Here is a 113716-nt window from a genome sequence, read left to right on the forward strand (position 1 = left end):
TTGAAAGGGTTCAACTACCTATGAGAGAACATTTAATGTGTGCCAAAGCCAGACATAAATCACTGCTTGAGTGGTTAAACACATTTTGGTTATCACTTACATTTCTACCCTCTTGACTATGAGGACAAATAGGGGCTATTTTCCTGTTAACAGGCTATTTTAAAATTAAAAACAAACTGTGTATGAAGTTTTGGTTCAGCTCCCATGTTGTTTGAATTACATACCAAATTATATGCTACTCTTTCAAGAATTTGCTCCCGATTCAGTTGTCTTAAATTCAGAAGACAAATAGTAACACAGTCTTTATGAAGATTACAACTTTGGAATGTTACATGTTAAGACATTAAAAGTTGTATTTAGTTTTTTAGTGACTGATTTTTTTTGGCTCTGAAGTGTATCCACAGATGCTGCAGAAATTAATCAAAGTTCAATTAAAGACTCAATTATAGTATTAACGATTCAACTACAGGTGCCAATATTATAGTATTAATGATAGGAATATAGGAATAAAATGGGCAAAGAGTAGAAGCCAACACTGTTTTCTTTGTCAACCGATGTAAAGGGTTCATCACACATACTCTTTAATAGTAGATGAGCTTTGTGGAGGAAGTGGTAATGAATTATAGAGAAGTCTACTACTCACCCCGCTGCCCAAGTCGGAAGCAGATTAAGGGTCCTGTGGTAAGGGCTGTAGGAGGGCTCTGTCTTTTCTTAGGGTATTAAAATACATGTGCTAGTCTGCTATTGTTTGTGCTTACCATTTGTTTCTCCTCCTATACTTGATTTATAGAAGAATTAGGGAGATGGCATGGAAAAGAAACACACTGAACTTTGGGTAAAGTTAACAGTGGCTTCAAAATAACAATTTCCAAAAAAGCACCCTCTTCCCAGTACAGAGCAGAACAAGTCTTGGTTGTCTCAACATTTTTTACTCATCATTAATGACAGTGAATTTTATATGACCACTTTAAGGAGAGACAAGTTTATAATAACAATCCTCAAGAAACTTGGTTTCCTCTCACCTTTCCCTCTGGCCACAGGGTGTTCATTATAACAAACCTAAGATGACAGTAGGTGTTTTCCCACAAGAGTAATGGCAGGGCTCTGACGAGAGTATTGCTGAATCTTCAAGGAAGACCCACAGAAGATTGAAGTCAGTGAGTGAACTGAAAGTAGTTTCATACTTAGAACTTCTTTATAAACCCTTCTTCTAGTTTGAATGCACTTTTATGCTGGCTGAAAGGTAGCAAATACTTGCTTACATCATCTGTCACAAAAAGGATTTCAATATTGTTAAGTCTGATCACATTTAAGCAAAATTTTTTAAAAAGGTATTAAAACATGCTGACCCTTTAAAAAATATGCTCAAATAAAGAGATGTGGATGTACTAAAAAAAAATTTTTTTAAATGATGTGGTCATAATAAAAAAAGGAACACATTTATACATAGGATTTTATTTTGCACTGCTGTAACAATTTCATTATAGACCAAGGGAGGAAAAAAAAAGGATAAAACCACCACACTGAGTAAATTACTAAAGCTTTTCTGCTTTTGACAGGATTTTCCATCTGGTAGATTTACTGTCATATCCCCCTTCAAAACAGACAAGATGCTTACCATATTTTAAAGATTATAGGTTGCCACTGAAAGAAAAATTTTACACAGTCACTGTACATCAAGGTTGAAAAACTGTCCTGCATGAAAAATATACTTAGAAATCATGTGAATAAAAGCAAAAGAAAACATTATTGTGTTAAAGGAAAGATTAAAGTCCTCATAATGTGCCATCTAAATGTGGACATTCATTCTTCTTGGAGTCGCTTAGGTGTAGGGAGTTCTTGCTTCTGCCCATTTCACTCATTATACTGTGTTTGTACCCAACAGTATTCATTAAGGCAAACAAATCCTTTTCTGAAGAGGTCTTAAAGAAACTGTGGACATATAGCAAACTTTTGGCATTAAAACAGGTTAACACATACATAGCCTTTAGTAATGTACATTAAGCATATTTTCTTGGACTAGTGACAAGAAAAGATGAACATGCTTGTTAACAATGTCAAAAAGTTTAAAATTCAGTGTCCAAGCAATTCCTAACAATGCTTCTGTAGCTTTAAGCTCTAAACAGTATAGAATTTATGCAAATGCATTAAAGAATTCAAGCTTGGCAAAGTACACCCAAGCAGGTTAAACTGTATATACAGAAAGTAAATGATAAATACAGAATTAAAAGAGTCCTTCTGGTTTTCCTTACAGCCTTGAAAATTGACAAACTTTTTGAGGACAGTTCTAGAATATTAAACATTAGGTCACCACAGGTGTGAAACCTAACCACACAAACTGATTTAAAATACTCAAGATGACTTTGTAGTGTTTAATACAGTTCAGTTCGTAGGTAAGGGCACAAGACAACATTTAACAAAAATAATCACATCAATTGACCTAGAAATCAAATGCAAATAGATATGAATACAATCTCCAAAATCTGTCTTTTTTAAGTGAACATTAACCATTTATTCAAAGTTATACAAGAATTTGAAGGATTAAAGTCTCCTGTGACATAAAGCCATTTCAAATAGCTTCATGTCTCAGCTGAGCAGGAGGAGAGAGTGAAAGAGGAAGTGAGGAGCCGCATTTGGGCAGCGACACAGTAAAAACGGACTCAACAGCAGCCTCCCCCGGCCTGCTGTCCTCCCTGATTGCCTGCGTGTGTGGCGTTAGTAGCAGCGTGCTGAGGGCCAATTTTAATGCCGTTTGCCTGAAAGAGAAAGGGTAAAGGGATAAAAAATGTCAACGGGCCCCAACCAGATAGTAGAGTTTAACTAAATTTAAAGAACTCTATTGAATTCTAAATGACATAATTTCTCCACAAATGACTGGGGGAAAAAAAGACATTAAGCGGATTTTTGCCGCCATTACAACAGTATCTCTGAGGGGGATGTTCCTTCCTTTTGAAAATAATACTGTGGAAATCTTTCTGAAAAGAATCCTTTATCCTCCCAGGTACTTGTGAGTAGACAGAACCCGAAGTGCCGCTTGGCGGGGTGTTCCCAGAATGGAGACGCTGTTTAAAACGATTACTGCAAGTCATCTTTAAAGGGTAAAAATACGCACAGCCCTGTACTGCTCTAAGATGACGTCCAAGCTTTTCTCTAGACGGCGTTTCTGCCCCATGTTGAATCAGCTGCGCGGGCTAAGGGCATATGAGTGTTCTGTGTCATCAATAATTTCTATGATCCCCAAAGACGTGGCAGCTTGCCAAGAACCCACACACAGAGTAGTTCTTTCATTCATCAAACTCACACTTCTGTCTCAGCCCTCACTCCCTCAAGTGGATTTTTACCTACAAACACAACACTTGGAGAAAAGTAATACAGTAGCTTCAGAAATTAAGCTCTGAAGGAAACTTTCCGTCACAGTAAATCTCAGCTTTATAGTGCTTGGCAGTTGCTCTGCCCCGGTAGTAGCCTGGGGGTTTCTGGCACTCGCTCAGTATTGACAGCAGCTGATGTGGTTTCTTCTCGCTCTTTTGACTCCTCTTTAATAAAAAGCATGCCCTATGGCTCATTGGTTTTGCCCCCTCTGGGCTGGTAGCAACTTCTTGAGGAATCAAGGAGTCAGACTTGGCACAGGGCCAAATAAATCGCACGGCCTGTTGGCTCCTGACAGCACATTACACTCGAAGAGTCCCTGCGCACAGCAAAGCAGTCAGCTACTATATGAAACCAGACAGAAACAGTGAGTGTTCCCTTTTAAACGGAGGCCCAATTACTGTTGCAGTTATCTGGCATTAGTCTCTGACTGCTGTCTTTAAAGTAACTCCAAATCTGCCGCACAGAAGCCTAGAAGATAGGATTTAGGAAATATAATACCTCCAAATTAAAAGAAACAAGAAAATCAAGTACTTTTTGGAAACCTCAGGTAGACCGTTGTCTGTTTTAGCAAGGAATATTGAGACCTATAGGGAAGAGCCTTATGTATGTACAGGCCAGGTGCCACATACGCAATAAAGGATTCCTAACACCGTGCTTTCCTAATTGCAACTGTGGGAGGGATAAGGGTTTTTCTCTTGGGAGCACCAAGTCTCAATATGGAATGGCAAAAATATTTATGTCAAAGTAACTAATCTACCATATACCCACATAAACGTTCTGAAATAAATAAGTGCATAGTGGGGAGTTAGGTCAGAAGGATAACCTTTGGTAAACACTGAATTATATGCTTCAAAGCTTTACATTTCATCCTAATCATATTCGTCAAATAATTTTACAAAGAAGACAAAACCAAAAACAATGCCAATTGCCAATTACATATATTAGTCTCCTGAAAACATGCTATGCTATACTGGGAGTCATTTCCAAATTGGGTATTTCCTCTTTCATGCTAGATAACAGAGAGAGCCTCTTGCATTAGTAACATAGTACGTGCATTTACACACTAGAAAATTATTCCCCAAAGCAGAGGACACCATATGGACACATGGATGAAAGTGGGTTTTCTTCTCTCTTTGGAGGGTTTATCTTTTTTTTGCAGTGTGTGCAATAAATGGTCACTTATTTTTAATCCATTTTCACAAAGTGATGCCCTACTAGAACATAAACATTTACCTACTATAGAACACAGAACAAATCTTTAGTTAGAGGATTATAAACTAATAATGTGTTAACGGGCCTCACAGACCCATTTTTATGAATTTCAAAAAATCTAAACTCCTAAATCCATGTCATAATTAAAATTCAACTCTAAATTAACATTAGCCAATAATATTTATTTATACATATATATATATGTATATATACCTCATTATTAATGTCAAAGACTCCTTCTTGGATTTTCTCATAAATTTCTTTTGCTGTATTAATAAATGCCTGAAATATAAAGTAGAGAAATTGATTCAAATTATTTAAAATCACAATAGTAAAAGAACATTATGTAAAAACTCTAGAATTTCCTTATGTTCCATGGAAGAAAATCAACCAATGTAATACAGCATGTTAATTAATAAAGGACAAAAACGATATGATCACTTCAATAGAGGCAGAAGAAGCATTTAACAAAATCCAACAACCTTTCATGATAAGAACACTCAACAAGATAGGATTAGGAGGGGACTTGCTCAACAGCATCTATGAAAAACTCACAGCTATCATCATACCAAGTGGTGAAGATCGAAAGCTTCCTTAAAGATCAAGAACAAGGCAAGGATGTATACGAATGTTCATTATCAGCAGCAATAGCCAAAAAGTGGAAACAACACAAATGTTAATCTACTGATGAGTAAAAAGCAAAAGGTGTTATAACCTTACAATGCAATATTACTCAGCCATAAAAAAAAAAATGAAGTACTCATTCATACTACAATGTGGATGAATCTTGAAAACATTATGCTAAAAGAAACCAGATGTAAAAAACCACACATAGCATGATTCCATTTATTGAAATGTCCAGAAGAGGTCAATCCATAGAAAGAAAGAGATTACTGGTTGTCAAGGATTAGGGAAACCGGGAGTGACTGATAATGCGGTATGGGGTTTCTTTTGAGGTGATAAAAATGTTCCGGAGTCAGATATTGGTGATGGTTGCACAACTCTGTGAATATACTAAAACCTACTGACGTGAAAGAAATTAAAAAAAAAAACAACAAAAAAACCCTACTGACGTGTATTCTTTAAAATAAGGGTAAATTTTGTGGCATATGAAATATATCCCAAAAGAAAAATTCATCACTGGAGGGGGCAGGATAAGAAAAAAGATGTCAGTTCGATACATTGCATGAACTTCCATGCTGAAACGAGGTTACTCTTAGAGACCACTGTTCCATACACGATCCTTTTCACCAGGGCAATGTATTACTTAATATACAGTTTAAGAGGGAAAGAATCAAAAGATGCTTATGATAAAGAGATAAAAAGCAGCTCAACTTTTATGCTGTGTTGAAGTTTCACCCTTTTCCCATGTAGCATCCTACTAAATTGACCAAAAAAAAAAAAAAAAATCATTGTTAAAACACTGACCAAATTAAGCCTCTAAACACCAAATGAATCCACAAGGATTCTGTATGTAAAACAGTAAGCTATTAGAGGGCACCTGGCTCAGTCAGGAGAGCATGTGACTCTTGATCTTGGGTTTGTGAGGTCTAGCCCCACGGTGATGGTAAAGATTACTAAAAACACAAATAAATACAAATAAATATTGAGATGTTTTATACGAATAGTGCCAGTGCTACCAAAGGTATTCATAAACTCGTGTTCTAAACTATCCCATCTGAGAGAGCACAGATAACAGCATTCATTTTCTAAGTTAGGTCCCCTTCAGCAAGCGTTCTCTGAAATTCATAAAACAAGGCAATTCTCCGCTAGCACGGCCACAGATTTAAGTCCAAATTTAAAAAGTAAACAGGTTCATGGAAAGGAACCAATCCTACTTTTCATCTTTTCCACACTGGAAACATTTCATGGCTGAACTTGCCACCGGAGCTTTTGTTTCCTAATTAACAGGACTGATATGTTTTCACCTTTAAAGGCCTTACAGCTCCCCAGAGTAATCAATCTACCGCAGCTCAATTACTGCACCAAGAACACACCAGTCGGCAGCAAAGACGCAAGTGACTGCGGCAGGGGCGCGGAGATATGAATATGCATAAACTCTAAGTGGCTGATCGAATCATCAGAGAGGGTCATGAGAATTTGCAGCAAAATAATGAGAAGAATTAATCACTGCAGATTCACAAGGCACTTAGGAAGCGAGTGCGCTTTTCGTGTGCGCTGGAGTTACAGTGAAGGAGAAACTGGCTTCCAGCCAACTCTGAATTGATTCACATTCTTTAAAATTGAAGTTACCCTTATAAATAAGGGAAAACTTAACTTTATTTCCAATAATATGTCAATTACGGTTGATGGTCTCAGAAACCGGGCTAACTAAATATTGAAGTCAACAGATTCATAAATTCACAGGGCTTGAAATCCTTAAAGGGGCCCCTGCATGTATACATCTCCCTAGAACATCAGACAGAACTACAAGAGCCCATAAAGGAGTTACAACTTCATATAAACAAGTTTATTTTTTTTTTAATTTTATTTATTTGACAGTGAGAAAGACAGAGAGGATAAGCAGGGGGAGCGGCAGGCAGGCAGGCAGAGAGGGAAAAGCAGGCTCCCCGCTGAGCAGGGAGCTGATGCGGAGCTCAATCCAGGGACTCCAGGATCATGACCTGAGCTGAAGGTAGATGCTTAATCACTGAGCCACCCAGGCGCCCCTAAACAAGAGTTTGTTTTATAAAAGACACTAAATGTGCCAATTTATGTAAAAAATGGACATTTTTGCCAATCTGTTGATGAATCATTTTAAACTGGCTCAAGAAAGCCATGCGATATTAAGATTTTTGTCACTACTAATTTTGTAGTACTGAATAGTACTTAATATTTAAGTACCTTTAAGAACAGTTGTACTCAATGGACTTAAGATGTATTTTATATCTGGGGTGCCTGGGTGGCTCAGTCGTTAAGCATCTGCCTTCGGCTCAGGTCATGATCCCAGGGTCCTAGGATAGAGGCCCATATCAGGCTCCCTGCTCCTCGGGAAGCCTGCTTCTCCCTCTCCCACTCCCCCTGCTTGTGTTCCCTCTCTGGCTGTCTCTCTCTCTGTCATATAAATAAATTTAAAAATCTTACAAAAAATGTATTTTATATCAGAATGACACGCAATTAATTTCATCACAAGTTAAAATATATACAAATAGTTATATTTCCTTTCATAATTCTCATCATCTCAATGAAATAGTCTTTTTTTTTTTTTTAATTTATTTGTCAGAGAGAGAGAGCACACAGGCAGGCAGAGAGGCAGGCAGAGGCAGAGGGAGAAGCAGGCGCCCCACGGAGCAAGGAGCCCGACACGGGGCTCGATCCCAGGACCCCGAGATCATGACCTGAGCTGAAGGCAGAGGCCCAACCTACTGAGCCACCCAGGCGCCCCATGAAATAGTCTTTGGACAATGCTACATTTACTTGCCTTCCAACTCATGATTATATACTGAAAATACTGAAATAAAATATCTTCCACTCCACTGGGCATATTAAAAAGATAATAGTATATAAATGGGTTGTTTTGTTTACATGATGGCAAAATTAATATTTAATATGTATTATTAAATGATTTATTATCAATCTTAATGAGTCCTTAAAGGCCGATGTGACAAATGCAGACATTAGTTCACATATTTTAAAAGCCCGTGGCTATCGACTGAAACTGTTGAATCCCCAAATACAATGAACATTAAACAAATACTTTTAAGGCTTATTAGAGATGAAATGAAACTTCTAAGAGAAGAGCCTTGGGTGTTAGAAACAGTATCTGTCCCTCAGAGCTGCAAGCATTTTAAGAACTCAGAAGGATAGAGATACCTCTTACAATAACTGGCTAGAATTTTAATTGCTCATTTCACTCTAGTCACTAAAAAGCAATCCCCACAAATATTTTTCAAGGTTGCAATGTAACAATGTGAAACACCTCTAGAACACTGACAGCAATGAAGAAATGAGCAACAATTTAACTAGATACTACAAAGCCTTTACACTAAAGCTCTCCTGTTTTCATAGGACAGTCTTAACTTGAAATTCCTTCCAGTTCTAAATGTAATTTTAACCAGTTTCACTTCTATTTCCCAGGCTATAGAAATAATTTCTGAGGAGGGGGCAGGATAAAGAAAAGGGGAAGCACACCTGGGTGGCTCTTACGGTTAAAGCATTTGCCTTCGGCTCAGGTCATGATCCCAGAATCCTGAGACTGAGTCCTACATCGGGCTCTCTGCTCAGCAGGGGAGCCTGCTTCTCCCTCTGCCTGCCATCCCCCAACTGGTGCTCTCTCTGACAAATAAATAAATAAATAAAATCTTAGGGGGGGGAAAAAAAAAAAGAAAAGGGAAGCGTGTTTGTGAGTGGTAGGCGGGGATGAACCCAAGCAGTATTAGGGGCAGAGGCAATGGGGGAGCCTGCATTCGGCAGCAGGTGTGGGGACAGCAAACTTGGGGACATCTCACAGCTCCTCATGGCAGAGTACAAGTGCCAATGACGATGGTCCATGTCATTAAGGAGAGAGGCTGCAACCTGGCAAATTAATCTATCTGGAACACTTATTTATTATCAGAAAAATGAAGCAAGTTAATGGCACACCTACAGAAAATTTTTAGCATTAGTTAGTGAAATACTGTCAAAGCACGACAACCTAAAGATCACTCTTTTTCTCCACATAAGTCAGAACTGTAAGCAAGAACACTGTACGCTTCTATATTCCACAAATACAATCAAATCAGAGTATTAATAGGTTATAGAATAGGAAAAAACATTTGCTGAGAAACCGATGTTGGGAGATTTCATTATTCGCACTGTGGAACAAACAGTATCTAGGCAGATCCACAATTATGAAGTAGAAACAGATTTCCGTGTAGCCAACTTAATTTGTGAGCCTCTTGCTTTCCCATGCAGGACTGCACTCCAGGATCGGAGAGGCCTGACTCTCTCTTCATTTTACCATTAGCTCTCCCCTTTGCCCTACTTTGATTAACTGCCATGGTCAGTTCTTTACCTTCATTAGCCATTAACTGCCTTCCACCTCAGACACTAATCTTTCAGCCCCTGGCACTAATAATACCTAAATTTAAGTCCATTTTCAGCAACTTCCCTAGCAAAAATTAAAATAAACATAACCACAAAATGCATCATAATTCTAAGATATATTCAACACACTAGTTGATGCATATCCTGCCACGTGTCATTCACCCAGGGGCATCTGTTAAATTGTTACCTTAGACTCAGTACTTCCCTAGGTCCTATGGAAGATACAGGGAAGAGGAGGATAGAGTTCCTATGGTTGCTGAACTGAAACAATTCAGCTGGGAGAATCTAAGAACAAGGGCTTAAATCTCTGTTGAAGATGAAGGAAAAAGACACTTTCTGCACTGAGAGAGGGAGAATGTGTGCAGGGCAGGACTGAGGGAGGTCTCTAGATGGAGGCCAAGGACATCATACGCTTAAAGGGCCTTCCTTCACAGCCAATGAGAAAGAAGAGAGGCAGAGGGGAACACAGAACAATGTTTCATTTTTATTATGGTTTAACAGTTTTTAAAGCAAAATACTGAAGATTGTCTACAATAAAGTAAAAGATTTAAGTTATTTCTTTATGTCACATGCTGCCATCTGGTGGCAAGAGAAAAACTATACCATCTGATAGGTAAGAATTCAAAACAAATCAAAGTATCTTAAGTTTCACTGAAACATCTTGAACAGGGGTATGCCAGGCTGGCTCAGTTGGTAGAGCATGTGACTCCTGATCAGAAGGTTGTGAGTTCAAGCCCCATGCTGGGTGCAGAGACTGCATAAAATAAGTCTTTAAATAAATAAAAATCTTAGATGACAGCAAAGTATGCTGTGCAATCAGTTGATTCTTCAGTTTTTTTCTTAGAACTGGGAAATGTGAGGTAACTAAAATGTTTAGTTTTCTTCTCAATTCCTAATCAATGCTATGAACATTACAGGTGTCCATGTGATGATGCTAATAATAACCAATATTTACTAAGTACTCAATAATGGGTGGGTCACTATGCTAAGTAATTTGCACAGGTTTTCATTATTTCTGAAAGAAATTCAAAATACGTGTAAAAATAAGGAAATTAACTTCAATTTGCTTTCATCTGCTTCCAAGAAGATCTGTGGGATGGCATTCTCCCTATACGATTAGTAGAATGGCCAAGGGTAGAGCTCTAGAACCAGACCATCTAGGTTCTAACTCTAGCACCACCTCTTACTAGATGTGTTGCTTTGGACGCACTGCTTATCGTCTCTGTAGCATGAGGATACTGATATTAATGCCTACTTCACAGAATCGTTGGGAGGATGAACGTGTAGAGCACTGAGAATGGTGCTTGGCAAGTAGTAAGCACTCATGGTTTGTTAGCCTTCAGCATCATAAATGTGTGAGTGCGATGATGTGTGGGGAGCAAAAGAGTAGAAGGTACACATGTGAAATGGGAATGTGTTCTGAAACACAGCAGAGTAAAGGAGAGAAAATAGTGATCAAGATCAAGGGGCACCTGGGTGGCTCAGCTGGTTAAGTGTCTGCCTTCAGCTCAGGTCATGATCCCTGAGTCCCGGGATAGAGCCCCTCGCTGGGCTCCCTGCTCAGCGGGGAGTCTGTATCTCCCTCTGCTACTCATCCTGCTTGTGCTGTCTTTCACTCTCCCTCTCAAATAAAATTTAAAAAAAAAAAAATGGTAAAAAAATGGTTATCTCTATTCTTCAGTGAATTAAAGCATCTTGATTTTTAAAAAATGAACATTAAAAAAATAAATTAACAACATACAACATGTACAGTGAGCCCTGAAAATAAAATACAGTAAGGTAAGGCTTAAATGTTATGCAAAGACAGGGAAGTCTTGTGAAAGGAACATCAGACTAGAACTCAAGATTAGGCAGTTTAAACACAAACTCCTTCAAATTCTGTGGCTTTAAAATGTTCTGAGTCTATCTGATTTAGTTTCAGTAAGAAACTAAAGATACATACAACATCCAATACAATAAACAGCTTTCAAATTGTATTTCATGGACATCTTATAGGGGATGAGGGAGAAGCAGGGAGAGCCCAGTGAAAGGAGAATGAAACTCCTCTTTCCCCCTCATCTTCATGGCATCCCACTCTGCTTTTCTTTCATATGGCTTCCTGTGTTTCATTAGAAGAGAGAGGTCCACTGCTAAATCTGGTCTATAGTAACTCTCACTTTATAGACAGGACTGAGCTGCAGAAGGAGAAATGATCTGTCCAAGACCACACACAGCTGCAGCAGAAGCAAGAGCAGCAGGACTGACATTCTGCCACATTGGCCTTCCCTTTATCAGGATCACTTATCTTTAACGCAACTCAAAGGAATTTTCTTTTCTTTTATGTGTTCATTTTATTTTATGAAAAATTTATAAGGATGCAAGGCTGGCAACAGGGAGACCAGTAGAGAGTCTAAAACAATAATCCAGATAAGAAATGAAGGCCCGACCAATTAACCGTGGCAATAAGAATGGAAAGCAAGATCAAACTTAATATCTACTTTGGAGAAATTAACAGGACTTGGTAAATAACAGGGAAAGAATGGTGAGGTATTTAAGGGTGACTCCACTTTTGGCTAAAATGCCTGACATGGAAAGGTATGCTATGAATTGAGATAAATAAAATAGGAGGGGCACCTGGGTGGCTCAGTCAGTTAAGCGTCCAACTCTTTGCTTTCGGCTCAGGCCATGATCTCAGGATTGTGAGATCGAGCCCTGTGTTGGACTCCATGGTCAGTGGGGAGTATGACTCTCTCTCTTCCTCTTCCCCTCCCTCTGCTAGTACTTGCTCTCTAAAACAAACCAACAAATCTTTAAGAAAAATAAAAAGGAAAAAAAATCAGGTTTCAAGGAGAGAATGAAGAGTTTATTTTAGACACATGGAATTCTAATGCTTATGTCAGATACAAGTGGAAAGTCTTGGTAGCTGGTGATCTAGATAATTGTGTGCTTATATGACTATGCACTATAAGTGCATGAGTATGTCAGTGTGTGAAATGCACATATCAGCAGGAATTTCTCCAGGAATGTTTAGCTCCCTTAGTTCAGTAGAGAAAGCGGATGCAAATTTCAAAGTTAGTTTGGCTTGGATGATCCAAGTTCTGCTGGGTGATGGCCAAGTAAGGAGTGGAGAAACTGATGATGGTCAGCAAAATCTTCCTATTAGGCGCTAAGTATTTATTAAACACTCCTCCAAGGATGCTGGAAACCTGATAAAGACAGGTCAAATTTCCAGTGAAAAAGTTGTGTGGTACCCTTGACACTGAGAACAGGGTTAAGGGACAAGAAAGCTTCAGTTTATACCACATTCCAGCTTTACAGAAATATCTGTTCCACCACTTATAATACAGCCCAAGGCAAGTAAGATGTTCTCTCAACACAAATTAAATTTGGAGGTACTGGGACAGGACAGAAACATTAGCAAGGGGCCTTGAAATTGGGTGTTTTTGGTTACGCAAGTCATGTGTTTTCCCTAGACATAGAAATTCACCTATCCTGTCAGATGGCTTGGCAAGCTATTGCAATCTGTCTTAGGGCTAGCTAGTTGACTATGCTTTCAGCTATTATCTTGGCTATATCTATCATTTATTTATTTATTTATTTATGCTTAGATTTTGAGACAGAAAGAGCATGAGAGAGAGTATGAGAGAGAGGCGCACGTGCATGAGCACACAAGGGAGACGGGTGAAAGGAGAAACAGACTCCCCGCCAAGCAGGGAGCCTGATGTGGGACGTCATCCCAGGACCCCAGAATCGTAAGCTGAGCTGAAGGCAGACGATTAACTGAGTCAACCAGGCGCCCTTGGTTCTATCTTTCAGTACTTTAGCAGCTAAGCCCGGAACTGTCAGCCTTGATTTTTCAATAGTTTAAGATATTTTATTTAAAGATTTTTTTTTAAGTTTCTTTATTTATTTAATTCATCTCTACAGCCAACATGGGGCTCGAACACATGACTCCAAGATGAAGACTCAGTCACATGCTCTTCCAATTGAGCCAGCCAGGTGCCCCTCAAGATTTTAAGCAATCTCTACACCCAGCATGGAGCTCAAATTCACAACCCCGAGTTCAAGAGTCGAGTGCTCCACTGACTGAGCCAGGCAGGCACCCCAAGAGTTTAAGACTTTTTAAAAGATATTTTAAATTACTAGACTTTTGCCTCAACATTGTTTGATGTTTATATATTTTTCTGGTTTCCCTTAAGTAAAACTGATGCACACAGAGAAAAATAACCCATCAAATGGCTAAGAGAGTGAGAATATCTGATAAGGAGACAACTGTCAAACAAATGGCAAGTTTAATCACGATTCACACCACAATCATCTTTAGTCCCCAGAGAGAATATAGTACTATGAATTTTGGTAATGTACAACTCTGAGAAAATGGAATTTTCTCAGGAAGAAAGACAGGGAAGGACACAGACACACACACACCACCTTTATATATATATTTATATAATTTATATATAAATATATATTAAATATGTAAATATATATTAAACATATATTTATATATAAATTAAATAAATAAATATAAATAAAACTATACACACACACAGTTACATATATAATTATAATACAATAATACATCACTTCTGAGGCATTTTGAAATCTTTATGAAGTTAGCATGAGGCTTTTGGGAAGGGGTATTTTTCCTAGCCTGCTGTAATCTCTGTGACATTTATTCCTGGGTCTAAAAAAAAAAATCTTTTCAAACTACCAAGACCCTAGGAAGCTACTGAAAGAAGTTCCTATCAAAGGAGAAGGCAATTTGTTCTGGGATTTCAAAAATCTCATGGGTTTTAGAATGCTTAGAGCAAAAAAAGTTTAAGACAGAATTCCATCTGCACATTAACAAGTGGGACCAAAGCATAAAAGATTAAGATTGAAGGAAAAAGGACAAGGTTGAAGTAATTAAATAAATACTTCACCGTCCAAACATTTATTATCTACTCTACAGGGGAGAAACTGTGCTAGGTGCTGGGAATACAGAGATGAAAAGATAGTCTGTGTTTTCAGGGAATGCTGCCCTTATGTTGAACCAACATGAGAAACAACCATCATGATAGAGTGCTAAGATAAATTCATGCTCAGGAAGATACAGGAATGAACACAGAGAAAAGAGCACAGAATTGCTGACTATATATGCATGTGCCTGGTGGCTGGTGGTTGAGGGGGCAGGGAAGGTGTGTTGTATGTCATGGCATTCCAAGAGAAGGCATGAGACTTTGTTATATCCTTGAAGGATCAGGTAGGAAGGAAGGGCATCTCAAGGGTAGAGAACACTTTCTGTGGAAGCAGGCTGAGAGAGTACCACCCAGCTGGTGAGCTCTTAGTAGAATACAGAGAACACACTGTATGGAGCTGGCCAATAAAGGGACTTGTCTTCCAAGCTAATGAGTTTGATTCTGAAGCTGTGGGGAGCCCACTACACATCGGTTTAGTAAAACTGGGGAGTGACATTCAATTTTCATTTTTCTGAACATCTCAGAGGCAACAATGTAGAGGATTGAAAAATTAAGACAGGGAATCCAATAGCAATGAGAGAAGAGAGCAACTTGGGAAGATATTTCACAGGTAGAAATAACAAGACACAAGTGGAAAGCAATATATATTCACTGAATAAATGACTATATGTAGGGTCAGGGGAAAAGAAACACTTTAAGACATAGGCTATTGAAGATTCAAATACCCAAAGGAACTGGTTCAGGCAAGAACAGGGAAGTATTTGTTAGAACAGGCAATTAGGAGGTCCAGAGTAACCTTGGCCATGGCAGAGGAAGTCGACCTGTGAACTGAGGTGTGAAAAAGAATGAGGAAATGGAGATGGAGTTTACAAGAAGATAGAAGAGAACATATCCAGAACTGGGAATGACAGGTTTTTGTTTCTAAAATGATTGAAACTTGATTATTTAATTATATGCTGAGAGCCAAGAATCACTAGAGAAGGAGAGGATGAAATCGTTTGAAGGAATGTTTCTAAGGAACAGAAAAAGAGAGTAGACCTCAAGTTTCTTCCGTTAGCTAGCAGAGCTGAAGGAACTCCACAGTCTCTGCCCTCCTCAGAGCCCGGCCCTAGGAGCAGCAGCATCTATAACACTAGACAGCAGGTTCCAAATGCAGGCTTTCAGGCCACACCCCAGACCTACGAAATCAGAATCTGCATTTTTAACAGGATTCCTAGGTGATCTGAGCACACATTAATGTTTAAGAAGCACAGCTTTAAATACAACTGATTTGGGGGGGGGGGATTGTTTATATTATTTATTTTTAAAGTAAGCTCTCCATCCAATGTGGGGCTCCAGCCCACATTTTTGACCCCAAGATCAAAAGTCATATTCTCCATTGACAGAGCCAGCCAGGTCCAGTCATTTTTCAGATATTACATATCCCCTACCTCAATTCCATTTTTGGGGGGGAAAAAGGTTAAATCACACTGGGAAATCTCTGGGTTAAATAAAAAGTGAACAAGCTTCTTAACAGGGGTTCCTCAGAAACTAATAAACTACTGGGAATTCTGGTTTTCTACAAGGGGGATACATACCAGCTCCTCCTAAACACGTTTGATCATGGAACCTTATGCAGAGGTGATAATTTTATTCTATTATTTTATTTTAAAGATTTATTTATTTATTTGACAGAGAGAGAGATCACAAATAGGCACAGAGGCAGGCAGAGAGAGGGGGAGAAGCAGGCTCCTGCCGAGGAGAGGCTCTGATGCAGGGCTCGATCCCAGGACCCTGGGATCATGACCTGAGCCGGAGGCAGAGGCTCAACCCACTGAGCCACCCAGGCAACCCCCCTATTATTTAATTTTTTAAAAAGATTTTATTTAAGAGAGAGAGAGCACAAGCAGGGGAAGTGACAGAGGGAGAAGGAGAAGCAGACTCTCTGCTGAGCAGGGAGCCTAACGAAGCACCCGATCCCAGGGTCCTGGGGATCAAGACCCCAGCTGAAGGCAGACACTTGACCAATTGAGCCACCCAGGCACCTCTAGAGGTGATCATTTTAATTAATGCTCCTTAAAGAAGGATCGAATAGTATTTACTACTGCTATTCTCTACTGTGTGGCGCAGCGGAAAGGGGATAACGTATGTGAAAGAACTCTGACAACATGCCATACAAATATACAACTGCATTGTTTCAGGTACTTGGCATGTTTTAATCACCTGAAAATTCTTCTGAAATACACTTTTCACTTATGAGACACTCTTCTAAATGCTGACACCACACATGTGGAACCAACATCACTGGATTCCAGTGACAGAAGGAGTTTCCTGTAATCTTCATACCAACTCCTCAGTTTGTCACAGGGTAGACGACAGAGGCCAGATTTTCCTGGGACACTGCAGAGTAGGACACTCAACAAAGCTGTGGTTCTAGAATGAACTGCCAGCCGGTAGCAGCTGAGGAGGTGTTTCCCTGAGGAGCCAGACAGTTACCAGGTACACATGGTATCTTGGGTGTCCTCAATAACCTTCAGGTCTCGGTTGAAAACAGAAGCCAAAACTAATATTCAAAAATATTTACTGCTGGTCACATAGCTGATTCTTATTTTCTTATCAGCAAAATCTTTAGTAAAATGGAAGTCAAGGGGATTTTTTTTTTTGTCAGAAATAGAGACTAAACTCATTTTCCTAAAAAAAATCCTAAAATGGATTTCCTAAAAATCCATTTCCTAAAATTTCCTAAAAAATATCATTTTCCTCATTTCACTATAAATGCTCTGTATACTCAGCATAAATATTACTTGAATAAATGATAGGCAACTAAATGGGTTTTCCCCTCCACATGCTAGGAACTCAAATGTATGAGTATAGCATCCAAATATCATATTTTAAAAAATCAGTACTAGAAACTGAAAATCCAGAGTTAGGCTCTGGTCTCCTATTACTGTGGAAATACTATACAGACAAGACTATTTTGGTTGAATTTGGCTTTCTGATTTCACTGACATTTAGGAGATGAATTCTGGGGTGTATTTCTACTATCACAGATACGGGTGTATTTCCTCAGTGAATAACAAAAAGGCTAAATGATAATAGCACACCTAGAACTATTACAAGTTGTGTAAGAGTGACTAAAATCCACTTCACAGGAAGAATGAATTCCCTTCTTATAATCTGTAATTCAGAAATTATAACATAGTTTAGAAACCAATATACTTAAACATAATATTTGTATACTATAGCAGTTTGCTAATAGAGGGGGTTTTACATGGAAAAGCTTTCTATGTTTGTGTATAGCTAATGTTTATATGTGTGTGGTATTAATCTTATATGACTTTATAAACAGTAGATCTTAGTCTGAAGAATTCTTACCTTCGTAAGTCATTTCTAGTTTAGGCAGACTAAGGTATTTTATTTTTATGCTCTCTAAAAAATCTGAAAAATAATCTTTTTTGAGCAGGGGAGGGGCAGAGGGAAAGGGAGAGAGAACCCCAAGCAGGCTCATGTCCGGAATGGAGCCTGATGTGACACTCAATCTCACGACCCTGAGATCATGACCAGAGCCAAAATCAAGTCAGATGCTTAACTGAGTGAGTGAGTCAGCCAGGTGCCCTCCCCACCCCAAATATTGGAAAGTACAGTCTTGGTGTCATTTTAGATTTAAGATCCCAGTTGAACAGCAGCATAAATTTGGGCAAGAGCAAAACAACTGGAATAGGAGAGGGCAGAGTTAAGGAAAATAAAAAGTTCGAGGTATTGAAGTAGAGCAGTGCTGAATGATGGTGTTAGTAGTGGCTGACGTGGAAGGAGGTCAGGAGGGATTAGGGATAGAATGAACCTGGATCCAGGTATCAAATCATCAGGAAGATGCTGAAAACAGCTGAGGACTCACAGGTCAGAGACAGCCCACCAAACAGAAGCAGGAGTGGTGTCACTTAATAAGAGCACTCTGTCCTCACTTTCTCCCTGATCGTCATTGAACTAAAACACTTTTTAAAGAAGATTTTATTTACTTATTTTAGAGCGAGCGAGCATGTTCATGGGGGGATGGGGAGCTGAGGGAAAGGGAGAGAATCTCAAGCAGAGTCTGCACTGAGCTTGAAGCCTGATGCCTTGATCTCACCACCCTGAGATCATGACCTGAGTTGACATCGAGTGTCAGATGCTCAAATCAACTGAGCCATGCAGGCGGCTATGAAATAAAGCATTTTTAAAAAACAATTTTATTTATTTGGGAGAGAAAGAGAGAGAGAGAACACGAGCGAGTGAGAAAAAGCATGTGCTGGGGAGAGGGATGGGCAGAAGAACAAGCAGAATCCCCAAGCCGGCAGCCCACTTTGGGGCTTGATTCCATGGTCCTGGGATCATGACCTGAGCTGAAGGCAGATGCTTAACTGACGGAGGCACCCGGGCACCCCTAAATAAAGCATTTTTAAGATCATCATACACCATCCCACGTACTTCTAAATGAATAAAGAGGACGCGTGTATGACACAGAGCTCTTGGTGCTTCACTGATTTTAACTGTATCCTATGACTCTGGCTCAGTGTTTTTCAACCTCAATACTACTGATATTTATACCACGTAATTCTTTGTTGTGGGCTATCCTATGCATTTTTCTCTAACGCCAATTTGGCTGTTCTTCCCCTCAAAGATCTCTCATGGATGAAATCATTAAACAGAATAGTAAATCAACAGAGCCACAGATTAATAGTAAACTTACTTTCAGCAACAACTCAACTAAGGTCGGAAAAATGCTGTCATCTCATGCTGCAAATTAACCAATCTCTTCCAGGGAAGTACAAGAGTTAAAAATGTCATGGTCTCTACTTGCATTATAGTAATTAGATCTTGACTAAAATATAAAAATAGATTACAGCATAAGAGCAAAAGGCAACAGGTCTGGTTACAAACAGAAAGGAATCATCATACTACCAGGTTTAACCTTAATAAATAACAATGTAGTTTTAAATTTTTAAAAAAATTTTTCTTATTTTTTCTAAAAGATTTTATTTATTTATTTGACAGAGGGATAGACACACACAGTGAGACAGGGAACATAAGCAGGGGGAGTGGGAGAGGGAGAAGCAGGCTCCCCGCTGAAAAGGAAGCTTGATGTGGGGCTCGATGTCAGTACCCTGGGATCATGACCTGAGCCGAATGCGAACGCTTAACAGACTGGGCCACCCAGATGCCCCTAAGTTTAAATTTCTAAAAGAACTTTTAGTCAAATGGTCCATGATTAGGACACTGGCTCTATATAAATCTCTCTATCTTTTAACATAGAGTAGTCCACCTTATCCGCGGTTCTGCTTTCCATGGTTTCTATTATCCTTGGTCAACCATGTTCCAGAAACAGATGATCCTCCTTTTGATGTACAATCAGTTCAAGAGCGGCCTAATGCTATATCACAATGCCTATGTCACGCCCCTCACTTCATCTTATAACACAGACAATGTACCAGCTCACATCATCACCAAGGTGAGTACAGCATAGGACGACGTTTTTAGAAACCATATTCACAAAACTTTTATTGTGGTATATTGTTATAATTGCTCTATCAATTAAATTATTGTTATTAACCTCTTACTGTGCCTAATTTATGAATTAAACTTTCACCAGTGTATATGTGTAGAAACACATATATGTTAAATGTGTTATATATATAGTGTTTTATATATAGTTCCATATAGGGTTTGGTGCCACCTGCAGTTTCAGACATCCACCGTGGGTCCTGGAACGTATCCCCCCATAGATAAGGAGAAACTACTGTAATTCTCTTTTATTTTATATTTAAAAAAATGGCCTTTAAGAGAGTTGTCTTTCAATGCAGGGGTTTCCCAAGTTCCTCTCTATGTATTACAGTCCAGGACTGGCTAGGAATTGAGTAACTCTCAATAGATTACAGAAAGGGGATAATGGGAGTGGCTCAGTCTGTTGAGTGTCCAAGTTTTCATTTCAGCTCAGGTCATGATCTCAGGGTCATGGGATCAACCCCTATGCTGGGCTCTGTGCTCCATGTGGAGTTCGCCTTAGATTCCCTCTCCCCACCTTCTGCCCCTCCTATTAGCGCATGCATGTACGCACATACGCACATGCACTCTCTCTCTCAAATAAATTTTAAAAAAGTAAGAGGGGAGATAATGATCTTCTGTGAGCTGCCCAAAAATCAACTACCACTCTCAATGGGTGAGTAGGATGTGTCATTGAGATAGCTATCTTACTCTTTTAACTCCTAACATCGTCCACTCTTCCAGAAATGGGTCCTCCAAGGTTAAGCAGTAAGCTGACAATAATTATCTGCCTGAGTTCAGAGCCTAAGGTTCCACCCACTGTCCTGAACTGCCTCTCCCACAGAGGATGGCAATGATAAGACACAGTACTTAGAACAAATTTCCCTGAAATTCATTCCTGTGTGCTCCAATGCCAAGTCTAAGCCACTAAGAACCTACAGACCCTGTAAAACTAGCATATTTATCTCCCATGTTTCATCATGATTCCTCTTTGGATTTAATTCTAGCAGGCTAATTCTTTCTGAAATCCTGGAGATCATATATTGCAATTTTATGAGCTGTATACTTTCCAACTGAGGTATGGGCTCTCCTGCCACAGGCACTGGTGCCAAGTACCTATCCCAAGGCAGATGCCTGATGAATGCTTAGCTCTCCTCCTTCCCTCTCCTCAAAGCAGAAACAACACCTCTTAGTCTTTTCTGACCTCAAAGAAAGAAACCAGTACTTGCTTTTCAACATCAATTGAATGAAATAAAAAGGATGCCATTCATACTTGATTATCAGATATTATAAAGGAATTACTGTTAAGTTTGCTACTAAGTTTGCTACATATAATAATGGTATTATTATGTGTTTTTTAAATTATTGTCACTGAAATATTTATCGGTAAAATATTTCTGGAATTTCCTTAAAAACAGAGGACATAATAAAAAAAACTATCAAAATGTCAAAATGGTGATAACTTCTGAAGCCAGATGATGGGTATATGGGTTTACTTTTTTAAGTGGGGACAATGGTTTAAATTGATTTAAAATAGTGCCATCAACCTCACTGTGAGCTGAGCAAAATGCTTTAATACAGGTGATGTAGAAAAATAAACTAATGGATAAATGTATACTGTCATTGAAATACTCATTACTTAATGATGTATTTAATCAGGTTTTAAAGTCTGACATGCACAAAGGGTCATGAATGATCTTGTTTGTTTTAAAAATACTTGGTTATTGGGGCGCCTGGGTGGCTCAGTGGGTTAAAGCCTCTGCCTTCGGCTCGAGTCATGATCCCAGGGTCCTGGGATCGAGCCCCGCATCGGGCTCTCTGCTCAGCGGTGAGCCTGCTTCCTCCTCTCTCTCTGCCTGCCTCTCTGTGATCTCCATCTGTCAAATGAGTAAATAGAGTCTTAAAAAAAAAAACCAAAAACTCGGTTATTTATTAAAGTGCAAGACATCTTAACGTTTAGCCCAATTTTGGAGTTCTTCCCTCGATTACTTCGCCCCATGTAAAATTCATTATTATCTTCTGACCAGGTCTTCCTTATTCTATGTAGCTCAGGGGTCTCTTTCATGAACACTAGTATAATTTCTTCTTACTTCTGAACAATCTTACTAAGAAAGCCTATGTATGCATAATAAAAATCTGAACAGTAACTTCATTGTTAGGCATAAGCTAAAACACATAATATTCAGCATAGAAGAACTTGGTTGTTGTAAAAAAAAAATTGCTCTGTGCAAAAATGTGAGAGAGTTCCCAAGGAGCCATACTTAAAAGAATTTTTTCTTTTTAAAGATTTTATTTAGGGGGACGCCTGGGTGTTTCAGTCGTTGAACGTCTGCCTTCAGCTCGGGTCATGGTCCCAGGGTCCTGGGATCGAGCCCCGCATCGGGCTCCCTGCTCCACGGGAGGCCTGCTTCCCCCTCTCCTATTCCCTCTGCTGTGTTCCCTCTCTCTCTGTGTCTCTGCCAAATGGATAAATAAAATCTTAAAAAAAAAAAAAAAAGATTTTATTTAGGGACACCTGGGTGGCTCAGTTGGTTAAGCGGCTGCCTTCAGCTCAGGTCATGATCCCAGCGTCCTGGGATGGAGTCCCACATCGGGCTCCTTGCTCAGCAGGGAGCCTGCTTCTCCTTCTGCCTCTGCCTGCTACTCTGTCTGTGCTCACTCTCTCTGACAAATAAATAAATAAACCCTTTAAAAAAATATATAAAGATTTTATTTATTTATTTGACAGAGTGAAAGACAGAGCGAGAGCAGGAACACAGCAGAGGGAGTGGGAGAGGGAAAGCATGCTTCCTACCAGGCAGGGAGCCCAATGCAGGGCTTGATCTCAGGACCCTGGGATCATGACCTGAGCTCAAGGCAGATGCTTGACCATCTGAAACACCCAGGTGCCCCCTTAAATTATTAACTTAATAATTTGAAAAAGAAATTGTATTCTTTATAAATTCAAAAAAAATCACTTAAGCTTTTGTAACTATGCTCCTCCATATTCTCACATTTGTATTTTCTTGTAATACAATTGTGAGGCTTCTTAATCTTTATTTAAAAAAAAATTGTCACTGTGATCTTTAAGAACAGGTTAACTTTAATTAAAGTTGTTTGTATGTGGTTATTATTATTGTGTTTTGATAAAACTTTCTGAAGTAATCATAGATTCACATGCATGTTTAAGAGATAATACAAAGAGATCTTGTGTAACCTTTACCTGGTTTCCTCTAGTGGTAGAATCTTGGAAACGTATAGGACACTGTTAGGGCACTGATATAATCAAAATGTTGATAAGTGATACAGAACATTTCCATTATTATAAGGATCCTTCGTGTTGGTCTTTTTTGTAAACATATCCACTTTCCTTCCACCCTGACACCCCCTCTTAAACCTGGCTGTGACTAATCTGTTCTCCATTTCTCTAATTTTGTCATTTAAAGGAAGTAATATAAATAGAACAATACGGTATGCAATCTTTTGGGATTGACTTAATTCACTAAGCATAGTTTTCTGGAGACTCATCTAGGTTGTGCATATATCAATAGTTCATCCTTTTTTTTTTTTTTTTTTTAGATTTTATTTATCTGACAGAGCAAGCACAAGCAGACGGAGTGGGAGAGGCAGAAGCAGGCCCCCAGCTGAGCAGAGTGTCCAATGTGGGACTTGATCCCAGTACCCTGGGATCATGACCTGAGCCAAAGGCAAATGCTTAACCATCTGAGCCACCCAGGTCCCCTAGTTTTTTATTTATTTATTTATTTTTTACTTTTTACTGTTGAGTAGTATTCTGTCGTGTGGATGTACTATTATTACTTCGTCTAATCATTCATCTGTTAAAGGACATCCAGGTTGTTTTCAGTGTTTGGCCATATTGTGAATAAAGATGCAATGAACATCTGTGTACTGGTTTCTGGAAATCTTCATTTTTTTGGGATAAATGCTCAGAGGAACAACTGCTAGATAGCATGGTAGTTGAATGTCTAGTTTCTTTTCTTTTCTTTCTTTTCCCTCCCTCACTTCCTTCCTTTCCTCCTTCCACATTTTATTTATTTTTTATTACGTAAACTCTACCCCCAATGTGGGGCTTGAACTCATGGGCCTGAAGTCAAGAGTTGCATGATCTACTGACTGAACCAGTCAGGCATCCCTGAAACGTAGTTTTTAAAGAAACTGTCAAACTTTCTAGAGTGGCCCTTTCATTTTACATTCCCACCAGCAATGTATGAGTGATCTAGTTTCTCCATATCCTTGTCAGCATTTGGTGTTGTCACTTTAAATTTTGGCCATTCTGATGGATGTATAGTGATAATTCATGGAAGTCTTAAGTTGCATTTCCCTAACAGCTGGTTGATGTTGAGTATTTTTTCAAGTGCTTATTTGCTTATATATCCTTTTTGATGAAATCTCTGGTCATGTCTTTTGCCCGTTTCCTAAATGGATTGATTTCTTCTTTAAACTATTGAGTTTTGAGAGTTTTTTATTCTAGATACTAGTCCTTTGTTGGTATTTGGTTTACAAGTGTTTTCTCCCAGTCTGCAGTCTTTCATTTTCATCTTTTTACCAGGATCATTCACAGAGCACAAGTTTTAAAAAGCAAACATCAATTTTTCCTTTTATGGATCATGATCCATAAGCATAAGTGCTTTTATTGACATGCATGTCTATCACGATAGCCTGAAGATTTTCTCTCTTTCCCCCCCTAAAATATAAATAGCTAAATGTTTTACTTTTAACTCCAGGATCTGTTTTGGGTTAGTTTTTGTATAAGGTGTGAGACTTGGGTTAATTTACTTGTCTAGGAACATCCAATTGCTAGAGCATTTACTGAAATGGCTATCTTCCTCTGTGAGCTATTTCTGCACCTCTATTATATCATTAGGGCATATCTGTATGGGTCTATTTATTGTTTCTCTATTCAGTTCCACTGCTGTATGTATCTATTCCTTTACCAGTATCACGCAGTCTATGTGAAGCCTTCAAATCAAAGAACGATTCCCCTACTTTATTCTTTTTCAAAATGGCTTTAGTTATTCTAGGACCTTTGCCCCTCCATCTATAATTTATAATAATATTGTCAAATATCTATCAAAAAATCTTACTGGAACTTTGATAGGTATTGGATTAAACCTCTGGATCAATCTGTGAAGTGACATCTTTACTAGGTTGAGTACTCCAAACAATGAACATAGTATGTTTCCTCATTTATTTGTATTTTTCTTTCTTTCATCAGCATTTTGCAGTTTTTAGCATATATGTCCTGTTCTGTACATGTTATTTTTAGATTTAAACCTAGGTATTTTTCTTTTTGTGTAATCATAGATGGTACTGTATTTTAAATTTTGGTGTTCACTGCTATATATAGAAATACAATAGTTTTCTTTTAAAAAGTAAGCTCTATGCCCAACATGTGGCTCGAACTCACAACCCTGAGTTCATCAGTCACATGCTCTACCGACTGAGCACCATAAATATAAGAGATTTTTTGTATATTTGTCTTGTATCCTGTAATTTTCTTGAACTCACTCATTAACTAGTCTGCGTATGTGTATGTGTGTGTGTGTGTGTGTGTAAATTCCTTGGGTTTTCCTAGAGATAATCATGTCAGTCATGTCAGCTACAAATAAAAAGTTTTATTTCTTCCTTTCTGAGCTGTCTGCCTTTATTTCCCTTTCCGGCTTTACTGCACTAACTAGAACTTCCACCAATATCTTCAATAATAGTGAGAGCAGACATCCTCACCTTGTTCCTGATCTAAGGGCTGAAAGATTTAGCCTTTCATCATATGTATAATGTTAGCTGTGGTTTTGTAGATGCTTTTTAATGAGCTGAGGAAGTATTCTTCAATTCCTTTTTTTTTTTTTAAGTTTTAAAACATGTGGGTATTGAATTTTGTCAAATCCTTTTTCTGCACTGACCAATCTTGACAGAGGTCTGTCAGTTTTAATGACCTTGAAAAGAAGTTTTTCATTCATTATCTCTATCATAATTTACCTGTTTTCAATTTCACTGATTTTTGCTCTTACCTTTATTATTTCCTTTCTTCTATTTGCTTTGGGTTCCTGAGGTGGAAGCTAAGATTCTTGAGACGACTTTTGTTCTATTGTATGCCTTTAATGCTATATACTTCCTTATCTGTACTGAAGTACCCATTACCTATAATTTCTGATATGTTATAGTTTCATTTTCATTCAGTTCAACGTATTTTTAAGTTTCCTTTAAGACGTCCACTAGACACAGATTATTTAGAAGTGTGTTGTTTAGTTTCCAAGTCTTTGGAGATTTTTTTCCAGTTATTGCTTACTGATAACCAGATTAATAGAACTCAAAGGAAAAACAGACAAATCCATAATCATAATTGGAGGCTATTATTGATTTCTAGTTTAATTCCACTGTTTGGTTTATTTCCAGTTTTCTACTGGGCTTTGCTTCACATATCTTGCATCTCTATTTTTTGATATATATGCATTTAGGATTGCCAGGTCTTCCCAGCAGACTCCTACATAATGTCCCACTCTGTCTCTGACAATTTTCTTTGCTTGTAAGTCTATTTTATTTTATATAAATAAAGTCACTCTTGCTTTCTTCTGATTAATGTTTATATGATGTATCTTTTCCAATAATTTAATTTTCAACTTGCCTGTATCATTATATTTGAAGTGAATTTCTTACAGATACCCATATAGTTGGGTCATGTTCTTAATCCTCTCTGCCATTTTTTTTATTCATATATTTAGATCATGTATATTTCATGTCATTTTTGCAATGTGAGGGCTTAAGTCTGCCATTTCGTTTTCTATGGCTGATTTTGGTTTTCTTTTTCCTACCTTTCTGAGGGTTAATTTGAACCTTTTTAAAAATTCCATACTGATTTACCTATCGTTTACTAGTCTATCTCTTTGTATATTCTTTGGTAGTTATTCCAGGTATTGTATTTATATACACATATATAACTTATCAGAGTCTACTAGTGTTGTCATTTTACCAAATCAGGTGAAGTATAGTACCCTTAGCTCCCCTGATGGCCCTTTCTTCACCATGGTTTATGGAATTTCCTATATATACACCAAGAACACCCTAGACATTATTGTTCTGCTTCATTTGTCAAACATCATTTGTAAGACTTATAAGTTTTAAGAGAAGTCTATTGTAATTATCCATACTTTTTGTTACCAGTGTTCCTTCAAAGATTCTTTCTTTTATCATTTCATTTGTTAGATAACTTCCATTAGCCACTGTTTTGTAGATCTGCTATTAATAAGTTCTTAGCTTTCTTTCACCCTGATAATGTCTTTATTTTTCTTCATTCTTGAAAGTATTTTTGCCAGTTCTAGCATCCTAAAAATTATTCTCTTTCAGTTCCTGAAACTACTGTGTATTTCTTTGACCTCCACTGTTTCTGATGAGAAATCTGCTGTCATTTGAATTGGTAAGTTGCTTCTTACTGCTGTTGTAATTTTTCGTCTTTAGCTTTCAGAGATTTGACCGTTGACAGAAATTTGGCACGGTGTGGATTTGTCTGGATTTATCCTGTCTGGAGTTAGCTCAGCCTCTTAAATCTAGGTTTATGTCTTCTGCCACATTTGGCAAATTATTGGTCATTATTTGAGTACTTTCAGAGCCATCTTCCTTCTGCTTTCCTTCTAGGAATCTGATAACACAATGTTAGAGTTTGTGTTATGGTTTCACAGGTCCCTGAGGCACTGCTCATTTTTTTTTCCAGTCTGTTTTCTCTCTCTAGTATAGACTGAGTAATTTCTATTTTTCTATCATCCAGTTCACTATTTCTTTACTCTGTCCCTTCATTCTGCTGTTGACCCCATCCACTGAGCCTTTTCTATGTTAATTATATTTTTCATTCTAAAATTTCTATCTAGTTCTTCTCACTTATACTACCTTTGCTGAGACTATTTTTCACTTGTTTTAAGCATGCTAATTGTTTGCTGAGGCATTTTTATGATGGTTGCTTAAAAATTTTTTCATCAGTTCTAACACCTCTGTCATCTTGCTATTAGTATCTATTGATTTTTTTTTTCCCCCATTCAGTTTGAGATCTTCCTGGTTCTGGGTATGAAGAGTGATTTTCTAATGATATCTGGACATTTGGGGCACTGTGTTATGAGATTCTGGATCTAATTTAAACCTGCACTTTTGCTGGCTTCCCCTGACACCAATCCCACAGAAAAATGAGTATAGGAAACCTCATTAAAGTAAGCTGATGGTAGAAGCAGAACCATAATTTTTTCTGCCATGTTTGAGTATAACAGAATGGTTTGCTTTCCTGGTCCCTTGGCTAGAAAGTAGGCTTCTTTTTTCCCCCTGCACCTGCTGGCCTTTCTGGATTGCCAGCTTCTCTAGAACCCAGTCTGAAGAAAATCAAGGGAAATCACTGACATGTCACTTTCCTCAGATCCCTAGGCCTCTAAGCTGGTCAGCCTTCTTCACTCTAACTTTGTTTTCTTGTAATTGTTTTACATATAATATTGAAAGTTTTAGATGTACTTGGCAGATAGGAGAGCATTCTTCTAGATGCTGAAGCCCTTTGGTTGTTGCGTTCATGTTTAATTAGTTCCTAAAGTCCTGTAGAAATTCAGATTTGATTTTGCTCTTTGTGGTTCACAGAATGGTACTCTACCTCCTCAAAATACCTGATCATGAAATATTTTTAGCTTTCAGGTAAAATTTGATGGATGATGATATTATGTAGTGCTTTTAAAAATGTGCTTTTCTATAAATCTTTTAAAAATGGAATTAGAAAAGATTATTTCTTAATATCCTTGGTTTCTGAGAAGCAAGTTAATTTACATAACTAAGTAAAGTTCTCTCATGAGTATAGGAAATTCCTGCCCAGATCAAATTTAAACAATTATTTTTAGTATTAACACAGAATTTCTGTAATAAGTGCTGCTAAAACATTAATGGAATTTACTTAAGTGTTCCGCCAAATGACAACAGTAATTTGCTGCTTACAAATATATACCTACTGTTACTAGTTAAGAATAAAGAAAATGAACACAAAGGCATCAGAAACAGAACTAGAAATCTAGGATTACTTTCTAGTATTTGATGCTTTATCATCTGACTTCATAGTATTTTCTTTTCTTTTTAAATTTTATTTATTTAAGTAACCTCTACACCCTTGGGCTCGAACTCACAACCCAGAGATCAAGAGTTGTATGCTCTTCTGACTGAGCTGGCCAGGAGCCCCATAGTATAAGGGTTTTTTTAGCCAAAATATATTCAATTTTGGCCTTAAGAGTTTCTTAAAATCAATAAGAAAATCAATAATAATCCAAAGGATATGTTTCAGAGGTCCTGAAACCCTCACAATACATTGGCTATTATTGTTTCCAAATACAACACCTCTAATAAAGGAGTGCCTCTCTGAAACAGGCAGCTTTACCTGTCTATTTTAAGCTGAACAAAGGGGCAGAACAAATTTCTCTCTGGGTTCACTGTGCAAAGTGCAATATTACTCTTGTATGTAATTAAATTGTAATTACTGGAAACAAGAAGTAAAGCATTAATTGGTAGCTGTAGGAAAGGCATTAAAGAACAGTCACAGAGCACCTCATCAAGTATAGATAGGTATAATGTCATACTTTAGAAAGAATTTTTCAGTGAAAATACCAATGCTGTTGAATTACTATAGTCAATTTCTGGGTTCAGAAGTTAATTAGAAGAGCCCCAAGTACATTCTTAATAAATATTTACTCACTGTTTATTATATTAAAGGCATAGTGTTAAGCTGCTACCTAGCATCTTATTCTCTGCTATCCTTAGAAAAATGACATTTTAAAATCATTTATTTTCTCAAATCCCTTTTCGTAACTGCTGCTGAGAGTCTTACCCAGAGGTGGAAAGTACAGCATTACTCTAGGCAAACTACTTACTTTTTTGGCCTCTTTCCTGACTTTTATAAAATAGAGTGTAGCAATACTTTCACCTTAGGGAGGTGATTCTTATCCTTAGGGAGAATTAACTCTCTACTCATCTACATATAGTATATAAATACCATATCCAAATACAGAAAGCATAAAAAGAACATGATGTGTTCAGAAAGCTTGTAGCAGTTCAGGCTGATCAATGGAAATAACTGAGATACTTTAAACTTTATGTTTTGTATAATGTTACAGAGAAATAATATAATACCTTCCCTATTGAAGCAAAAGTAGATACAAACAGCTACAAATGTATCTCAATATATTTCCAAATTTCATTACTGTTTCTTTTTTCTCTCAGGATAAATACATGCAAAGATGTGTTAAAGCATTCGGGCTTCAAGAGAAGGCTCAGAATATGATTTAAGAGTTTAAGATGAATGTTACAAGGCAAGGCATTTCAAACAGAAGAAATTTTCCTACTCTACGATATTCAAAGTCTAAAAAGCTTATGGGAGTTATACCAATAAAGTAATATTAAAGTATATAATACATTTCAATTAAGTGAAAAGATGATGATGAACATTTAAAAGGGTCTCTTATTTACCTCTTCTACATTAGAAGCAGTCTTAGCAGAAGTTTCCATGAAGATAAGTCCATGTTCTCGTGCAAAAGCTTCACCTTCTTCTTTTTTTACTTCTCTTCTAGATTCTAAATCACTAAATATAGGAAATAAAAGGCCATGTTATTAACCAGCACAGTATAAATAGAGGTATCTGTGAAAAGTGTAGCAAAAGATTCAAAGTTGTGCTGACTATTCTTTTGATTAATTTTTAACACATAATAATATAACTGACTTATTCCGGGTATTATGAAGGTCAAATGGCTAGAATGTGCTTAGTTTCAAGGAATAAATCATCCAACAGGAGAAGATCCGCAGTTAGAGTCCTAGAAAACTGTAAGTAAGAGAAACCTAAATGGAACATCTATCAACACCCAGCTCTAGAGTATAGTGGGTTCCCAAAGAAGGGAAACCTCTTACTCAAAATAACAATTCAAGAGAGAACACTAGTCTACTTTCAGCCAGACTGAGTTTCTATGAATGTGATTTAAAAACAAATCACTTAATTTCCAGAAGCTCTAGGAAATTGCTTAATAAAATCCAAAGTACTAAAGACACATTAATTAGATTATTAATCTTACTTGGCTTAACTCCTAGTAAAACTGTTAACAGAAAAAGGTAGAGAGAAACAAAAGTCTAAGCTAGAAGTTTTGGGGGGAAAGAACAGTATTCATTTTTATTGTATAGGAACTGTATTAGGAAGGTAGGGAAAGCAGTGGTCTCTTTAAAGTGTGTTTTATTGGGGCGCCTGGGTGGCTCAGTGGGTTAAAGCCTCTGCCTTCGGCTCAGGTCATGATCCCAGGGTCCTGGGATCGAGCCCCGCATCGGGCTCTCTGCTCAGCAGGGAGCCTGCTTCCTCCTCTCTCTCTACCTGCCTCTCTACTTGTGATCTGTCAAATAAATAAATAAATAAAATCTTTAAAAAGAAAAGTGTGTTTTATTGTAAAAACTTAAAAACTTATAGTTTTTATTACTATAAAATATGTAAAGCACACAGAAAAGGATGGAGAATAGAATACCCATGTACTTCCATCTAGCCCTGATTATTCGGACACACTGATATCAGATTTCTTCACTGCTGAGAAACAAAATCAAGTTATAGTTGATTCACCTCTTCCGTACCTGTCTGCTCCTGATCTCATTCTTTCCTTTCTTTCTTTTTTTTTTTTTTTTAAGATTTTATTTATTTGACAGAGCGAGAGAGGGAACACAAACCAGGAGAAGTGGGAGAGGGAGAAGTAGGCTTCCTGCTGAGCAGAGAGCCCTATGCAGGCTCGATCCCAGGACCCTGGGATCATGACCTGAGCTGAAGGCAGACGCTTAGCGACTGAGCCACCCAGGTGCCCCTCATTCTTTCTTTTCACCTCAAAGGTAACCACTTCTCCGTATTTAGTGTTTCCACTCTCATGCATGTTTTTTATATGTATACTCATGTTTATAGTTATACAAGAAAGGGTTTTGCACATTAAGAAGAATTCAGATGTAGCTATCATTCTCCAACTTGTTAGTTTTGGTCAACATGATGTTTTTTGGGGTTACTGACATACTCTATGTAGATCTAGTTTCTTAATGTTTTATTGCCGTATTATGTAGTCTAGTGAATGAATGCAACACAATTATTTTTAATTTCCATTTGAAAAAGTTATTTATAATTTTTCATTATTATAAACAATGTTACAATAAAAAGTTATACATTTTTTGGTGTACATGTGCCAAAACTTTTCCAAGGTAGTAAAATGTTAGAAAGTACTACATTTTCTAAGTACAGTATCTGGTGTACATGTGCCATGACTCAGTGAAATTAGTATGGAAAAGAAGAGAAAATATCAGACTGTATCACCCACTGTTTCACGGAATTTTGTTTTTTATGCAGGTATACATATAATTTGTGAACTAAGACACGACAGAAAATGTATTTAAGTCAAATGAGAAAGCTTAAAAGCCACTGCACTTGAATATATACTTAGTACAAAGGTGCCTTCCAAAACAGCTGCATAATTTATACTCTTAGTGGCAACGTTTGAAAGTTCCCATTGTATCACCTCCTCACCAACACATGGTAAGATCACACTTGTTAATATATGCCACTCTGATGACTATGAAAGGTACTGCACATTAATGTTACTTTTTCTTTAGTTCGGTTATTAGTTTCACAAATACCCATTATCATCATTATTAAATTAGAAATACAGAAAAATCTAAGAAAAGGAAATTGTTCCTTCATTCAACAAATATCTACTGAATGCCTTTTATAAGCCAGGAATTTTGGTAAGCCCTTGGGATGTATTAATGAAGAAGTCACACAAAAAAGTGTACATTCCAGTAGAGGACAGACAATAATACTGAGTAAAGAATATAGTATGTTAGAAAGTGGTAAATGTGGAAAAGCAGAGTAAGCAGAATCACGAGTGCCCGTGAGAGGAGGGAGGTTACTCTGTAAATAGTGTAGTCATCCTACAATTGACTTAATCATTCTTCTTAGTCCTGTTTTTCTACCCCAAAGTGACCTTTTTCACATATATGCATAACCATGCTGTATCTGTAAACTCCATGTCCTAATTTTCTTCACTTAATATTAGAATCTATATCATTATATAGATCTTTTTCACAAACACAATTTTTAGTGATTAATATCCCATCACAGTTCATTTAACCATTTCCTTGGATGATGAGTAACACAGTATAAACCTAGCACTGTGAAGTGTTTTACATGGATTATCTCATTTAATGTACTTGACGGATGAGGAAATGGAGGAAGAAAGAGGGCAGGTTAAAACAAGCAAGTTCACAGTCTAGGAAGAGCTGATGGAGGAGGTGGAATCACCACCCAGATGACTGTGTCATATAGGTATTACTTTTTCTGATAAAAATTGAAGAAGTTTTTGTCAAATATGGAAAAATACAAAGAAAAAAAAAGACCCATAATTTCAATTTCCACAGGTAATTAACGTCTTGAATACAATTCCATACTGCTCCTTTGTCTCTTTCTTCCTACTGGAAGATGTTCATACCCACGACTGTATTTTGCGTTTTTTATCGTTTTCCCATTTGGAGTCTTTTACAGTATTATTTTTACTGAGTATAAAGAATGGTGGTATTTTATGCAAATTTATATCACACAAATTAGGGATAAAGCAAAACAAAGATGTTAAAGTCTCATCCATCTAATATTAAGTTATATCACCGTTTCAACATTACAAAATTCACCAGGAATTGGATGCCTATAAAAAGCTGGCTGACCAGATAAGTTGTCAATTATGTTTACAAAGCTGTCACTTAGCTCATTATCAGTAACCACTGTTGTTTGTTTTTTTAAAGATTTTATTTATTTGACAGACAGAGATCACAAGTAGGCAGAGAGGCAGGCAAAGAGAGAGGAAGGGAAGCAGGCTCCCTGCTGAGCAGAGAGACCGATGTGATGTGGGGCTCCATCCTAGGACTCTGGGATCATGACCTGAGCCGAAGGCAGAGGCTTTAACCCACTGAGCCACCCAGGCACCCCTCAGTAGCCATTGTTTAAGTAACTGAAACTTCTGAGTGATTTTGTAACTTTCAGTTATTACATTTTAAAAATAATTTACAATTTATAAAAAGTCATCTAAGCATTTAGTGATACAAGTGCTCAAAAAACACTCCTAACAATGTGAAACGTTAGAAAGTTTGATAAAAAATATTACAAAGGGAACCACAAGAATGTGACATGCTGTTTAGATGCCCATGCTATGAAATATTAGTGGTTTAAGATGAGAACAAAAAGGAGGGCAAACTAAGTTTACAAATATTATAGCACAGGCAGGGTAATAGACCCAACTATAATCTGAGGGCCACCTACGTGCCAAGCCCTTTCCTACATCTGGGGACAGACTACTCGGCAAAATAGACAAAAATCCCAAACCCCCACAGGCCGCAAGGAGCTTATATTCTAGTAGAAATAAAAAGTGGGGGGAAAACCCTAGCAACAGTGATGTGGTAACACGCTCCTGGAATTCATCCCCCTTATCTGACAGTCATTCTTAAGGGAAAATTAGCTTTCAATTGCGCAAAATTTTCAAGAAAACACCTCTTCCCTTAAGTACCCTTTATCCTATTTTAAGCATATGCCATATCTTATTTAAACAATACCTTATTTGGGGATAAAATTACTCTGTTTTCCACACCATTATCTCTGATTACATTTGCATTTGCAAATGTTATTTTAGCAAAGAGGGTTAAAGACATGTACCTTTGAGGGACTGTTCAAAAAAAAAAAAAGTAAGTGGCAATTTAGGATACATGATCTTTTTTTCATCACACCCTTCCTCACTTTGGTTGTTTCCTCAGTTTTCTAGGCATAAAAATCATAAAACATTTAAACTGTTTTCATTAGTTAATTATCTTTCTTTCCTAAATCATTCTCTTAATTCACACCCTTTTTGTTTAGGGTTTGTAGTATAATCCTTGACTATCAAGAATTTTTCATCTTTGTGGACCCTGCTTCCTATTTCTTGTATAACCAATTTAAAATGCCATAGTTAAGAAAAATCTGTGTCATCTGTCACTCTGACTAGGTCACTGCCCTCCTCAAATCCCTTCACTGGCTCCCTACTGCTTAATGCATCTAATTCAAAAATCGCCTATTCCCCGTTTCCATGTCTACCCCAATTCACCTCATCTAATAATAATCACCTCATTTATCTCTGTTCATTCCCATTCACTCTCTGCATGTCATACGTTCTTTGTTCCCTTCTCCTAGTTTTTCCTTAAAATGTCTTTCCATAGCTACTATACTCTTAAGTATAAGGGCCACCAAACTACAATCATTAGAAACACCTCTTGTATATAATATGATTTTTCCTTTTAGATTTAGACTATAAGTTCCTCATGGGCAGGAACAAAATTTTAAGCCATCAGTAAGTTGCCATCCACCATGTCTGAGACCCAAAGAAAACATTGGTAAGATTAAAAGTGTGAAAATTCTCTTTATTCTCCAAATATTCTCCTCTTATTATTTCACACATCACTACTGAATGGTAGTATGAATACTTCTGTATCACAAAGACTAAAGTTTCCCTACAATAGCTTTAATCTTGAAAGGTTGAAATAATTTAAATGAGGAAAGAATAACCGTGAAAAGCCTTGAGCAAAGGCCAAGATGATAGATATTTCCAGTTACAAAGAAGTAATCAATAATTGGCCTTTTCCAATTGAAATATTATGTAAGTAAATATTTTCTCTTAAACAGCAAACCTTGATTTCTATTAAAATAACTTTCTAAAATTAAATCTATACAGTAAAATGCTATTTGCTATCTTACTATTTTTCCAGCTTTACTGTAGTATAATTGACATAAAAGAAATTGCACATTTAATATAAAATGATGAGTTTGACATGTTTACCTGTGAAGCCATTTGCCTCCCTCCCATAGGTTTCCTCACACCCCACTCTGTAATCCATCCTTTCCTCCTACTTTACCCCAGGCAACTAACGATCTGCTTTCTGAATTTTCCAGGATTTTATACAAATGGAATCACATGATATGTCTTCATTTTTGTCTGGATTTTTTCACTCCGCATAATTATTTTGAGATTCATCCACTTTGTTGCACATACCAATAGCTCATTCTTTATTACTGAGTGGTATTCCACTGCATGACTATATCACAACTTACCCATTCGCTTATTATTTGAAATATGGGTTGTTTCCCACTTTGGGGCTATTACAAATAAAGCTGGTAGAGTATGTGTGTATAATTCTTTGTGTGGCCCTATGAAAACCGTTTATGTTGGATAAATATCTAGGAATGGAATGTGCAGGCAGTATGTTAGATGTATGTTTACATCTTGCAATGTGGTTGTTTTCATTTTAAATTCCCAAAAGCAGTATAAGGGTTTCAGTTCTACATCCTTGCCAACACTCAGTATGTTAATCTTTTAAATTTTAGCTATTTTAAGGAGTACATAATGGTATGTACATCATAGGGATTTTATTTTTTTGAAGGTTTTTATTTATTTATTTGGGGGAGAGAGAGAGAGAGAAGGGCAGAAGGAGAGGGAGAAGCAGTCACCCTGCTGAGCAGGGAGCCTGATGAGGTGCTCCGTCCAGGGACTCCAGGATCATGACCTGAGCCAAAGGCAGATTCATAACCAAATGAGCCACCCAGAAGCCCCATCATTGAGGTTTTAATCTGCACTTCCTTCATGATTAGTGGTGTTAAGTACTTTTTATGTGTTTACTTGCCAACAATACATATCTTCTTTAGTAAAGTGCTGGTTCAGTTCTTTTGCACATTAAAAAAAACTGGTTTATCTTTTTATTAATAAATTGTAACAATTCTTCATATATTCTAGAAACAAACATTTTGTTGGACATAGGTTTTATGTTGTACTATTTTCTCCTAGTCTGTAGCTTCCCTTTCATTTTTGAAACTTTTTTTTTAAAGCAAAAGTTTTTAATTTTGTTGAATTTGAACCTTAAACAACATGGATTTTAACTGCAAGGGTCCATTTACTGTGAATTTTTTCAATAAATACGGTATTGTACAGGGGAGTGCCTGTATGGCTCAGTTGGTTAAGTGTCTGACTTTCTGATTTCGGCTCAAGTCATGATCTCCAGGTTGTAAGATTGAGCCCTGCATAAGGCTCCATACTGGGTGTGGAGCCTGCTTAAGACTCTCTCTCTCACTTTGCTTTGCTCCCATTACTGTATAGTACTGCAAATGTATTTTTCTCCCTTATGATGTTCTTTTTTTTTTTTTTTAAAGATTTTATTTATTTATTTATTTGACAGACAGAGATCACAAGTAGGCAGAGAGGCAGGCAGAGAGAGAGAGAGGAGAAAGCAGGCTCGCTGCTGAGCAGAGAGCCCGCCCGATATGGGGCTCGATCCTAGGACTCTGGGATCATGACCTGACCCGAAGGCAGAGGCTTTAACCCAATGAGCCACCCAGGTGCTCCCCTTATGATGTTCTTAATAACATTTTCTTTTCCCTAGCTTACTTTACGGTAAGAATACAATATATAAGACATATAAATACAAAATATGTGTTAATCAACTATTTGCTCTCAGGCTTCTAGTCAACAGTAGCCTATTAGCAGTTAAGTTTTTGGTAATCAAATGCAAATTTTGGACTGTGTGGTGTTCAAGAGTCAAGTATATAGTTGTTTTTTTCCCTTTTATGCCTTTTTTCTGTCCCATTTAAAAAACGTTTGACAAATCAACAAAACTAAAAGGCAACCAATGGAACGAGAGGAGATATTTGTAATGGCATATCAGATAAAGGGCTAGTATCTACAATCTATGAAGAACTTAACCACTTAATACTCAGAAAATACACAATCCAGTTACAAAATGGGGAAAGACATGAACAGACATTTCTGAAAGGAAGACATACAAAAATGGCTAACAAACATGAAAAAAATGCTCAACATCACTCATCATCAGGGAAATACAAATTAAAACCACAATGAGGGGGTGCCTAAGTGGCTCAGTCAGTTAAGTGTCTGCCTTTGGCTCAGGTCATGGTCTCAGGGTCCTGGGATCAAGCCCTGAGTCTGGCTCCCTGCTCAGCAGGGGGTCTGCTTCTCCCTCTCTCTCTGCCCTTCCCCATGTCCTCTCTTTCTCAAATAAATAAAGAAAATCTAAAAAAAAAAAAAAAAAAAGAAAGAAAAACAAAACCCCACAATGAAATACTACCTCACACCGGTCAGAATGGCTAAAATTAACAACTCAGGAAATAATGGACATCGGATGGACATCAGCGAGGATACAGAGAAGACGGAACCCTCTCACACTGTTGGTGGGAATGCAAAGTGGTCCAGTCACTCTGGAAAACAGTACGGAGGTTCCTCAAAAGGTTAAAAACAGAACTACCCGGGGCGCCTGGGTAGCTCAGTGGTTTAAAGCCTCTGCCTTCGGCTCAGGTCATGGTCTCAGGGTCCTGGGATCAAGCCCTGCGTTGGGCTCTCTGCCCAGCGGGGAGCCTGCTCCTTCCTCTCTCTCTCTGCCTGCCTCTCTGACTACTTGTGATCTGTCTGTCAAATATATAAATAAAAATCTTTAATAAAAAAAAAAAATAAAAAAAACAGAACTACCCTATGACCCAGCAATTATACTACTAGATATTTATCCAAAGGATACAAACAGTGATTCAAAGGGGATCATGCACCCAAATGTTTATAGCAGCAATGTCCACAATAAGCCAAAATATGGAAAGAGCCCAGATGTCCACTGATGGATGAATGGATAAAGAAGATATATATATAAAATTATATATTATAATTTATAATATAAAATTATGTAAGTCATAGAAAAATAAAAATTATATTAAAATTCTATAAAAATTCTATAAATATATAAAAACATATATTAAAATATTTCTCAGTCATCAAAAAGAATGAAATCTTGCCATTTGCAACAAAACAACGTGGATGGAATTAGAGGGCATTATGCTAAGTGAAATAAGTCAAAGACAAATACCATCTGATTTCACTCATGTGGAATTTAAGAAAACAAAACAGATGAACATACAGGAAGGAAAAATAAAGTTAAGATAAAAACAGAGAGGGAGGCAAGCCATAACAGACTCTTAAATACAAGGAACTGAGGGTAGTTGGGACAGGAGGTGGGTAGGGGGATGGGGTAAATGGGTGATGGGCATTAAGGAAAACACCTGTAATGAGCACTGCATGTTATATGCAAGTGATGAACCACTAAATTCTACCACTGTAACTAATACTACACTGTACGTTAACTAACTTGAATTTAAATAAAATCTGAAAGGAAGGAAAAAAAAGAAAAAATGTTTGACAAAGCCACAGTCACTAAAATTGTTTTCTTCTAGAATTTTTAAACATTTTTATCTCTTACATTTAGGTCTATGATCCACTTCAAGTTAACTTTTGTATATGGTGTGAGGTAAGGGTCAAGGTTCATTTTTTGATACATGGCTACTGAATTGTTCTAGCACCATGTGATGAAATATTATCCTTTCCCAACTGAACTGCCCTGGTACTTTGTCAAAAAATTAACTTGACGTGTGTGTGTGTGTGTGTATGCGTGTATGAATATACTTCTGGGCATCTTACTCTGTTCCACTGATTTACATCTATCTATGCCCAAACCAGACAAAACTGATTACAGTATCTTATAACAAATCTTGAAATCAGTATAGTGAAACCAGTAAATCCGCCAACTTTGGCTATCCTATGACCTTTGCATTTTAATACAGATTTTTAAAACAGCTTGTTAATTTTTACCTTCTTAAAGCCTAAAGAATTTTGACTGGGATCGCAATGAATCTTTAGATCAATTTGGGAAGACCTGCCATCTTAAAAATATTTAGTTTTCCAATCAGTGAATATAGTATATCCCTCCATTTATTTAGGGTTTTGTTTTTTTCACTAAAGGACTCTAGAGTTAAGAAAGTAGTCATCTCACATAGGAAGTTTAGGAATACCATGGTAACTACAGGTTAGAGTTGGGGGATCAACTAGCTGTGAAAAAAATACTTTCTTAAAAATTATTTAGGAATTATTTATTTATTTTTAAATATTTTATTTATTTATTTGAGGGAGAGAGAGAGAGCAAGTGAGCGACCATGAGCTAGGAGGAGGAGGAGGAGGAGAAGGGGAGTGAGAAGTGGGTTCTTCACCGAGCAGGGAGCCCAATGCAGCACTCGATCCTAGGACCCTGGGATCATGACCTGAACCGAAGGTAGAAGCTTAACTGAATGAACCACCCAGTGCCCCAGGGATTATTTTTTATTGCAATATAACTGACACATAACACTTAAGTTTAAGTTGATTTGAAACATTTATATAACACAATATGATTACTACCACAGGCCTTGGCTAGCACCTCCATCAAATCATGTAATTATCATTTCATTCTGTAGTAAGAAACACCTTTGTACATATTATGTTTTTCTTTTTCATACAGGGATCAGAAGTTTCTCATGGGCAACAACCAATTTCAAGTCATCAGCAAGAACCTACTCACCGTCTTTCAGACAAAAGGAAGACACTGGTAAGATATAAGTATGAACATTTAAAAGTATGAACATTTTATTTGTTGCCACTGTAATTTTCAAATAAAATTAGTGAAAACTTCCTTACTTTAAACTTTAGAGAAACTATGGCCAAAAAACTGTTTTCCCAGGTACTATTATTTTAAATGCAGAGCACAAGAGCATTCATTGCAAATAATGCTCCCTAGAGTTATAAAATGAAGATTAAAAAAAAAAAACCAATTAGGATGACACTAATACAAAACCTTAGAAATAAGCTTAAAAGTACTAATGTGATATCTACTGAGTAATGATATTAAAAGTGTTTCAGAACTTTAAGTGGAAATAAACCCAAGAGATGTATTGCATAAACTCGTAATGCACATTAAGTCATGAAAAAGAGAGAAAATATTCCTTTGAGTTCTGCACACATATTTCTACTGTGAAGTATTTAAAATAATTTGGATAATATTTAACAGTGACCCATCCCCCAAATAAATCAGTGGGTTTTCTTTCAACTACTAATCAGATGAACTTCCTTCAAATTATTCTTTCAAGTTTACCTTCCAACACAAACTATTTCTTATAATAATGATGATGATGATGATGATAATGATTTCCAACAAAGCTTATTAACTGTATTTTAAAAACCAAAAGAAACATCCTGGGATTTTCAAAATTTTGTAATTTAAGAAACCAATAATGTACATTTGGACAAACATGTAAGAAAATCAGTTATTGCATAAACAGCTATCCACAGTTTTCATCATTAATGCCAAAAAGAATTAAATTAGTCTTTTTACCTTTTATTTCCAATAAGCATAATGACCATGTTGGAATTGGAATGCTGGCGGGCATCCTCTAACCAGGTTGTCAAGTGGTTGAATGTATCTCTCCTAAATATGGAAGAAAATTTGATTACGATTTTCAAAGTGTTTCCCCTTGTAGTGTACAATGAACTGTATACATTCCATTAAAGGTAACTATTTTTAGCCATATCCACTTATGTAATGAGAAACAGATCTCAAGTACAGTATCTGGAAATTAAATGTAACTTTGCTTTGGAAAATTCCAATGTATAAACTATATTATCAAATTGATTAACTTGGGGGTGTTTATTTATATAAGAAAATAATTTCGTTGTAGATCTCTGTAGTAAATTTAAATTTAATTAAAGACACAAGTTTTAAAGTCAAACAGCCAGGGAATAAAGGCAATCATGTTTATTTAGAGAAAGTCTCTGCATTGACCAAATGAACAGATACATTTCCAAGTTCTCACCTTGTAATATCATACACTAGCAAAGCCCCTGCAGCACCTCTGTAGTATGACCTTGTGATAGAACGAAAGGACTCTTGCCCCGCCTGTCAGGAAAGAAAAGGTTGGGAGCTTTCTTTAATAAACTGTCATCTATATTTTCTTTTTATTCATATACAGAATATGGGCAGGTAGGGAATGAGCGTGTAAAAGAAAAGAAAACTTAACTTCACCAGTCTTAGGAAAAAGTCACAAAATACCACTATTGCTCAAAGTCAACCAGACACACATGTGCCCCCCCCACCCAAACAACAAGACCTCTAAACCTTTTTTGGCAATCCCTGACAACCCAATTTACTGAATGGCTTCACAATACATGAATCATTATTAGAACACAGAATGGACTCCTAGCAACTAAGCTCTGAAGACAAATTTGAAAGGAAGCAAATAACCCAGAGCCTCACATTTGAATTCAATAACCCACTCCCTGGGGCAGCTGTTGACACTAGAATAAATAAAGTCCATTGTAAATAAATGATGAATGACATCTTTACGCCCACCATCTGCTGGTGTAAAGGTTGTTGGAAGGCCAAGGATGCAGATTTTATCAGTTATATCATAAACTGCAGTGAGCTTTCAACAGTCATCAGATGGAATTCTTTGAGCAATCATTTTATTATGAAAAACAGAAAATGGCTCTGAGTTTAATTTATATAATTTTTTCTACACACTTAATCAATTTCCTCTGTATGTGATATATAATGCTTGTCAAACGGCAACAGGATGTAGAAGTCATCTTTATACCCACTTGGGAAAACAGACTTCAGAGATTATGCAAAATTAGTTAATTTCTCTCTTTTACTAGTGGCACTAATGTTCTGGTTTTTAAGAAGGCTGGTGAAGGATATACATATTGCCTCTGAGTTTAAAATTGAGATGGTTCTTACCAAAAATACTTCTGCATTTTTATTCACTTTTCTACTTTTGAGAAAAAATAAGTATGGGGGGGGCATCTGGGTGGCTCAGTCGGTTAAGCGTCTGCCTTCGGCTCAGGTCATGGTCTCAGGGTCCTGGGATCGAGTCCCACATTCGGTTCCCTGTTCAGTGGGGGGAAAGGGTCCTGCTTCTGCCCCTCCCCCTACTCCTTCTCTCTTTTTCTCTTATTCTCTCAGATAAATAAAATCTTTTTTTTTCTTTTAAAGATTTTATTTATTTATTTGACAGAGAGGGAGACAGTGAGAGAGGGAATACAAGCAGAGGGAGTAGAAGAGGAAGGATCCCCACTGAGCAGGGAGCCCGATGTGGGACTCGATCCCAGGTCTCTGGGATCACAACCTGAACCAAAGGTAGATGCTTAACAACTGAGCCACCCGGGCACCCCAATAAATAAAATAAAATTAAAAAGTATGTAAATTGAGAAAACACAAAGCCAGTTTTCACAATTTTTGCATTAAAAATCTACTAACCTGGAAAATATTCATGTTTGTATGCTGAGCTTTGATCTTTCAGTTAACTACTAAGCCCTTCCACCCTCAGAATTCACAAAGACAACTCAAGTTCCACCTTGTTCTAATGCTCCACACTAATTTCTTGTTCTTCCTGGTCCTCACAATATACTCCCTCCCTCCCATATCCCCCATCCCCAGCACCCAGCACTGGGTCTGGAACACAGCAGGCATGCAGAGAAAGCCTTTCCAATGAAAGAATGAATCCTAATCTCCTAATCAAGGGCACAAAATGGGTCATTACTCCATCCCACCTAAATAAGTGGATATCAATAAATCCTAACATGCCAAGATTCAGTAAAAATAACTTTTCTTATGTGGAAACTAAAGATTAGGCCCTCTCTTGGTACCCTGCAAGCAATTCTGCCACTTCAAATAGTGTCTAATGCTAAACTGAATACTGAGAAAGCCATCACATAAAAGAACTATACAAATAACCAACTCATTTCATAGTTCGAGGTTAAAACATTAGATGATACTAGTTAGAAGCATGAAATTTCATTAAAATTATTTTACCATAATTTACTGAGATGTATCTTTCCAAAAAAGTTTTTTAATAAATCCAAGTTTAAAACTTAAGCATTATGCATTATGAGAATTTCTTTTTTAACTGCTTAACACAGAAAAACTTAGGACTACATTTTTTTTTCAATTTTTAAATTTTTTTATAAACATATAATGTATTTTTAGCCCCAGGAGTACAGGCCTGTGAATCGCCAGGTTTACACACTTCACAGCGCTTACCACAGCACACCCCCGCCCCCCCAAAGTAGGACTACATTTTTAAGAGATTTATTTCATTGTGAATTATATATACCAATGAAGGAGTCTTGGTAATAATACAAAAAAGGTAATTTTTTCTTTAGTTTGTAATCAGGTTTACTGCTCTAAATATTGAGAAAATGCAAAAGTCCTTTAAAACAATCTTGCAGGGGCATTCTATGGGAGGAGTTAAAATGAATACACTGTCAAGAGGAAGACCACTATAAAATTTAAAAACTACAGTGTTTATAGCTCAGATAAAAAAATAGTGAAAGGAAAAACAGATTTTTATTATTAATTAATTAATTTTAAATATTTTATTTGTCAGAGAGAGACGTTATTAACGAGTGAGCACAAGCAGGGGGATCAGCAAACAGGGGGAGAAGTGGGCTCCCTGCTGAGCAAGGAGATGATGCGGGACTCAATTCCAGGACCCTGGAATCATGACCTGAGCTGAAGGCAGATGCTTAACCGACTGAGCTACCCAGGCATCCCGGGAGAACAGATTTTTAAAAAGGAGAATAGCACATGCCTACACACCATTCTCATTCCTCCTGTATTGTTTTACCAGGAACATCTTATAATATGGAAATGCTGTATATAATGGATCACTTTATACTGAATCCATTCAATCTGGTTTTGCCTACCATTACAAATTAAAAACTCAAGCTAAAAAAAATCCAAACATTCCAAGTGAGGTCTATGAACATAACCATGCATCTTAAAATCTATGATTGCTTTATAATAAGCAAAGATCAATATTCAGAATAGTTTCTGAATTCTTGAGACCTCCTGGTAAGAAAGATACCCCACACATTGGCCTAGTCTTTCTGTTAATGGTATTGACAGTCTGGAAACAAATCCTGCCCGGTTCAGTTTTGAACTATGGCTTCTTTAACTATACACAAACTGTTAAACAGCCACTGAAGTATAGACAGTAGGTACTCACATTATGTTATCATGACTGATCCCAAAGGGCCAATAAAGTTAGAAAATTAAGATTTGTGAGAATCAGTATTATGGTAATACCTCTACTTTCACTGCTAATGATTTATCTATCCAGCTATAAAGAACCCAGCCAAGAACCAAAAGGAGAAAAGGATTTCCACGAAGCCAAATAAGTTGTCCAGCGCCCAATAAATCTCAGGTACTTTAGTCAAGATTCAACTTAAAAAAAATCCCTGTGATTGTTCTTCTTGGCCCTCACAATATAAAGATTCAGAAAAAAGATATTTAAATCTACACATATGAACAAGACTTTGGTTTGGAGGACAAGAACATTAGTAAAAATCAGATTGATTTTTAGGCTGCCTATGTCTACCACAGCAAGCACAGAGAAAAAGTCAACCTGGACTACTTAAGTCTAGGCTTTCTAAGGGAGTCTCCTACAAAAACAAAAGTAGATCCTTCTGAGAAGGGCTGTAAATATCTAGAAAGAACAGTGATGTAAAATTTTTTAAAAAATTAAGCGTTATTTACCATGAAAAAGAGGATTTCAGATTCTTTTAACACTGCCATGTAAGGGATGGCTTATATTTACTTCCCGTTTTGTACACAGGTGGGAAGTAAATATTAGTGTAGAATGGAATGTTTGAGAGTTTCCTGTGCCTGTAGTTTAAGAGAGGGATGATGAACAGCTGCCACAGGAGACAAAGCTTCTGGCTTGTGGGGATGGGAGCAGAGAGGAGTGGCAGAGGTAGAACTGTGGCCTGGTGGTTGGTTCTAGGCCCTTTCCCTGGTCCCACTGAATTCTGGTCATCCATCCTTACCACCCCACTGATATATAAAAACACCCATTCTTTGGGGTAAGAAGTTGGGTATAAATGGACACATTTTATAAAGGACCAAAAAATGCCTGTCATTGGCTGAAAAGGTACTTTCAGCATGTAGGAAGCACATGAGTGTTTTTTAAATGCAGTTCCAATGTCATATTTGAGGGGGAAAATACTGGTAAAATCTAAAATATTTTAAGGGAAGTTGGGCAGAAACATGGGACTTAAAACATCCATACTATAATATAGGGGGAGAGAGTAAAATTTATTTGGATATACTGGGAAGGTAACTGAAAATTTGACAAAAACAAACAAAACAAAAAGAAGAGTAAGAATTTAAAAAATGGTGGATAAAGGCTGGATGAGAGTCTAAGAGTGAGAATGGACTTCTTTTTTTTTTTTTTTTAAAGATTTTATTTATTTATTTGACAGAGATCACAGGTAGGCAGAAAGGCAGCCAGAGAGAGAGGAAGGGAAGCAGGCTCCCCACTGAGCAGAGAGCCCGATGCGGGGCTCGATCCCAAGACCCCGGGATCATGACCCGAGCCGAAGGCAGAGGCTTTAACCCACTGAGCCACCCAGGCGCCCCGAGAATGGACTTCTTACACCCTCCTTCCATCAGCCGAGGAGTAAGAACTGGGGCAATTTGTTTTCTTTGACTCACACAGAGACTAAGAATATCACTCATCCGACTTCTGACAAAAGAAAGTTACAGAGGGCCAAAGGATACAGTTACCTCTGCTTACAACAAAGCCTCTGGGGGAGATCTCTGGCAACTATTTTCAAAGCAAAGATGCTGGATGGTGGATATGGAAATTTTGCAAGGAAAATTCCTTATTTTTATTTTTTATGAACAGAAATGGATATGCAATGGATGACAAATATCCTAAGATACTGGGACTTAGTCACTGGGGGAAAAATCATTTCTTTAAGGCTGATAAAACAAATACTAATATTTGGCAAATTTTTGCCTAAAGGATACTAGGATGGTTTTGTAAATGTCCTGGGTCAGGAACAGACATGATCCATGCTACTAAAAATGTAGTTTCCTATCCAAAAGTACAGACATTTGATGATACAGGAAACAATGTTCCATTCGGATATAAAACTAAGTGTGGAATGAACCTTTATGTGTGTGATAACATCTATTAAAGACTTTTGGAAGTCAGGTGAAAGTAAGAAGAAAACCAACGACCATAAGAGTCAAACCTCTAAGGCAGAGACTCAAGAAGCAACTTTCAAAAGTAGTAAGTTAACAGAGTTGTTTGAACATTCTTTCCTTTTCCATTTTTTCATCTGAAAGAGGCTATTGTGTTCCTAGCACCCTTCATGTGAAAGCCCTGGAATTCTTTTTTGGGAGTCATGATGTCTTCAAAGGTACCAGTCTCTCTCTTTTTAGATGGAGAGAAGCTGTTCCTCTGCCTCTACAGAGGAACTATGAACAAGGGTTTTGTTTGTTTGTTTCTATTTCCCTTTCATACGAGTCCAAAATAAGTAATTACTACAGATCTCTTCTGAAAGATCACTGCAGTACAAAATAATCAACTCATAAGCTAAGGAGAAAAAAAGGCAGGACTAGTTAACCCACAAACTAAACAACTGGGAAATGAATGACTCGTTAAAGTTTCAAAAATTGGAGGGCAGGGGATTATTTAAGAAAATACCTTAAGGACAGAAGAACGACTGAATACATTAAAATAAACTACAATGAAGTGGTTTGTGCCTCTAATTTCACATAATTTTCATTACAGTATCAACCTTCCCTTTGGAACTATGTACTTTAGTAATGCTATCTCCTGAACAAATCCAATGATCCTACAAGCTGCTTAGAATGAGACACTTTACTCATTCATTCAATAAAATTCAATAAACATTGTATCAGTCAATCATCTATGAATCTAAAGCACAAAGCTGAGTAGGATACATATGGTACTTTCCCTCATGATTATTCGGAGAAGGGTAAACAACTACTGTAACAACAGGATCAGAGCTCTTAACAGAAATATGCATAAAATACTATGGGGGCAATCAGCTATCCCATGGGTGTCAGAAAGGCTCCACAACAGGTGACATCTGAGTTGGTCTTCAATGCAAAAAGGGGGTAAAGTACTTCAAGCAAAGCAAGTATTCATGCATAGTATAAGGTATGAAAAACGTGTTTATTAGAGAACAGCAGTAGGCTGGTTCACAGCACACTGTGCTGCATGAGTTCCCTGGCTAAGAAAGCAACCTAGCTCATGCACAACAATCAGTTCTGAAAAAGGAATAAACTCTCTTAATACAAAAGTAGAAAATACTTTTTTTTGGCTGGAGAGCTTTAATTTTTAAATCTCTAGGAAGGAAGGGACTTTGCATATTTCATTTTTCTCTTTTCCATGCAGTTCTGAAATCATATTGCCTGAGAGAATATAAATCAAAAAAGGTAATGAGACACGACAGGCTTGGGGTGGGCGTGGGAGCAGCCTAAGAAACAGTAAAAGCATAAGTCTCCACTTCAAAAACAGAGCTAAGAAACCACAAGAACCTAACACTGTATAACTCTGGAATAGCACAAAATAGAGATTCAGGGTTTTCCATTTTGGGGACAATTATGGGATACGTGTCAGGAAACCTAGGTCTCATGACAGCCTGAAGCAATTTGCTTGGTTTTCCTGAGAATCCAGTCTGTGAGATTGTATTCTCCAAGGCTGCTTCCCTCAGTAACTATTATAGGTGACAGGTAAGAAACCAAGACTGAGTGACAAGAGGGAAAAAAACAAAACAAAACATGGGTATATAATGATAAAATTCCCCATATTTTATATTTCATTTACTAGTTTAGAGAACATGCTCTTTGTCATAACAGGTGACCTTGTTTGATCTTTCTCAACTGGGGATCTGTGAAGAATTAAGTCTTATTGCCCTATGGCAGTGGTTCTCAAAGTGATTCCCCAGGACCCGCAGGGGTCCCTGTCTCGTTAAGGGTAGATAAGGTCCTCTGTTTCCCAACTACCTAGTTATGTGGGATTGTATTTTCTTCATACACTCCAACTAAACAACACACATAAGACTCAATGCAGAAGCAGGACACCTGGGTAGCTCAGTCATTAAGCATCTGCCTTTGGCTCAGGTCATGATCCCAGGGTCCTGGGATCAACCCACATCGGCCTGCTTGCTCAGCAGGGAGCCTGCTTCTCCCTCTCCCACTCCCCCAGCTTGTGTTCCCTCTCTCGCTGTGTCGCTCTCTGTCAAATAAATAAATAAAAACTTAAAAAAAAGAAAGACTCAATGCAGAAGCAGATATGAGAATCCAAGCTGTTTTCTATCAAGCAGACAATGAAGAGATTTTTTCAAAATGTAACAAAACGACATTCTTCTCACTAGAAAAATAAAGTTTTGTTTTGGAAACACAGTCAATTTTTTGTTTTGGAAAAACATAGTCAATTCCCATAAAAACTGCTTTGCTTATCCCAACATATAATGAGTTTATTATGCTTATTTTTTTTAAAGATTTTATTTGAGAGAGAGAGAGAGAGCAGGCGAACATGTGCGCGCACGAGAAGGGGGAAGGGGGAAGGGGGAGGCAGACTCTGCTGAGCAGGGAGCCCGACAAGGGACTGGATCCCAGGACCCTGGGGTCATGCATGATCTGAGCCAAAGGCAGATGCTTCACTAATGAGCCACCCAGGCTCCCCTATTACACTCATCTTTAAACATCTGCACTGGGCGAAGGAGTCTACTTGAGATTCACTCTCCTTCTTCCCCTGCCCCCCTCCCCCTCTCTAAAAAAAGTTTCTCAGTTTTGTTCTAACATGGTAAATACTGATAGCTATAAGGCACATAAGCAAAGGCTCTTTGGGTCCTCATTAATTTTTAAAAGGATAAAGAAAGGGATTCTGAGACCAAAAAGTTTGAGAACCACTACCTTACGGCATCCATTGTATATAGTAAGGTAATTTCTCTTTTATGCATTTAAGTTGGGAGGATAAAGAAAATAGTCACTCAAATCCTGTTCTGTGGTCAGATGACAAACTGTTACTAAAAGCTATATGGCATAACACGGAACAGGCACTCAATGAATATTAAGTAAGAGAAGCAAGGTGGCTTCAAGTGGTTGGGACTAAATCAAACTTTTTATTATTATTATTTTTTTAATTTATTTGACAAAGAAAGAGAGTGAGAGAGTGTGGCAGAGAGAAAGGGAGAAGCAGGATCCCGGCCAAGCAGAGAGCCTGACGTGGGGCTCAATCCGAGGACCCTGGGATCATGACCTGAGCCAAAGGCAGACGCTTAACCAACTGAGCCACCCTGGAGTCCCTCAAACTTTTATATCAAACTTTTAAAATTAACAAACTGTCAGATCAAGTGACTCTATGGTGTTTACATTTATATTTTATCTCATACATGTCCTTTGCTATGGCGCTTTATTTTTTTTTAAGATTTTTATTTATTTATTTGACAGAGAGAGATCACAAGTAGGCAGAACAGCAAGCAGAGAGAGAGGAGGAAGCAGGCTCCCTGCTGAGCAGAGAGCCCAATGCAGGTTTCCATCTCAGGACCCTGAGATCATGACCTGGGCCGAAAGCAGAGGCTTAACCCACTGAGCCATCCAGGCGCTCCATGCTATGGCGCTTTATTTTCTTAAAAGCACAGTTTCCAGAGCATTTCCATTTAGACCCCATAGCCCAAGCATTTGTTCAGATATGTTCACTAACACCCAACATCTGCAGTACACCTGTTGAAAACACTGCATAAGAAAACCTAATCTTTTACCACATTTCATCTCATGGTTGCAGGGGTGTTGGTATGGTTTGTTGAAACTATAACAGGCACAAAAAGGACAGTAAAACAAAACAAAACATATACTGTACTTTCAAAAAACAACTTTATTTAGGGCATACAAGGTATTTACTATACTTACCGTATCCCATATCTGAAGTTTTATCTGTTTCCCGTCAATAGTTATCATTCGAGCACCAAACTCTACACCTGAACAGACAAAAAACGATTTGTTACACAAACGAGAGGGACTGTATTTCACATTTAAGGATTTTTAAAAAGGATGTCTATTTCCAGGACATACTAAGCCAGGTGATACACAGATGAACTTTATCAAATACCGCTCCTACCCTCAGAAAACATATAATCTAAAGCAGACGTGCTAAAAGGTGTAAGCTAAAGACACAATTAAAATACTAAGAAATTCAAGTCTAGTATAGTTAGGAAACAAACTGTGGTCTTCCTGTTTCAGAGGATCAATAATATAAAAACTAGAAATGAGATTCAAGAACCATCATTATTAGTTAACAAATACTAAAATTTCTTAAGAACTATTAATGTGGTATAAAAATTACTGAAAGGGATAAATGCATTTTAGCATCACAGTTTTGGTTCCTAGTGTGCGTTATCAACTAGAAAAGAAAATTCTAAATCTACCCACTAGAGAGAACCACTGTTTAAACATACTTCCAGACATTGCTCCATAGGTAGCATATTCTTTGTATATACACAGAAGTGTACAATTTATATAAATGGGAGCATAGAAATGCTGTTCTCTAATTTGCTTTTCAGTCAATAACATAAACATTATTCCATATCACAAATCTCATTACAAATCAATAAATCTATAAAACTATGCCATTATTTTTGATAGCTGCATAATAAGCCAACTTTACTGAGCTGGTATTCTACCGCTACAAGTTCAGGTCATTCCCAAATTTTCACTAAGTAGTTAAAACCGAAATGAATTTTCTGCATACATTTTTCAGCCAATGATTATGATTTTAGGCAAATTATAGGAAATAGAATTGCAGGTCAAAGGGAGTACAGACTTTACACTTGTAAGTTAACTACTTTGGCTTTTTTCCTTCATTTGTCATCCTTTTTGAAAGCACTCAGGCAATCATCAAAACAGGAGGAGGAGGAAAAAAGGGGATAATTTCGGAACAGCACACAGCTGTGAAGGAGATGCTGAAAGAAGTCTATCACTTATATTACACCAAGTCATTACTGCTTGGAGTGTGCTCTATCAGTATTTAGATCAGAGTCAGGGTGAAGGGAAGACACACATGGTCCTCAGAAACCAGATGTCATCCTGGCAGAAAAACAGTTTCTAGTTGCCCAGAGAAGGGCACACTGCCCAGTGTCAGGGTTCCATTTCAGCATTTCCTGTAATTCCCCCAACCACGGTCAGGAGGATGGGATAGACAGGTAATTTGTTCTTTCAGGATATGTAACTCGAAGGTTTCCGTCTGCATTTTAATACTGATTCCATCCGAGGGACATAGTCAATACCAAAAAACTAATGGTCTGTTTCTCAGACTCGGAAATAAAAAAGAGGTTGAGAGGCCCCAGGAGTCATGATGTACTAGAATGAAAAATGCAAAATTCCAAAATTATGCCATATAAAATCATTTTTTATCTACCTATCTATAGACTCATTACAAATGCATATAAATATATACACACATATATTCACATGTATTCTGTGCCACAGGGTGGGAGACACCCAAAACAACCATCTACCAGCTTACCATTAATGACATGAAAATGAAAGGAGCTGAGGGGAGAAACCAGTGGCTAAATACCACACAAATGTTCTTTGAGGTGTTAATATTTAAAAGGAATGTACTAATGTACAAAGTTCTACATAGCTAGATATTTAACTGACTGGGAGCCTTTTCATGACTCTATTGTTTCTAGCCATAAACTAGAGATAGAAATCCTGTTTCTCCTGTCATTGTCAGAGGTGAGCTTTTAACCATAATCTAAAAATGCTGCACTATTCACTGGGATTAAAGATTTCTTCAACCCAATATATAATGTCAAATTTGACAATCAACAACAACAAAACCCAAAAAATTAGAAATAGACCCTTGGATGGATATCAGGGTTGGACAGGCAAGGCAAGCAAGGGCAAGCAGATGCTCCTTCTCGGGAACTGACATCTTGAGCAGAGAGGGACGCAGATATGACAAGTGACCGGCATGCATTCTGTCCCAGCACATGAAAGGCTCCCAATAGCTCTGCTGCTGCAAGACGGCAGCTATGGCCCCTGCTTCCTGGCCCCTCAGATGGTTCATTCCCACCCACGTCCAAGGCTTCCCTCTTCTGCAGGTTCTATATAAAACCCCAGGTATTCTAATATAGATCCCCTTTTGTTTAACTTACTAGCCACAAATGCATTTCGGTACATTTATCTCTTTATTCAAAGTAATAAAGGTTGTTTGAAATCAAACAGAAACAGAATCTGATTTCAGCTTCAGAACCATAATTCTTTCTCACTTACCTACTTGTAACTTGGCTCAACGTGGGTTTTACCTTTCTAGTCTATGCAGCAAAAGAAAATACCGAAACCTGAAAGTCCTGTAAGACTCGGTAACACAAAAAACTGAAAACCTATTTCTCTTCTGCATTATTAAAATTTTTAAATCTTCTTCCTTAAGTATGTACATATGCTTGAAAATCCCATTTTCCCTATCTTTTTTCCAAGGGATAAATCATTATCCCCTACGCCCTTGAGGCTCTCTTCCCAGATACATTTTCAATTAACAGCTAATTTGGCTGCCAGAGAAATTGTCTGTGGAGCCAAATGCAAGAAGGCCTCATTTACCTGACATTGTTAGGGAGAGATTCTGATTTTTTCAGACAGGTTATTCACTTGAAACCTTCCAGAACAAAATACTCTGAATGTAAATACATATACTTTTTAACTCTCTCTAGATCATTATCATCCTTACATTGTAAGAACTTGAAACTTTGCAGAGTAACAATTTATTGAGCATTCAGTGATCAATACCTACTAACTGTGGAACCTTGGGCAAATTGTTAAATTGCTTCTGTGTCATAGTTTTCTTACCTGTAAAATGGTATTAGTGATACCCATCTCCTAAGATTTTTTTCAAGATTAAAAGGGTTATACACAAAATACAACAGTGTTTGGCGTACTAGAAGTATTCAGTATGTGTGAGCCAATATTATTATTATTCTATACTATACACCAAAATTTCTAAACCACCATTCACATATAAACTAACGATGACAGCCTGTCGAGAAAGGGCCACCTATTAGGGCCAGGTCATCATGGGGTGCCAAAGCAGAGAGCAGAGGTAGACCAGCAGAACACAGGGACGTGCTCTGGGACATAGATGTTACGGATGTTCAAAACAGAGACTTGTGGGAAGAAGGCTCTATTCCCCTAATTCTAGAAACAAGGGGAAAACTAGATATTAAAGAGCGATTTCCCTAATTTTCTAAGAAAAGTGAACAGCATAAGCCATACTCAAAGGTAAACCACTAGAGGAATTCAAATTACAGAGAAAATGATTATAATGTCCTCAACTTGTAAATTATTCTAGAGATTTAGGTCACAAATTATAAAAACAAAACTAAAAGGTACAAATTTTAGCCAAAGAAAAAATTATGACTTACAGATAAGACCAGTCTATCCAGAGCATGCAAACTAAGTAAACAAAAATAATGGTGAAAAAAAATCCTTATCCACAATAGTAACAAAATCTATAATACGCCAAAATAAACTTAAAGAAAGCACAAGGCCTGCCTGTATGAAGAAATTCGTTAAACTTTACTGAAGGGCACTTAAAAGGTTGGAAAAAATGCAAACACATGCGTATATAAATAGGTGATTTTAATATACTAAAAACATAAATTGTCTCCAAGTTAACCAATAAATTTAATAAAATTCTTCTCAAACTGTAAAAGCGTCACTAAAAATTTGCATTTGGCAAACTGAGACTTTCATTCTTCATTTGGAAGAATGAATTCACACGGATGATCAAGAAAACTTAGAATAGGAAAAAATGCCAATCACATATTAAGTAGACTACAATTACTATAAATATCCATGTGATATTTTCTCATGAAATAGAGGAGGAAAAAAAACCCAAACAAAAAACCCCCCAAAACATAAATGGAATAGATTTGAGAGGCCCTGAACAGGCTTGCCTACATATGGAGATTTAGCATATGATAAAGGTTCCTGTTCAAACAGGAAAGAAAGATGGCTTATTTAATTAATGGTGTGGGGACACATGCTACACACAGATTAAAGAAAATGATATACATGGCCATATACCAGATAGGGTACAAATTTATAGTATCTGAAGAATAATTAAGAGAATATTATGTAAGTTTTGTATTGGGGAGTCCTTCCTTAGTGAGGCCTGAAAGTCATAAGAAAAACATCAAAGGATCTGACCGATAAAACAAAAAACAAACTAATATTAGAAGAGGCAAAGATAAAAACAGGTTAATTCAAAGAGAAAAGACACAGAAGCAGTTCTAAAACATATAGCAAAATGCTCAGCCTCATGAAAAATTCAGGAACAGGAACTTTTCTCTATTTCACAAAGAGTAAAAGCTTAGAAGCAGCGGTGAAGGGCAAGGATGAGCAGAACCAGGTACTTTCTTCAGTACTCCCACAGAGGGAGGGCAAATCAGAACAGCTCCGTGTGTTTATGGATACATTTTAAAACTCTAGAAGGTGACATACACAACAGTGGGTGATGAAGGCCAAAGAAAAGTCATAAGGGGAATTTAACTTTCTCTGGATTTTTAACAAGGTTTTCATAATAACCACACCCTGTCAAGAAAATACATTTACATTTTATCATTCAGATAACACAGACTTTGTGAGATCTAAATTAGATGTTCACAGGTCCTCTAAGCTACCTTCCTAGTTCTTGGCAATGCTATTTTAGGTAACTCAAATTACCTCTGAAAACTGAATCCCAAATAAAAGAGGTGTGTTTTCAACTGATTTGTGGGAAGTCAGGTACAAGAAATAATGCTTTGATTCTACCACCTCTTCCCCCAATGACTCCTTGCAGTCATTTCTTATAGGATGACTAGTTTAAAGACTTGGGGAAGATAGGCAGGAAGGGGGCATCAACATATAAATGGTCTGGCCCCTAGATCAGTGTTGTCCATTACTAGGTAGCCAAATAAATACCGTGGGAATTAGTGGGCTGTAATTAGCATTATTTCTACACAATGTAATTAAACAGCATTAGACAAATGCATGTATCAAGCACTGTAATGTTAAATGTTACTTTCTGAAGCTCTCTCCCCAGACAGATAGTATATTCTAAATTTAGAAAACATTTACAGTCTTTATATGTACCAGGCCCTGGAGATACAGCAATGAACAAAACAGATCTGCTATCATGAACTTTATTTTTATAGTAGTGGCAGACAATATTCATTTATAATCACTTGTATAAAAAGTTAAGGAGAAAAACAAATCTAGGCAAGAGGATGGGTATGAGGGGGTGTGTGTGCATACAGGTACACTTGTGAGGATCTAGGAGGAAAAAAATCAGGAGCAATTTGGATCACATTAAGTTTGAGATGCTTATTAGGCACCTAAGAGAAAGGAGATGTTGAAGAAGCAGATGGATATATGCACATGGGGAGGAGAGAGCTTAGCTGGACTAAATTCAAAAAAGAATGAGGGGAGGAGAAAAACCAGAGACAGAAAATACAAACAATTCTTTCTGAGGACTTTTGCTAAAAGGAAACAAAAGGATTGAAAGCTGAAAAAGATAACAGTCATGAAAAATGACAATCAAAAAGGGATAAATGAATGACACCTGGGAGAACAAAGAACTGCTGAAGCTGTGTTCTTGAGCAGGCCTTGGCTAGCGACTCCTGGTTCATCCAGGTAGCAAGGAAAAGGCGGAGTTTATGAGTTCATGGTAGGTGGTGGTGAGGGTTGGTGAGTCTATGTGGTGATGGAGACCTGTAAAAATGGCTCTTCTGCTTGACTCTATTTTCTGAAATAGATGAAGGTTATTATCTGAGAGTGAAGATAGGGAAGGTAGTGCATGCTTAAAGAACAAGACGGTATAACACAGTTGTACAGGACAGTGGAAAATGAGTGGACTGGAAATAAGGTGTAATTGTCAAGCAGTTAGAAGTTAGTGTCTAAGAAATTACTATGAGATTAGTTAGCATGGCTCTGTGTTTTTCTCCAAGCAGGATAGAATAAGTAGTTGGATTTAACCTATGGGTTAGCCATAGCTATGGTTAGCCATAAGCTAAGCAAAGGAGGGGATGGGGGATTGAGGGTACATGTGGGAGTGATTATAATGACATAATTACAATGGCTAGAATTAAAGCTGGGTAAGGAGGGAAGCAGGACTACCAGAGGGGTCAGAGTAGAAAGACAGCAGGATCAATGGATTATAGGACCGATGGGGCAAATAAATCATTAGGGAGAGCAACTAGAGGGTATGAGTTAGAAGGATAGGAGAATAGTCAAAAGGTCAGATGCATGAAACTGAGATTCTGGAGTGCTTCCAGACACTGGTAGTGACCAGGTCCTGGGTGTGACTATGGGAGTGAGTAGCTGAGGGAGAGGGGGAGGTAAGGTCACAGGAGGAGAGGAAGTAAAGCAACTGAGAGGCCAGGATATGTGTGGGAGGGTGAGCTCACATGTATGCATAAGTCAACAATACAAAACAAATTCCTAGCTGGGTAATCAGTATCTAAAAGCCACTGCTCCAATGCTTCTCCAACTTTTCAGATGAATCACTTGGAGATCCTGTTCAAATGCAGAATCTGACTCAGTAGACTCTTGAACAAGCTCACAGAGAATACTGATGCTGCTGGTCAGTGTAATAGTGCGTGAACACACCTGAGTAGCAAGGCTCTAGTCCTGAGCTTCAATGTAACTGGATCCAGGAAGCTCTCTGTAAACTGCTTCACTGCTTCTTTGATGCCTACATTAACAATTCTCACTGAGACAGTAGTCAAAGGGCAAGGAGTATTTCATCGACTCATCCTTGTCTTTTACTTCCTCTGTTTGACTGTTTAATACTTCTTAGTCATGACCTGACCTTAGCTTTTTCACCCTCTTCTACTTCTCAGGCAAAGGAAGGTATGCAGCAGAATCAAGATAATGTCTTACACCTATTTTGGCAAACTTTCCAATGTTCCTTTAAAATAAATGCATGCTAATAACCTGAAAAATAAATTGCTGTGATGGTGTCATAAGGTGTAGCAGCCAGGGTCCAACCAGAAAAACACAAACCATATTAAAGTTCTAAAATCAAGGGAATTTAATGTAGGGAGTTAGTTACAGGAAAGAAAGAGCTAAGGAGCTCAAAGAAGGGATGGTGAAGAAGCCAAGAGATTAGCACCTGCGGGAAAGTGCTACCATCCGGAGGCTGGGAGAACACAGAAACGGGTTGGCAGGCCTTATGAGCCACACCATCAGTGGGCCTGTCACCACCAGAGGCTGGGGCTAGAGTCTTGGAGCACACACAGTTAACCCAGGCAGACAGAGAAAAGAAGATGCTTGGCTTCCCTTTGCTTTTAGCCTCCGACCTCCCACAACCATGCACCAGTAAACCCAGAGGGAAGCCAGCTGGAACACCTGCAGGAGTTACAGTTGCAAACAACTCCCTTTGGTCCATCTCCTTCTCTCTCTCCATAGGCACAGGCCTTGCCGATTTCTGACAGCAGGCGTAGGGCCATCCTCTCCATCAGGTGTACCACAAGCCTCAGAAATGTATATGAAAGCTTCACAGAAGGGGACATACTTTTGGTTAGTCCCCTATACTAAAAGCAACTGTGTGGCTAGTTGCATCAGGACTGAGTCAGGCTTAAGAGAGAGCTTAAGAGAGAGCTTTGACCATCTGGGCAAAGAGCAGATCCTACACAAAACTGGGCTCACTGGAGGTAAACTATGAAATGAAATAAGGGCCAGCCTGAAACAACAGTACCTGTTTTACCCTTCGTTATTGTGTATCCTTACAACTAGCAAAATTAAAATGGAATCTGAATATTCTCATGGATAGCAGCCACTTGGAAAAAGATTTCCATATATCCACAAAGTACATGTGGCTTGGCTGAAAAAAGTCATCTAAATAATTTGATTAACAAACTCTGTGTTTGATTTGGTATTCTAAAAATACACAGGACACAAGAATCAACTTGCTTTTAAGGATAATTTAAAGAGATGTGTAGAAAATAAGCAGTCACCAGCTGAGAAGATACACCCAACTATCAGTTATAAAATTAAAGTAGATTTCAGTCTAACAGTTACTGGTAACTGTCTCATTTATTCTTTGCAACTTAGGGCACTAAAAATGACTGCTGGCAGTTTTTCTCAATTAATAATTATAGGTAAACCTACAGCATTCACCATGTTGCCATGCACTGTTCTAATGCTTCACATTTATTAACTTGTTGATTCCTCACAACTGAACTTTGTGAGATTGGTACCACTATTATTCTCATTTTACAGATAAAAGAAACTGACACATGGAGTGGTAACATGGCTTATCCAGCTAGTTAGTGGCACAGCCTTGATTTGAACTCTGGCAAGCTGGTCCAGTCTCTGAACATACCCATATTCTATATTGTCTTGCAATCATTTGTTTATTATTAAATACAATCACAATCTTAAATATTTATATCTTCCTGTTGTCTTCTGACCACTTTTACAAAGTTGGATAATATTTTTACCATACTTATACATTTTCAAAAAGTGATGGGATGAAACTGTGCAGCAACAAATCTAGTTTCACAGATTCTTTTTGATTCATCATTAATAGAATGGACCCCCTTTAGCACATTCTATTTCTACTGCCCAAAACTTCTGAATGTTTCTCATCTCTTGGATAAAACTTACCGATAGTCAGGTCATGCACTGGCTGAAACCTCTTGTCTGTAAACTGTAGCAATAAGCATGATTTACCAACACCTGAAAGTTTAAAAAAAAAAAAAATTGAGACAAAACTCCCCAAAATTAAGAAACACTTTACAAAAGCACACAGAAAAGAGGCAGCTAGGGTTTTTGGTGCTCTGTAAACAATCTACCACAAATTCTCAGAGCTTTGATTTCATGGGAAATTATGGGATCCATGATTTAAGTGGAAGGTGTTAACCAATCCAAAACACCTTTTCATCCTTTGTTATTCATTTGACATAGACAAAACCAGCAGGTACTCTTAGGAGACAACCAAGCAGGTCCCCTCCGAAGCCCCTACTACCATAGTACTCTAGCAATTAAGGTCAAGTTCATGCACTTTGTTTTTTGTGTAGTAGTGAAAATATTAAAAACAAAGTTACCTCTTTTTGTAGTTCATCTTACTTTTCCTACAAACAAACTGGCAGTTAAATGTGTGTGATCTACTTTGCTCTATCTTCTGGTTAATTCATTTCAGGATCAACTCTAATCTTTTTTATTTTTTTTTCTTAAGGTTTATTTGAGAGAGAGCTTGAGCAGACTGAGGGGAAAGGGGAGGGGCAGAGGGAGAAGCACACTTCCCACTGAGCAGGGAGCCTAATCCCAGGACCCCAGAATCACGACTGGAGCCAAAGGCAGATGCTTAACCCACTGAGCCACCCAGGCGTCCCCAGGATCAACTCTAATCTGAACTGCATCCCTTCACTCTACCACCAAATTTCACTTCATTAAGGTCATGAGTAACTTCCACAGTCCTAATTAAAGACAGATTTTCTGTACTCACCCTACTCACCCTCTGAGAACTGGTTATTGAACTCCATATCATCTTCCTACTCATTCTCAGGCCCTTATCTTCACACTAGACCAAGTCTGCTTACTCAAGAGCATCCTGCACTTCGTCTACTCTTGCACTCAAAAGGCTTTACTGAATGCTAATGGTGCTCTGCACTTGGGACTTGAGGATACAATCATGTGGAATGCTTCCTTCCTTACAGTTGAGTATAGGTAGAAAAATTAAACATTACCAGTGACAATCTATATGAAATGTAATTTGAAATAATTATAATAACTGCCATTTGAAAGAAGAGGGTACTATGAGGACGAGTGACAAGATTAACTTAGACTGAAGGGCTGGAGAAGGTCTTTCTGAAGTGACCCTTAAACTAAGCTGGTCAAGGTCTTCTAGATTATAACCTCCATGAGAGAAGATGATGAATATCTTGCTGTCTTATATAAGGCAATTAATGATTTCGCTGAATGACTGGCCCTAGTCTCAAATGTTACAAAGACTGTCAGAATGCCCAGTAAACAAATCAAAGAAATATGTGGTATATGGTTATGCTTTGGGAAATACTTTATTTGTTCAAAGTTTTCTAAATGGTTTAACTAAAAATAAACTGGAATTTCAAAACATTTGACCTTGGTTTTCTTCTCTTTTCTTTTATCCATGATTTCTTTTTTTACATTACAAAAGGTGTAAAGCCAAACTCATTTTATCAGATTTCCAGCTCCTCTGAATAGCCTTTCAGACGTAGGACAGAAAGGAAAATTATTATTTTTTAAGTAAAATTAGCAAACATTTGAGATATGAACCTTTAGGTATTTTTAAAAGATTAAAAAAATTTTTTAAAGTACAGTCTACCCCTCAACATGGGGTTTGAACTCACCGACCCCAAGGTCAGGAGCCACAGGCTCTACTGACATCCAGCCCCAAGGGTTTGTTGTTGTTTTTTCCAGAGTTGGGGCAGGGGGAGAGAGGAGGGCAGAAGGAGAGGGAGAGACAATCTTCAGTAGGCTCCACAACCCTGAGATCATGACCTGAGCTGAAATCAAGAGACAGACACTTAACTGACTGAGCCACCCAGGCAGTACATCCCCCTCTTTCTATTTTCAAGAGCAGTTTTAGGTTCACAGCAAAACAGAGCATGAGCAGAAAGTACATGTTCCCATATACGCCCTGCCCCACGGGAACACAGTTCTCTTCCACCATCACTATCTACACCAGAGTCATAAGACTCGCTATAATTCATGAACCTACACATAATTATCACTCTCAAAGTCCATAGTTTACATAAGGGCTCTTGGTGTTGTCTATTCTATGGGTTTTGACAAATGTATAATGTATTTACTACTATGGTATCATATAGAATAGTTGCACTGACCTAAAAGTCCCCAATGCTCTGCTTATTAGTCCCTCTCTCACCCTCAGTCCCTGGCAAATGCTAATCTTTTTACTGTCTCCACAGTTTTGCCTTTTCCAGAACATCATTTAGCTGGAATCAACAGTATGTAGCCTTTTCAGATTGGGTTATTTTACTCAGTAACATGCATTTAAGATTTCTCTGTGTCTTTTTTTCATTTTTATTTTTAACATCAAAAATTTCCCCATATGATACAGAAAAATTATGATTAATTAGAAATCATGATTTTTATCACTGAGAAACCTCAAGAATCATCTAACAGACTGGCAACCATGTAAGTGATACAAGAGCCTAAAAAACTTCCTTACCTCACAACAGAATATGTATTGCTTTAGTGATATTAATACCATTTATTCTGACCAAGTGCTAGTTGAGTATAGAAAAGGTGTGCTGTTTGGTTCTTCATTTTAAAGACTTCATATTCTTTCTTCAGGTAATCAAAGTATCTTTCAATTAGAGGTTCTGGGTAATTTGCATCCTTTGTAGACATCTTTAATTTAATACCTGTCTTTTTTATAGTATAAATTTTGCAAAAATCTCCAAGGTTTCTTTCACCAATTTTCTCAAGAACCTCTCTTAATCCTTAATATTCAGATAGTTCTTTAAAAGCATGCTCCATTATCTTTCCTCTTCTTCAGCTATTTATTAGTCTAAATATAAGATCCCCATTCATCAATGGCATTATATGGAATTCAAGCAGCGCTCCAACATTTTTACATAGTTGATGAAACCCTATATATTTTGTGGGACTCGGAATGGATTCACCCTTCATTTTCATAGAGAATGATAGTCACCTGAGGGGAGACACTTAGAATAGATAATTGAATGAAGAATAGTTAAAGTGGCCAATGAATATTTTCATGTTTTTGTAACTGTATTATACAGTCAAGAAACTTGAAATATTTAAAATTTATGATTCCCAACAGATAAACTTATATAAAGCTTCTCTCATGCCAGATATTGTTCTAAGCGATTTACATGTCAGCTTATTTAATGCTTAGGAACAGCATAACACAGTGGTTATGATTTCTGACTCCAAAGCCACACCATACTCCTTGGGCTCCAACCCCAGCCTTGCCAATCACTATCAACAGAACCTCAAATTAGTTATCTTCTCAGGGTCTCATCTTACTAATCTGTAAAAAGTAGGCTAATAATACCTACCTCAGATGTTATTGGGATTATTAAATGAGTTCACACATTAAGTGCTTAAAACAGTATCCGGCACATAATAAAATTCAGTAAAGAATTCAACAAATGTTTGTTACTACTACTAATACTATTATCACTTATTACTATGTCTATATATAATTCAGGCTCCCTAAAGGAAGGAAGCACATTTAGTTTAACCACATGTACTTCTAATGCATGCCAAAATTCAAACTTTCTAGAAATATTTGAGCATGTACTGTGTTCTAAGGCTAAACAACTGGAATATCAGTAAACAATAAGATAAAGGCCTCTGTCCTTCTGGAGTGAGAAGAGACTATGAAAAAATCTTTTTTTTTTTTTTTTAAATGTCTGTGAGATGTTTGTATGTATGTGTATATACTGGGGAGGTGGGGAATGTTGATGGATGGATGGATGAAGATGGCAGTGCAGAGCGTTATGTGTTATGGCACAGAGAAAAAGCTGAGCTAATACATGGGCCCTGGAATACTGGAGGGAAGGAAAGAGAGTGGTGCTTAAATGAGGTGGTCTCTCACTCGGAAGGTGAGATTTAAGTCAAGACTTGAGGAGGTGAGAAAACAGACAAGTGGCTTACTGAGAGAAGAGCACTTTGGGCTAAGGAAATGGCTAGAGGAAAAGCTGTAAATGGGATGTGTTGGAGAAACTGTCGTGAAGCCAAATATGGCTACAGCTCAGAAACCAAGGAAGGGCCCTGCCCCTAAGAGGTGAGCTGGCAGGCATCATAGGGTCTGATCACGCAGACTCCAGGGGAATTTTAAAATTCACTTGTGATAAAATGGGCAATTCACTGCAGGGTTTTGATCAGAAGAGTCATATAATTTCACCTAAATTCTAAAACAATCATTGTGGCTGCAACATTGAGAATGACCTGTTAAGTATAAGCAGATGAGAGAAGCAGGGACTGGTTAAGGAGGCTTTCTCAATGAGGCAAGAAATGGTGTTCTGGACAAGGGCAGGAGCAATGGAGGGGGTTTGAAGTGACTGAATTCTATATACATTCTGAAGCACAGCCAAGAGAATTTGTTGATAGTGTGGATGTGGGTTTTTTTTTTTTTAATATTTTATTTATTTATTTATTTCACAGACAGAGATCACAAGTAGGCAGAGAGGCAGGCAGAGAGAGGAGGAAGCAGGCTCCCCGCTGAGCAGAGAGCCCGATGCGGGGCTTGATCCCAGGACCCTGGGATCATGACCTGAGCTGAAGGCAGAGGCTTTAACCCACTGAGCCACCCAGGCGCCCCTGGATATGGGTTTTGAGAGAAGGAGAACTGCATTAAGAAAGGCTCCAATATTTCTGCCAGATCAAACGGAAGAATCAATGAAGATGGGGGAAAATTATAAGTGGAGTAGGAAGGACTATCAATTCCAGTTTAGTTATTTTGAGATGTTTATTAGACATCCCAGTGGTTAAGGCTGGGTAGGCAAAAGAATATATGAGTTTAGACTTCAGGAAAGACACTGGGGCTGGAGATATAACTTAGAACTGTCAGCATAAGATAGTACTTAGAGCCACAAAAAGAGAGGAACCAGCAAAAAAGACAGGTTTGTTTTAAAAAACACATTTGTTTTATGTAATAGCAGAATTAAACAGAAAAAAAAAAACCCATAAAAGTGGCTTCTCCCAATCCTTCTATCACTGGTTTTCATTCTATATCTGGAACCTGCAAGGCCTTCAAGCATCCTCTCTTCCCTCTTTCCATGCAGACAGACTCCCATGGCTGGTTTCTCACCACCACAGATGCCTTCCTTCCCTGACCATTCTGTGTAAAGTAGCTCCCACTTTCTACCCACTAGAAGTTTTTGATCTTTACCAAAAAAAATCACCAAATCTGTATCAGGTCTCAACCCCAGAGGTTCTGACTGAATTGTCAGCATTATGTAGTGGTTAAAAGCACTACCTGGGTTGGATGAACCTCTGACCTCCATGGGTTTTCTGCTATGTAGAAGCTTTTGTGGGTTTTTTGGTTTTGTTTTGTTTTTTAAAGGTTTTATTTATTATTTATTTGACAGACAGAGATCACAAGTAGGCAGAGAGGCAGGCAGACAGAGAGGAAGGGAAACAGGCTCGCTGCCAAGCAGAGAGCCTGATGTGGGGGCCGATCCCAGGATCCTGGGATCATGACCTGAGCTGAAGGCAAAGGCTTTAACCCACTGAGCCACCCAGGCGCCCCTGCTATGTAGAAGCTTTTGAGTTTGATGCAGTCCCACTCATTTATTTTTGCTTTCACTGCTTTGCTTTTGGTGTCAGATTCAAAAATCATCACCAAGACCAATGTCCAGGTACTTATTGCCCATGTTTCCTTCTATAAGTTTTATGGTTTCGGGTCTTACAATGAGGTCTTTAATCCATTCTGAGTTAATTTTTATGTATGATGTAAGTTAGCGGTCCAGTTTCATGCTTTTGTATGTGGCTGTCTAGTTTTCCTAACAACATTTATTAAAGAGACTGCCCTTTCCCCACTGAATATGCTTGGCTCCTTTGCTGTAAGTGAATTTACCATGTATGCATGGTTTATCTGGGCTCTCTATTCTGTTCTATTGATCCTTGTCTCTGTTTTTAAGCCAATACTATACTGTTTAGATTACTATGGCTTTGTAATATAATTTGAAATTGGGAAGCATGGTGAAACCTCCAGCTTTTTTCTTTCTCAAGATTGTTTTGGCTATTAATTCTTCAATACAAATTAAAATACTTAATAATACCACTGTTAGAGTTCCTGCGATGATGGCACCTTAACTTTTTCTTTTACTTTGGGTCCACATTGCCATCCACTCAGTAGGACTGTACTGTGGTGAGAACTGAGTACCTAAGTACCACGTGAGTGCCAAACAATTACAAGTAATATTCACTAAATTGATGAATTCCTACAGCCCACCCCAGAGCTTCTAATTCAGGAACTCTTTGCTTGGACCCAAAAATTAAAGTAATAAGACCTCCAGTGATTTTTAGGCATTGTGTCCTTCACCATAAGAAACAATGGCCTAGTGCCAAGTATTCTACGGAGGTTCATTTGCTTACGCCTAAATTGACTTCCACCAATTTCAACGTCATTTTTAAAAACTGGAAATGGCCCTATTTTTAAAAATCATAACACACATGGATTTAAAATTAAAAAAGCAAAGGTATGAAAAGTACCAGAGCCAATTCCTAACCACTGAAGATAAGTTTTGTCCAACTACCATTCTGAAATCATGGCTGCATATTTTCATCTACCACATTTGGCTCTCAAAAACAAAATGTAACAAAAGCTCCATGAATGAATGGCCTATCTCATAACTAAAAGTAACCTGCTGAAGAACTGTATATTTTATTTTTATGATTTTGTTTATTTGAGGCCTCTCTTTTGAGGAGTCTGGCAAAGGTTTATCGATTTTGCTGATCTTTTCAAAGAACTAGCTTGTTTTACCAATCTGCCTACGGTTTTTTGTTCTTTTTTTTAGAACTGTATGCTTTAAAGTCATACCAAAAAATGACAGACCTCCAACATAGATCATTCAGAGATGTGGTGAGCTGGCTGAAATATTAGTAGCTTATTTAGCCAACATAGAATATCTTACTCTCCTTTGCACTAACATTCCAAATTGAAAGACACGTAAAGAAAAAACAATAAAGTCTGCTCTTTTTAAACAGGAAATTAATAAACTCAGCATGGTATATTAAAACACAAGCTTTACAGTTGAAACACCAGTGTTCAAGTCCATCTGTATCATTTCATAACCTGTGAACTTGGACAAATTAGATATAGAAACTATGCTCCATTTCTCCATGTGTAAAATGGGAAAAAGAAAATATAGTATTCCTACTTCAAAGGACTATCATAAGGCTCAAATGTAAAATTTTCAAGTCTTACAAATTCAAAAGTTTTAATAAAAATGTTGAGGATTCTTTAAGATAAATACAGCTAAGGAGCAAATCTCCCACCAAACCCATCCAATCTTGAGTTCAAAATTTTAAACATATTATCTTCTAAAATTAACTGAAGAAAATATTCACTAATCTATGATATTCTTTCAAATAAAATTTCAGAGTTGTTCTTATCCTATTGGCTCTCCATACATTGTCCTCCCTAAGACAGCAATCCTCTCAACTAATTCAATTAGATACTGATCTGGTTCCTTATTGTAGTAGGCAGAAGAGTGGTCCGTGAAAAGGTATGTCCAAGTACTAACCCCCAGAATCAGGGACCTTATTTAGGAAAAGGATCTTTGCAGATATAATTAAAATATATATATTCTGAGATAATTTTAGTCTGGATTTTGTCTGGGACCTAAATCCCATGACAAATGTACTCAAAAGAGAAAGGCAGGGGGAGACAAAGACAGATAGAGGTGACAGGCTATGCAAAGACAGAGGCAGAGACAGTTAGGCCGCCACCAAAAGCTACAAGAGGCAAGGAAGGATTTTCTCTGGAGGTTTCAAAGGGACAGCAGCCCTGCAGATACCCAGATTCTGGACTTCTGGCCTCCAGAGCTACAAGAGAAGAGATTTCTGTTGTTTTAAGCCCTAAAACAAGTTTGTGATAATCTGTTACAGCAGCCCTAGGAAACCAATATATGTATCAAGAGTCATCTTTCATTCCTCCTCCTGGGACTTTTCTGTTGTTAGTCTTCCAGGCTTGTTGATATCATCTGTAATAATTCCTACTATAATCTGTAAAGTGCCTCAAACACCAGAAATATTAAGAGCAGTAAAGGAAGAGAAAACAGGGGATATAGAACATTTATTTGAGAAATCTGTCAGTGAAGGCTAGGAGGAAAGGTTAAGAGACAGTCATTCAAAAAAATATTTATGGAGGGGTGCCTGGGTGGCTCAGTGGGTTAAGCGTCTGCCTTCAGCTCAGGTGATGATCTCAGGGTCCTGGAATCGAGCCCCACATCGGGCTCTCTGCTCGGTGGGGAGCCTGCTTCCCCCCCTCTCTCTGCCTGCCTCTCTGCCTACTTGTGATCTCTGTCAAATGAATAGGTGAAATCTTAAAAAAAAAAAAAAATTAAAAAAAATTTTATGGAGTACTTCCTATAGTCCAGACACCAGTATAAATAAATTAGTAATAAAAACAAAGAAATTAAAGAAAGTTTCCAAGAAGATGTAGCTTTCAAAACACAAGGTATCTTTTCCCTGAAAATTGAAGGTATGGAAACAATTATGCTCACAAGGCTGAAAGAGTTGCTAAAGAATCAATAAAGTGAGGGACACCTGGATGGCTCAGTTGGCTGAGTGTCAGACTCTTGATTTCAGCTCACATCGTGATCTAAGGGTGGCAGGATCAAGCCCTGCATGGGGCTCCGTGTTCAGCAGGGAGTCTGCATCTCTCCTTCCCCTTGGCCCCTCCCTCCACTAGCATGCACACACATGCTCGCCTGTGCTCATGCTCATGCTTGCGTGTGCATTCTCTCTCTCAAATAAATAAATAAATAAAGCTTTAAAGAAAGAAAAGAATTGATAAAGTGAAAGGAAACAGGAAGTTGTTGGGATACAGCCATCCTTTCCTTGAAGCAAATCATCTACTCCCATTTCTGTATCTTTGGTTTTACAATATTAAAGTACCCTAAATACTTTAAACACTTCTGGGATGAGACCAAAAATGAAAATGACTAAAGCAGATAATGCCAGTATTTCTTACACACCTGGCTGTTTGCACACATTTATCTAGCATACTTTAAATGTTCTTTCCCCAATACTTGGTGACTTTGGTCCACTTTGCTAACAGCTACTTATCTTTGCAACTTAACTCAAGTGCCATAACCCCTAGGAAGCTTCCATAATACATACCTACCTTCACAAAGTGAGTTAGGTATTCTTCTGATTTTAAATTATGAAGACTTTCTTGCTGTGTGTATAAAATAAACAATATAACTGCCGGGTTTCAGGGGAAAAAACAATATCCTCTGCCGTAAATGCTGGGGAGGAAGAACACTGATGACCTATGATGACCTCACTTGCCCTGGGTGTGGCAGAGCTCAAGACCAGAAGATGAAGTCAGACTTCACTGAGGAGCACAATTCATTTTAAAAACCAGGCTTAGGAAGAGCTCCAACCCTACTATTTATGCAGCCACTATTTGGTGAGGACCTATGATGGACACATAATAGTGAGTGAAGAAGCCTTATCTTCATAGCCAATCTTTACCCTGCACTCTATGAAAACTCTTTGCTTTTACCTCTCCCCAAGTTTTGAGTTTTTTCCCTTGTTTTTCACCTACTGTCCTTTTTCTGTCCCAGGATCCCATAGAAGACTCATACAATATCTAGTGATGTTGTCTCCTTAGGCTCTTCTGGGCTATGATAGTTTCTCAGATTCTCCCTGTTTTTGAAGGCCGTAACAGCTTTGAGGAGTATGGCGAAGGCATTGCAGAGTGTCCCCTCAAATTGTGATCTGTCACACTTTCCCCCCATGACTGACTGATGTTTGCGAGGAAGACCACAGAGATACATTATCTCGCCTCTACAAAGGTACCCAGTATCATTACAAGAGTACATACCATCCACATGACTGATTATTGTTGACATTAACCTTGGTCACTTGCTTGAGGTAGTTTGATAGGTTTCTCCACTGCAAAGTAACTGTTTCCTTCTCTTTCCACACTACACTCTTCCAAAGGACACCACTACGCACAGCCCACTGCTGTGCGGAGTGGACCTTACCAAAATTTTAACCACTGACCTGTTTCTTTTTTCTACGTTGTCATCTTTCACCACCATGTCCTGTTGCCCATAGCCAATCTTCTGCCCTTTCACAGTGCTTTAACATTATTATGTGTACTTACTACTTTACATTTGAAAATAAATGAAAAATAGCCTGTATCTGAAGTACTCTTCTGAAATGGAAAAATTACCTTCATCTTTAATTTTTTCACTCCCTACAATGTCCTTCCCTAATCCCTGTTAATTCCAATTCTCACCAGTAACCACCTCTTCATTTTCACTACCACTGCCCTACATAAGACCCTTATTACCTCCTACCTGGACTTCTGTAATAACCACCTAACTATATATGCTCCAGCTTCTGAATCTGTCCTACATATGGCTGCACCAGGGATGGATGAGAAAAGACAGAAAGAAAGGATTGCATGTAACGTCCAGAATGTCTCTGCCACTGTATTATAATCTGAATATATACACATGTATATTTTGTTTCTAATGTAATCATAACTCCAGTCTGGTACTCTTTTCTTTTAAAAAAGTCTACCTTTTCTACTGCCTACAGATTAAAGTTCAAATTCAACCACAGTGTATCACAACCCAAGTCCAATATGTTTAATGAATTTATCTTTCCAGTCTTATATCTAGTAATTGTCTGATAGGGGACTATACCATAAATTGGATGGTTTATACTGAGGAACTACAAGGTGTGGCACTTGAAAGATACATGATAAATGACAACTTTTTCCCTCCTATTTTTACATTTTGTTTATTTACCATTTCTACTTGTCTAAACTCTACCCATTTTTCAAGGACCAGCTCAAATGCCATCTTTTTTTTTTTTCTCTCTTTTCTTTCAATGCTTAAATTTTTTTCCTTCAAATGTCATCTTACCCTACCTAAGGTTTCCATGGAAGAGGACAGGCATTCTGCATTCTGCAACTTCTCATGAAATTCCAAGCTTTCTCCAGTACCTCCATCAGAGCCTTTATCACATTCAATCAGCACTGCTAGACTATACACCCCTTAAAGGCAGGGGCATATTTACTTCACTTTTTAACTCCTTCACAGTAGTAATCCTGTGCTTTACATTTAAAAACTTATACTGTGAAGCCTTCTGCATTTCAAAGTACACCACTAACTTAAGAGATAACAAATCTTCTGGAGTAGATTAGGATCCTGTGTGTGACACTGGAAGGAAAAGCTGTTTCAGGTCTCCAGACCTTGTTTGCTTCTTTGTATAATGGTAATCATACCACCCACTTTATTCATAAGGCTATTTTGAGGAATATAGGAGATAGCACGCAGATCACATGTCTGTGCTTCTTTTTCCTTCCCCAGTGCTGAAAGGCATGCTGACACTTTATCCCATGCTAAGGCCACAGTATTCTATACATACTTTATTAACCACTTATCACGTTATACTTTTATTATCAGTTTACACATCCACCTTCCTCCTTCAGGGGCAGTAACATTCACCTTTTTGTATTTTGAAAACCACCTTGCACTGTGGCCCAGTTTAGAAGACAGATGCTCAGTGAATACTAGATTAATGCACCACATGCTCAATGAAAACGTCACAAAGTGAGACTAGTCATTTCTATGATGCGACAAACTCTAATCTACGTTTAAAAAAAATCAATTTCTCAAAAAATAATAAGTCAAAATTTTTTACTCAACAGTGAATTTTTCAGATGTTTAGAGAATGAAAACCTGACTGTGCTGAATCAGAATTCCATCTCTATCATCAGCCCCTAACTTAAGTGTAATTTTCCTCTGAAAAGTTCAGCTTTTTAGTGTGTACATGAGTTATCAATCAAGCGCCTCCTAGCTCCAAACCTTCACTGCCCTGCTGGAGACACTAGAACATTTCTCCCATGCCAGCTGGCGTGACAGCAAGTGCCATCAGCAGAAGGCAGCACTCCGCACCTCTCCGCAGCCAACTTCCCCCAGCACTCCTTCAGGCTGCTTCCCATGAAGGTCCCAACACAGCTCCTCCCCATGGAAGGCTTCCCACAGCACACAGACGGCAGCTTTCCAATCCATCACAGCTCCTCAGTGGGCCTCAGCCGTGCCCCTCCAAGAAGGTCTGGATGCCAGATTGGCTTCTTCCTTCCATGCTCTGCCTGGGTCTTCTATCTGCTGTTATTGTACTCTTTAGAGTTCTCCTTACCTCTGAGCCAATTCCCTGTTACTCTAATCCCATGATATAGTTAATGATTCTTTACATTAGACTTTCCCTATGCAAATTCCTGTATGGTTTCAGTCTCCTAGCTCAACTCTGACTGATCCAACCAGTATGGTTAACAGATCCTTCATTAAGACAAACCAAATTTAAGTTGGTAAAGTGGAGGGCTTCTGAATATGAGCCAAGTTTAGATTTTCTCAGAGAAGGCCTAGGTGTTTTTTTGTTTGTTTTTGCTTTTTAGTGCAATATTTTCAAAAACTACAAAGCCAGATACAATTTAAATTTTTAAAAATTGTAAAATAAAATGGAGCATTTGCTACTTTCCATAGGGAATAAATGATCAAATACTAAATCTAACAGCAAGTAAGATAGCACCATGTGCTAAAAATAACATACCTTTCCTTTCTTCTTCCCAACTCATGGGACTTCCCCCCCTACCTGTTTTAGTGTTGGTAAATGGCTGGAGTGTTTGAGAAGCATCAGAATGAAGAACGCTGAAGTACAACTACCTCTGAGAATTTTAAGAGTGGCACAATTTGCACTGTGGTCCTCTGTGCTGTGTTTTTTAACCAGTAGACTGTTACCAGTTAGGTCATGAAATCAATTTAGTGGATCACAACCACTATAAAAAAAGACCTAGAAAACGGCAAATATGAGACTGTATATACTATACAAGCATAAGTACTATTTGGAAACTTCTATTTTAAAGAGATATATGCACTTACACACATATCTGAACTCTGGGCAATCAAATATCTCTTACCATGACTGACAAAAACAAACTTGGAAATTACTGTCTAGTGTCTAATCCAACCACACATCCACTGAAAGAACTCGTCTACAATACTTTTGCTATCATTCATGGCAAAATAAGTCAGCTGAAGAATCCAGAATACTTATATTCTCTTTTAATTAACATTTAAAAGAACAGAGATCAAGGGGAAAATCTGACTGAATCATCTTTTGGGAATCTAATGTACATACCTACATAAATAAATAAATACAACTTAGGTATCATGAGTCAACCAGCAGGTGATAATTCTATTACAGAAACCTCTCTGTAAAAAGATTCTTCCACTAGGTGAAACTGGGATAAACCCTATACCCTGGTTTGCCAGGGAAGGCTCAGTAACTGATGTTTCCCTAATAAATTATGGATCAGCTAATATGATAAATTATATGGTTTCCCTAAAGCATAGATTCTCAAAATATGGTTCTCACACCAGAAGCTTACACATTACCTGGAAACTTATTAGAATGCAAATGATCAGCCCCACCCCAGACTTATTGAATCAGAAACTGGGATGAAGTCCTGCAATCTGTGTTTTACCAAGCTGTCCAGGTGTTGCTGATGGGTGCTGAAGTTCAATAACCAGTGCCCTATATATAGCCAACAAAAATGCTGGTTTCAGCGGTCAATCCTCTTCGGTTTACTTTTTCAGTTATAACTAATGTGAAGCCCCTGCACAGTTGGTATAACATAAATAACTGAAAATACTGAAGATAGGTTCCCCACAGTAAAGTCCAAAACATAGTTATCCTGGTTTCCACTTAGCACCTTTGGCAATTACCTGGCTTGGAACAGCTGGGCTACATGCCACCTGCCAAATACCCAAAGGACTCACTTCAATACAGATAGTCTTCCTTTCTTTCTTATTGCATCTAAGGACTCCTGTAATCAAGTTATGCAAATATACTTTTGTCTTATTTAAAATATCTGCGTGGCTTTTGACAGTCTGCAGGTCTAACTATGCTCCTTCCTTGCACACAATCTTATCCAACCATGATACTAAGCCTGTGAGGTTAGTAAAGCAGGAATGATAAATAAATAATATATATTTATTTGAGAGAGAGATAAAGAGAAAAAATGTGAGTGGGGGAGGGGCAGAGGGGAAGAGCTGTGCTAAGCACGGAGACCAATATGAGGCTCAATTTCACAACCCTCAGATGACACCCTGAGCCAAAATCAAAAGTCTGGTGTCCAACTGACTGAGCCACCCAGGTGCCCCATAAATCATATTTTTCCACTCTACCACCCAACCTCCTCAATTTATTCTTTTCGACAGACTGTAACCAATATCTTTCCTAACTAAAAATAATGTTATCTCACTTTCCAGGTATTACGAGTAGTAATACTAAAAGAAAGAAGGGGATACTCTGTAACTAAATGACTGACAGGGCAGAAATGTAATAAGGGAAAAAGGTTTAAAAAAATAAACATAATTTCCTTGACACTAACTTTATCCCAACAAGTTTCAGTTAACAGATCAGGTATATTACACTTTAATCTGACCATTTTCCTAATCCTTTCATAAGCAAAGATTCCAAATAAGAACTGCAGCATCTCAAAATCACATTTCAACGAAGTAGCTTGTAGAGGATACTTTTCCATGATGTTATGGAAGGAAGAAGGTCCTTTGTGATGTAAATGAACATGATACTTATAAAATAAATTTACTGTACATGATCTCTAAGTAGTATGTCATGATATAAATGATATCAAAGTTAAAGACTATAAGCAAAAAGAACTATTTCATACAGTTGCTACATGAAACCGGCAAGAGCCCAAGAAAGCACATGATAATAGCAACTAAATCAAACTGCTAAATTCCTAAACACAGACTAGGCATCAGCCAACACAGACAATGTTGAGATGAGCCTGTTGAATTAAGTACACAAAATATATACCACACTCAAAATCAGATATTCTTTCTAAGTCCACTATTTTTAATAAAAGGTGATTCGGCAGTATCTATCAAAATACAAATACAAATCCTAGTCGGCCACAGATTTTACTTCTTACACAAGCCCCACAAGAATTGTGTTATACTGTGTATAATAATACTCATCAACAGGTCTAGATGAACATTTGTTATTTCTGGCAACCTAGCATCAGAGCACTTTTCTTTGAACTCCCCGGCAGCTAGGGTATAAACATGTAACCTAGACTCAGCCAATCAGATGCTCTTGTCCAGAATCTGGAATCTTGAAGGAATGCTCCAATATCAGGGACCATAGAGAATCCATGGTGGCTAAAGTGGAGATGAGAGACCACTGATATGTCCCCAGTATCTTCTTCAGCAGGATACACTGACAGCAGGAATTTGTGCCTTGCCTTCCTTGGTTTTGCCATTTTCAGGCTGGATTATACTGCTTTCCTATCAATCTATGAACATTCAATCTTTCTAATGAAATCTGCTTAAATTAACCACAGTAGGTTTCTGCTGTTTGCTACCTACCACAGGCCAGGAATAACAGAATCAGGAACTGAATAAATTATGGTTGAGCTATGCAGGTGTTTAGAAAGAATGATAGATTTATATATGTGATATGTTAAGACACCTAAGATGTACCCTCAGGAGAAAAAAAAATAAAGGTGTAGAACAGTACTAAATGTATAATCCTACTGGTAAAACTGGGACACACCCATACACACAAGCTTACAGATGGATAGAAAATTTATGGAAGGATACAGAAAACCACTGTTCACCATATTTAAAGTGACTGAATATTTTCATCTTTTATCATGAACATTTATTACTTACACCATTAAAAAATACATAGAAGTTTTTCAAAGGATCTATTTTTGCATCAAACACTACATAAGCAATATTTTAATGGGCCTTGTCTAACAACCTCCATACTGAAGTGGCTTTTAAATAATTAGCAAAACTTCTTGTGTGACCAAAAATAGTTATATTAAATGTTGGTCCGCGGAGAAAATTATGAGAGCCTGTGAGTAAAATAATGTGCTATGAGAAGATTTTGATTTCCTTTTTTTTTAAAACCCCTAAAAGCCGCTCAAGAATACTAATCAGTAGTACTTTTTAACAAGATTTACTCATAGCTAAGGCCGAAAATTCACATATCCATGCTCAAATCCAACATGGTTTTTCCATTTCTAAGGTAAATTCTCCAAGAAAGGAAACCTGAAGCCAGAAAGAATGGGGGGAAAAAGGCCAAAAAAGAAAACAAGATTAAAAGGTGGAAAGGGATCACTAATTCCTGCCAGAAATCTGAGTGAAGGGTAGAAATTTATACCACTGAGAGATGGGGAACAAGGCTTCTATGAAGCTATCCAGAGGATAAGCAAACCAACTCAGTGCCACACAGTGCTCTTCACAGTACAGTCCCCAGATCTCCTTTAGTCTTAAGTCGCCACAGAATCCTGACAAAAACCCTATCCTGCTACACTCTGTACAACCTGACTGCGAGGAGCTCAGTTCAATTCTCTGTTCTCCACATAACAAATATAAAAAGTAGGGGCAGGGGCGCCTGGGCGGCTCAGTGGGTTAAAGCCTCTGCCTTCGGCTCAGGTCATGATCCCGGAGTCCTGGGATCGAGCCCCGCATCGGGCTCTCTGCTCAGGGGGGAGCCTGCTTCCTCCTCTCTCTCTGCCTACTTGTGATCTCTGTCTGTCAAATAAATAAATAAAATCTTTTTTTTTTTTTAAAGATTTTATTTATTTATTTATTTATTTATTTGACACAGAGAGAGAGAGAGAGAGAGAGAGATCACAAGTAGGAAGAGAGGCAGGCAGAGAGAGAGGGGGAAGAAGGGTCCCTGCGGAGCAGAGAGCCCGATGTGGGGCTCGATCCCAGGACCCTGGGATCATGACCTGAGCCGAAGGCAGAGGCTTAACCCACTGAGCCACCCAGATGCCCCTAAATAAATAAAATCTTTAAAAAAAAAAAAAAAAGTAGGGGCAAAAGTACAAACTGATTCTAGAGGGTTGTTAGGTGAGGGAATTATTCAAACAAATGAGACCATGTCTGATGGTATCATACCTGATGTATAATTGTAAAATGGAGCCAGTAGGTACCTAAGATTACTTTGAGAACATATATGAAAGCCAAAGCACAGCACTCAGCACACACTGGTGCTCAATAAATGTTTGCTGAAAATCTGAGTATGTTATGAGCCATTCACTGCAGTTAGAATGAATCCTCTCCATGTTCCTTCAGTACTTTGTGCCTAGTACATTACATTATCCTGTAATTACTGTGGCAAATTCGTCTTCCCAGTAGGATAAGATAGTTCTATTCATTTTTCTAACTCTAGCACATTTTTCTAACTGCCCACATAGTATCTTAAATGTCCTTAAAAACAAAAACGAGGTTGGGGAGGCCTGGGTGGCACAGTTGGTTCACTGTTTGACTCTTGGGTTTTGGCTTGGGTCATGATCTCAGAGTCATGGAATTGAGCCCTGAGTGGGGCTCTGTGCTCAGCATGGGGTGTGCTTGGGATTCTCTTTCCCCCTTCTTCTGCCCCTCCTGCTTGTGCTCTCACTCTATTCCTCAAATAAATAAATCTTTAATAAAAAATAAATAAAAACAGGGGCGCCTGGGTGGCTCAGTGGGTTAAAGCCTCTGCCTTCGGCTCAAGTCATGATCCCAGGGTCCTAGGATCGCCCCTGCATCTGGCTCTCTGCTCAGCAGGGAGCCTGCTTCCCTTCCTCTCTCTCTGCCTGCCTCTCTGCCTGCCTCTCTGCCTACTTGTGATCTCTGTCAAATAAATAAATTAATTAATTTAAAAAAATAAAAACAAATGAGAGGCACCTGGATGGCTCGGCTGAGTGTCCAACTCTTGATTTCAGCTCAGGTAGTGATCTTAGGGTTGTGGGATTGAGCCCTGCACCATGTCCCACACTGGGCACGGAGCCTACTTGGGATTTTCTCTCTCCCTTTCCTCCTCATCCCCTAACACATGTGTGTGCAACCACACTCTCTCTAAAAAACCCAAAAAACAAAACCAAAAAAATGAAAATGAATCTAATCCTCTAATCTTAACATAAATTCCATCCTCCAAGCCCTAATATGTGTCAATCAAACCTCTATTTGAACAACTCCAGTAACAAACCAACTCACCACTTAACAAGCTCTTTCCATCTTTTTTTTTTTTTTTAAGATTTTTAAAATTTATTTATTTGACAGAGAGAGATCACAAGTAGGCAGAGAGGCAGGCAGAGAGAGGAGGAAGCAGCCTCCCTGCTGAGCAGAGAGCCCGATGTAGGGATGTGGGCTCGATCCCAGGACCCTGAGATCATGACCCGAGCCAAGGCAGAGGCTTAACCCACTGAGCCACCCAGGCGCCCCTCCATCTTTTTTAAAAAAAAATTCTGTTTTCATTTTTAAGTAATCTCTATACCCAGTGTGGGCCTTGAACGCACAACTCTGAGACCAAGAGTTGCATGCTCTTCCAGCTGATCCAGCCAGGTGCTTTCCCACCTCTTTCCATTTCATAGGGAGTCCAAATCTATCTCCTTTACTCACGGTCCTGGTTCTGCCCATGAAAAGCCACAAAGGGTAGGCTTATGTCTCTTTTATTTAAATATCCAAGTATTAAAAGTCATTATAATATGCTCCATTAGATCTTCTCTTTTTTTAGATTAAAATGTTTCCATTATTTGTGTGTGGTGGGGGAGGCAGTTACAAACAAAAATGTTTCCCCAGCCTGGGTGACCCAGTTGGTTAAGTATCTGCCTTTGGCTCAGGTCATGATCTCAGGGTCCTGGGACAGAGTTTTGCACGGGGCTCCCTGCTCAGTGGAAAGTCCACTTCTCCCTCTCCCTCTGTCCCTCCCTCCTGCTCCTGTGCACTTTCTCCTCCCCAACCCCCGCTCTCTCAAATAAATAAAAATCTTAAAAAAATGTTTCCGTTAGTTGTTCCTACAATATCATGGTTGATATAGCTTTCATACTATCTTGACTGGTCTTCTGAGCAGACTCCAATGTGTAGGTATCCCTCTAAAACAAATTTCCATAATTGAGTTGTAGAGTAGAATTATCATCTGCCTTGTCTATACATTATACTTTTACTAATCCAGCATCACATTTATTCCTTCATTGGCTTTATCATTCCTGTGACTCACACTGAACCAAGTCATGTAAAAGTTTAAGTGTTTAGACGTGTGTTATTTACCAGCTGACCTCCATCTTGTATTTGTATGGTTGTTTTTATTTTTTTTTAAAAGATTTTATATATTTATTTCAGGAGAGAGAGAGCATCCCAAGCAGAATTCATGCTTAGCACAATGCAGGCCCCAATCCCATGACCATGAGATCTTGTCCTGGGCCAAAAATCAAGAGTCACATGCTCAACTGACTGAGACACTCAGGTGCCCCTGTATGGTTGTTTTTACAGTAAATATAGGCTTTAATTTCATTAATTTCCATTTTGCTAAATTTAGTCAATCGTTCTGCCTGTCAAGGTCATTTTGGAGTCTAATCCACACATTAGCTCTTTCAACCAAACTGGATTTTATCCAAGCTGTTACAAATATAAAATGTAAAAAAACCAGGACTGAATGCAGCAGCATGCTCCTTCCAGCTTGCTTACAAGGGCAGCCCTTCATGGATCCAGTTATTCAGCCACTTAAAAATCCACCTAGCAGTGAAACCAGTAGAATTTCTTCACCTTATACCAAAGGTTATATTATTGAAAAAGTGTAACACATACTTTTACTTTAAAGACAGGTGAATCAATTCACCAAGTATACGATTATTGCTTTAATTTATATTTAATAACTCATTTCCGTATTTATTAATTTTTATATCCAGTTAAGTAAAGCTTTGAGCATAAGTAATTTTGGAAACGTGTACTTTTACTTTGACCTTTGAAATGGTTAAGACTAAACTGAACTAATAATACTTTGTCCAAGGAGATAAAAAGATAACCTTTGATCAATCGATTCATTACACTGAAGACTTCTGTAAACCTAAAAAACCTGCCTCTTTCCAAAGGAGTTCAAAATCAAGAAAACTCATCTAAGGTATCTCAAGGTACCAAGAGTGGGTATGGAAGAAATCGAGGAAACAACTATTGATCTTAACATCCCTTTCCTGAAGACTACTGAAAAAGAGCACCTCCTACTTGATATTATTCTTAATCTCAAGAGGCCTGTGAGGATATCTGAGATAGGAAATGACTTTCCTTTAGGGAGTCCAAAGAAAATTTCAGGATCAAAGAATCGCCATTTTGCATATTAACATGTGATTTTATTTCCTTCAACTCAAGTAATTACAGTTTGAAGTCAGCCCAATAAATCGCTTTTTCTATAGACAAGACCTCCCCCACTAACTTAATTTTAGGATGCTCAACCAATTAGAAAAATTATCTCTAAGATATTAATAAAGCACTTTGCAGCTTACAAGGCACCTGCACACTTTTTTTTACTTCAAATAACAAAAATTCTGTAGGGTAGATACAAGCCAGGCATTCCTGCTGTCTTTTTCTAGATGAGAAAACCGAAGCTGAAGACGTTTGAACTTCACCAAGGTAACAAGCAGAGGAGCCCCTGAACTAATCAAGATATTGTAATTACAAATACTAGGTTCTTGGAAAATTTTCAAGAGTGCTGTCTAGGCTAAAATGACCAGAGAGGACTTAGAATAACATATTACAGTCTACCTTTGAACAAAATGGGTTTGAACTGCGTAAGTCCACTTGTATGTGGATTTTTTTCAATAAAGAGAGTACTGTAAATGTATTTTCTCTTTCCTATGGTTTTCTTAATAACATTTTATTTTTAGCTTACTTTATCTTAAGAATACAGTATATAGGGACACCTGGGTGGCTCAGTTGGTTAAGCCGCTGCCTTGAGCCCAGGTCATGATCCCAGGGTCCTGGGATCAAGTCCTGCATCCGGCTCCTTGCTCGGCAGGGAGCCTGCTTCTCTCTCTACCTCTGCCTGCCACTCTGCCTGCTTGTGTGCTCGCTCGCTCTCTCTCTCTCTCTGACAAATAAATAAATAAATAAAATCTTAAAAAAAAAAAACAACAACAGTATATCATAAATACAACATAAAAAATATTTGTGAATTGGCTGTTTATATTATTGGTAAGGCTTCTGACCAACAGTACAAATTAGTAGTTACATTTTTGAGGAGTCAAAGTCATATGTGGATTTGACTGTGTGGGGGTTGGTACCCCTAGTCTCCACACTATTCAAGGATCAACTCTATTTCCCTCCTAGATGCACAGTAATTATTGCTAAGGGGGACAAATGCTAAAGGAATCATTCATCGACATTAACAACACTGGGGGCCACAGAACAAGTGTGAATACACCACTTACACTGACCACTTACACTGACATATCAACTGTAAATAAATGAAGGGAAACAAATTACTGACACTTGAATTTCAAAGACAGCTATAAAGTTTGGGGGAAAAAACAAAAACAAAAAAACAAAACCCCACAGCATCGGTGAACAAGCCTACAGGTGCACCTGGCAGGTACTTTATTCATTTCACAAACAGTAAACTCAGGAATTTTAGTTAATTGTTCATTTGCACAAATAGGAATTAATGACAGGTATCCTCTTTCCATTAGACTCTTCCTACATTGTCCTAAAAGGAATATATAAGTGACATTACATATATAGGAATATAATAGGTGACATTATACATGCTTGGGAAATCTGACCACCATATTGCTTCCCATATAGGACATAGTTAGGACATAACAGGACACAGTGCCTGCCTTATCCAAACAATCATGGCAAATGGGCATGCTTATGATCTATGTCTCGATCCCTGCCCATGTGACTGAACAAGGGTGGGACCTGATAGTATAAATTAATTCAAATTCATCAAAGATTGGGGTGCCTGGGTGGCTCAGGAGGTTCAGTGTCCAACTCCTGATCTCGGCTCAGCTCTTGATCTTAGGGTCCTGAGTTCAAGGCCTGCGATGGGCTCCACTTAAAATTACATAAATACATACATACATCAATGATTAAATTCTCCTAGTAAAAGCCTTTCAGACTGAATCTTTTAATAATACAGCAATGGGCTTTATAAAAAACACAAGCTTTAAAAAAAAAAGATGACAGTAGGGCTGAAAGAACAAGAGTGAGATTTAACTGATTAAAGAATGATTTTGATTCACAGATTCACAGATAAAGCAAAAGATGTGCACACCTCGCACCCACAATTCCACTTCAAGGTGCGGCTCCAGAACTCAGCATATATGGTCAAGGAGGCACACACCAAAAAATCCACATAGTATACTATTTTTTCTTTTTTTTTTTTTAATTTTATTTATTTTACAGAGAGAGAATACAAGTGGGGTGAACCCCAGAGGGAGAAGCAGGCTCCCCACTGAGCAGGAAGCAGATGCAGGGCTCCATCCCAGGACCCTGGGATCATGACCTGAGCCGAAGATAGCTGCTGAGCCACCCAGGTGCCCAATACTGTCTTTTATAACATGACAGACAACCCAGCCTAAAATTTCCTTAGGGGAAAAGAGTGGGAAAATTGTGGTATAGTCAAACAATAGGATATAATTAAATTAAACCAACAGAATGTAGTTAAAATTAAACTAACCTAGAAATTAATACAAATAAAATAGAACAAAATATATTAATACCAATAAATCTCCCAAAATAATATTGAACAAAAAAGTTTGAGAGCATGTACAGTAAAATTTCATTAATATAAAGTTGAAAAAATACATAAACGATTATACACTGTTTACAAATACACACAAACATATGTAGTAATCATTTGGAAACTTTCATAGAAATAATAAACACCAAATTCAGGAGAGTGGTTACCTCTAGCAACAAAGAACAGTGAAGAGTATACAAAGGGCTTCAACTGTATCTGTAATATTTGTTTCCTAAACAAAGCACAACAAAATAAACCCTTCTTTCTTTTCCAAAGAAAAAAGAATGATGAAAAAGTCTATACTAGGCAAATATAAACCAAAAAATAAGATTCAAAATTAATACCAAACACTTCAGTACCCAAAACTGCACTACCAAAAAAAAAAACAATATGTAAAACACAAACAAACAACTCCACAGTATGTAAAAAGTAGAGAGTAACTTAATGACAAAGAGTAACTCTTCAGTAAGCTGTGAAGACCTGAGCCCCATAAATACCTTACAAATCAGCCCTCAAATTTACTGGAGGGAAAAAAAACCACTCTGACAAAACTAAAAACAAAACAAAACCATGTCATAATAGATACTAACATCTTACCCCAAAACTCAAGGGACTATCAAGAATATACAGCTAGTAAGTCTCATCTCATGAACACGTATGGAAACCTGAACCAACCCTGAACCAACAGTACACTTTTCAAGCACACACAGAATATGTACACTCGCTGACCAAGTAACTGGCTACAAAATTAGCTTAAAAAACTAAATAATCAACATAGTCTACATGCTCTTACCTATGTGAATAAAGTCAGAAATCAATAATAAAAACATTGTTCAAAAGGAAAAAAAAAAAACCATGTTTAAAACAAAATACACAAGGGGTGCCTGGCAGGCCCAGTTGGTAGAGCATACAACTTCTGATCTCAAGGTTGTGAGTTTGAGCTCCACACTGGGTATAAAGATTATTTAAAATAAAATCTTAAAAAACAAAACAAAACAAAAAAACACATGAAGCACCTGGGTGGCTCTGTCAGTTAAGCATCTGCCTTCAGCTCAGGTCATGATCCCAGGCCCCTGGAATAGAGCGCCACACGATCCAGCTTCCTGCTCAGTGGGGAGTCAGCTTCTCCTTCATCCTCTCCCCCTCTCCCCTGCTTGTGCTCTCCTGCGTGCAAATGCACGCACGCACGCACACGCTCTCTCTCTAAAATAAATAAAATCTTTGTAAACAAAAACAAAAACAAAAACCAAAAAACACATACCCCTAATTATCTCAAGGGCTGAAAAAGAAGCCATGAGAGGAAAACATTTCAGAGTAACCAGTTCCCTAACACTTGTTTACAATTTTTCTTAGTTTCCTATGGGCACTCTTTAAATCATTATCAAAACTTCTTTTCCTGAGCTAGTAGATTAGTAGGAGTAGGTTTCTGTTCTTTATTATCAAACAGGTCCTTCTAGAACAAAACCCTACGGACAGTCTTTCTGAATCATGAGTGGACTTGAATGATCATGTAGACTAGATTAAGCAAAGGTGCTAAATATATATAAATACACCTGGAATAGAATGAATCTTGAACATCTTTGGATCCTGTTAGAACAATGTTGATAAGATAAGGAGCCTTCCATAAAAAGTTTCTGCTACATGCAAACAAATACAGGAAAAATATAGTAAGTGCAAGAAAACACAATACAGTTAGAAAGAAACAATTAGATCAAGGATAGTAGATGTCTCAAAGTATCAGCTGGCCACCAACTAGCAAGCTAACCAGGGATGGTGGGAGGAAGATCAACATGTTAGGATTCACAGGGGACAAAAGACTATTTTTGCTATGAACAGCATTACTCAAACCTACACAGCACTGGTCAAGTTTGTGTTACTCTTTCAATGGACATCAGGAAATTATGGTAACATTTCAAGAAGGAGCACCTAAAGTTAAGATGAAATAGTAACCATTTCTCATTCAAGTCACTATTACTTATCTTATCTCATTTATTCATTCCATTTTATAGATGAGGACACCAAGGCAGATAAAAGATGCTGCCTAAGCTCATATAGCTGGTAAGGAGTAGAGAAAGGACTTTATTCTTGTTTTATAGAGGACTTCACTGTTATTTTATCCTTTATCCCCATTTTGTATAAGTGGATGTGGTATCTTTTAGTAAAGGGGACTGAGGGACAACTCAACAAACCAAGCAGTTGTTGGTAAGCCAACGAAAGAGGTCTGAATGGAATTTGTGGGAATCCAGAAATACCTATGATACAGGAGAGTATGGACTTTGGAGTCAGAAAGACCTGGGTTCAAATTCCAAATTCCAGTTTAGTCAGTTACTAGCTCTGGGATGTGACAACTTCTCTTTCCTCACCTGTAAAATGGAGCCTTCATCATGGTTATTACTGTTCAGATTCGATGACCTGTACCAGTAGAAAAGGCCCTATTAATATATAAATATACTAGCTGTATATTTACATTCTTCACTACACCACACTGTAGTCTTTTAAAGAGGAAATCAGAGGAAAAAATGCCTTTCAAGACCCATGATCAGGAATAATTAAGTATACGCACACATGCTTTTAAAAAAATAATGCATACTATAATTAAAGTAAATGAACAGGGTTCTCTCTTTGCATAGCTTAATACAATGCCCACTTCAAAAAGGTGTACACAAAAAATCAAGTATTAATGCTGCTTCTGACTTCAACTTACTGTTTCTCCTTTACCCTCAGTGGTAGGCAGAAGGATGCCACTCAAGAAATTATACCCTATTCCCTAGAACCTGTGACTATGTTACTCTACAAGGCAAAAGGCACTTTGCAGATGTGATTAAAATTACAGACTTTGAGATGAGATTATCCTAGATTATCCAGATAAGTCCAATTTAATCACACAAGTCTTTACACACAGAGAATGTTTCCCAACTTTGGCCAGAGAGATGGGATGACCCAGGAAGAGGACTTGCCTGGCTGCTGCTGCTGTCCTTGAAAATGGAGGAAGGAGACCAGAAACCAAGGAATTGGGTACGTGGTGGGCTCTAGAAGCTGAGAGCAGCCCTCAGATGACAGCAAGAAAATGAAGAGCTTAGCCGCACAGTTGCAAGAAAGTATATTCTACCAACAACCTGAAAAAGCAACCTGAATCCCTCAAAAAGGGAACCTGGTCCCACTGAAACCTGGATGTTAGCCCGCTAAGAAACATGGCAGACTTCCGACATATGCTGTTATGTACTATCAACTTATATAGGACTTTCTTTCACACTGTAAGATATTAAATTTGTGTTCTCTTAGCTGCTTTAGAGTACAGTGGTTATGACAGCAACACAAAACTAATGTACCTTCTTTCTCTCATCTGAATTAATAAAACGATCACAAAACTTTATATAAATGTCCTTAAATCCTTTTTGAAACAAAAAGAACCTAACTGGCCAATGCATGTAGCCCACCCAGTGGAGGCTACCTAGCACACATTCCCATGTTCTGAAGCACAAACTCTGCGCCAGGCTCTCTCCTGCTCCAAGAGCTTCACTGTGGCATGCACCCATCAATACTCATGTCCTTCCTTTCTCCCTCAGATTTGACCAGACACACACTAACTGTCGGCTACACCTGAAAATAGGTACATTCTGAAGAGCAAACTAGGAGAAATTTAGAGAGCTACATCATAGCTGTGAAGAGTAAAAACTTACAAGAGAAGAGAAAAGTATTGCCCCAAATGACGCTGTTTCTTTAGCTATAAAATGGTAACCTCACATATCTTTTGAAGCAATAAAAAATAAAACCTTTCGATATTGTATACAAACTATAAGAAGTGTGAAGAATGGTTCCTAAGAATCTACTACACAGACGGTACCAAAAATTCATGTGATGAAGAGTTCCACATAAATTCAGCCTGGATATACTTTAGGGATTAACTTAAAATTTCAGAAAGCAGAAAATCTGACAACAGGAAAAAAAAAAAAGATAAATTCTAGAAAAATATACACAAAAGGCCCATGACAGACCTGCAGAGGAATGCCACAGTACTACCACTAAAAAATAGTAATTTTAAGGGCGCTGGGTGGCTCAGTCGGTTAAGCATCTGCCTTAGGTCATGATCCCAGGGTCCTAGGACAGAGCCGGACATCGGGTTCCCTGCTCAGTGGGAAGCCTGCTTCTCCCTCTCCCTCTGCCTCTCCTCCTGCTTGTGCTCTCTCTAATAAAGAAAATCTTCAAAAATAAATAAATAAGTAAGTAAGTAAGTAAGTAAATAATAGTGCTTTTAAAAAATACACATGTCCAGGACTCACTGCAGGTCTTCTTAAACAGCATCTCCAGGATATGACCCAAGTTGCTTGCATTGAGAAGTTCGGTAGGAATTAAAAGGGAGGTGACTACAAGTGAATGATAGCACAGGGAATCTAGTATCTTTTTGCCAGGTGTCTTTTATTTTCAAGTGAAGAACAGCAGCTAGAATGTATCCTAAAACTTGCAAAGAAATGAGGTTGATGAACCAAATGGGAAATTTTCACATAGAAAGCAAAGTTAGAAAAGAGGACAAGGTAGGTCAGTATTCAGCTGTATCTTCTGTAGCAAAGGACACAGCCTCGCAGTTCAGGATAAGCAAAGAATAACAAAATGGAGCAAGCACAGCTGGGCCAAAATGAAAGGGAAAAACAGCTGAGCTGGCAAAATTAGAATCTGCTCAAAAAACCGGCAAAATTACTGGCTACTGCAAAAGGCAGTGAGCTGTCGAGATAGAGTGGGGGAGAAGGATCAGAGAGAAGAGAAAATTCATTTCATGGTGGAGCAAGAACAGAATGAGAACAAAAGGGACAAGAGCACTGAGGAAGAAGAGAGGGGCATTATTTGAGATAAGGAGGAGGCAGGATCACCAGGAGATGAAAGGAAAAAGGACGAGAACAACAGCACCATGACCTCTAGGATTCAACGCAAGTCCCAGTAGCAATATAAATGTTAGGGGAAGCAAGCAGCAAACAAACTGGTTAGGAGAGAAAGAAAAAAGGAAAGGGATACTCAAAAATCTTGAAAGCAACAATTTAAGTAGACCAGAATAACTGTCTAAGGGCACTTGGGTGACACAGCTGGTTAAGCGTCTTGACTCAGGTCATGATCTCAGGGTCCTGGGACTAAGCATAAGATATTCATTCTCTCTCTCTCTCTCTCTAATAAATAAATAAGTAAATAAATACAATCTTTAAAAATAGAAAAAGAGGGGCGCCTGGGTGGCTCAGTGGGTTAAGCCGCTGCCTTCGGCTCAGGTCATGATCTCAGGGTCCTGGGATCGAGTCCCGCATCGGGCTCTCTGCTCAACGGGGAGCCTGCTTCCCCCTCTCTCTCTGCCTGCCTCTCTGTCTACTTGTGATCTCTGTCTGTCAAATAAATAAATAAAATCTTAAAAAAAAAAAAAGAAAAAGAATAAACTGTCTAAATTCTAGATGATGTTAAAAGGTATGTTTCAGACATGTTTTAGCTCTCTCACTGAATAAAACTAACACATATAAAAACAGACAAAATAAAACAATACAAAGATGAAAAAGTTCCACAACTATGAAGAAAAGCAATGGAATGATTAATACAGAATTCAAGCTGGTGGAAGCCTGGGAAAGGAAGACGTAGGTGATGAGGATCCGTGTTTCTATAGCATGGCTGTATAGTAATTCATTACTTTTCTTTAAAACTATTAAACTGTACATACACTATACATACATATGCTTTTTATATGCATGCTATATTTCAACACAAAATAAGTGGCATTCTTCTACCTTCAAATTTTTTAGTTTGTTTTTCCCCTGTTTGTTTTCTGAAGATAATCTAACAAACTTGTTCATATAATGAAATAAAATGGTTGGTGTTTCTGGCCTCAGGTTTTGTGACAAGGAGCTCCACCTCAGACCTAGTGAATCAAAATCTCTGGGGTTTGGACCACTGAATCTTTATTTTAAAAAAAGAAAAACCACTCTCGGTGACTCATAAGAATCTAAAGAAAATCAAGTTTGAGTCTCCCACAGGATAGGTCTTCCTTCTGTCACAGCTCTAAAGCTCTACAAAATCTAATGCCATCGTTCCCCAAGTCCTCTAGGATTTTGCCTCTATGTCACATGTTTTTGACCTTTCAACTTCAAGTCTCCCCTATCTTCACACACATACACACTCCAGCGCCTCAAATTCTTGCCAACCTGATCTTGCAGTCAGCTCTTCACTTCTCACTCTTTCCCTCTCTTTCACAGTCTTCAATAAAATGGCTCTCACACTATGGCTCTATTTTTAATTTTCTAAAATCATCAGTAAGAAGTATATGTGAGATTGATCAAGCAGCAAACATGTACTTCCAACTACCTACCAGACATTTCCCCCATGCCCACCTGGCAAATCCCTATGCATCCTTCTAATTTCAGCTCAACTATCACCTTCCAAATAAAGTCTTGCAGCAAGTCTTCCAAGGGCCCAGCTACTTAGCTATTATTTTTTATTATTTTATTATTATTTATTTTCTTATATAGCACTTGTCCTCAAAAGATTTTAAGAAAAAGAAAAAGAAAAAAAGCATGTACGAGTGGGGAGAAGGGGGAACAAAGAATGAAGGAAGAGTGGAGGGGATGAGAACGATGCAATAGGGAGTAGTGGGGTTTGTTAACAATCTTAAAAGAATGGATAAGCAAGAGTTGGTCAGGTGAAAAAGTTTTGACCTAACCTTTCTTTTCATCTTTTTTGGGTGGGGGGCAAGGCAAGAGGGTCACTTCAGATAGAATACAACTGGGTTTGAGCATCTGTTTGCCTACCTGAGTGGCAAAAAGGGCAAGGACGGTTAGTGATCAGGTTAAAATGGTAGGCAGTTGCTAGAATTTTAGGAGCAACAATATTAGGTTTATTATAATTTTTCTCTTTCCCTATTTGATAATTATCTGGTTATGCTATTAGGCCAGGCTAGTTAAAAACCAATTTCCATCTATATCTAGATTTAAATAACACATTTACCTAAATGATTTTTCAGGAACAAGACACTACCAATGAAAAATATTAAAGCTACATTTTAACTGCATTTGGCTCCAGAGTTAAGAAAACAAGCATTTCAACGGTATCGTCATGATGATGGGAAAAGTTTTTAAAAATCTATTCTATGAAGTGGAAACTCCAAAAACCAAGGTGTGCATGGTACTTTCACATTTGTCTCCATTTTATCTCATTATTAAGAGAAAAGTAAAAGTTAAAAATGAAAACTTATTATAAACTAGGGAAAGTGAGAAACAGGAAAAGTAGCAATTTCCTTCATTCTAAGATACATATTTTTCATACTATGAATTTTGAAGACATCAGGATGGATATCACACTACTGATTTAATATCTTTCTGTGGGGAGGGCCACATTAAGTGTAACTTACAATTGTGCATATATTTTGAATTAAGGAGACATGGTAAATGATTTTGGCCAAAGTCAGTTAAAAAAGTGGAAGAATCCAGGGCGCCTGGGTGGCTCTGTCGTTAAACGTCTGCCATCAGCTCAGGTCATGATCCCAACATCCTGGGATCTAGGCCCACACTGGGCTCCCTGCTCGGCGGGAGCAGGGAGGCTAAAATACTGGAGTTCCTGGAAGGTCAAACTAAAGAATATGAGCAGAGGAACAGTCTCCTAACAGCCAGGTTTCAGGAAGACTAATCTGACAGTAAAACTAGGTTGGCTAGAGTGGGGAGAGTGTTCCCTTTAAACTGCCTGGGGGTTGTTTTTGAATGAGGGCAAGTTCCAAAAGGACCAAGCACCAGCTTTTTACTATTTGTAGCTCCACTACTCTACCCACAGTAAATGCTCAATTAGTAAGCTGAAAGAAGGCAACCTGCAAAGGATAATTTGCACCTTCACCACTTCTATATGTCTATATTCACTCCTCTTTTTACTTCTCAAACACATTCATATCATAATTAACATAAATTTCCTCTCCAGCTCAGGTTTACAGCCTAAATAAAAATTTTCCAATAGGCTTTCGACCCAATTCTTTCTGCTTCAAAACATGCTGCAGCTTTTTGTAAAAAGTATAAAAATTTGCTACTAAACATTTGCAAAACATTCCTCTACCCAAGACATTACACAGAAAACCATTCAGACTCTGTACAGACACACATAAAAAAAAAAAAAAAACCTTGCTAAAAAGACAGGTTTGGGACAGCAAGTTTTTTAGGCTGCAATCAACATGCTTCTTGTGTTACTTACTGAATTTGCTACATCACTAGTGCAACCACAAGCTGCTGCTTATGTTTCCAAAGTTGTGCAAAGGGCCCAAAGTTGTGCAAGAGTCCTCACTGAAATCAGACTCTGGTATATAAATAGTTGTAACACCTGAACAATCCTTAGTTTTATTATTAGATTCAAAATAATGCCAAAATCACAGGTATTAAGTATATTTTACAACTTTGTTTACTTATCGGTAAAATACACTCAGATGTTACTTCAAGCGAGAACAGCTGAATTTCTTTCTGCTTCAAAAGTACATGAGGTCACCTGAAAATGGGCAGTTGCGACCCTGACTCTGATATATCCAAGAAATCACAGTGCCTCCAACACGCACAGGCACATATACGCAAGCACACACCCAGAGCACTGAACGGCCTCGCATTACTACCAAATAACCCCAGTTTACACGTGGCAAAATCGACAGACCTTTCACGCTTTAATGACCTCGAAAGGGACTCCCCAGCCGCCAAGCGACGGGACAGGACTTATTCTGACTCGGGATTTGAGGGTGTTAAACACCTTTTTTTAAAGGTTCCCTTCTCTCCTTCTCAGCTGGCCGTCCCACACCAGAAGCACCTTGCCCAGCTTCTGACAGATGCGTGTAGGATGGAAAAGGTGGGAGTGACTGATCAGGAAACGCAAGACCCTTCTCCCATCACCTTCTGCTCTCCTCTGCCTGCCTTTTTCTTTCTCGAGGGCTGCGAAGAGGCCCAAGGTGAGGGGCCCCGGCAAGGGGGTGCAATCATCTAAGTCAGACCCTGACGGCCCTCGGCTGGGCCGCCCCTCCTTTCACACAGTTTCTAGATCTCAAGTCGCAAACGGCTGGCGCGGCCCCCAGCTGCAGGGCTGCCCGGGGCGGGGGCCGCGGACAGGGCCTGGCCAGGCCGCGGTCGCTCGCAGTGCCCACGTCACCAGCTCCAGCACTGCGGAAATGGAGCGGCGCGGCCGGGAGGGAGGCGCCGGGCGGCGTTGGCGCCCGCGCCCCTGCCAGACGCCGTTTGCCGCTCAGCCCAGGCCGGGAGGCCGCCGACGCCCTCCTGGCCGCACCCCGGGCCCTCACCTGTGTCGCCGATGATGATGTACTTGAAGAGATAGGCGTACGCCATGGCCGCGGCCGCTCGGTGCCAGGGCACACGGCTCCTCCTCCTGCTACTGCTCCTCCTCCTCCTCCGCGCCCCTCACCCCGGCGCCGCTCGGCCTCGAAACGCCAGGCCCAGCCCGCCGCAGCCGTCGCCGTCAGCCGCCGGGAGTGAGGGGCCGAGAGGAAGCCGGACAAACTGACACCCGCAGAGCCGATGGAGACAGCTCCCGGCCGAGCTCAGTCGAACAATAACAGCCGCCGCGGCGCCTCCGCCCCGCCTCCGCGCCGACCCGGAAGTGCTGCGGCCGCCGGCGCCGCCGGGGGAAAGGGGAGGAGCTCCGCACGCCGGCCGGAGTCCCGCCCAGCCAGAGCCCCGCCCTGCCCAGCCGGAGCTCCGCCCAGCGCCGAGCCGGCCGCGCCCCGGCCGCGCCCCGTCCACCCTGAGCCGGGCGAGGCCCGGCGCCGGTCGTTCCGGCACGTTTGAGCGGGCGACTCCGGCGGCCGGGAGACGCTGGGGGAGGGGAGGGAAGTGGAAGGTTCGGTTCCGTCGCCTCGACGCGCATGGGCGCCGCGTCTTTCCGCTTTGCAGTGGGGGCGCGGGGCACGTGTGGGAAGGCGGACGTCGCGTTCGGTGCAGGGCCCCGCCCTGGGCTTATGAAAAGGTGTTTGAAAATGCGGGAGCCGCTGGGCGGTGGGTTGAAGGGCGGTGGTATTTCTGTGTTTGGGGACCGGGTTTTGAGAGGGAAAATGGATTTACTTGTAAATTGCAAACCGCAAATCAGACAATGTGAAGTAAATTATGGTATGCCCTATGGTGGAATATTACACGGCTCTTTAAAAAAAGCCTGACAAGCAAAAACAAGGCACAGAAATCGGTGCGGACATACATATTTATATCACATGTATTACTTATATATAAGATATATAACAATTATGTTGTTATGCTCAATATACTACTGTAATTATTTAATTATATTATGCTAAATATATTCATATATTTGTAAGTCGTATTTTATTGTTATATAGGTAATATGTATATTTTACAATTTTATTTTCAAAAAATGACAGGGGTGCACCGAAATACCCTTATGTGTGTATAGTCAGCCTGAAAGGAAACACAACTGGAACCAAGGGGAGAGTGGATGGGAACAGAGAAAAGATCTACTTCTCCCAGAATTTTTCATGTGCCGTTTGAACTTTTTTTTTTTTTTTGCCTATTGAAATGAACTACCTATTGAAAAAATATGTTTAAAGGAAAAACGAAGTAACTTTTTTTCATTCTACTAACGTTTATTAAGTACCTACTATGTTTCTGCATTGCTAGGCGTTGCAACTGAAGGCAGAACCTGTTCTGAAGGAGCACAGTTTTGGAAGAGGAGGTAGTAGAGTTTGTTAAAGTTTTAGGATAGGTTATCTGGAGAAAATGATGTTTGAACCAGGAATATGAATGATGAGTAAGAGTTTGTCGAAAGGACAAAAGTTTGGGAATGGGAAATGAAGTTCAGGCAAAGGAGCAGAGTGTGCAAAGTTCATGGCTCTGCTGATGGAATTTAAAGTTGCTTGAGGAAGCTCATTTACTAACCCATATCCTCTAATGTTGGCAATGGAAGGACAGTCTTTGCTGGGGAAGAGTCACTGGGATTTAGTGATCCTGGTTCCTCTGGCCCAAGATTCTTTCCCTTTTGATATCTCTCATTATGTAATTATACTGACACCTTGATACCAAGCTGGCTACTGTTGGTTAGTACATAGTTTGAATGGCCTTGCCAAGTATGAACTCACTGGTTGTTTCTGGATTATTTTGTGTGTGTGGGGGGGGGCGGATTTTACTAAGGTTTCAGGGATAGCACACAGGGATTTGACATGAGCAGTTACCTGGAATTGCATTCACTCATCTTTACTTTGGGCGAAGGGAGATCCCTGCCCATGGCCTCCAGGTTCCAGAGGCCATTTTGTCCCTCCCATCCAAGTGCCTTCACTCAGGTCTTTCATGGGTGATGGACATCTACAGTGTCCGCTCAGTTGTTTTCTACTCTCAGAGGTATGGCCTTTACTCATAGTCGCAGCAGGAGAGCTCTCTCAGGGTGACACACACAAGCTGAGCACCCTTTTTGAGTCAGGAGTATTCCCAGGCTGATAGAGGGGATGAGTCGCTGGAGAAGTCACTAGTGCCAGGTCCTGCAGGGTCTTGTAGCCATGTCAGTACACATATAGTACTTAGCCAGGTGGATACAGGGGAAACTGAAGAGAAAGAAGATCAGAATTGGGCATGTAAAAAAAAAAAAATCATAGAAATGGATGTAGAACTATAGAGTAAAACAAAACAAAACCTTAGGAGGGCTGGCCCCTGGTTGTGGCACTACCATTAACTGATCAGATGATTGTGCCAGATCATTTGGCTTCTCAGAGCTTCAGAGGAGTACAGAGCTGTACTCCTCTGTAACCTGAAGGGAGTTAAGTGTTACCTTAAAGGGCTGTTCCCAAGTCTGAAGTATAATTCTATGTGTCTCCAACCTCCAGATCTGAAGCTACCTGTAAAGTATCAGCAATCTTCTCAACAACAATACCGGGTCTCAGGAGTCAAATGTATGTTGTTCTTGCACAGAACTGTGTGGCATCCCTCCGTTCCTGAGATGCAGAGGTGTTGTAATGATCGCTTGCTACCTACCAGTGTAATCTAATGAAAAGAGCAAAGACTCCATGTTATGTCATTTGAGCCTCATTTTCCTTGTCTGGGAAGTGTAGATAATAACTGCCTCTGTGACAAAGTCAATTTAGGATCAATTAAGATATTGTATGTGAAGATATTTTATAAATTATAAAAAATATATACTTAATATAGAACTCTTAGTACTGAATAATTACTTAAAATTACTTTGAGTTCATATTTTATTTTTAAAAGATTTTATTTACTTATTTGAGAGTGAGAGAGAGAGCACAAGCAGGGGAGGGGCAAAGGGAGAAGCAGACTCCTTGCTGAGAGGGAGCCTGATATGGGCCTCCATTCTAGAACCCCGGGATCATGACCTGAGCCAAAGGCGGATGCTTAACCCACTGAGCCACCCAGGCGCCCCAAGAGTTCATGTTTTTAAATCAGCTCCATTCCTGGGTTTATTTTATGTCTACCTTTACTTTCTTCCTACATTTAATTCATAATATTTGCTATTTTTTTCTATGCCTATATGCTGTCTCAAACCCTCTTTGAAACAATTCAGGGCATAAATAAAAGCCATACAAACTTCATTTGAAGCATTTGATTTAGCCCCCAAAATCCAAGAACATTTTTTCAAGAGAAATTCCTCAGGCAAAGTGACAGAAATAAACCTCTTTTCCTGTAAGTGGTAGTATACTTCCTGGGATTTTCCATTCAGTTTGATTTTCAGCTATTTCATTCCCTTGGGGATGAATTCTGATAACCTCATCTCTCAGTCTTACATCATATTTGGTCTGAAGGTCAAAACTGTGAAGTTTAAAGATTGTTAGAATACATTCTCTAAGGTCTCCACATTGAAGTTCCCCACGACATTTTAAAATACAGCATTAAGCAAGTTTTGCATTTACTGTTCCCAATCAGACGTTTCATGTGTTTACATTTTCTCTGGTTTTGACTGCTTTCAGACTGGAAAGAGGGAAACAGTGAGGTGGATGGGATGGGAGAGGGGTGGTTTGAAATCGTGTAATCCACAGGTTCTTTAGTTTCCGTGGTTCCTTAGCTAGTCCTTGAATGCGCCCTGGGGCTCTGGGATCCTCCAGAAATAGTATGGAAAATGTTGTGTGTGTTTGCATATATGTAATTTTATGGGAGAGATTCTTGCAAGGGGCTGTGACCCAGAAATTATTAAGAACCACTGTGAAATGTTTTCTTTCAGCCATTTGTAAATGCCACAATGGAACTAATTTTCTAGCAAATACTTAATCAGCTCAGTACCAGTGTTAGAGAAAGAAAGAACTAGGTTCAGCTCTTGACTTTAGTACTTATCAGTTGATACACTGATGGATAAATTACTAAATGCTCTAAACCTTAGTTGTCTCAGGAGATGACACAAAGTGTCCAGCAAAATGTTAATCTCATAGTAGACATTACATAAACATCAAAATTATTTCCTCCTTCATTTCATCCTTTCCCTGTTCTCCACCTCCAACCTGCCACTAAGAATGAGCCCAAGAGAGACCATGTCTTTTTTTTTTTTTTAAGATTTTTATTTATTTATTTGACAGACAGAGATCACAAGTAAGCAGAGAGGCAGGCGGAGAGAGAGAGAAGGAAGCAGGCTCCCTGCTGAGCAGAGAGCCCGATGCGGGGCTCAATCCCAGGACCCTGGGATCATGACCTGAGCCGAAGGCAGAGGCTTTAACCCACTGAGCCACCCAGGCGCCCCCCCCACCTTTTTAAAAAGATTTTATTTATTTAACAGAGAGAGATCACAAGTAGGCAGAGAGGCAGGCAGAAAGAGAGGGGGGGAAGCAGGCTCCCCGCCGAGCGGAGAACCCGCTTTGAGGCTCGGGGCTCCATCCCAGAACCCTGGGATCATGACCCGAGCCGAAGGCAGAGGCTTAACCCACGGAGCCACCCAGGCATCTTAAAGTAGAGTCCCTTTATTCTCAATCATGGGTAGCTTTGGTCTGATGAAGTCCACAGGAGAGGTTTTGTGTCATTTTAAAGGACAGAATTTTGTTCTGGAAAATGAGAGTAGATTTTTACAGAGGGAGAGCCATTTAAGTTGGGCCTTAAAGGGCATCATCTTTCATAGTTATTGCTTTAACCGATTCCTTTCAGGCATTCCAACAGCCCTCCCGTTTGTTCTTTGCTCACCTTATCCACCTCATCGGCCATTTATACTCTGGCTGGGTAACGCACTTAATATTCCGTTTTATTTTCTGTTTGTGGCCCATTTTTGACCACTTGTCAAAGCCAGAAATGACTCTTTTCTCTCTTCCACTTCATTCTGCTTATCCTTCCAAAGCTTACTTAAAGAGTATACATTTAATGATCACAAATTCATAACCTTAGTCAATGTGCGTGTAGGTGTCTGAAGAAACTTTCCTTTATATGTAGGCTATTCTTTTTACCAATGGACTGATCATCTGTAATAAGAGACCTACCTAAGTGCACAGATGAAACAGTGAATATTGGAACAATAAGCTCATGTTATAAAATAATAGATTAAAAATTGTAACTACATAAAATACCTTGAATTAATAATTAATTTTAAACACCTTTAAAGTGACTTAAAACCCAGGATAGTGGTCTTAATTAACTACTTTTCCTTTTTTTTTTTAAGATTTTATTTATTTATTTATTTGAGAGAGAGAGAGCAAGAGAGATCCCAAGCAGGGGGAGGGGCAGAAGGAGAGAGAAGCAGACTCCCCGCTGAGCAGGGCTCTATCCCAAGACCACAGGATCATAACCTGAGCCAAAGGCAGATGCTTAACCAACTGAGCCACCCAGGCGTTCTAATTAACTACTTTTCTAAGTCCTTTACATTTGCCTAGTGTTTTCAGCAGGGAAAGTGGTCTAGAGAAAGGCCTAGTGTTGAATTCTGGGAGGCCTGCATTAGTCTTCCCTGCCGCTAACTAGCTGATTTCAAGAAAATCCTCTTGAAACTTTTTGTCACATCTGTTCAATAGAGATAATAATTCTGGTGGCTTACATAATAAAACTCCTGGGAGGTGGACATGAGAGCACTCTGAAAAGCATGTCATTACCAGGAGCAAGCGTGGATGCCAAATTGCAGGTGAATGATTTTTTGCAAATGTACCTAAGTAAATAAAAGACTAACTCCTACAGCACAGTAGAACATCAGCAGTATTTTATTATCTGCAGCATTAGTCTTTTTTTGTCAGCAGAAACTGGAACGTGCTATTGCTTCTGACCCTACTATCCATTTATCTCTAATGTGTTATAGGCCTTGTGTTAACTGGTAGGCATTCCTTGTTTTGGCCAAGTTGGAGCTGGAATGAGAATGGCGATGCACGAGACATATATCTCACAATGGCTGAAGACAAAACCACTTTCTGTCCCATGAGTGCCTCAATTTCTTTTAATCTCGATCCCTGAAGGTCTTCAAATTTTGATAGAGAGAAATCCATTTTCTCTCCATTTTTGAGGAAATGATAAGCAGGCTGTGTCCCAGTGGGAGATGTAGACACAGAAAACCTTCTGTCACGGATGTCTTTTGAATGAGAAGGGATCTTAGAAAATAAGTGGTACAGGGCATTGTGAGATCACATTTCACCCCTCGGTTATCCCCCCTCCCTCCAATGCACTCTTTATCTCCGCTTTGAATAATCTCACTATCAGAATTTTTAACATACAGAGTGAAAGAGGGGAAAATGACCACCACAGAATCGTTATTTGACTTGTAATCTGGAGAACACATAAGGATATTTGCCATACTTTCTAATTTTTTTTAAAAAAGATTTTATTTATTTGAGAGAGAGAGAGAGCATGAAAGGGGTGAGGGGCAGAGGGAGAAGCTGGCTCCCTGATGAGCAGAGGGCCTGATGTGGGACTTGATCCTGGGACTCCAGGATCATGACCTGAGCCGAAGGCAGTTGCTTAACCAACTGAGCCACCCAGGTGCCCCCATACTTTCTAATTTTTAAAAATAAAAGTGATTCAAAGAATAGATATGTTCTTTAAAATTGAGATGAGGGGGTGTCTGGGTGGCTCAGTCATTAAGTGTCTGCCTTTCGGTCAAGTCATGATCCCAGAGTTCAGAGACTGAGTCCCACATTGGGCTCCCCGCTGAGTGGGGAGTTTGCTTCTCCCTCTGACCTTCCCTGCCTCATGCGCTCTCTCTCAAATACATAAATAAAATCTTTTAAAAAAAGTAAAAAATTGCATTTCAGAGCAGTTGTTTTGAGGACACAATATGATGACAAAGTGTTCCCAAATAGGATTTTTTAAAGTTGCTCTTTGCTTCCTATCCCAAATTCTTAATGATTCGTGTGTTTCAACAGCATAAATTATTTTCAACTTCTCATTAACTTCTTTGAATAATTTTATGGGAGCTCAATATTTTTTACCTACAAAACCTCTTGTATCTAAATATTACAGCAGTTGATTATGCATTTTAAGTTTCAAGTTTAAAAAAATCTAGATTAAGCAGGGGTAAGGAAAGCCTTTAGTTTAGCAAGTTTCAGATACAGACAAGTAGAAATTTGACCATCATCTTATTCCCTGAAAGTAGTCTTTTCTGATACTTATAGGTTAGTAATCTTCATTAGAAGAACTGCAAGCTTCCATCAATTTTGAAATCATATTTTGAAGTTTTCATTACTAAACTTAATGGAGAGCATTTTTTTTACTCCTTGTAAATAGGTATTTACATTTTCTTGAAACCACATTTGACACAAATTACACAAAAGTGTCTTCTAGTAGGAGCAGATTATTTGGCATTGTTATACTATACTTTCTTTTACTTTTTTCTTTGAACAATTGATTATAATCAGAACTCTCTTCATAACTAGAGGGGTCCTCTCCATGAATCAAGTGACTGCAATTCTGGAAGGTTATACTTTCACTTCACCCCAAAGGACATTAAATCCCAACATGAAGTACAAGATTGTCTCATCAGAACCCAGTGATAAGCCATTCTGTTTATCTATAGAACAGGCTGATAACTAATTACTAATTGAAACTCCCAAACTGAATTACTTACCTTTTCTTTCTTGGAAACAAGCAGAGATGAGGAAGTCAATATATATAATATGTCTCATTATGAGTGACCCAGGATATAAGAAATAGGAAGTGGACTCCATAGACAGGCATTCCTCACCTCAGTTAACATTTAGTCACTTAAAAATTGTGAAGTCACTGAAGTACGCAACTATTTAATGATTAATTTAATATGGCTACATGAAAATGAATTATTTGAGACCTGCCATTCTTATGCCAGGTACTAAGAAAGAGAAAGAGATTTACCATGAAAGCTGATAAAACTGAGATTCAGGGTGGCTTACTTGTGTGAAAACCTTCCAAGGCAAATATGTCCCCAGGATAAATTTCTTTTGTGGGGGGGAGGAGTAAAGTCAGCAAAAGTAAGACATTTAAACCTTATTCTGTAAATGAGGTTGTCAGCTCTCCACTCAGTTCCTATTTATCACATTTGCCTTTGTGTTGGTGGGTACTAGAGTATCTACAATTATTATTATTTTTTGGCTCCGATTAAGGGACAGTTGAAATGGGACACATTTGGCCTCATGGGATATACTTATTCAATCACTTGTATGTATAGCCGAATTATTGTAAGATATCCATTGTAGAAACGGTTTCCAGGAACATTGCTATCCCTACTGGGCTGATTCATACCACATCAAATGGTGTGGAGGTCAGACCTCAATATAAGCAAGTTTTATTGGATTCGTTTTCTATTACTGAGTAATAAACAGATAAATCTTAATGGCAAAAAGTATACCTATTAATTATGTTATAGTTGTGTAGGGCAGAAGTCTGAGCATGGTGTGGATGCGTTCTCTACTCAAGGTCTCATAAGGCTAAAATCAAGATGTCAGCTTAGTTGCATTCTCATCTGGTGTCCCTTTCCCAGATTACACGGTAAGGCAGAATTAAGTTTTTTACTGTTGTAGGATTGACATCCCTATTTCCTTGCTGGCTCTTATCCAGGCACTGCTCTTAATACCTAGAGGCTGCCTACCTCCCTTGCCACAAGGCTGACTCCATTGTCCAAGCCAACAATAGAGAATCTGCTTTTCTTTCTTTCCTTTTTTTTGGTTTCTTTTTAAAGATTATTTATTTATTTGATAGAGAGAAAGAGCACAAGCAGGGGGGATGAGCAGAGGGAGAGGGAGAAGCAGACTCCCCGCTGCGCTGAGCAGGGAGCCCTACGCGGTCTGTGCCCAATATGGGCTCAATCCCAGGACTCTAAGATCGTGACCTGAGCTGAAAGCAGACACTTAGCCAACAGAGCTACCCAAGCATCCCTGATTTTCATTTTTAGTTCCTCCTGTTTTGACTTTATTTTTGTCAGGAAGGGCCAGTTCCTTTTAAGGACTCAAATGATTGGGTCTGGCCCACCCAGGATAATTGTCCTATCTTGAAGTCAACCAACTTGGGACATTAATGAAGAGGGGCTCCTGGGTGGCTCAGTGCGTTAAAGCCTCTGCCTTCGGCTCAGATCATGATACCAGGGTCCTGGGATCGAGCCCTGCATTGGGCTCTCTGCTCAGCAGGGAGCCTGCTTCCCTTCCTCTCTCTCTCTGCCTGCCTCTCTGCCTGCTTATGATCTCTGTCAAATAAATAAATAAAATCTTTAAAAGAAAATATTTGAATGAAGAACTGGGAGAAGGTTTGTGTATAGAATGGAGTGGAGGCCTTGGGGGCCATCTTGTTTCTGCCTACCACACTTACTATGCCCAGTACTGGACATAGTGGAATAGTGGAAGGTATACATCTTATAAAGCTTTTTAAAAAAATTAATTAATTGATTAAGTTAATTAAAGTAGGCTCCACACCCAATGTAGAACCCAAGGCAGGGCTTGAATTCACATCCCTGAGATCAAGAGTCCAGACATCCCACATTTTCAACTCAGAATATATCCCTTCAAAGACCTGAAAGAGAAATTCCAGCATAAATAAAATGAAAATTTATTCAAAAATTTGACACAGCTCTGATATACAATTTTAACTGCAGTGTTTTGATTACAACTAATACAAAATTACAGACTCCTAATTTATTTATTAGAAACCTAGAGGTTTTTATTTATTAAAAACAAAGCATTCATAAAAAATTAACAGATTGTACAATAAAAGTAATAAAGATGAATGATAGAATTAATCAAAAGTATCCTGTCATGGAGAATTAAATTGTAAGAAAGGGTCTTACAGAACACACCAGTTGTTTATTGCAAAGAAGAAGTAAATTTTGAAAAGAGGTAATAAGTAGTCTCAGTACCTGTCTTGGATTCAGAGGAGAGGGGCCCTGCCCTGATCCCTCTACCTGAGAGCACCTTGCACATTACAAATCCTGAAGCACAGGGACCCTTGGATGGCTCAGTTGGTTAAATGTCTCCCTGCAGCTCAGGCCAGGATCCCAGGGTCCTGGGATGGAGCCCTGCTCAGCAAGGTGTCTGCTTCTCCCTCTGCCCCTCCCCCCACCCTTCTCTCTCTCTCTCTCTCTCTCTCTCTATCTCTCAGATAAAGAAATAAAATATTTAAAAAAAAACCCAACAAACAAACAAAACACCAAATACTGAAGCGCAGAGATCATGAAAAAGAATGTTCTTTTTGACCTCATAGGAAAGTTTGCTAACCAGCAGAGGACCAGACACTATGAGAAGAAGATGTATAAGAAGTCTCTTCCCAAGGCCAGAGTAGAGTAACTGAGAGCAGAAGAGAGGGTTTGGATTAGGAAGAAAGCTGCAACCCAGCCCATGGAAGCCCGGGAAAGGGGGGCTGCTTCCAGTTGGTCACCCCAAGTTACTAGGTGGGTTTCTAGGCAGATCAGTGTCCCTAGAACTTGCTCTTTTTCCCCTCTCTTCTGCTCAGGTGGTGTAGCTTTGAGAGGTGAACTTCTGAAGGGAATGGATTTTTGTGAGGAAAGAGAAAAGACAGATGCCCATCCTAGCTCCCTGAGGAACTTGACCAGGTGACTCTTCTCTGGCGTCCAGGTAGGCCCAGGTACCACTGAAGAGGCCAGGTCTAGCTAGCCCCAGCTTGCTGACACAGTGAATAGGGAAGGACAGGGCAGGAGAAAAATTAAGCACAGTTCCTAGGTATCTTGCCCGATGAACAGGGTAATACAATGAATTGAGGTAGAAGACCTGGTGTGTGGAAAAGAGGGGACAGAATCAGACTTCTGTTTTGGGCATATAGAATTGAAATACCAACAGGCATCCAAGTGGACTTGTCTGACAAACAACTGGACATCTGAGCCTGGAGCTTGTGAGGCGTGGTCTGAGCCAGAGAGAGAAATACCAAAGAGCTGGTACTGTCGTTGGGGACAAATGTTTGTTCAAGTGCTCCGACAGACATTTGGAGTTCCTCTATTGCAGATTATGTATTTGTATCATCTGCTTATTTATCTATCAAGTCTCTGACAATTACTGTTAAAAATTCCCTATCAGCTTAATACCATTGAAAATGTGTGACAAACTATGCCAAGTCACCGAATCTTCACAACAAATCTGATACAGTTTTTAAAAAATTGTTATTTTAAAGAGAAAGAGGTGGAGGCTTAAAGAGATTAAATAATTTCTCATGTCATGGCAGCTTGTAAGTGGCAGGGCCGGAAGCTGGATATATGGGTCTAAAGAGAGTTCTGACCTCCACACACAAATTTAGAAGTCATCAGCATGTAACACCCAAGAGAAACGGATTTGTCCTCCACAAGGAGGTGATGGATGCTTTCTGCTCACGAAGAAGGGATATATTGGGTCTCCCAAGAGAACTCACAGGATGGTATATGTAGTAAGTCAGGATTAGAAGCCTGATTAGAAGCCTGATTAGAAGCATAGCAAGAGTGAATCCGTCTTTCAGGAATGGACTCCCATTAACCTAGTTTATGGGTCTGGTTTTTAAAGGCAGAAAGTCAAATTGCAATGAGAAATCACTGTCCCAGAAACACAACTATGTAAAATCCACGCACTTAGTTTTTGCTTATCCTGGACAATGAATAAAGTGTGTGGAAATATTTAATAACTTTAAGCCAGGAGGATATGAGATATCCATCTCACTTTTGGGATCAGCTTTCCACGGAAGAACATCTGGCTTATCAGTTCATTCGCTCTCTCAGTTCATCTTCTGATTGTGTCTCCCTTGGACCCGCATGACGTATCTGTTTGGCCTTTGACGGCATTTATGACCTTGGCCCAATGGCCTTAACCAAGTATCAAACACTCTGATGAGTGAAAACTCCTCTGAGTAGTATTTCAATAAAGAAGGCCAATTTTTATCTCTAAGATCTTCCTTTTTGAGCCTTAGAGCTTCCTTCTGATATAGTCACTTCAGACACTTTAACAGAGTCAATCAAATTATAATCAGGCCATGGCCCTGGGATCCAATCTGGATTTTTAGGTCACTCCCATAACTTTATTTTGCAGTATATTAAGCCCTCAGCCTCATTAATTACCAACCATGTGATGTAGCCAAGTCTTCGATTCCATCTACACTTCCGTTTCTTAAAATCTATTGACTATGATGGCAGTCCCAGATGGTTTTGAGCCTAAAAAAAAAATGGGACAGTGGCTTTGTACATGAGCTTCAAAATTGAATAGAGAAACAGTGAAAGAAATGTTTTAAAATTAGGCAGGAAACACAGTGTTTTCTTTCCTCTTCTTCCCTTTCCCCTTCTTCTTCATCTTCTTCCTTTTCTTCTTCCCTCTTCCTCCTCCTCCTCCTTCTTCTACTCCTTCTGCTCCTGCTCCTTCCTCCTCCTTCTTCTCTTTCTCTTTCCTCCTCCTCCTTCTTCGTTTTTGTAATTGCCCCCTTTCAGCAGTTTGGTAAATCTCATGGATGCCCTTTCAAAATAATGATTTTAAAGGTACAAAATAGGGGCCCCTGGGTGGCTCAGTAGGTTGAGCATCTGACTCTTGATTTCAGCTCAGGTCATGATTCTCGGGATTGTGAAACTGAACTCTGCATGGGGCTTCACATTCAGTGGGAAGTCTGCTTCTCTCTCTCTCTCTCTCCCTCTCTCTGCCTCTCCCCCACTCACTCTCTCTCTTTCTCTCTCTAAAATAAAGAAAGAAATCTTAAAAAAATAAAGGTACAAAATAAAATAAAGTGGATTATAAAAAATTAAATGATATTGGAATTATTACCCAAATATTCCCCAAACTTGTGTTAGAGAATCTATGAGCTTCCTTATTAATTGAATACATTAATTGAAAAGATCTAACATCTTTTTATGGTCTAATAATGCCCATAGTGTGGCAGCGGGAATGAGCATAAATAGTATAACAAGACATTTGTGCCAATTATATTGTATAGTGAAAACATCTGTATTTCTATTGGTGAAAAGCTGCAAGGGCTACCAAGACCACCATGGTTTGTTAACAACAATCATAATGGGAGAAAGGTACATTTCAACTAGAGTTAATACAAATAAAGATGCAGTTTCTCCATATCCACACGGCTCACGGACCCCACATTAGGAAACTACGTATCGGAGGATGGTAGAACGGACACCAAAAGAAGACAGAATTTTTGAAGGAGAAACTGATTAATACCCTTTGCAGAAAGGTTAGAAATTATAAAGATGGAAATGTTTATTGGGTTTATCATTTAGGAGATCATCAGCAAACAGTGCAGTTTCATTAGAGCAGTTGGGGGCATAAATCAGATAACAGTAGTTTAAAGATGAGTGGGGGACGGGAGTGCAAATACGAGGCAGCGTGTAAAAAGATTAATGCTAGTCTGAGGGTGTAAAAAGACAAATGCTAGTCTGAGGGAGGGCTGGGTTACTAGGAAAGAGGTCTGGGCACAGAGAGTGTGCTTTGCGCGAAGAGCCGTAGAAAGGGAGAAGCTGGACAGTCAAGAGAGGGAAATCACATGATGGAGACATACATGTGAGGAAGCAGGAGGCATGGAGACCCAGAGGGCAAGCAGAGGAATCCACCCTGGACCGAAACTGGAACACTGCTTCTATGGAGGACGGAGTGACGGGGAAGCCAGAGCAGAAAGAAAGCTGGAGTAGCGACCAGAAAGGAAAGTTTCCAAACTGGAATCTACACCTTTGTCCTGACCTTTGCTGTCGCTAGCCTGCAGGGACATGTTCTCTACTTTAGGTAGAAGAGTAGGAACTCAAAGCCTCAAAAGGATACATCAGGCAGGAGGTTGACTTCTGTAAACAACAGAAAGCCCAGCATTTGGGATTTATTATTTAACTTCCTTAGCTTCAGGAATCAAGGTGACTTATTGGTTCGCTCAACTGAGAAAGTCCGGAGATGAGTGAGCAGTCAGTTGTAGCCCCGCTGACTTTCTAAGAGCTTTTCAGCTTCACTCATCTCCAGGATTTGGCTTCATCTGCAGGCTGGTGGCCCGGTGGCTGAGGAAGGCTGGGGTGCACTACCGTACCTGGAAGGTTCCCGGGCAAATAAGCTGTTTCCTCTGGGTGGGCTCTTTTCTGAGGACTTGCTAGCAAACCTCCCCCTGCATCCCACTGGCCCAAATTGCATTCCCATTCCTGGACATTTCCCTGTGGGGGGAAATTCTGTCCCATGCTTGGTTTACCAACTGCAGGGTAAGTAAGTTCCTGAACTGTCACCGGCAGAAGGCACTGCACTCGCCATGACACAGACATTCTCAAGTAAGAACACTGAAAAGCAGGTGTGTGTTGGTTATTTTGAGTTGTTAGAATGATTTCTGGTGGAAGCCGAGATGAAAAACATGCTAAGATGTATGGCAAAGTCCTGCGGAGTAAAGAACTGATCAGCCTGAAATACCACTTGTGGCCAGGGCTAAGAAATACTGCTGTAGACAAAGGGGTCCACCCTTGAATTTCACTGGCTTCACAAGTAGGTGCAGTACAATAAAACATGTATTTGGTCTTGTCCCTGCTTCCTGACCTAGAGCTCCTAAAACCCTTGGAAGTTCCTGAGCAGTAGGAGTGTCTTTTTTTTTTTTTTTTTTTTTTAATAAGGAGCCCCTTTTATCACACCTGATAATGCTAACCGATGTGAAAGGTTGGGATCCAGGAGCTAATGGTCAAGAAAGAATTCTTGGGACGTCTTTGGTACAAAAAAGGTGGTTTTGTTAAAGCACAGAGCAGGACCCATGGGCAGAAAGAGATGCACTGGGGTTGTCAGGAGTGACTGAATATATATTTTCAAGTTGGGAGGGGGTTAGGGATAGCATAAGTCTCTAAGGAATTTGGAAGCAAGGTTTCTAGGACCTTGAGGGGTCATTTACTACTGTCTAGTAAAAACTTAGGAAAAAAACAAAACAAAACAAACAAAAAAACCCTTAGGACACCCTTCAGATGTTTATCAGTGGACCATGTGTTTGGAGGAGGATTGATAACATGTATCTTGCAGGGGGTGGTGGAGGAAAGAGATAAAGGAAGTTTCCAAAGGCATTTAAAAAAAATTTTTTTAAAGATTTTGTTTATTTATTTGCCACACATCACAAGTAGGCAGAGAGGCAGGCAGAGAGAGAGGAGGAAGCAGGCTCCCCGCTGAGCAGAGAGCCCAATGGGGGGCTCGATCCCAGGACCCTGAGATCATGACCTGAGCCGAAGACAGATGCTTTAACCCACTGAGCCACCCAGGCGTCCCTCAAAGGGATTTTTATATGTTAAAGATTTACAGGATCCTGGAGTTTGGGCTAATGTCAAGCTAAGGATGCCTTTTGCTTCTAGCATTAACCTGGAGGCAGTTGAGTTCCTGGAGGAAGGTCACCCTGGATCTTGCAATTGGCGTCTAAAGTGGGGGCAGTCTGGTGGGTCTGAGTCCTCAAACTGTAAGATATGATGGTATCTTTGAGTAGATAGTGACCGAATCAAGTGAAATTTTTAGGACATCCTGTTGATGTCTGCTGGGCATTGCAGAACAGCTTGGTGGGGCTGGAAAACACCCCAAAAGGATATGGCTATCTGAACAAGAATCTGGAAGGAGGGGGTAAGCAGGTGCAACGCGGTCAACCAAGAACAACTACTCTAAGTATCACAAATCTCAGAAGCAAAGGGCCTAGGGTTCAAATCCTGACTCTACCTCTTTGTGGCTGTAAGATCTTGGGCAAGTTAATGAGTCTTTAAAAGCCTTATTTTTGGGGCACCTGGGTGGCTCAGTGGGTTAAAGCCTCTGCCTTCGGCTCGGGTCATGGTCCTGGGGTCCAGGGATTGAGCCCTGCATCGGGCTTTCCCCTGGGCAGGGAGCCTGCTTCCCCCTCTCTCTCTCTGCCTGCCTCTCTGCCTACTTGTGATCTCTGTCAAATAAATAAATAAAATCTTTTTTAAAAAAAGCCTTATTATCTTGAATAAGAAAAAAAAATAGAATAATAGCTACCCCATAGATTACTGAGTAGATTAATGTGAGAATGGATGCAAAGAGTCTCAAATGTCCCGGGCCACAGAAGGGACTCAATGCGTGTTTCCTTTCTTCCTGGACTTTCGTGCATTAGTTTATAGTATACCCACTTGATAGTATCTGAAGGGATCAGCACTTTGCTGTTTCCAACAAATGTTTTTTGAGGCGCTAATATCTGCTAATGAAAGCATGAGCTGTCATTGAAACCATTAGATCAGGAACATTACAGATGGTCCCTGTACGATGTGCTCGTGTCACAGATGGTTCGTAATAGCAAATCTGTATTAATAAGCTAGAATAGACATATCAGTTTTAGCTTTGGGCTTTCATTTCCCTCTTAAATATACTATTGCTATATATAATAAATAAAATATGTATGCACACATATGTTTGCCTTTCTATATGTTCCATAATTAGGTAAAGATGCGTAATGCCCCTCATTCTAGCGCATCTTCTTGCCTTTCAAACACAGGACTTTGTACATTCTGTTCTCTCTGTCTGGTGGATAACACTTCTCTTTCAGAGTCCATGTAAAGCATCAGTTTTTCTGGAAGGCCTCCCAATTTTGCAGACTAGATAGGACCTTTTGTTTTTGTTTTCAGAACCTTTGTTTTTGTTGTCGACTGTTGGGTTACCGACCACCCCGGAATTCAATGGTGTAATTACTAACGGTATTATTTCCCATGATTCTTGGGTTCAGGTGGGTCTTCTGATTCACGTGGTTTTGACTGAGGTGACAAGACAGCTGAATGGTCAGGAGATAGGCATATCATGTTGGCCACTGACTGAGAATTCTACTGGGGTGGTCAGCCGGGACCTTGGGGGTTGCCCCAGGTAGAGAAGGCGACTAGTTAGTGAGCTTCTTCACAGAATGGCAACTGGCTTCTAAGAAAGTGCATTCCAAGGGATCTAGTCCCATTGTGCAGGTGCATCAAGCCTCTGCTGGCTCTGTGTTTGTAATGTCCCAGTAGTCTGGAACGCCTGCACAGTCAATGGGTTAAACGTCTGCCTTCAGCTCAGGTCATGATCACAGGGTCCTGGGATCGGATCCTGCATTGGGCTCCCTGCTCAGTGGGGAGCCTGCTTCTCCCTCTGCCTCTGCTTCCCCTGCTTTGTGCACTGTCTCTCTCTCTGACAAATAAATAAATAAAATCTGTAATGTCCCAATAGTCAAAGTCAGTCACAAGGCCAAATTGTGTCAGTATGGAAGGGGATACTGCACACGGGAAAAATACCAGGAGGCATGATTCCTTGGAGGCTGCCCCATCCAGTGAACCTCTCCTTCATAGCACTCATCATTGTTTATGATGATGTATTTGTATGTGCTCTTGTTTTCTCTCTCTCAACAAACTCCAAGACCAGGAAAACAGGGATTTATTTTTTATTTTTTATTTTTTTGCTAACCATCATGAAACAGACCCTTAAAAGCACTTTAATTTTTATCTCTTAATTTAATTTTATTTTCTATTTTTGCACTTGAAAGGTTTTGAAAAAGCTCAGGCGACTGAGAACCTAACCATAGTGTCACCATGCAGGACTTGCCAAGGAGACTGGTCCAAAAGCAACCCGACCATTGCTAGTTGATCACCCACCTCCATACCATTCTGGAGAGAGGCAGGTGTCCTTGTGCTCCTTCCCCATCATGGCTGAGGGGACAGGGGTGCTCCTCTCTCACCTCTAGTCCAGTGGGAGGGATTTTAAAAGCTATCTGGTGAACTTAATATGGGATCCTTGGATTCTGATGCACCGTCCCTGCTAACATCTCATTGTTGGCAGGCACCAGCCTTGTTCCTGGGCATCGGATTCTGCTGGGGGATTATCTCAGGAACCTCTTCCCTCTGAAGGGAAGAATGGCTCCAAGGGAAATCCCTACATGTCCCTGACAGACACCCATCTTCTGCTAAACAACATGAGCTCCCTTTACTGAGTTCCTTCCATGTACCACAGACATCACATAGGTGATTTCTAACCTGTATGACAACCCTGCAAGGTGGGTAGGTTTCATCCACATTTTCCAAATGGGAACACTGAGGTTGAATCACCTTTCCAAAATCACACAGCTAATATGTAGGAGAGCTGTCTTTGAACCCAGATGGGTCTGTCGCCAAAATTCATTCGTTTTCAGGGATGCCTGAGTGGCTCAGTTGGTTAAGTGTCTGCCTTCAGCTCGGGTAATGACCCCAGGTCCTGGAATCGAGCCCCTCATTGGGCTCCCTGCTCAATCAGGAGTCTGCTTCTCCCTCTCCCTCTGCCCCTCCCCCTGCTTGTGTGCTCTCTCTATCAAATAAACAACATATTTAAAGAAAACTTGTGTTTTCACCAGAGCCCCACTGCCACAGACATGGAGAAGATATGTATTTGGGGGAAGACACAGAGACCTTGTTTGGGGTACAAGATATTTACTAGGGATCAATGCTCATGAAAGGAAGGGGGGAAGCAGTATTAGGCAAATAGAGAGGTTGTGCTGGATTGCAGGCTTCCAGGGTCCCCCACAGGAGCCCTGGAACAAACCTCCATGACGGGTCCCCTGTAGGCAGAAGGCAGGACCTTGCATTCTGCCTCACACAGGCACGGGAAGCAGCCAGCCCTGGTGTGATGGATAATTTTGTGTTAACTTGACTGGGACATGGTGTGCCCAGGTGTTTGTCTAAACATTATTTCTGGGTGTATCTGTGGGAGTGTTTCCGAATGAGATTTGTATTTGAGTTGGTAGAGTGAGTGAAGCAGACTGCCCTCCTCAGTGTGAATGGACATCATCCCTCAGAACAAAAAGAGGGATATATATCTCTTCTATTGGTTGTGTTTCTCTGAAGAGTAAGATACCCAGGAAGGGCATGTTCCTGGGCACGATGGCTCCGGGCAGCTGAGGCCAGCCCCCAAATGGCTGCCAAATGGAGGCTGTCTGATGTCTCTACAACCCAAAGCTGGGCAGCCCATCCTTCCTTGAGGGGCTATTGTCAGTATACCCTCCCACGTCTACCACACCTCTGAGCTGTTCATTTTAAGTTTTCCTTCAGTTTATTTATTAAAAAATTATACTCTATTATTATTTGTTTTAATAATATTATTATCTTGAGATACATTTGATAGCTTACCGGATTTGAGTATGTGACTCCTGTGTTTAAAATCTGACACCAGGGTAAAATGGGAAATTTTATGGTGGGTACATTTTATCACAATAAAAAAGTCTATGACTGCTATGTGTTACCTGTGTGAGAGTCTAAATTCCTTATCATGGTCTACTAAACCTGCCAGAATCAGGTCTTAAACTACATTTACGAGCTTCTGCTATTGGTCACTCCTCCCCCACTCTCAGCCTCCCAGCTCTGACTCCCTCGCTTCCGGATAATGCTTCAACGATGCTGAACTTCTCACTGATTCCTGAATATTCCATCTTCTGTAACTACTCAGTATTTTTGCACTCCCCAGATTATTAGCATCATGCTTCCCTGACTTCTCTATCTGATGAAATCCTCCTGTGCCTTCAAGATAAAATGTAAATACTCTGACTCTCCTGGCAATTTTTTCTTGTGTGCCTGTGTTTTCCCATTCTGTAGCTTCTAAAATATTCTTGGTTCATATATAGACGCATGTGTATGATTTGGTTATACATACAGGTCTTGTCACTACATTGTGTTAGGACAGCTTGGGCTGCAGGTAACTAAAAGCTAGGTCTCACCTCTCTATTGGCTCCATCACTTTAGCCCGTAATTCTGTTTAATGTGGGTGGACGTTGCAAAATCCAGTGGCTATGTTTCAGTACTTAATTTGCTTGACTTCAGCTCTAGTGATCTCTGGCTATGTGTCATATAATAACCCATGTGGGTCTTGTCTCAGGTACCAGATGTAGGGCTTCACAAATCCTTGGAATTTCCTGTGTGACAGGAGTGTCTTTGTTCTGCTAAAGAAATGAGTCCTGGTGGGTGCCCTAGAGAGCTTCTGGATGGTGGGGCTTGTCTCCAGAAAGGCAACCAAAGGATTAGAGGGTTAGGTCCTTCAGTCACCTCTAGGGAGGGGGGCTGGAGATTGAGTTCACGCACGTGGCCAATGATTTAATCAGCCATACCTATGTAATGAAACCCCCCCCAAAAAACCTCTGCATACAGAGGTTTGCAGGGGTTTACTGGTTGGCAGACATATTGATGTACCAGGAGGGTGATGGACCTTCATCCCATGAGGCCAGGGCATACAAGCTGTGTATTTGGGGCCCTCCCAGACCTTGTCCTATGTATCTCCCTGTTAGTAAAACTGTAATAATGAATACAGCACTTTCCTGAGTGCTGTGAGTCAGTCACTCTCGTGGACTAGTGGACCTGAGGAGGTCATGAGAACCTGTAAATTTGTATACAGTTAGTCAGAAGTGATCGTGGCCTAGGGACCTCTTAAGCTTTGCAACTGGCATCTAAAGTGAGGGCTGTCTTGTCGGGGACTTTGTCCTCAACCTGTGGGATCTGGGCTACCTCTGGATGGATCGTATTGGAATTGAACTGCAGTACACCCAGATGGAGTTGAAATGAAATACTGTATAATTAACCATCAGAATACCCCGTTATTTAAAATAATTTCAAAATTGAGGAACCTGGGGGTCTCAGTCAGTTAAGCATCTGCCTTTGGGTCCTGGAATCAAGCCCCACTCCTTGCTCAGCCAGGAGTCTGCTTCTCCCTCTCCCTCATGTGCTCTCTCTCTCTTTCTCTCTCCCAGATCAATAAGTAGACCTTTAAAAACAAATTAAAAATCATAATCTTCAGTTTTGCAAGTTGACTGAGCTCAGCTGATTGGTTCTCACCCAAGATCTCCCATGCAGGTGCGGGGGGAAGGCAGCTGTGGCTTGGGCAGACGGGGCCTGAACGGGCCTGGCCGGAGCAGCCAAGGCTGGCTGGGCATGTTTCTTTTTGGCTAGCTTGGGCTTTCTCAGAGTGTGGTGATCTCAGGAAAGTCAGACTTCTTGCATCTTGGTTATGTTACAGGATTTCTTTTCTTTGGGTGCCTCTGGTTCTTGGTCACACCACTTCAAAGAATAAAGAGGTAGACCAGATGAAGAGTGATGGGAAGCAAAGCCAAGTTTATTGAGCGATAGTACAAAGGTCCCAAGGAGTGAGGGGACCCAAGAGGGTTGCCACAGAGTTTCTACGTCTAGGGGTTTTTATGGGCTTGTTGGTGGGTTGTTTTTATATGATTAGCCCTCCAAGTGCCCGTCATCCAATCAGGTTTTTGTCATCTATCTACCACATGGGAAAGGGTGGTTTCCTTTTTGGGTCAGGCCCTGTTTCCCTGGCTGCCTTTCTTCTAACTATCCTTCATGGGTTTAGAAAGATATGACAGGCCCCCTGGCTTTTCTTCGATCTCTGACTTGTTTTCTCTGACCTTTTCCAATGCAATCTTCTTCCCCCTACTATCATTTGAACATCCTGTTCCCCTTCCTTTCTCTACTCATTTACCGTTGATGATCATATCTACTCTTATGACTTCAATCACTACCTTCAGACTGATAATCCCACAAATTTATAAATACTCTGGCTCATATTGTAAGAAACCTTTACAACACCTATGGTCTGAACAGGCTTTGTGACCTTAGTAGGGCTCCTACCCACCCTTGGGCAGAACCATGGGTTTTATCCTAAAGCTAGTTGGGCCTTCCTTGTTTTGCTTTCATGAGAGAGTTTCCTGCTTCTAGCTAACTGTAACATATTTATGGCAACTTCGATATTTCCAGAATGACCCAGGTAGTCGAACCCCCAAATGTCCAAAAGATAGGGAAAGTTGACTAGGTGTATGAATAAGAATGGTTTACATGAGTCTTTAAAATATCTCACTGTAGAATATGAATTCAGTGACTTCCAGGTCACTCATTCAACTATAAGAAGTATAGATATGATTGGCATATTTCTATTAGCTGCATTTTGTCATATTTTCACTTTTACAGTTAAGAAATGAACCACCTAATTGACCAATTCATGATCCATAGCACCCATTCTTATAAAAACAATGTCCAGCTGGATCCTCTCTTGCAGAGCATGTGGACATAACTCAATCATAAAAATAAGTTCATAATTGTCCCTGAAAAACATACTTGAAAATAGATAAAGATCTAAGAGATCTGTTTGTTAAAAAAAAAAAAGGAATTGACTACATACATTGTTTCAATAAATCCTAATTTTGTTGTATTTGCATAACAATTTTTGTTAACTTTGTTATATTTATACTTGAGTTTTATGTTAGAAGAAGTTTCCTGTATCATATCACTTATTAGATTCAAGGTGTAAGGACTTTTGCTCTGATATGGGTCATCAATGTGGCTCCTGTTCAGCAGTCAATGGGAGTCTG

General features: G+C 39.1%; 1 protein-coding gene across 1 annotated transcript; it reads right to left on the minus strand.

Moving 5' to 3' along the window:
* Positions 1-1435: 1435 nt before the first annotated feature.
* RAB2A (RAB2A, member RAS oncogene family) lies at positions 1436-91720 on the minus strand. Its single transcript, XM_080800810.1, has 8 exons — positions 91384-91720; positions 59445-59516; positions 50709-50776; positions 41794-41876; positions 41316-41408; positions 30516-30627; positions 4798-4866; positions 1436-2756 (listed from the first exon to the last, which is right to left on the minus strand). The coding sequence occupies exons 1-8, from the start codon at positions 91427-91429 to the stop codon at positions 2661-2663; spliced, it is 639 nt and encodes a 212-aa protein (XP_080656936.1). The 5' UTR covers positions 91430-91720; the 3' UTR covers positions 1436-2660.
* Positions 91721-113716: the final 21996 nt, after the last annotated feature.

Source organism: Martes martes (genome assembly GCF_963455335.1).
Source record: "Martes martes genome assembly, chromosome: 4".
Taxonomy (NCBI): domain Eukaryota; kingdom Metazoa; phylum Chordata; class Mammalia; order Carnivora; family Mustelidae; genus Martes; species Martes martes.

Excerpts from the sequence above, each read along its gene's own strand:
- RAB2A (XM_080800810.1), bottom strand. The coding sequence starts at position 91,429 with ATGGCGTACGCCTATCTCTTCAAGTACATCATCATCGGCGACACAG. Across the intron at positions 50,777-59,444 it reads AGTGCATGACCTGACTATCG|GTGTAGAGTTTGGTGCTCGA; the intron begins GTAAGTTTTATC and ends TTGTCTGTTCAG. Across the intron at positions 4,867-30,515 it reads CTGCTTCTAATGTAGAAGAG|GCATTTATTAATACAGCAAA; the intron begins GTAAATAAGAGA and ends TTTATATTTCAG.